The sequence below is a fragment of the Heterodontus francisci genome, chromosome 45, assembly GCF_036365525.1.
Source record: "Heterodontus francisci isolate sHetFra1 chromosome 45, sHetFra1.hap1, whole genome shotgun sequence".
Lineage (NCBI taxonomy): Eukaryota > Metazoa > Chordata > Chondrichthyes > Heterodontiformes > Heterodontidae > Heterodontus > Heterodontus francisci.
In genome coordinates this window covers 14,249,602-14,393,780 of record NC_090415.1, presented here as the reverse complement: position 1 = coordinate 14,393,780, position 144,179 = coordinate 14,249,602, and the positions used below count along the sequence as shown (strand labels likewise).

General features: G+C 43.4%; 4 protein-coding genes and 2 long non-coding RNA genes across 14 annotated transcripts; 2 read left to right on the top strand and 4 right to left on the bottom strand.

Moving 5' to 3' along the window:
* Positions 1 to 27,470: 27,470 nt before the first annotated feature.
* Positions 27,471 to 47,390, top strand: LOC137356215 (uncharacterized). The gene is made up of 9 exons (XM_068022067.1): positions 27,471 to 27,520; positions 29,819 to 29,934; positions 30,231 to 30,266; positions 33,536 to 33,829; positions 40,462 to 40,767; positions 41,374 to 41,679; positions 42,551 to 42,646; positions 44,030 to 44,073; positions 46,835 to 47,390. The coding sequence occupies exons 2-9, from the start codon at positions 29,904 to 29,906 to the stop codon at positions 46,931 to 46,933; spliced, it is 1,212 nt and encodes a 403-aa protein (XP_067878168.1). The 5' UTR covers positions 27,471 to 27,520; positions 29,819 to 29,903; the 3' UTR covers positions 46,934 to 47,390.
* Positions 47,391 to 73,417: 26,027 nt separating this feature from the next.
* On the bottom strand, positions 73,418 to 75,117 carry LOC137356485 (histone H1.3-like). Its single transcript, XM_068022370.1, has one exon. The coding sequence runs from the start codon at positions 75,077 to 75,079 to the stop codon at positions 74,405 to 74,407; it is 675 nt and encodes a 224-aa protein (XP_067878471.1). The 5' UTR covers positions 75,080 to 75,117; the 3' UTR covers positions 73,418 to 74,404.
* A 3,593-nt stretch (positions 75,118 to 78,710) lies between these two features.
* LOC137356446 (uncharacterized) lies at positions 78,711 to 107,369 on the top strand. 4 transcript variants are annotated; one of them, XR_010971050.1, is made up of 4 exons: positions 78,711 to 78,943; positions 81,143 to 81,228; positions 88,696 to 88,774; positions 103,698 to 107,369. It is a non-coding gene; the product is annotated as an uncharacterized lncRNA (long non-coding RNA). The 4 variants fall into 4 exon arrangements; XR_010971048.1 differs by having other exon boundaries at positions 102,848 to 107,369; XR_010971051.1 differs by lacking the exon at positions 103,698 to 107,369 and adding an exon at positions 91,332 to 91,399.
* Positions 80,484 to 120,154, bottom strand: LOC137356447 (uncharacterized). 6 transcript variants are annotated; one of them, XR_010971053.1, is made up of 7 exons: positions 120,062 to 120,154; positions 119,223 to 119,302; positions 106,723 to 106,976; positions 106,538 to 106,601; positions 105,932 to 106,011; positions 100,574 to 100,645; positions 80,484 to 80,861 (listed from the first exon to the last, which is right to left on the bottom strand). It is a non-coding gene; the product is annotated as an uncharacterized lncRNA (long non-coding RNA). The 6 variants fall into 6 exon arrangements; XR_010971054.1 differs by lacking the exon at positions 80,484 to 80,861 and adding an exon at positions 86,546 to 88,217; XR_010971057.1 differs by lacking the exon at positions 100,574 to 100,645 and having other exon boundaries at positions 105,928 to 106,011.
* A 4,838-nt stretch (positions 120,155 to 124,992) lies between these two features.
* Positions 124,993 to 125,445, bottom strand: LOC137356354 (late histone H2A.L3-like). The gene has a single exon (XM_068022237.1). It carries the CDS (start codon positions 125,443 to 125,445, stop codon positions 125,056 to 125,058), a length of 390 nt encoding a protein of 129 aa, XP_067878338.1. The 3' UTR covers positions 124,993 to 125,055.
* Positions 125,446 to 126,160: 715 nt separating this feature from the next.
* LOC137356211 (histone H2B 5-like) lies at positions 126,161 to 126,826 on the bottom strand. Its single transcript, XM_068022063.1, has one exon. The coding sequence runs from the start codon at positions 126,821 to 126,823 to the stop codon at positions 126,443 to 126,445; it is 381 nt and encodes a 126-aa protein (XP_067878164.1). The 5' UTR covers positions 126,824 to 126,826; the 3' UTR covers positions 126,161 to 126,442.
* Positions 126,827 to 144,179: the final 17,353 nt, after the last annotated feature.

Sequence of the window (144,179 nt, the reverse complement as noted above, 5' to 3'; positions counted from 1 at the left end):
GCTCCAGAGTTGACAGGATTGGTCCCTGGGTTGTTTGATGAGAGGCTGAGTAAATTGGGTCTATACTGTCTGGAGTTTAGAAGAATGAAAATGATTTCCTTGAAACATACAGTATCCTGAATGGCCTTGACAGGGTAGACACTGAGAAGTTCTTTTCCCCTGGCTTGGGGCATCTAAAACATGGGGGGCGGGGGAGGGTGTGGTGGAGGTGGGGGCGTTCATCTAAGAATGAGATGGGGAGAAATTCCTTCGCTCAAACGGTGGTGAATCTTTGGAATTCCCGACCCTAGAGGGTTGTGGATGCGCCTTCATTGAATGCATTTAAGGATGAGACAGAGGGATTTGTGGCCTCGCACGCATTCAAGGGGGAGGTGGTGGCGTGCTGGCCGTGTCACTGGGAGAATAAATCGAGATCGAGGCTAATGTGCTTGGGGCCTGGGCTCGAATCCCACCAAGGCAGATAGTGAAAGTTTATAAATTTGGCTTTGTAAGCTAGTGGTTATTAAACCATTGTCAAAAGTTGTAATCTCCTTTCGAAAAGGGATTTTTCTGTACTTACTTGGTGTGGCCTACATGTGATTCCTGACACATAGCAATGTGGTTGACTTTTAACTACACTCTGAAATGGGCCAGCAAGTCACGATGTTGGTCTTGCCAGCGATGCCACATCCAATGAAACAAAAAGAGGAAAATCAAATGGGGGAGCTGGCAGAAAAACGGAGTTAAGCTGCCCATCATATATGATCATGCTGAATGGTGGAGCAGTCTCGTTTGGAATGAAGGATAAAGCAACAGATTTCTCAATAATTATAATAACAATTGAAACTCAGCGTGAGCGTTATAAAGCACTGATTAAGCCTCTCATAAAGCATGGTGTCCAATTCTGTGTACGACATTTTAGGAATGATCTCAAAGCCTTGGCACTGAAGACATTTAGAGGAATGATAACGGGTCTGAGTAGCTTCAGTTGGTTGTGATTACAACAGAATCTGTGATTCTACTTCTTGCCATAGTGAGGAAATGGGGTGTTCAAATATTGGAGGGGATTCGACAGAGTTCAGAGGGAGAAATCGATTCCTCTGGCGGATGGTTTGGGAACCACAGGTCACATTGTCAGGCGATTGGCAATTAACACTTTCAGACACTGATTTCTAAAGCACTGAGATGCTGGCTTAGGACACTTGAAAGCATTGGACTTGAAAGAATGAGGTATTACTTGTCTGGAGCTCCCCCGAACCACCACAACCATCGCCCTTCGTAATCTTATGTACGACAATATCTCGTTCCTGGGGCAGAGCCTAGAACTGGACGCAGAACATCAACGTTGGTGTAACCAGGACTTTATGCAACGGTGGTACAACTTCCAGCCGATTGCATTCCGTTTGCCAGAGAGATAGAGACTAATATCTCATTATCCTTTTAAACTATTTTTGATTTCCGGCCACGAGATTGTGTTTTAGCGTTTTCTGCACGTGAACAACTCTGGTTTCTGCTCTTCACCATTTAGAAAATAACATGAACTGCCAATCCAATCAGACACAGTAACACAGATACTTAATACTATAAATACTTACCAGTCAGTTACCAAAAGTGAAGTGCAGTTAATTATCAGTAGTTCATTGTGAGACCAGTCCAAATAAAATGAACGATATGAATTAAAATTACGTATTTTCCATTCCAGGGAACCGACTTTGACTTTGCAGCAAGACAGCAGGAACATCCCACCATTCTGTGAGTAACTTTTGAATTGAATTAATGTTAAAGAGTGAGAAATGCAAACTGATCACCCAAAAAAGCGCAAGTGTAGCGATGTTGCCAATCTTTATTAGTAATATAAATGAAGAACAAAAACCTTCTTGCCTCGAATGTTTATTAAATCACTAACAGTAGGGACAGAGATTAAAATACTCAATGTTGGACTCTTGGTGCATAATCCAATTCATAATAATGAGAGGAACTTATTGGTTACTCCAGCATGGAGAGAGTATTATTAATTCTCATGCCATGTTTGGTTTTGATTAGGGAGATCTCATTCCACCTGAGATTTGCTTTTCTCAAGAATATTGCTCGAGAAAAAAACTGTTTATGAAAAATATTTTTTGCCAGGTGATGATGATGATTACCGTTTTTGTAATAGTCATCGTAGGTTGACAAGCCAAACTTCACTTTGACAATTTCCAGTTTCCTGGTCCCAACCGCCTCCTCTTCACTATGGACGTCCAATCGCTCTGCACCTCCATCCCCCACCAGGATGGTTTGAGGGCTCTCCGCTTCTTCCTGGAACAGAGGCCCAACCAGTCCCCATCCACCAACACACTCCTCCGCCTGGCTGAACTTGTTCTCACATTGAACAACTTCTCCTTCAACTCCATGCATTTCCTTCAAGTAAAAGGTGTCGCTATGGGTACCCGCATGGGTCCTAGTTATGCCTGTCTTTTTCTGGGATATGTCGAGCATTCTTTGTTCCAGTCCTACTCAGGCCCCCGCCCCCAACTCTTTTTCCGGTACATTGATGACTGTATCGGTGCCGTTTCCTGCTCCCGCCCCGAACTAGAAAACTTTATCAACTTTGCTTCCAATTTCCACCCTTCTCTCACCTTTACATGGTCCATCTCTGACACTTCCCTTCCCTTCCTCGACTTCTCTGTCTCCATCTCTGGGGATAGGTTGTCTACCAATATCCATTATAAGCCCACTGACTCCCACAGCTACCTCGACTACACTTCTTCACACCCTACCTCCTGTAAGGACTCCATTCCATTCTCCCAGTTTCTCCGTCTCCGACGCATCTGCTCTGATGATGCTACCTTCCATGACGGTGCTTCTGATATGACCTCCTTTTTCCTCAACCGAGGATTTCCTCCCACTGTGGTTGACAGGGCCCTCAACCGTGTCCGACCCATTCCCCGCACCTCTACCCTCACCCCTTCCCCTCCCTCCCAGAACCGTGACAGGGTTCCCCTTGTCCTCACTTTTCATCCCACCAGCCTCCATATCCAAAGGATCTTCCTCCGCCATTTTCGCCACCTCCAGCGTGATGCCACTACCAGTCGCATCTTCCCCTCCCTTCCCCTGTCAGCATTCCGAAGGGATCGTTCCCTCCGCGACACCCTGGTCCACTCCTCCATTACCCCCACCACCTCGTCCCCGTCCCAGGGCACCTTCCCTTGCAATCGCAGGAGGTGTAATACCTGCCCATTTACCTCCTCTCTCCTCACTATCCCAGGCCCCAAACACTCCTTTCAGGTGAAGCAGCGATTTACTTGTACTTCTTTCAATGTAGTATACTGTATTCGCTGCTCACAGTGTGATCTCCTCTACATTGGGGAGACCAAGCGCAGACTGGGTGACTGCTTTGCGGAACATCTCCGCTCAGACCGCAAGCAGGACCCTGAGCTTCCGGTTGCTTGCCATTTCAACACTCCCCCCTGCTCTCATGCTCACATCTCTGTCCTGGGATTGCTGCAGTGTTCCAGTGAACATCAACGCAAGCTCGAGGAACAGCATCTCATCTACCGATTAGGCACACTACAGCCTGCCGGACTGAACATTGAGTTGAATAATTTCAGAGCATGACAGCCCCCCACTTTACTTTCATTTTTAGTCATTTTTAGTTATTTTTTCTTCCTTTTTTTTTTGCATTCCTTTTTACATTTTTTACAATCTTTTTTTGCATTTATTTCATTTCATCTTAGTTTGTTCAGTTTGCTTACCCACTGTTCTTTTCAGGTTGTTTTTCTTCAGGTTTGCACTTGCTGATGTTCAATATTCAGTATATTCACACCTAATCTGTACTAATGCTTTGTCTTTCAACACACCATTAACATATTGTTTGCCTTTGCTCCGTGACCTTTTGGTCAGCTATGTGGCCTGGTCCAATCTGCACCTTCTCCTTTGTTATCACTTGCCCAACCCCCACCTCACTTGTTTATAATCTGTGACTTTTCTAATATTTGTCAGTTCCGAAGAAGGGTCACTGACCCGAAACGTAAACTCTGCTTTTCTTTCCACAGATGCTGCCAGACCTGCTGAGTGAATCCAGCATTTCTTGTTTTTGTTTCAGATTTCCAGAATCCGCTGTATTTTGCTTTTATATTACTGGCAATTTGCTTCATTCGCCTCGTCTTGCAAGCAAGTGCAAGCAAGAAATTATCTATATATGTATAAACATTCGGGAGGAATGATCACTCACTCTCAATTATTTTCTGCAGACGATCTGGCTGTGTTCTCCTATTTGAGTCCAACAGTGTTCATTTGAGCCCAACAGTGTTCATTTCAGCTTACTCGGATGGATCTGTTTAAACTGCCTGGTGGCTAGTCGTTTGGTAGAACGGAACTTGAGTATTGCTGAGAACAGACACATTTTGTTGAAGCTTTTCGTCTTGCACTCATCAGGACAATACGAAGGAATACCGATGTAGCAATGTAGCTGCCCTTGCATTGGCATTCTTTTGAATTACCCTGATGAGTGCAAGAGGAAAATCATCGACAAAATTTCTCTCTTTTCAGCAATATTTATTTTGGTTGACTTACATTGAAGGGACATTCAGGTGGGCTTTGTAAAAGGTGTCTGCTCACAGATCACACATCCCTCAAGGTTAAGATGGCCTCATACAAAACATGTTGAAAGCAATTGGCAAGCCGTTTTTCAGGTATTCGGATGTTTGATTCCACGGAATTTAATGGAAAAAGCATTCTCGAGAGATGGAAAGGGAGGCCAAGTTTCTAGTACCAATTTTACACCAGCCCAACAAGGTCAAATTTGCAGCAATAGAGTTGAAATTGTAAATTCAGACAGTAAAGCTCAACTTTAAACACTTGACAATAGGTAGAAGCTCATGGACTGGATGCCTTTGACCCATGGATTACGGTCAATATGCATATAGATGTATATTTACTTGCTTATGTACATATGTATATTTTGCAGATTCATTAATCAAAAGGGATCAGGTCCACACAATCCCGGACAATGTAAGATTCTTAATCTAAGCAATACTTTATTTTGCATGTCTTAACAACGTATATTCCAAAGATATAAGAAAAACATTGCATGACACCTGACAAGCACTATATCCTTTCAGTGTCATTAACAATTAGCCCAAGCATTTAACCAAAGCTGCGATTTTAGAACAAAAGAAAAAAAAAACACCGGGCAATATTCACAAGGGTGCTTTTAAGTTCAGACTGCAGGCTATTCTGACTGGACTCGAACTGTCGGTGGTTTAGGTCCCTTCCAATTTTACCCTTCATTCCAGTTTATAATGACCGAGGGACACTTAACATGTTCCTCGAATTTCCACTGTGGTGCAAATATCTACTCATTTAAAAGTGCTCATTGGCAGCAGAATAATATCGAAAGGTGAAATTCCAATTAGTTTCTTTAATGCTGTCTCTGACTATCATGACTGACATTAATTGTTCCCTCGCAATTATTGAAATAATTTCCCAAACGTCCACTTCTGTATTGAGATTCAATTTAGAAAAGGGCAGGGGACATACAACACAAGATATATTATAATGTATATGAAAAGTAATTATTTTTACACAGACGATGGTGGGGTTTGGAACTCATTGGCTGAAAGGGCGGTGGCATCAGAAAAACCTTACTGCATTTAAACTAAGAAGAAATTGGAAATTCCCTTGATGTGCCCAGAATTCTATAAACAATAGCTGGAAGACAAGATTAGGCTTCAAGGTGCTTTTTCTGCTGTATCGTAGAATGAATCTGATTGAACTGGAGAGGGTACAGTGGAGATTTACGAGGTTGTTGCCAGAAATAGAGGATTTTTGGCGATGAGGAAAACTTGGATTGACTGGTGTGCTTTGTTTGGAATAGGCTGAGGGGAGATTCAACTGCGGTGCAGAGTCATAGAGCCAGCCACGGCACAGAAGGAGGCCGTTCGGCCCTTCGAAACCATGCCAGCTCTCCACGGAGCTATCCAGTCAATCACACTCTCCTGCAACTTTATTTCCTTCAAATGGCTAGGCTGTGATACAGTGGATGAGATGGATGGACCTACTTCTGTTTGGGAGTTGAATTTTTATTTTATTTGTTTTTATTCAGAGTTACAGCACTGAAGCAGGCCCTTCGGCCCACCGAGTCTGTGCCGACCAGCAACCAAACATTTATACTAATCCTACATTAACCCCATATTCTCTACCACATCCCCACCATCCTCCTACCATTTACAATGACCAATTTACTTATCAATCTGCAAGTCTTTGGGAAGAAACCGGAGCACCCAGCAGAAACCCACGCAGACACGGGGAGAACTTGCAAACTCCACACAGGCAGTACCAAGAATTAAACCCAGGTCACTGGAGCTTTGAGACTGTGGCGCTAACCACTGCACCACTGTGCCGCCCCAGGGGGAAAGGATTTAAAGTGGCTTCTGTCCTTCCAGCTCCAAAAGATGAATGACATGCAACAAACAATCCATTTAGATGGAGGTGTCTTCTCTCTGGTGCAACTTTGCTGATGGCTGTGAAGGCCAATCTTTGAGAGGCAGGTTCTACCACATGTGCCGCAGGTGAAGCTGTAGTTTCCCAACGGCAATTAGGGTGAGGGAAGAAACACTGGCATTGGAAGACTTGAATGAAAATATAGAGTAAAACAAAATAAGCGACTCATTCACAATTGCATCGTTGTAGACAACTGAAATGATTGATTATTTTTCTTCCAGATTGAACATACCTATGACATGGTCGCTTTGACGGACTTAAACGCAGAGTCTCTGGAGCGTTTGACGAGAGAAGAGTCCCTGTATGCGACTATAAAATAGTGCCCGCATCAAGAGCTTTATTCATCTCTCACCATGAACAGTGTACCCTTAGCGCTGAATCTTGGCAGATTCGGTTCCATCGCCTCTTTCCTTCTCCCTTCAGCTTCCCTCTCTCTATTGAAATCAATGTTTACTTTTAAAAAAAATTCATACTTGCCAATTTCTGTCCCATGCATGCCACGATGTGTATGCGTGGGGTTAAGAACATCAAGGACGGTAGCCATCCTGCTGTCATTAAAGGGCTTCCAAAGAGAGAGCGGCAAAGAGGAACGCAAAGGCAGGAGGGAGCGGGTGACTGTTGGGTGTGGGATGGAGGCGGCGATTGAGAGGATGGAATTGTGATAAATTGAGCAGCGCCAACTTTAATCCTGGCAGCTGCCTGAGACGTCACAGTGGAAGAGGCTGCATTTGAGAGTTCTGCGCCACCTAGTGGTTGCGATGGAAACGAACGGAGCCTTTCTAAATAGAGGTGGTTTCCTGCTTTCTGGGCCATTAGAAGATGGTCCCTCAGCCAGCCTCTCACATTCCAGCCTCTGTCAAGTTTCGTTTATCCAAATCTCGGCGCCAAGTACCATTTCGCCACCGCCCTGTGCTCCCTCATCTACAAATAAAGATTCAAATTTAAATTGCTTCCAAATCCCTCGGTGACTTCACCCCTCCCTATCTCAGTAACATCCCCTAGCTTTAAAATCCTCGAAGGTACCTTCGTTCTTCAGTTCTGGCCAAGTGGACATCTCGAATTTATTCACCACAGATTTAACATAGAAACATGGAAAATAGGAGCAGTAGTAGGCCATTCGACCCTTGGGGCCTGTTCCGCCATTCAAAAAAGATTATGGCGAATCGTCTAATTTAGTACCCTGCTCCAGCTTACTTCCCACATCCCTTTGATGGAGGGGGTGGGGCGAGAAGAGGGACGGGAAGGAAGGAAGGGAAAGGGAAAGGGGAAGGGGTAGCGGATAGGGTGGGAAGGGGAAGGGGAAGGGGAGAAGGGGAAGAGAACAAGTGTAAGAGGAAGGGGAAGAGGAAGGCGAAGGGGAAGGCAAGGAGGAAGGCGAAATGGAAGAAGGAGGGGCAAGCAGAAGAAGAAGGGGATGTGGAAGGGGAGAGGAAGTGGAAGGGGAAGGGGATGGGGAAGTGAAAGGGGAAGGGGACAAGTGAAAGGGGGAGGGGAAGTGGAAATGAAGGGAAGGGGAAGTGGAAAGAGAAGGGTGAGAGGCAAGTGGAAGGGGAAGAGGATGGGGATGTGGAAGGGTTGGGGGACGGGAGAGGGAAGTGGAAGGGGATGCAGGAGGGGGAAGAGGAAGGGAAAGGGGGAGGGGAAGAGGATGGGGTCAAGACATAGTGGAAGTTGAAGGGGATGGGGTAAGGGGGAAGTGGAAGAGGAAGGGGAAGGGGAAGTGTGGGAGGGGAAGTGAAAGTGGAAGGGGAGGGGCATGGAGAAGGGGAGGGGGAAGGGTAAGTGGAGGGGGAAGGGGAAGGGGATGGGGAGGTCGAAGGGGAAGGGGTGGGGGAACGGGATGTAGAAGGGGAGGGGAAGGGGAATGGGAAAAGGGGAAGGGGAATGCTAAGGGGGAGGGGTAAGGGGCAACTATATTGGCCGTCCTTCACTGTCACTGTATCATAATCCTGGAAATCTTTTCCGAAGAGCACTGTTGGTGTACCTACCCCACATGGACTGCAGTTGTTCAAGAAGGCAGCTCGCCACCATCTTCGAAGGGGCAATGAGGGATGGGTAACAAATGTTGTCCCAGCCAGCGATGTCCACATCCATGAAGGAGTAAAAAAACACATAGTTAGAGACAAAGTTTTAGCTGCCCTAACATCTGGAATTCCCTCCAGAAGCCACTCTGCCTCTCTCCCTCTTTTCCACCTTTAAGACGCTCTTTGAAACTTACCTCTTTGATGAAGCTTTCTGTCACTGAGATCTAATATTTCCCTTTGTGCCTTGGTGTTAAATATTGTCTGCTAACGCTCCTGTGCAGTGACTTGGGATGCTTTACGCTATACAAATGCAGATTGTTGTTGTTGGTAATGTCCATTTTGTGTGACAAGGCAGCTCACGGTTCCTTCAGCCAGTCTTCAGCTTCCACCGACAGGGAACGTCCTCCAACCCATCCTACACCCAGCTTCCAAACCAAGTACTCTTCCCTTGCTTGAATGCATCTCATGGTGCTTGGAAATAGAACGATGTCAGTGTGGAGAGACTGTAGCAGAAAGTAAAGTCAAAGTTCTGCAGGGTTTTGATAGAGTGAATATCTTGAAAAGCATTTCATTGACTCTAAGGCACTTTGGAAAGTCCTAAGAGTGTGAAGGGTCACAGATAAATGGAAGGTATTTATTTTGTAGTCGAATATGAAGAATTACAGAGATTGGAAATCTGCAGCGAAACAGACCTAATAGAACAGATCAGAACAAATTCACTGGTATAAATTGAATCTTTTCATGTCTCCTTTTTGGTATTTCGGAATATAGGAACAGAATTACATCATTCGTCGCCTCTATCTAATTCTGGCATTCAATTTAATCCTGCCTGATGTGTATCCATATTGCTTCATGCTCTAACAACAAAACTTACCCATCGGAGTCTTGAAGATTTCGATAGATCGACCATAGACAGCTCTTCTTTAAGAAGGGGAATGTTCCAGATTTCTACTATACTTTGGGTCCAAATGTCATTTAACATTATCCGTTATATTAATCAGGTGAACGTGCTGTGCACTCTTCCAAAGCCAACATATCCTTCCTGAAGTACAGTGCCCATTGCCAAAAGGGATTACAATTAATTTGCACCATGGATGCTCTAAACTATGTAACTCGTACGGAAGTGGAGGTTGATACGAGCCTAAACAGGCATAACTCACACCGCAGCGCATCTTCAGAAAATGCTGCTTGGCATCTCATACCATTAAAAAGACATAGAACCTATCCTGGCCTCAGGAAACCCTTAGAGCTTTTCACAGCCAATTAAGCACTCTTGAAATGTACCCACTGTTGGAATGCAGAGAACTCGGCAGTCAATTTGCGCACAGCAAGATCCCACTAACATCTGTGCTGTAATGAGTAGATAATCCGCTTTAGTAAACTGACTGTGGGCGATATATTGGCCTGGACAACGGGGCGAACTCCCCTGCTCTTCTGCGACTAGTATCATGGTATATTTTTATACCATCCGAGAGAGCAGATAGACCTCAATCGCAGCCTCATCCAAAAGACCGCATCTCGAATATTGCTTATTGGGCGTGCAATCGAAGTGTAGTGTTCAGTTAAAGGCAGATCAGCAAATCATAAGAAGTTGGATATTAATTTTTTTTTCAGCAATATTATCTGAGGAGCTGATGATACCCAAAAGAGTGACAGCACCTGGCTGTGGTGGGGGTGGTGGGGGGGGGCGGGGGGAGTTGCACCGTTAGATGTTGACATATGCAGTCTGCATTATAAATTTGGACATGGGGTGGGGGTAGGGGGTTATAATGGAAGGAGGTTTGACCTCATGGCTTAAAGAACCTTATTGAGTTTGAGAAATACACCGAACATATAATCCTGAATAAAAATATGAAATCATCTACCAGATAAAACATTTTCAGAACATCTTTTAGCAGTTAAATATAAGCTGTTTAAAATGTATTTACTTGGTCATGAGCTGATACTTCTTGAAAAATAATATCATTTAACCGGGGTTAAGAGATCTGTAAACAAATATACCAATTGCTAAATACTTAGACAAATCAAACATATGTACTATGTCATTGGGAAGTGATTCACCATCCTACCATTTCTGAAGATGATAAAGCCACGATACCCGTTCCTTCAAAGTAATAGCACATAGATTTCTGTGATGAAAAGCACCAACATGCGAGTGAAAATAAATTCTGCTCAATTATTTTTTTCACTAATGACAGCAACAAGGAAATAACCTGAATTTGCCTCTAATTTACCATTCGTTCATAGAAAGGCGTGTGCCATGCTTGTGTGCAGTGGAGTATTCATTTCCATTGTTGTATATAGCAATGATTTCACTATTGAGGTGTAACAATTTTTTTGTTATTTCTGATTGTGAGGAGAGATGTTTTACCATCGTGGTAATGTTACTCACATCTCCCGACAATGTGGAAAATTGCATAGGTATGTCCTGTCCGCAAAAAGCAGAGCAAATTCAATCAGGCCAAATACCAGCCCATCAGTCTTCTCTCAATCATCAGCAAAGTGATGGAAAGTGCCATTGACAGCGCTATCAAGCGGCACTTCAAGAGCAGTAACCTGCTGGCCAACGCACAGCCCGGGTTCTGCCAAGGCGACTCAGCTCCTGACCTCATTATTGCCTTTGTCTAAACATGGACAACAGAGATGAACTCAAGAGGGGAGGTGAGAGTGACTGCCTTTAGCATCAAGGCAGCATTTGACTGAGTAGGGCGTCAAGGAGCCCTTGCAAAACTGGTGTCAATGGGAATAAGTCGGAAAACTCTCTGCTGATTGGAACCACACCTAACACAAAGGAAGATGATTGTGGCTGTTGGAGGCCAATCATCTCAGTCCCAGGACATTGCTGCAGGAATTAGTAAGGGTCGTGTCCTCGGCCCAATCATCTTCAGGTGCTTCATCAATGACCTTCCCTCAATCACTCGCTCGGAATTGGGGATGTTCACTGATGGTTGCACAATATTCAGCACCATTCACAAGTCCTCAGATACTGAAGCAGTCCTTGTCCATTTGCAACAAGACCTGGACAACACCCAGGCTTTTTCTGATAAGTGGCAAGCACCATTCGCACCACAGAAGAGCCAGCCAATGACTGTATCAAACGTTGGAGAATATAACCATCTCTCCTTGATATTCAATGGCATTACCACCACTGAATCCGCCACTAACAACATCTGGGGCTTACCAGTGACCATAAATCGAACTGGACCAGCCATTTAAATGCTGTGGCAACAAGATCAAGTCAGAGACTGTGAATTCTGAAGCGAGTATCAATATCAGCTACTGACACCCCCAAAACCTGTACACCATCAACAATACACAAGTCAGGAGTGTGATCGAATACTCTCCACTTGCCTGGATGAGTACAGCTCTAACAACACTCACGAAGCTCGACACCATCGAGGGAAAAGCAGCACGCTTGATCAGTACCCCATCCAGCAATTCAACATTCACTCCCTCCACCACTGACGCACAGTGGCAGCAGCGTGTACCATATACAAGGTGTACTGCAGCAACTCATCAAGGCTCCTTCGACATCACCTTTCCAACCCACGACTCGACCATTTGTGAGGATAAGGATATAAGACGCATGGGAACACCGCCTGCAAGTTCCCCTCCAAGCCGCACTCCATCCTGACTTGGAAGTGAATTAACGTTCCTTCCCAGTCACTGGATTAACATCCTGGATCTCCCTTCCGAACTGCACTGTGGGTATCTACGCCACATGGACCTCAGCGGTTCAAGAGGGCGGCTCATCAACACCTTCTCAAGGGCAACTAGAAATGGGCAACATACGCTGGCGCAGGAAATAATAAAAATAATTCACGCTATTTTAACGTGATCGGTTTGTTGGCTGGACAAAATGAACATTTCTAATGAAAAAGACACAACTTTTTGACCAAGATGTGGGAAATGACCTGCTGTGTCACAAGGAGCACCACATGCCGTCAAACAAAGCTAATGCCAGATTGAGCATCTCATGTCTGATGAATTTAGAGCTGCATGGGTGTCGGTAGACTTTAAGATAATCCACGTATGTATTCTTTTATTCGGTTTGCGGCATATGGGGATCACTGGGCCTGCATTTGTTGATTACCTCTAATTTGCTGTTGCCCTGAGTGGTTATTTCAGAGGGCGTTTTAAGATGGAACCACAGTGCTTTGGGTTCAGTCACATGTCCGCAGCGGGATCAGTGAATCAGATGCGTTTTTACAACAAGTAAAGTCCTCGTGGGATCTTTAATTCCCCATTTCTTAATGGAACTCAAAATTCTCTATTACTTATGCAGGGATTCAAACACACTTTTCTAGAAAACTAGCACATCATTAGGGCAAACAGAAATTACCACCATCGCATCTGCTATAGTAACTAATTTGAAGTATTTCAGGGATATTTGCTCAGCTCATCAAAAGCAGATCTTTATTTTCCTTCTTGTCTCCAATATTAGATGCATTTTCTTCCTCTCGCACGCAATTCTGTCTATTTTTGCCTGTGAGGTGAGGGCAATGGAGAATTCACAGTTTGCCAAATATGCAGTCTGCGCTGGGTTAATTATGTAAGACGTTTTACCGAGATTCTGACAATTCGTTTAACTAAATTTGCATTCAGTTTCATCCTCATACACATTTCGAAAGGAAAATATAACCCTGTAAACAGTTACGGATTAATTAATATAGTTACTATATCAATAATTTGATAAATTATTTTTTGAAAAGTGGCTTTACTTCTTTATTTGCATTCGCTACACCGGACTGACCTGCGGTGTCCACTTACTATGGGATGGGCAGTACGTGGGTGTGTTATATCTGTATCTCAAACAGCCTTAAAATCGCATCAGTTCCTCATGTAATGTATATCTGTTTCTTCTCAGGGCAGAATCAAACATGTACCAAATGTCAATTGTTATGACAATACATTCTGAAATTCAACAATGGGAAGAAGTGCATGTGGGACAGGGTGTCGACATGGGTGTGATAACTCGACTCCAAATGGAAAATTCTGATAATTTCCCGTCACAACGTGCTCGCAAGCGGCTGGTAGTGTGGCCGAGTGGTGTAAGGTGCTGGCTTTAAACTCCAGTCTCAGAGAAAGCGTGGGTTCAAATCCCTCCACTGCGATCATTTAAAGAATACTGATGGTGTAATGGCAATATAGGATTGCAAGCTGAGGCAACGGGCCAGCGGTGCAGATTAATATTTCATGCTTGAGAACAAAGGGGGTGAAATAACCTCACGTTGCCTCTTTTGCTTGTCAACGTAAGTCTGTGTTATCTGATTGCCGACCATTCTGTCACTGGAAACTATTTCTCCTTCCAGGCTCAACCGAAACCATTGGTCATTTTGGACATGCATATTGTATCACCTCTTCAGGTTCGCTGGTCTAAGGACAGCAATCCCATCTTCTCCACTCCCTCCAAGGAACGAAAGTGCTTTTTTCATGGCACAATGCTACCACTTCCGAGCCCTCTCGAAAATTTTACCATCCTTCTTAAAGTGTGGTGCTTACATTTGAAAGGAAATTCTCCAGCTGGAGCCGAACAAGTCGTTTATATATACCTGGAAAAATAAAGCCAAGGATTGCATACATTTTAACGACCTTCTCTGCTGGTCCAGGTGAGGTGGTGGCGTAGCGGTGATAAAACAGAAAGCATAATGTAGGCGAGTTGCTCCTGGGTGTTTCGCGCAAAAGCAAGTAATTATCTCGACAGAAAGAGAAAGAATATTGATCAGAAATGTCAACTTCAGTCAGGGCGCAAAACTAGCAATTAGAAACTTCTCAATTTTCCTTCTCAATGACTATAGACCCAGTTTTATGCTCCAGCCGAATGTTCCACCCTTTGTTGCAGTATCATGCAGAGGTATAAGAGAGGATCACCACCACTGTGCAATACAGAGAAAAAAAACTGCCTTCCAATGCCACTTGTGACATCTGGTATATTGGCCACATTGTAACATACAGAACCCGAGAATATGCTCCTTCAGGACTACCTCCTGGGGTTCCTCCAAGATCAGTACTACAAATGTTCGTCCTGAGCATCAGAATGTTCAGTATTACCTCGACTGAGTGCAAAAAGGAAATTCTGGCGGTTCGCACAGCTCGCAGTTTACAGAAACAATCTGATTTTACTCACCTTGAACTTGCTGACAGGAACTTCTGGCGGATTCTGCAAAGGGTTCTGACTCATTCTTCCATCAAATTCTCTTTTCTACCATCAATCCGAGGTATAGAATACAAAAGCAGGGATGTAATGCTGGAACTGTCAAAGCGCTGGTTAGGCCACAGCTGGAGTATTGCGTATTGTTCTGGTCATCACATTACAGGAAGGACATAACTGCTCATGAGACCGTTCAGAGGAGATTTACTAGCATGTTGCCAGGCCTTGAAAGTTGCAGCTGTGAGGAAAGATTGGATAGGCTAGGTTTGTTTGTATTAAAACAGAGGAGGCTGACGGGTAACTTCATTGTGGTGCATAAAATTATGAGGGGTCGAGACAGGAAGGACCGGTTTCCCCAAGCAGAGAGGTCAATTACCACGGGGCACAGATTTAAGGTGATTCGTCGAAGAATTAGAGGGGACACAACGGAAAACCTTTTTTACCCAGAGGTAGTGGGTGTCTGGAATTCACTGCCCGCATCCGTGGTGGAAGCACCTCAACTCAATTGTAAGGTACCTGGACCTGCACCTGAAGTGTTGTAACCTGCAAGGCTACCGATCATGTGCTGGAATGTGGGATTAGATTGGGCAGCTAGATTTTCAACCAGCGCAGACACGATGGGCTGAATGGTCTCATTCTGTGCCGTAGCTTTTAGATGATTCTATGGTTCAGTCCAACATATGCTTAAGGATGGGAGTTGATGATGAACATGTACTCGAATATTTCTGGCGTTCCTTCAGGTCGAGGAGAGAAAAAGGCCGGTGCAATCCCGTATAGATTTGGAATGCTTGTAAAGGGACGTGTTGGATTTTTGAGTTTGGAGTTTTGAGTAGGTGTCAAGGATATATTACATACAACATTAATGTTTTTATTATAACACAGCTATTTTGTTCACAGGGCATGAGCTCCATCTGCTATACCTTTGGAAAGTAATCGGATTAAAGAATGTCGAGGAGCTAATCAGTTAACACATCTTCAAATGAAGACAGTTGGTGTCTTTTTTTAATCATTACAAAGCATTACCTGTGTAGACACGAAAAGAAAATTAAAGAAAAACAAAAGTCAGCTTGCTCATTAACTTCAAAGGAAGGAAGGTCAGGTGGGTCGTGTTACAAATGTGTGATTTTACCGACCTGCTCCCATGCTCAGATGATGCCGAGGCAGCAAAGAAGAAAGATCTATCCTTCTACAATATTTCATGATTGACATTTCGTGAGGGATGAGATTGGAAATGAGTGGCGGGGCAAAACAGGTGGTATAGCATTGGTCACTAGTTCTGCACTTCACTTGACATTCAGTACCATAATTGCAATAGAACTGAATAGGCCTGCTGCAGAACAGTTTAAAATTGATGGCACCTCTTTTATTTGCCGGCCCATGTCCAATTTCATTCTCATACTACCCAGTTTGCTCGTGTGCTGGTCTTTACTTCCCTTTAAAAATGTTTATTATTCCATATTAGTTCTACTGAATAAATACTAATTGAAAAATAACCCCATTGCTCATATTACATATAACTATTGAAACCATCAAGACAACTGAGATAATGGAAATCAAATCGAGCAATGCTATACTTTCAGCTTGACTGTTAAATTTAGTAAAATTCAACAGTATTGTACTTACGCATGCTATCATTGGCTTCCTGACTTCTGCTTGCCGAGGTTGCACATCTGTAAAATAGAACAAACGTGTTCGGTTTTCGTAAATGTAGGCATAAATTAATGCTTTAATCTCCTGTACTGGTGTCTAAGATAACATTAAACTTGCCTAAATTGAGTGACTGATATTTTGTGGTAGAGATATTCGTTTGGGAGTGCAGCACTTGAGTATTGCTGAAAATAGAGACATGTTGTCGAAGCTCTTCGTCTTGCACTCATCAGGACAATCCGACAGAATATTAATGTCCAGGTAAAAAACGATTTTATACCTCTCATACAGTTTATGCATTTAGTAAATTAAAAGGTTTAATGTATCACTTCCAAAAAGAAACTTCACAGAACAGTGAGTAATGCACTTATTGTGGTGTAAAACGGGATAGTAATGACGCTGAAAACAATCTCTTCTACTCCCACAGATGCTGCCAGACCTGCTGAGTATTTCCAGCACTTTCTGTTTTTCTCTCTTCCACTTGGATTTCACTCTCAATTGGTGCCAATTACAAATGTTCTTCCTGAATGCAGCAAACTGTCCCAGTTCACTACCATGGATTTGGATTACATACAGAGTCCTGTATCATCGAAACAGGCAATTCTCTGCTGATGTTTGAATCCAGATGTTGACTCCTGCCACTCTCTACCTGCCTACATATCACTCTATTCCCCCTTTCCACGTGTATGTATCAAGCGCCCCCTTAAATACATCAGTGCTATCTGCTTTGGCAAGTCCACTTGGCAGAAATTTCCACCCCTCTCTGTGAAAGGAAAGTCCTGCTGAACCCTTTAATAAAAGGGAGATGGCCAAATGTATGGTTGAAGAAGTAGTTTTTTTGTAGACTTGTAAAATTTCGGAATGATCTGGTAAAATGGTTGCACTGTGACAATGTTTGCTGAAGCTAAATCACCAAGGGTGAAGTAGAGTATAGGCAGTGGGCCTGGTCGAAATGACAGGCTGTCTACTAGGATTGTATAAGGCAGGAGAATATTGAGAGTGTAATGCGGCACAGAATGGAGAAGCATTCTTTTCAAATAGCAGGAACGGTTAGAAGCCCATAAACTGATTAAATGGACCAACAACGTTCTGCAGCAGGGGAGGGCGAGCAAGTGAAGTATCACATGTGTCACATGACGTTCTGTACGATGCTCGCCTTCTGTGGAACAGTGTGAAGTGAGGGAAGAAGACAGAGAGAATGGAGTTGACAGTAAAGTGGAGGTGGCTGTGAGTTGAAGGATGGCATGATACACAGGAGGAAAAACGCACCCTTGGTAAGAGATGACAGTGGGATTTGAATTGTAAAAACTTTTCTTTCTTTTGGGCCTCCTTATCTCGAGAGACAATGGATACGCGCCTGGAGGTGGTCAGTGGTTTGTGAAGCAGCGCCTGGAGTGGCTATAAAGGCCAATTCTGGAGTGACAGGCTCTTCCACAGGTGCTGCAGAGAAATTTGTTTGTTGGGGCTGTTGCACAGTTGGCTCTCCCCTTGCGCCTCTGTCTTTTTTCCTGCCAACTACTAAGTCTCTTCGACTCGCCACAATTTAGCCCTGTCTTTATGGCTGCCCGCCAGCTCTGGCGAATGCTGGCAACTGACTCCCACGACTTGTGATCAATGTCACACGATTTCATGTCGCGTTTGCAGACGTCTTTATAACGGAGACATGGACGGCCGGTGGGTCTGATACCAGTGGCGAGCTCGCTGTACAATGTGTCTTTGGGGATCCTGCCATCTTCCATGCGGCTCACATGGCCAAGCCATCTCAAGCGCCGCTGACTCAGTAGTGTGTATAAGCTGGGGGTGTTGGCCGCTTCAAGGACTTCTGTGTTGGAGATATAGTCCTGCCACCTGATGCCAAGTATTCTCCGAAGGCAGCGAAGATGGAATGAATTGAGACGTCGCTCTTGGCTGGCATACGTTGTCCAGGCCTCGCTGCCATAGAGCAAGGTACTGAGGACACAGGCCTGATACACTCGGACTTTTGTGTTCCGTGTCAGTGCGCCATTTTCCCACACTCTCTTGGCCAGTCTGGACATAGCAGTGGAAGCCTTACCCATGCGCTTGTTGATTTCTGCATCTAGAGACAGGTTACTGGTGATAGTTGAGTCTAGGTAGGTGAACTCTTGAACCACTTCCAGAGCGTGGTCGCCAATATTGATGGATGGAGCATTTCTGACATCCTGCCCCATGATGTTCGTTTTCTTGAGGCTGATGGTTAGGCCAAACTAGTCAAAGTTAATTAATAACAACCTGGAATTGGAAGCTAGTCTCTGTAATGGTGCCTCATGTCCTTTGGGTCAGGAAGTTTGCCCTGCTTAGCTGGTCTGGCCTACTTGTGACTTCCAACCCGCAGCAATGTGGTTGACTTAATTGCCTTCTGAATTGGCCTTACAAGCCATTCAGTTGTCAAGGGCAATTAGGGATAGACAACAAATGCTGGCCTTGCCAGCGACGCCCATAACCCATGAAAGAATAAAACAAAGAAATCAGACAGACAGAAATCTTCAACATGTGTTTAACCGTTCCTGATGGATTTGGATTGTTGACTGTCGGCAAGGTCCCTCCAGCGTTTACGCCATATTCATGCAAATTCGCACAGTTTTTGTTTACACTACCACTTACCACCCTTAACGAGAAAGAAACACAGAATTGCCACAAAGAGCAGAAGCATTATCCCGGCTGCACCTCCAGGGCCTACATATAATATCGATCCGTTTCCTGCACATATATACAATGATTAAAAAAAGAACATCTGAAAGATTTGGTATGAATAATGTGTTTCAGTCCCCACCCCCTCACCCCGCAAATCCCCACTCCCCAGAATAGAATGATATCCATCAAATGGCATTAACGGCCTCTTCAGGCTACTTGGTGCTAAGCATCCCCTCGACACTAAAATATCACAACCCTTGTAGAACATATTGGATCCTTCCTTCCATCCAGTTAAATCGTAACAGCAACAGACAGATTCGGTGACCCACATATCATCTTCCTTGGTTCCATTTCCTCTCTGCTGTATGCACAGGCGATTGCAATACCCACACGGTAAAGGTGATTTTATGGGCTCGTTCTACAGTGTCCTTAAGAGAAAATAGTCCACAGACCAAGACAAGCAGTGATCACTTCCAATCTTCAATTCCCTGCTGCAAATTATCAGCCAGCAAACTCAGATCTTGCTGGTAAAGTAGATGAGGTACCGAGACAGGAAAACCCATTGATTTCAACTGAACTAAATATCGGGCCCAAACTGCATATCTGGCGCAAGATCTCAAAAGGTTAATCAATTGCAGGCATTTCAGCGAGTCCGCAGCCAATAGGACAGTTTCAATGAGAGGTTTGGTCACGGAATGTGCAAGAAGGAGAACAAAGTGTGACAGGCAATAAAATTGCCTCAAAAATAAGGATTGGGAATTTTCACATCTGTTGCAAAATGCTATGTCCCAACAAGCATCTGAGTGAATTTCAAATGCTGAAAGGGCACATTGATAGCGACGTGTTTTGGTAATTGGCCTGGATGTTAGTTGCAGCCGTGTTACGACTGCGGCGGGAGCAACACACTGTCAATTCTGTCCCGACACTCCACAGGTCGCAGGATATTGATAAAGTTTTCTCACAGAACCAGAAAACCGCCAAATTTAACCATCGTAGTAACCCCCAGAATAAAATCGACAAAACCAGGTATCTTTAGACAACAACAAAAGAACTATTTATTGAAAGAAAAAATCTTAAACACTATTCAGATAAACCAATGACTAAAGAGCTTCTAACTTCTTTTTTTAATCTGGCTCTCCCATTTACACACATCCAGTCAGAACTAACAGTAGTTATTCCCGTACCTCTGCCCTCAACACATCCCCTCCCTCCCAGAACCGTTACAGAGTTCCTCTTGTCCTCACTTTCCACCCCATCAGCCTCCATATCCAAAGGATCATCCTCCGCCATTTCTGCCACCTCCAGCGTGATGCCACTACCAAACGCATCTTCCCCTCCCTTCCCCTGTCAGCATTCCGAAGGGATCATTCCCTCTGCGACACCCTGGTTCACTCCTCCATTACCCCCACCACCTCTTCCCCATCCCATGGTACCTTCCCCTGCAATCGCAGGAGGTGTAATACCTACCCAATTACCTCCTCTCTCCTCACTATCCCAGGCCCCAAACACTCCTTTCAGGTGAAGCAGCGATTTACTTGTACTTCTTTCAATGTAGTATACTGTATTCGCTGCTCACAATGTGGTCTCCTCTAACATTGGGGAGACCAAGCGCAGACTGGGTGACCGTTTTGCGGAACACCTCCGCTCGATCCGCAAGCAGGATCCTGAGCTTCCATTTGCCTGCCATTTCAACACTCCCCGCTGCTCTGATGCTCACATCTCTGTCCTGGGATTGCTGCAGTGTTCCAGTGAACATTAACGCAATCTCGACGAACAGCATCTCATTTACCGATTAGGCACACTACAGCCTGCCGGACTGAACATTGAGTTCAATAATTTCAGAGCATGACAGGCCTCCATTTTACTTTCATTTTTAGTTTTTTTTTTTCTTTTTTTACATTTTTTACAACCTTTTTTTTGCATTTATTTCATTTCATCTTAGTTTGTTCAGTTTGCTTACCCACTGGTTTTTTTTTCATGTTTGCACTTGCTGCTGTTCAATATTCAGTCCGATAACACCTATTCTGTACTAATGCTTTGTCTTTCAACACAGCATTAACATATTGTTTGCCTTTGTTCCATGACCTTTTGGTCAGCTATGTGGCCTTGTCCAATCTACACCTTCTCCTTTGTTATCTCTTGCCACACACCCGCCTCACTTGCTTATCACCTGTAACAATTTTCATATTTGTCAGTTCCCGAAACATTAACTCTGCTTCTCTTTCCACAGATGCTGCCAGACCTGCTGAGTGGTTCCAGCATTTCTTGTTTTTATTTCAGATTTCCAGCATCCGCAGTATTTTGCTTTTATAACAGCAGTTAGCCGGTTTTTAAAAGTGGTGTTTTTAAACATCAGCTGTCTGTTAAAAATGACTAAGTATGTCAGTGTTTTTGGGTTACATTCCCGATGGATGAGGTATAGTCATGTGGAAATAATCAAATGCTACTCGAATCTTCACTTGACTTTGTTTAAATTTTCTGTGCTGAATCAGCACTCAAAATTCTTCGGCTGCAGTCGGCATCAACATTTCCTTCAACTATGAGCAGAGCAATAGCTGGAGTTGAATTTTAAAACTGACAGTATCTCAGTTGAAACTTTACATCGAATTCCAGCAAACTGAATCAGTCTAGGGAGATTCAATCTTGAAGCAAATACTTCCTGGCTTGGAAGTAAAGGAAAGGAATTTCACTACGTTCAAATGGTCTCTTTAAAGATCATCTCCCCTCTAATTTTTCAACCAATCGTTTTAAATCTATGCCCCCTCGTCACTGACCTCTTTGCTAAGGTGAATAGACCCTTCAACGCCACTCTCTCCACTCCCGTCAAAATTTTGTACATTTCAAATAGATCATCCTTCCGCCTTCTCTGTTCCAAGGAGAACAACCGCAGCTTATCCAATCTTTCTTCATAGCTGTGTTTTTCAGTCCTGGTAATATCCTTGTAAATGTGCTCTGTACCCTATTTAGTGCAATTACGTCCTTTCTGTACTGAGGTGACCAGAACTGCACACAACACTCAAGTTGTGGCAGAGCCAATGAGTTATACAGTTCCAGCATAACCTCCCTACTCTTGTATTCTGTACTTTGGCTAATAAAGGAAAGGATTCCATCTGCCTTCTTAACCTCCTTAACGACCTGTCCTGCTACCTGCAGGGATCTGTGGACATTCACTCCAAGGTCCCTTCCTTCCTTTACATTTCTCAGTATTTTCCCATTAATCGTGTATTCCTTTGCCTTGTTCGACCTTCCAAACTGCATCACCTCACACTTCTCCAAGTTGAATTACATTTGCCACTATTCTCCCCATCTTACCGGACCATCAATATCTTCATGCAGCTTACAGCTATCTTCCTCGCTATCCACCAACAAGCGCGAATCTTTGAGTCGTCTGCAAACGTCTTAATGATTCCCCCTACATTTACATCCAAATCGTTAATATACACCACAAAAAGCATGGGACCCAGTACTGAGCCCTGAAGAATGCCACTGTAACAGTCTTCTAGTCGCTAAAACAGCTGTCAACAATTATCCTTTGTTTCCTGCCACTGAGCCAATTTTGTATCCACCTTGCTGCATTTCCCTTGATCCCGTGGGATTTTATTTTTGAAGCAGTTTGCCATGTGGGACCTTGTTAAAAGCCTTGCTAAAATCCATGTATACCGCATCAGTGCGCTACCCTCATCGATCTTCCTTGTTACATCTTCAGAAAATTCGATCAAGTTGGTCAAACAAGTCTTCCCTGAACAAATCCGCGCAGACTATCCTTGATTTCCGTGTGCCTTTCTAAATGGCACTTTATCCCGTCTCTCAGAATAGATTCCAATAATTTGCCCACTACTGACATTTGATTGACAGGCCTGTAGTTATTCGGTCTATCCTTCGTTCCCATTTTAAACAGAGCGACAACGTTAGCAATTCTCCAGTCCTCAGGCACTAAGCCTGTATGCAGAAAGAAATGGAAAATGATGGACAGACTCTGCTATTTCCTCTCTTGCTTCTTTTAGCAACCTGGGATACATTGCATCTGGCCCTGGTCATTTATCAAGGATGCTCATCCCATTGATACTTCCTCTCTCCCTATGTTTATCACATCCAATACTTCACACTCTTCCTCCTTAACTGCAATATATGTATCGTCCCCCTCTCTTGTGAAAACAAATGCAAAGTATTCATTACCAACCAAACCAATATCTTCTGCATCAACACATAGGTTACCGTTTTGGACTTTTATGGGCCCTACTTTCTCGTTAGGTATCCTCTTACTCTTAATGTATTGATACAAAATCTTTGGGTTCACCTTGATTTTGCTTGCCAATATTCTTTCATGCCTTCTCCTGGCTTTCCTAATTTCACCCCTCCACTTTTTATACTCCTCTCGACCTTATGTCGTATTGAGTTCTCGTTGTTGGACATAACTTTCCTTTCCTGCCTGATCTTACCCTGCAGGCTCCTTGACATCCGTGGGGCTCTAGATTTTGCCGCCTCACACTTTTTCTTTGTGTTAACCCTGAAGTCCTTGAATCTGCCCTTTGAATGCTCCCCACTGTTCTGACACTGATGTTACTTCAAGCAGCTGTTTCCAGTACTTTGGCTAAATCACTCATCAGTTTAGTAAGATTACTCCAACTCCTGTTCTGTCTCTGTCCATTTCAATAATTATGTTAAAGCTGACTGAATTATGATCACTACCACCAAAATGCTCTCCGACTGCGACTCCTTCCACCTGCCCATCTTCTTCTCCTAAAACTAATTCTAAAACATCGCCCTCTCTTGTTTGACTTGCTACATACTGGGCAAAATGGTTCTCCTGAATGCACTTGAAGCATTCTGCTCTCTCATTTACTTTCACACTAAAACTATCCCAGTTTATATTGGGGTAATTAAAATTCCCCCACTACTACTGCCCTATTGTTCCTGCACTTCTCAGAGATTTGCCTCCATATCTGCTCTTCTGTCTCCCTCTGACTGTTTGGGGAGTCTATAGTAACTCCCAGCAGTGTGATTGCCCCTTTTTTGTTCCTTAGCTCAGTCCAATGGCCTCATTTAATGAACCTTCCAGCATATCATGCCTCCTCACAGCTGTAATCGTTCCCTGGACCAAAATTGTCATTTTCCCTCCATTTTTATTCCGACCCTATCATGTCTGAAAAACCTGTAACTAGGATTGTTGAGCTGCCATTCCTGTCCCTCCTTAAGCCATGTTTATTTGATAGCTATGATATCATACTACCAGATGTCTATCTGTGCCCTCAGCTCATCTGCTTCATTTTCTATACTCGTTGCATTGAAATAGATACCCTTGATCATTGCCAATCATTTTTTTTTTATTTTCTAACCCTCGTTTCCTCAGACTTCCAGACTCATCCATTAATTTTCCACCTTCCATTTTCATTTCCGATTTTTTTCCCAGCTGAGTTTACCCTCCGGTCCCCATCCCCCTGCCAAACTAGTTTAAACCCTTTGCAATAGCACCAGCAAAATGTCCCACAAGGACCTCAGTCCCGGCTCTTTTCAGGTGCAACCATCTGGCTTGTACAGATCCCATCTCCCCCAGAGCCAATCCCAATGTCCCAGGAATCTGAAGCTCCCCCTCCTGCACCATCTTTCCAGCCATGCATTTATCTGTCTTATCCTTCTATTTCTCTACTCACTTGCGCGTGGCACAAGTAATCTGGTGATTACGACTTTTGTGGTCCTGCTTGCCAATTTCTTACCGAGCTCCCTAAATACTGACTGCAAGACCACATCCCTCTTTCCACCTATGTCGTTGGTTCCAATGTAGACCACGACTGCTGGCTGTTCACCCTCCCCCTTCAGGATGCTCTCCAGCCGCTCAGTGACATCCTTAACCCTGGCACCAGGGAGGCAACACAGAATCCTGGATTCACATCTGTGCCCACAGAAATGCCTCTCTGTTGCCCTGACAATTGAATCACATAACCCAATGGCTCTTCCAGTCTTCCCTGCACCTCACAGTGCAGCTGAGCCACTCGTGATGCTATGGGCTTGGCTCTGGCTGCCCTCCCCATGTGAAGTATCACTTTCTTCTCTATCGAAAACGGAATACTTGTTGGAGAGTGAGATGCACTCAGTGGTCTCCTGCACTACCTGCTTGATTCTTTTTGACTGTCTGGTGGTCACCCATTCCCTCTCAGCTTGCATTCTCTTAAGTGACCACATCTATGAATGTGCTATCCACGTAGCTCTCATCTTCATGAATGCACTGCAGTGTCGCCAAATGTCGCTCAAGTTCCAAAACACGGATCTCCAGCTGCTTCAATTGATGACAGCTCCTGCACAAATGGTTCTCCAGGATGCTTCCCGCATCCTGGAGCTCCCACGTTGCACATGTGATGCACGTTTGAGCTTGAAGCAACCCTGCTATTCCATTATTTATTAGTTGAGCCTTTGCTACTGCGAAAGAAAACCTTACCAATACCACAACGGCTTAGAATTATTCATAAAACCTTACAAGCACTGATAAATCCAACTAAAAAGCAATACAGTTCACTAGTTAAAATAAACATTATTCAAATAGAAAATACCAGCTACTCACTTGTTCCTTATTATTAAGCTATTTACACACACACCCTTACAGTGGTGTACTAACGCAACTATTTAGAATTATTCCCTAACACCAGTGTCTCACCAGCCAGCTTTCCTGGTACGACACTGCTTCCTTTGTTTTCAACCTCCGGCGCGTCTGGACTCCACTCCGCTACTCTACTGGATGTTAGGTGCCCTAGGCCACGAAACTCGGGCTTTATTTATCCGCTCCTCGCTCCGTGTTCTTCCCGAAGGTCCACTCCTCTCCGCTGCTCTCCTGTAAGGTATGTTTCCTCAACCTCTCCTCACAAAACAATCCTGCCAACCCAGGGATTAGTTTGGTGAACCTCCGTTGCATCCCCTCTATGACAAATATATCCTTTTTTAGATAAGGAAATGAGTGGAATTTTGTCAGAGACAGTTGTTGAAATGTAGAACACACTACCTGAGAAGGTGGTGGAATCAGATTCCGCAGGAAATTTAATATGGCAATTGAACATATACTTAAAGATGACAGGGAAAAAGCGAGCATGCGACTAAATTAGACAGACATGACAGGGCAAAAATCTTCTTCTGAGCTGTAAGATTCTTCAAGTCTATGTTTACAAGATTACATATCTCTATTTACACTCTGTATTAATGACTTGGATGAAGGGACGAAGTGCATTACAATCACATTTGTTGACAATACAAAGATAGGTGGGAAAGCAAGTTATGAGGAGGCCACAAAGACTCTGCAAGGGGATATAGATAGGTTGAGTTAGTGGGCAGAAATCTGGCATTTGGAGTATAATGTGGGGAAATGTATGGTTTTGCTCTTTGGTAGGAAGAATAGAAAAGCCGAATATTATTTAAATGGAAAGAGACTACAGAGTTTTGCAATACAGAGGGATCCGGGGGGCCCTGTACATGTATCACAAAAAGTTAGCAACCAATTAGGCAGGAATATGGAATGTTTCGTGTATTGTCCGGGGGATGAGTATAAAAGTAGGGAAGTCTTTCGACAACTGTACAGGGCACGGATGAGAGCAAGCCGAGAAAAATAAGTATAATTTTAGTCACCTGGTTTAAGGAGGGCTGTAATTACATTGGAAGCAGTTCAGAGAAGGTTCACTAGGTTGGTTCTTCGGATGAAAGGGTTTTCTTCTGAGGCAAAGTTGAGCTGGTTGGACCTATACTCATCGGAATTTCGAAGAATGAGAGATGATCTTATTCAAACAGATCAGATTCTGAAAGAGCTTGTCGATGCTGAGAAGATGTTTCTCCTTCTGAGGGAATCTAGAACTACGGGACAAAGCATCAGCATAGGGGTCGCACATTTAAGATGGAGATGAGGAGTAAACAATCCTCTTTCAGCAGTGCATTCACCAAACTACCGTCTCACGTGCACATTGAAAATATATTTGTACCCCAGCAACTTGCTTCAGTTCCTGTAATGCCTGACCCATGGAAACTGTCAAGAATCACAGTTTAGCCCCTGGTACACATTTATCTAAACACCAATGCCTGGGAAAAGAAAAGAAAACAGGGACCCTTCGACTGTGTTTCAGCTGCTGTAGGAAACGCTTCCTTCACGCTTTGCCTGATAAAAATAACTAACAAGGCGCAATGGTTAATCCAGACACACAACCACATCGCTGCCACCTCACCCCACCACACACAAACACACACACTTCTATTTATAAATATATAACACAATGGGACAAATAACATGAAGGCTCCACATACTCAAGTTGTTTTTTTTTCAAGAGTTCTGATTGAGCTGTTTAACGTCCTACATCAATTTACTGATATCTAATTATCCATCTCCGGTCCAGCACACAGAGGCCATTTGACATTGCTATACCTGATAGTCTCCTGTGCAGATCTGCACAAGCTACGTCTCAGTTGTCACGTAGGTGCCTATTTCAGTCGAACTGAAGTGACCGCGTATTTCCTGTTCACTCAGGCTTTAACTGCACGACTTTCGTTCACCTGTGCAGCTGAAACAGAGCACGGAGTATTTCCTGAAGTAAGAGTTGAAGTCAAAGAATAACGAGTGAGTAAATTGTTGAGTTGGATATAGCTTTGCTAACATCTAAAATTATTAATCATTTCCTGAAGGAGATCTAGACTAATATGATAATAATTCACTACTTTTATCATTTATTTATGGTTGCAATATTGCCGAATGGTTTTATAGTTGTTAATACAGTTATTGATTTTTAATGTATTATTAATATGATTAATATTATACCCAGACCCTTCTCAGATGGATGTGAAATATCCTTCACAATTTTTGTTAGAAGAGCAGAGAACATCTTTCCTGTGTCCAGGCCAACATTTATTCCTCAAACAACATCAGGAAAACGGCTTTACTTGTCATGATCATATTGCTGTTTGTGGAGGTGCCGGTGAGCCAATCGGCTGCTGTTTCTCTTACATTACAACAACTATTTTATGATTCTATGCTTTAAAAATGCAAAACTTGCTGTCAAGCTGTCTGGGGTGACATGGGGTTATGAAAGACTCTATACAATCACAAGTGTTTTAAAATTTATTTTAGTTTAATTTATTTTTATAATAAAATATTATTCATGCAGCCCGCTCCTGTCAGTGCTTTGTTTTTTTCCCCTAAATATTGTCGTGTGACCTCTGCTATTCTGTCGATAAACCCAGCTCAGTCCGTGGGATTTCATTCCTGAAAAGTCCTGATTTATATTGCTAAAGCCATATTATTTTTGAATGACAGAGCAGACTCGAAGAGCCAAATGACCTACGCCTGCTCGTATTTCTTATATCCTGTTCTTATTCTTGTCGTCAGATGCCTGCAGTGAATTCACAATTTAAGCACAGGTGACATGTCACTTGCTGTACTCCGCATTTTTAAGAAAGACAAAGGATGATAGAGCGAGTCATTCTCGCTGATAATCTCTCTCCAAGGACAAATTTTCGGGGGAAAAACACCTTTATTAAAGGATGTTCACCTGTGATTGTCTTTTCAGTCAGGCCAGTTCCAAATGATCACTGCCCAAGTGCAGGTATCAAGGACGTTACTTGGAGATGGCACCAGTGTATGAAGAACTACAGGGTTAGTCACCTGTAACAGCTAGTTATGGGGAGAGGGGAGAAATGATAGCAGAAGAACAGAAAAACTGTAGGGTTTCTGTTTAGTTAATCGAACTTATTATTCAGTTTCACCTATAAGACCGAGTGATGTTTCAGTTCTTCATTGGTACAAGATTATATCGGTCACGCCTGAGCTGATGGAGATAAACATTACCCTCCAGCCGGGAAGAGCCTAATGATTTCCTGCTACCGCTTCAACCAATGGAGGCATATTACATCATTGGACATGTTTAGTAAAGATTGAGGCAACATTCCACCACTGAGGAATTGCTTCATCTTTGAGTTAGCCGTTAACTGGAAGGTTCAGATGCAGGTGAACAATCCAAGGCTGTTCGAAGCGACGGGCAGCGATGTTCCAATGCGGAACTGGCCAAGTGCTTTCATTTATGCTGCATGGTCAAGATAGATTAGTTGGGTCATTAATCTCATTCAGGATTTTACAACTTGCTTGGTCGTTAATCAGCTGTTGAGCATTCTGACCAAGCAACATTAATGAAACATCAAAGTCCACAGTGACTCCAATGTTCTTCGGGACCTTCTGAGTTAGTAAATGTACGTATGCAGGAGCTAACAGGCCATTCATTCCATCGTGCTGGTGCCTTCTCCTTAGAAGAGGTATCTAATTAGTCCGACTTTGCTGCTTTTTCACCACGCCCTGGCATTTTTTTTTTTTGCATTTAAAGTGTATGTCTTATTTATTTTCGAAATTAATAATGAATCTGTGTCTGCCAGGCGTTCTGGCAATGTGTTCCAGATAACAATAAGACGTTGCACTGAAACAAAAATCAGTGGAAATTCTTCATGTTCCTTTTGCCAAAAATCTCTCTCCTCTGGTTATCGAACCACATGCCAGTGCAAATTATTTCTTCCTATCTACTCTATCAGAAATATTCTGAATTGTTTAAATCATTTTCAAATCTCCCCTTCAATCAAATAAGTTCTGGGAGGACAACACCACCTTCTATAATCTCTCCACATAACTGAAGTTATTCATTCGCCGTACAATTTCAGACAATCTGCTCTGCACCATTGATATCCTTTCTAAAGTCTAATACAATGTACTGGAAACTATAGTAAAGCTGTTGTCTAGCCAGTGAGCTATTAAGGTTTAACATCATGTCCTTGCTTTCATATGTTATGGCTCTATTTATAAAGTGGATGATCCCTAATGCTTTTCTAACAGCCTCATCAATTTGTCCTTCAATGATTTGTGTATGTGCACCCACAGATCTCTGTTCCTGCACTTCGTTGAAAACAATTCCATTTATGTTTTCATTCCTTCAATCCTTTCTTACCAGGGATATCTGATAAAGATGAGCTTGAGCAAATATGTTATCTACATGGGTAAGTAATGCAACCTCTGCTTGCAATGATTGTGTAAATTGGGATTTGTAAGATCAAACAGACAATTCATATTATTGTGCATTTTGTGCACAATTTTCCAGATGATTAAGATAATTTACCTCCAAGAACAAAAGCTCTATATTTTAATTTCAATGTTCATTTTACAGTCTTGTAATGACAAATAAAGTTTTTATTGCTATTAATGTTTATAGGCATTGACATTATTGGGATTATTATTTCCGTAATTGCTGTTATTGACATTATACATTATTGTATTTTCTTTCTATTCGTTTTAGTGTTTCTGATTGGGAATTACCTTGTTCTTTCCAAAGGTTAGTAAACATATTATTCATTTGGATGGTGTATATTCACAGAATTCCTGTTGGCAAAGTCGTGTTAGTGTTTCTAAAGCCCAGTTCAGTGTTATCCAGCAACAGAATGATCAATTATCTATGTATGGTCGTAACTTCTCAGTGGAGCTGTAATTATACTACTGTTTTTTTTCATTAATATTACTTTATTATTCTATTTCTCCTGCATAAAGTAATTCCCATTAGTAGTAATGGTAAGGAGGTAGCATTAATAATAGTAGTGGTGGTTGTTGCAGTAATGCTGATTGTAGTGTTATTTCAGTTAGAAGCAAATTGTGATCCGGGAACAGGCTGGAATGCCAATGTGAACATCACGCAAGAGGTGTCTATTTGAGATTTCGTTGTGATACATGTAACCATGTTATGTAGAGATACAGAGCTGTCCAAATCTACCATCTGAACCTATTCTCCAATGTCAAATGTTTTCGGAGTGCATCATGATTCCGTGTCCTGTCTCTCCCTGTCAACCTGTAAATTACACATTTAACACACGACCACCAGGTGAAGAGAAAACCAGCACTCCTGGTTCAATTTGGTTGTCCGGTTACAAAACCTATAATCCAAGCAGTTCCAAAATAGTGATAAAACTAAACTTAATCCGTGCCATCATTAGGCGGGAAACATCCCTGATCCAAAGACGTACTAAACGCGATTTCACGCCATTTACCCTCCGCCATAGGCGATAACCACACATTTCATTCTTCGCCAGCTGCAATGCTTTCCACATAATTTGAAATCAGTACATTTTCTCGTGATGCTGCAAGTTAATGGACCTGATCATGACAACATAATCCTGCGTAGAAGCTTTGAAATTGGATTTATTGTTCAATAGAACTATAGGTTCCAGAGACGGACGCTGTTGGGGAAGAAATTCAACAAGATCGCCCTCCATTTATAACTTTTAAAAAAATAGTTCTTTCATGCACTGTTGGCATCGCTGGCAAGGGCAGCATTTATTGCCCATCTCTAGTTATCTTTGACAGCTGAATGCCTTGCCAAGCCATGTCGGAGGCAGTTAAGTGTCAACCACATGGCTGTTGTTCTGGAGTCAGATGTCAGCGAGGCCAGCTGTGAACGGCAGATTTCCTTCCTTAAAGGCCGTTCGTGATACAGATGCGTTTTCATGACCATCAGTAATAGTTTCATGACACCATAACTGAGACAGCTTTCAACTCCACATTTGTATTTTTAACTTTATTAATTAATTGAATTTAAATGCTTTTCGCAGCCGGGGGCCACCAGATTGTTAGTTCATTGACATTACCAACATGCCACTATCTGCCCTTTGGCTTAAGAGCCAACAACTGCACTAATAGTGCAGAACCAAGTGCCCAAGGCTTTACATAGGGATTCATGATCAAAATATATAAGCGTTAGGACAATATTTAAGCCCCTTCAATCAACTCTCCATCTGTATCTAATGCGCGAAGATGTGCACCATTAGCACACTTCTTCAAATTTCATCTCTAATGGTCCGAGTGTGTAATGATCATTTCTACTAGATGGGGGAATCACTGAACGCGATTGTATGTCAGCCTGTGCTTGGTAGGAAGCAATTTGATTCAAAGCTTGATATGAATTATAGGATCCATCATGACTGATTTCCCTGAATCTATAGTCTTGTTGAGATTGAGATCGTCACTCATTTCACTATAATTTAATATCACAATATTTATATTTTGTCCAGAATGTATATGGATAGGATTAGGACCTCCATTAGGCCTTTGCATATCAAAGCCCAAGGAATATTATTGAGATTTGAGTTCATGCCATTTTATTTGGCTGCATAAATAGAAAGAAATGCGTTTGTGAAAGCAGCAACTGGCATTCAATGTGTTCGTCACCTTTTATGTCCTTTCATCGGAAAGCTGGATTATATCCCACATTCCGTTCAGCAACAGCTGTCTTCCCAAGTTACATTGGCCTCAGTTTGATTCGATTGATTCCAAACAATACCACTTTGTTTTCTCTACTTTCTTTCACACTTTGTGTTTTTACATAGTTCTCTTTACTAAGCCCCTACTTTAAAATCCGGAAACTTTACAGTCCATTGGGCCCATTTGTTTTGTTCATGTGTAGTGCGAGTCGCTGGCTTGGTCAGCACTTATTGCCCATCCCTAAATGCCTTTGTGAAAGTGGTGGTGAGCTTCCTTTTAGAACCATATCAGTTTTGGGGATATAGGTGCAACAACAGTGCTGTAAGGAAGGGAATTCCAGGACTTTGACCCAGTGACAATGAAGGAACGATGATATAGTTCCAAGTCAGGATGATGTGTGGCGTGGGGCGGTACTCGCAGGCGGTGGTATACCCATGCAACTGCTGCCCTTGTCCTTTTAGGTGGTAGAGGTCACATGCTTGGAAGCTGAGTTGCTGAAATGCATCTTGTGGATGGTACACGCTGATGCCACTCTGCTTCTGTGGTGAAGGGAGTGAATGGTCTTGAGTGTTGTTGGAGCTGCACCCATCCAGGCAAGTGAAGAGCATTCCAACACATTCCTGACTTGTGCCTTGTAGATGGTGGACCAGGAATTGGGAAGACAGAAGGTGAGTTACTCTCCATAGAATTCCTAGCCTCTGACCTGCTCTTTTAGCCACAGCATTTATTGGCTGATCCAGTTCAGTTTCTCGTCAATCGTATATCCCAGGGTGTTGATAGGTGGGGATTCAGCGATGTAATGCCATTGAACATCAAGGGGAGATGGCCAGATACTCTCTTTTTTGAGATGGTCCTGGCACCTGTGTGGCACAAATGTTGTAAGCATTCCAGTCTCTCTATATTTTTCTCAACTTGTGCACCATGTATCAAAGAATCTTTCTGCTTGTGGACAATATTTTTTTTCAAGGAATCCCATCATTGCATGAAGGTTTGTCCAGATAAACAACATTGGTGTTTATATCTCTTACATCTCCATAAGCTAAGACATGATGTATTCTAGAATTGGATGAGCCAATTTAGAATATAGTTCTCCAGAAATGAACAACTTAGTTTAAAAAGGCCTCAGAGTGTCTACTATTTTACTATCTATTGATTCCTGGTAACACATGAGAGTCAGACAATGAGTTATAATAGTACACACGTGCTTGGCGCCATTGCACCTGCTTGGGTAAAGGAACTTCGCATGTTTGTAAGTCACATCAATGCAATTTGTAAAGAATAAACACAGGCCTAATATATAGACTTATTGTCATATATTTGTCTTCATGTGCACGTTTTGATCTATCATTGAAGGTCAAATGAAGCCGAGAATCACCATGCATCCATCGTTGGTTGAAGTCATTGAAGGCGAAAATGTCAACATTATCTGTACCCTTGATTCCGGGTGCACAGATGCATGGGTATATCTCTACAGGAATAACGAAAAGAACTATCTTAGTGCGAGTCGAACAACTGGTGAGCAATGTTCAGTCACCTTGGAAATTCAAGTAACTGCAACTGCATATTACATGTGTGTCTACTCGCTTTCTGAATCTGGAGAATTGGGACGACTTCAACGCAGTGACCCTCTGACTGTTAGCATGCGAGGTAAGTGTTTGGATGATTTACATGCTGATAAAGGACATAAAGCCAAATTGTTCAGTTATTGTCGGAGTCTGAGCACGGTTTTACTGAGAATCAAATTATACTGTAACACTTAGGAAAAACATTTAGCAGTTCAGAATACTAATTTTGAATTATATTCTATACCTGCAGCCTCGTTAGCACCAGTCCGTTTTATAGTCAAAATGAAGTGTTTATTCTAACATTGTTAACATCGCCCTTAAACTGGGTAGTTTACTGTGACATACATGTAGTGCAAGAACGGCATTATGAAATATCGGACAGTAATTTTTAGCATTAAAGGAAGCATTATCAAATATTTAATGGACGTGCTATCGATGTCACAGTCATACAGTCATAGAGATATACAGCACAGAAACAGGCCCTTTGGCCCATCGTGTCCGTGCCGAACATCAAGAAACTATCTATTCTCATCTCATTTTCCAGCATTTGTCCAGTAACCTTGTATGCAATGTCACTTTCAGTGCTCATCTAAATACATGTCGAATGTTGTGAGGGCTACTGCCTCTACCACCTCTTCAGGAATGATGTTTCAGATTCCATCCACGCTCTGGGTTATCTTTTATTCCTAAAATCCTGTCTAAACCTCTTGCCCCTTCTCTTAATTCTATGCCCTTTGGGTATTGACTTCTCCACTAAGGGAAAACGTTTCTTCCGATCTACCCTACCTATGCCGCTCATAATTTTGTATACCTCAATCAGGTCCCCCCTCAGACTTCTCTGCTCTAGCCCATCCAGTCTCTCATCTTAGCTGAAATGCTCCTGCTGTGGCCTAACTAGCGTTTTATACAGCTCCATCATAACTTCGCTGCTCTTATATCCTAGGCCTCGAATAATAAACACAAGTATCCCATATGCCTTCCTACCCACCTGATCTACCTGTGCTGCTGCCTTCGGTGATTTATGGACAAGTACACCAAGGTCCTTAGAACTCTCTGTACGTCCTAGCGTCCTACCATCCATTGTATATTCCCTTGTCTCTTTCCTACCTCTTTATTTTGTAATGAAAAATAATGTTATTCGGAAGTGTATAATTTCTTTCTGTGAGAGGCGTGTTAGTGCATTGGTTTATGTCTGTGTTTTGGTATGTCTGCTGGTTTGCATGTGCGAGTTTGTATTTTGGTATCTCTCTGTGTTGCCATGTGATAATGTTTGTGTTTTGGGTGTTGTGTGGATTTGGTACGTGGGTGTGTGTTTGTGTCTTGCAATATATGTCTGTTTTGGTATTTGTGCGTTGGTATGTGTGAGATTCGGCTTGTGTATTGATTGATAAGTGCATGTGTGTATTTTGTGCGCATTTGTTCATATTTGGATACATGGGTGTGTGGCTTCGTGCGTGTATGTTTGTCTTTGCGTGTTGGTGTGCGTGTGTTGATGTCTGGGTGTGTTGTTATGGGTGTATGCGAGTTTGTGTTGGACAGTAAGAACATGGATACGCAATTGGCTAAGTGAATTAGAAACAGAGTAGTAGTTAATGGATGATTTTATGGCTGGAGGAATGTTTGTAGTGAAGTTCCTCAGGGGTTAGTGTTGGGACCCTTGCGCTTCGTGATATATATTAATGACGTAGACCTTTGTGTACAGGGCACAATTTTAAAGTGTGTGGAAGATACGAAACATGGAAGCCTTGTGAACTGTGAGGAGGATAGTATAGAACTTCAAAAGGACATAGACAAGTTGATGGAATGGGTGAACATGTGGCAGATGAAGTTCAATGCAAAAAATGTGATTTATTTTGGTAAGAAGAGCACGGACAGTAAATATAAATTAAAGAGTTCTAAATGCAGCACAGGAACAGAGGGTGAATAAGACATTGAAGGTGGCAGGGCATATTGAGAGTGCAGTCAATAAAACAGGGAGTAACATGAGCTTTATTAATAGGGGCATAGAGTACAAGGGCAAGGAAGTTATGTTGATCTTATACAAGAAAATACTTCAGCCTCAGCTGGAGTATTACGTTCAATTCTGGGCGCCACCCTTTAGGAAAGATGTGAGGCCATTGCAGAGAGGGCAGAAAATATGCACGAGATTGGCACCAGGGATGCGGAACTTCAGTCAGGAAGATAGATTGGAGACGTTAGGACAGTTTTCCTTGGAGAAGAGAGACTGAGAGATGATTTGATAGAGGTTTTCAAAATAATGAGGGGCAGGACAGAGTAGATAGGGAGAAAGTGTTCACGGTCATGAAAGGATCAAGAACAAGAGATTTAAAGTAATTGGTAAAAGAAGCAAAAGCGACATGAGGAAAAACGTTTTCATGCAGCGAGTGCTTAAGGTCTGGTGGAGGCAGGTTCAATTGAAGCATTCAAAAGGGAATTAGACGGTTATGTTTTGTTTTGTTCGTTCATGGGATGTGGGCTTTGGTGGCCAGGCTAGCATTTATTATCCATCCCTAAATACCCTTGTGAAATTGGTGGCGAGCTGCCTTCTAGAAGCATTGCTTTCTATGAGTGGTAGATACACCCACAATGATGTTGGTAAGGGAGTTCCAGAATTTTGACCCAGCGTCAGTGAAGGATCTGCGATATAGTTCCAAGTCAGGATGATGTACGGCTTGGACGGGAACCTACAGTTGGTGGTGTTCCCATGTATCTGCTGCCCTTGCCCTTCTAGGTGGTAGAAGTTGTGGGTTTGGAAGGTACTGCATAAGAAACCTTGGTGCGTTGCTGCTGTGCAACTTGTAGATGGTACACACTGCTGCCACTGTGCGTCGGTGGTGGAGGGAGTGAATGGTTAGGGATGGGGTGCCAATCAAGCGGGCTGCTTTGTCCTGGATAGTGTCAAGCTCCTTAAGTGTTGTTAGAGCTGCACCCACCGAGACAAACGGAGAGTATTCCATCACGCACCTGACTTGTGTCTTGTCGATGGTGGACAAGCATTGGGTACTCAGGAGGTGAGTTACTCGCCGCAGGATTCCTAGCCTCTCACCTGTTCTTGTAGCCACGGTATTTATATGGCAACTCTAGTTCAGTTTCTAGCCAATGGTATCCCCTAGGATGTTGATAGTGGGGGATTTCGCGATCGTAATGCCATTGAATGTCGAGGGAAGATGATTAGATTCTCTCTTATTTGTGATGGTTATTGCCTGGCACTTGTGTGGCACGAATATTAATTGCCACCGATCAGCCCAAGCCCGGATGTTGTCCAGGTCTTGCTACATTTCTACATAGAATGCTTCAATATCAGAGCAATCGCAAATAGTGCCAAACATTGTGCAATCATGAGTGATCATCCCCACTTCTGATCTTCGGGTTGAAGGAAGGTCATTGATGAAGCAGCCGAAGATAGTTGAGCCGAGACTCTACCCTGAGTAATTGTGAAATGAAGATTATGCAGGGTTCTGGGGAGATGGCAGGGAAATGGAACTGAATGAATTACTCTTTCGGAAAGCTGGCGTGGACATAATGGGCCGAATGGGCCTCCTCCACGTTGTAAAAAATGTGTGATTTTGTGATATGGCTGTGGTTTCGGACGTGTATGTTTCTCTGTGAACGCTGGCGCGTGCTGACGTCTGTGCGAGTGGGTGTGTTGGTCTTTGGGTGTTTGTGAGTGTGTGTTGGCGAATGGGTGTCGCTTTTTAACAACTGCAATTCGCATTTCCATTTTGCCTGTTCTTGAGTCTACAATCTGTAATATTGATCACCTTTTCACACATAAAAGCTGGGTTAACAATACTGAAAGTGTTCACAAAGAGCAAATCCCAATTGTTGTATTGACTAACGTATTTAACAATAATCTGCTCAGTGACACTCACTTTGGGTTCCGCCAGGGCCACTCAGCTCCTGACCTCATTGCAGTCCTTTTTCAAACATGGACAGAAGAGCTGAACGCAAGAGGTGAGGTGAAAGATATTGCCCTTGACATAAAGGCAACATTTGACCAAGCATGGAATCAAAGAGCCCCAGCAAAACTGATGTCACTGTGAATTAGGCAGAAAAATCTCTGCTGGTTGGAGACATGCCTAGACAAAGGAAGATGGTTGTTGGATGTCAATTATATCAGCTGCAGGACATCACTGCAGGAGTTCCTCAAGGTAGCATCCTTGGCCCAACCATCTTCAGCTGCTTCATTAGTGACTTTCCATCATAAGGTCATAAGTGGGGATGTTTGCTGATGACTGCACAATGTAAAGCACCATTCGCAACTCCACACATACTGCAGCAGTCTGTGTAGGAATGCACCAAGACCTGGACAACATCCAGACTAGGGCTGATAAGTGGCAAGAAACATTCCCACCACACAATTGCCAGGCAATGATCATCTCCAACAAGAGAGAATCTAAACATCTCCCCTTGACATTCAATGCCATTACCGTCGCTAAATCGTCCACTATCAACATCCTAGGAGTTACCCTTGACCAGAAACTGGACCGGAGTAGCCATATAAATATTTAGGCTACCAGAACAGGTCAGAGGCGAGGAATTCTGCGGCGAGTAACTCACCGCCTGACTCCCCAAAGCCTGTCCACCATCTACAAGGCACAAGTCAGGAATGTGATCGAATACTCTTCACTTGCCTGGATGGCTGCAGCTCCAACAAGACTCAAGAAGCTCGACACCATCAGGAACAAAGCAGCTCGCTTGATTGGCACACCATTCATAAATATTCACTCGCTCAACCACCGATGCTCTATAGCAGCAGTGTGCACCATCACAAGATGCACTGTAGTAATGTACCAAGGCTCCTTAGACATAACCTTCCAAATCCGCGACCTCCACCACCTAGAAGGACAAGGGCAGCAAATGCATGGGAACGTTGCCACCTGCAAGTTCCACTCCAAGTCTCACACCATCCTGACTTAGAATTATTTCGCCGTTCCTTTACTGTCGCTGGTTCGAAATCCTGCAACTCCCTTCCTAATAGCACTGTGGGTGTACCTACCTCACATGAACTGCAATGGTTCAAGAAGGCAGCTCACCACCACCTTCTCAAGGGCAATTAGGGATGGGCAATAAATGCTGACCTAGAAAATGACGCCCACATCCTTTGAATGTATAATAATAATTTTAAAAACTCATATTTGGTATTGAAATATCAATCCTACAATGTAGATTATTGGCTCGTAGCCTAAAATTCATATAATGAATCTTGCATTTATGTATTGTACTTTTCATGACCTCAGGATGTCGCAAAACGCTTAACAATGATTTAAAAAAAACAGTCATTGTTGTAAACAAATTAAAAGCCTTTTACAGATCGGAAAATAAATCAAATAAATAAATGTATTTATATAGCGCCTTTCACCACCACCGAACCAGCCAATCAAGTACTTTTTGAAATGTAGTCACTGTCTTAACACAGGAAATGCGTTCTCCAGAAAATGCACAGCAAAGTCCCATTAATAACAATGTAATAATACCATGAAACTATTATCGATTGTTGTAAAAACCCTTCTGGTTCAGTAATGTCCTTTAGGGAAGGAAACCTGCCCGCCTTACCTGGTGTGGTCTACATGTGACTCCAGACCCACAGCAATGTGGTTGATTCTTAACTTCTCTCTTAAATGACCCAGCAAGCCACTCAGTTCAAGAGCAATTAGGGATGGGAAACAAATCCGGGCCTTGCAGCGATGACCACACCCCATAAATGAATTTTTTTTAAAAATCACCCGAAGAATATAAGAACTGAAGTAGGCAAATCCACCATCAGTCAGATCATGGCTGATCAGTTCATGAACACCATGTATCTGTCTTTGTTGTATATCCTATAATATGTTTTTATTGGCATAATCTATCAGTCACAGTCCTGATAGTTTCAATTGTTCACCATTATCCAGAAACATTTACGGGAGCGAGTTCCAGATTTCTTCCCATGTATGATGTCACTGCTAATAGACCTAGCTCTACATTTAACGCGCGAATTCTTTTCACTCTGGGTAGCTCAGCAGAGGAAATTGTTTATTTGTATCTACACAATCCAATCTATTAATTACTCTGCAATCTTCTAAACTCAAGGGAATATAGGGCAACGTGATTCAGCTTAAGATCACAATGTACCCCCATTAATTCCTGGCATTATTCTGGTGAATATGTGCTCTACCTCCTCCAAGGCTGATATATGATTTCTTTCTCAACTTCTTGAGGTACGGTGTTCAAAAATTAACATCGCACTCCTGAATGGGCCTGACCAAGGCTCGTTGCAACTGAATCTTCATTTCATTCTCTTTGGATTTCAACTACCTTTGGAAAAATGTCAACATTCGTTTGCCTTAATTGCTTTTTGAACTAGCCCACTAACTTTTACTGATTTGCTTCATTGGCTGCTAAAGTTGTTTTTTTTCCACCACAGTTAGAGTCTGAGCAACAAGCAAATATTCTCATTTGTCTTTCTCAGATGCAAGTTGGATGACCTCACACTTTCCTACATTGGGCTCCATCTGCAATGGTTTTGCTAACTCAGTTTAACATAACTATGCGACATTGTGTTTTTTACATTCCTATTGATTCAACTTACTGGGCCTCCTAATTTAGATTTTGAGTTTTCAAAAAGGTTCACGGAATGCAGTAAATTGACTGGTTTACATAACATTTAGCGAATAATATGTATTGTTCCAGCTTTGTGTATTAATGCAAATTGAAAATCGGATTCCATTTCAGATCGTCCAGCAAAACCGGAGATTTCCCTCAATAAGAATTTTACAACAGTTATAAGGGGAGAACGTTGGTTATTAACCTGCAAGGCCCCGCTTCAAGATTCGGACAATATTTTTCACCTGTACAAGGTGAAAAACTCATTTCAAATCACACCATCCAAAATCATGAAAGGAAAACATTCAGTAACGTTTAACCTCAGCGAGATAATAAATCTCGGGGTGGAGCATTATAGATGCAAGTATAACACGTTAGTCCTCGGCCGACCGATCGACTCTGACCAAAGTGATCCTGTGATCTTGACTGTAATAGGTGAGTGAATTTTATTCTTTATTGTACTTAAAAAAACCCTGCTTCAAACATAATACACTTTTTGTTATAAAATCATAATTGGTTTGCAAAGTCGATTAGAATCGACTTTTTTATATGGCGTACTGTGTAATTTAATGGAGTATTGTTATCTATATACTGACAAAACATTCCCATTAATTATCCCATATTTCGTATTGCATTTCTCAAAACTGTAATTTATTGCAGATATTGAAGCATTACCCTATTTCCCTTCTGCAACCCGATCTACCTTTATACAACCTCCACTGATTTCTGTAGAAGAGATTTCCACAGACTAACGACCCTTTGAAAGAAAAAAAATCTCCTCATCTCTGTCTTACAAAATAGGCCTCTTATTCTTAAACTGTGTCCCCTAGTTCTAGTCTCCCGCACAAGAGAAAACATCCTCCCGGTATCCACTCCACCAAGTCCCCTCGGGATCTTATATGTTTCAGCTGGAAAGTGGAAAATGTGCAAAATAGAGAATGGTTTGTCTTTTGTACAGAGGTCTCCCCATTCACAATACAAGTCCATGTCTTTTTTTAATGCCAGCATTTAATATTTCGTTTTGTGCTTTTATTTTTCTAGACCGTCCCTTAAAACCGATCTGTTTGTTGGAAACACAAGGTCCTGTTACTGAGAATGAACAAAATGTCACTGTTAACTGTACAGCTCCGAGTGCATATCCTATCATGAAATTCTATTTCTATGTAAATTCTCAAAACCAGCTTCATATACCTCAAGTAACAGAGGGGCAGAATTCTGCTACTATCATTACCAGTGTACCTCGTTTAAAAATCAAGACAGAATATTTCACATGTCGATATCAAGTAAAGATTGCCGGGCGATGGGTTGAATCAGACACAAGCAATCCTCAGAGACTCGTTGTATCAGGTAAGGAGGTGGTTTATACCATACCAATACATATCTAAGTGGATTAATGAGCTATTGATAAGTATTGTTCCTTTTTAAAGGCTTTGTCGTTTTATTTAGAGCAGAGAAGGCTGAGGGGGGACATAATTGAGGTATACAAAATTATGAACGACATTGATAGATTACATAGGAAGAAACCTTTTTTTCCCTTAGCAGAGGGGCCAATAACCAGGGGGCACAGAATTAAGGTAAGGAGAAGGAGGTTTAGAGGGGATTTGAGGAAAAATTATTTCACCCAGAGGGTGGTTGGAATCTGGAAAGCGCTGCCTGAAGAGGTGGTAGAGGCAGGAACACTCATAACATTTAAGAAGTATTTAGAGGAGCACTTGAAACGCCATCGCATAGAAGGCTACATAGAAGTGCTGGAAAATGGGATTAGAATAGGTAGGTGCTTGATGGCCAGCACAGACACGATGGGTCGAAGGGCCTGTTTCTGTGCTGTATAACTCTATGACTCCTTGACCCTGTTTGAGAATGCTGATTTCTGTCCCTTATGCAGTGATAATTAAGGGCGAATGTCAACATTGATTACTATTGCAAGCACAATTCACTATAACAGTCAGTCAAATTGAATAAAGAATGTGAAAAATGCGACAATATCCATTTGCTCAAAAACAAAAGCACTGAACAGTGTATCTGAATCAGATTTGTCTCCTTTTGGAATTTAACACACAAATGCCTACAATGAGTAGCATGATCGTATCTGATTGTGCGCGAATCCGGGTGCGATTTTGGATCCAGTTTTTTGACCAAGAGGTATATGAATTTCCAAAACATCAATGTAAATGCGTGCATGATAAGAAAAGGGCTGGTTCCTGTCGTTATCTTTCAGATGGACAATACACGCAATTGATTATTGGCCTGGGGTCTGCGCTTTTAATTCTGCTCATCATACTTTTGACGTGCAAAGTGGCGAACATTAAAAGAGGTAATCAACCATTTACTGACAGCAAGTTAGAAGATTCTAATAGGTATTTATATTGACAAATATATATTAATTGTTATATTATTGTTTTTTTCATTGTCAGCAACTTTTCTGCTGGTATATGACACTCAGTACATGTCCAATTTTCACATGTCTTAAAATACTCTCTGTCATTAGCTTCAACGAGCATTGAGGGAAGAAGTGACGTATTCATCATTTGGGATCTATTTATCTTCTTATTAACCTCTGCCGAAAACACAAAACAGTTCCTTATCTGCCCTATGTAGCAAAAGATGAAATATACTTGTAAAGACGTCTCTTGCCTTATTTGGATCTTCAGCTTCATTGATGAAGCCAAGAAATGTCAAACCAGTTCAATGTTCAATATGAAAACAAACCCTAGGCTATTGGTCTATTTAACAATCAGGGGGCTATTTTTCCCCGAATGAGATTACCTGTTCGTTTTAGCATTAAACTACCCAGACGCACATGCTGTTCTTAGATTTCCCTTAAGAAAAAATAACAGAAAGAAATAGGAGCAAGAATAGTCCATTTGGCCCCTCGAGCTTGCTCCAACATTCAATAAGATCATGGCAGATCTAATCGTGGCCTCAACTCTGCTTCACTGCCTGTCCTCATAAGCCTTGATTCCCTTGTAGATATATATAGAAAATCTGTAACTCAGCCTTAAGGACGTTAAATGATCCAACCTCCACTGCTCTCTGAAGTAGTGAATTCCAAAAGTTAACGCCCCACAGAGATAAGAAATTCGTACTCATTTCTGTCTCAAATGAGAGACTCCTAAATCTGAAGCTTTGCAAGTGCTCATCTAAATACTTCTTAAATGTTGTGAGGGTTCCTGCTTCGAACATCCCTACAGGCAGTGTGTTCCAGATTCCAACCACCCTCTGGGTGAAGTATCAATGCATACTTTTTAATTACCTTTCCTATGCTCTGTTGAATTCGATATGGTTTTACGGAATATTTCCTAACTATAGCCACTTTTCTTCAATACATAAACAGATGTGTCTGAGAAATAATGTCTCAGAATTTGCTAACGTCAATTCTCTCTTTTATTCCATGTTGGAACCAAATAACACAGCAAGGAAAAGTTCAGATATATATCCCAATTTTCATCTTTTAGAATGGATTTTATTTCGCAAAATGTAATGGGAGGCCAAGTTTCTAGCACCAGTTTAACACCAGCTCAAAAAGGTCAAATTTACCCCAATCGAGTTGAAATTGTAAATTCAGAGAATAAAGTTCAACTTTAAACACTAGACAATAGGTAGGAGCCCATGGACTGGATGTGTATGACCCATGGATTATGGTCACTATGTATATAGTTGTATATTACTTGCTTAAATACCTACGTACATTTTGCAGATACATTGATCACCAGGGATCAGGTCAACACAATCCCGGATAATGTAAGTTTGTTAATCTAAGCAATACATTATTTCGCATTTCTTAACAATGTATATTCCAAAGATATAAGACAAAAATGTGCAGCACCTGACAAATGCGCCTTATCCTTTCGATGACATTAACAATTATTCCAAGCATTTAACCAAAACTGTGGTATTCGAACAAAAGGAAAAGAAAAAAAAACACAGGACAATATTGGCGAGGGTAATTTTAACAAGTGGCTCCAGGCTATTATGGTTGAACTCGAACAGCCGGTGTTTTAGGTCCTTCATTCCTGTCTATAGTGACCTCGGGATACTTAATACCTGCCTGGACTTTCCATTGTGGGGCAAATACCTACTCATGTTAAAGGTGCTCATTGGCAACAGAATAATACTGAAAGGTGAAATGCCAATTAGTTTCTTTAATGCTGTTCTCTGACTATTATGACCGACATTAACTGTTCCCTTGCAATGATTGAAATAGTTTCCTAAACGTCTGCTGCTGTATTGGGATTCAATTTAGAAAATAGCGAGGAACATATTACAAGATGTTTTATGAAAGTATGTACTTACATTATATGCATCTATATATATATAAAATTACAATGCATATGAGAAGTAATTATTTTTCCACAGACGGTGCTTCGGGATTGGAACTCATTGCCTGAAAGGGCGGTGACATCAGAAAACCTCACTGCATTTAGCGTCATAGAGTCATAGAGTTATACAGCACAGAAAGAGGCACTTCGGCCCATCGTGTCTATGCCAGCCATCAAACACCTACCTATTCTAATCCCGTTTTCCAGCACTTGGCCAGCAGCCTTGTATGCCATGGCGTTTCAAGTGCTCATCTAAATACTACTTAAATGTTGTGAGGGTTCCTGCCTCTACCATCCATTCAGGCAGAGTGTTCCAGATTCCAACCACCCTAGGGCTGATTTTCCCCCCCTCAAATTCCCTCTAAACCTCCTGTCCCATACCATAAATCTATGCCCTCTGGTTATTGACACCTTCACTAAGAGAAAAAGTTTCTTCCTATCCACCCTATCCATGCCCCTCATAATTTTGTATACCTCTATCAAGTCTCCCCTCAGCCTTCTCTGCTGTAAGGAAAACAACCCTAGCATGCCCAGTCTCTTCATAGCTGACAGGCTCCAGCCCAGGCAACTTCCTGGTGAATCTCCTCTGCACCCTCTCCAATGCAATCATATCCTTCCCATCGTGTGGCGACCAGAACTGTATACAGTACTCTAGCTATGGACTAACTAGCGCTTTATACAGCATCATCATAACCACCCTGCTGTTATATTCTATTCCTTGGCTATTAAAGGCAAATATGCCTTCCTAAAAAAACATATCTAACTGTGCTGCTGCCTTCAGTGATCTATGTGTAGGTACACCAAAGTCCCTCTGAGACTCTGTACTTCCTAGGGTCCAACCACCCATTGTATATTCCCTTGTGTTGTTACTCCTCCCAAAATGCATCACCTCACACTTCTCAGGATTAAATTCCATTTGCCACTGCTCTGTCCATCTTACCAGTGCATGTATATAGTCCTGTAATCTAAGAGGTTTCCTCTTCACTGTTTACAACACCACCAATGTTCGTGTCATCTGCGAGCTTACTGATCATACCTCCTTTATTCACGTTGAAATCATTAATGTACACTACAAACAGCAAGGGTCCCAGAACCGATCCCAGTGGTATAACACTGGTCACAGGCTTCCAGTCTCAAACGCAACCCTCGACCTCCACTCTCTGCCTCTTGCCATTAAGCCAATTTTGCATCCAATTTACCAAATTGCCCTGGATCGCATGGACTCTTACCTTCTGAACCAATCTCCCATGCGGGACCTTATCAAAAGCCTTACTGAAGTCCATGTAGCCAACATAAACTGCTTTATCCTTATCTACACATCTAGTCACCTCCTCGAAAAATTGAATCAAATTTGTTACACATGATCTCCCCCTGAGAAAGCCATGCTGACTATCCTTTATTAATCCCGGCCTCTATAAGTGGAGATTAACCCTGCCCCTCAGAATGCTTTCCAATAGTTTCCCTACCACTGATGTTAGACTCACCGGCCTGTACTTACCTGGTTTATCCCTGCTACCCTTCTTAAATAATGGCTCCACATTCTCTGTCCTCCAGTCCTCTGGCACCTCTCCCGTGGCCAGAGAGGATTTGAAAATTTGTGGTAGAGCCCCTTCTATCTCCTCCCTTGCCTCACATAACAACCTGGGATACATCTCATCTGGGCCTGAGGATTTGTCGACTTTTAAGCCCACTAAAACCGCTAATACCTCCTCTCTTTCAAGGCTAATTTGTTCGAGTATATCACAATCCCCCTCCCTGATCTCTACACCTGCATCGTCCTTCTCCATAATGAACACAGATGAAAAGTAATCATTTAAAACCTCACCTACATCCTCTGGCTCCACACACAGATTGCCACTTTGGTCCCTAATCGTCCCTACTCTTACCCTGGTTATCCTCTTGCCCCTAATGTACCTATAAAGCGCCTTGGGATTTTCTTTTATCTTGCCCACCAATGTTTTATCATGCCGGCTCTTCGCTCTCCTAATGACTTTATTACCACCACCCACCCCCTCCCCCCCAACCCCCCGCTCCACCCACCTCTCCAGCAAGGCAACTAGCAAGGGACAAGAAACACTGGTATTGGCAGAGATGAACAAAAATAGAGACTAAAACAAAATAAGCAACTTATCACAATTGCATCGTTGTAGAAAACAGAACTGATTGATTATTTTTTCTTCCAGTTTGATCGTACATACCGCATGATCGATTTGACGGATTTAAACGCAGAGTGTCAGGAGCGTCTGGGGAGAGAAGAGCCCATTTATGACAATATAAAATAGGGCCTGGATCAAGATCTTTATTCCACTCTCACTGTGAACAGTGTACCCTTAGCCCTGATTCGATCCTATAGCTGCGGGGCAGATTCGGCTCTATCGTCTGTTTCATGTTCCTTTTGACTTCACTCTCTCCATTGAAATCAATGTTTTCTTTTAATGAACAGGACTCCTGACAACGCAACGCATGCGCAGCGCGATCGCGGACATCATCACTTTGAATGTGCGCGGATGACGTCACCGCGCAGTGACGTCCTCACACCTCAATAGCCATCTCCATTCACTCGAGCAGTTCCCAGCTCCCTCCCACCATCCCTGCTTCAATCTCTGCTTAACCCCGCTTGACAGCTCGCTCCCTATCAGGCCGCTGCCTTCCATCAGTCGCTCACTCCCGCCCCCCCACCACCACCACCACTCCAGCTGTTCGATCCAGGCATTGCCACTTCCCTACTCTCGGCCACTCGCTCCCACGTTGCCCCGTCACCCCTGGTGGCCCGCCTTCCTTCTTAGGGCGGCGCGGTGGGGAGCGATTGAATGTTGGAGCGAGTGGCCGAGAAGAGGGAAGTGGCTCAGCTCTCAGAAAATTAGATTTTTGATGAAGCTTTCTGTCACAAAGATCTAATATCTCCCTTTGTACCTGGGTGATAAATATTGTCTGGTTACGCTTCAGAGCAGTGACTTGGGATGCTGTATGATGTTTAGTACGCTATACAAATGCAGATTGTTGTTGGTAAAGTCCATTTTGTGTGACAAGGCAGCTAATGGTTCCTTCAGCAAGTGTTCTGCTTCCACCGACAGGGAACGCCCCCTAACCCATCCTCCACCCAGCTTCCAATCCAAGTACTCTTCCCTTTCTTGAATGCATCTCATGGTGCTTGGAAATAGAATGTTATAAGTGTGGAGAGACTACAGCAGAAAGCTATGCAGGGTTTTGATAGAGTCAATATCTTGAACAGAATTTCATTGACTCTAAGGTACTTTGGAAAGTCCTAAGAGTGTGAAGGGTCACAGATAAATAGAAAGTATTTATTCTGCAGTCGAATGTGAAGAATTACAGAGATTGGAAATCTGTGGCTAATCAGACCTAATTAAATTGATCAGAACAAATTCACTGGTGTAATTTGAATCTTTTCATGCCGCCTTTTTGCTGTTTAGGAATATAGTATCAGATTTACACCATTCAGCCCCTCGACCTAATTCTGTCATTCAATTAAATCATGTTTAATGTGTATTCCTGTTGCATAATGCCCTAACAAAAACGTTATCCATCGCAGCTTTGAAATTTTCGATTGATCGACCGTAAACAGCTTTTATAGAGGGGGAAAGTTTGAAATTTCGACTATGCTTTGGGTTCAAAAACTATCCCTTATATTAATCAGGTGAACGTGCTCTGCACGCTTCCAAGGCCAACATATCCTTCCTGAAGTACAGTACCCACAGCCAAAAGGGATTACAATTAATTTGCACCATGGATGGTCTAAACTATGTAACTCGTACGGAAGTGGAGGTTGATACGAGCCTAAACAGGCATAACTCACACAGCAGCGCATCTTCAGAAAATGCTGCTTGGCATCTCATACCATTAAAAAGACATAGAACCTATCCGGGCCTCAGGAAACCCCTAGAGCTTTTCACAGCCAATTAAGCACTCTTGAAATGTCCCCACTGTTGGAATGCAGGGAACTCGGCAGTCAACTTTCGCACAGTAAGATCCCAATGACTTCTGTGCGGCAATGAATAGATAATCCGCTTTAGTATAGTGACTGTGGGCGATATATTGGCCTGGACATCGGGACGAACTTCCCTGCTCTTCTTCGACTAGTATCATGGTATATTTTTTATCCCATCTGAGGGAGCAGGTCGACCTCAATCTCAGCCTCATCCAAAAGACCGCATCTCTAATATTGTTTATAGGGCGTGCAACCTAAGTGTAGCGTTCATTTAAAGGCAGATCAGCAAACCATAATTTGTGACAATTTAAATGACTTTTGTTTCCGTCAATAATGTCTGAGGAGCTGATGATACCAAAAAGAGTGACAGCGCCTTGCTGTGGGGATGGGGGTGGGGGGTGGGGGGGGGGGGGGTGGGGGAGTGGAGGGGGGGGGGTGGTGGTGGGGGGTGGAGTTGCAGCGTTACAAGTTGACATAAGCAGTCTCCATTTTGAATTTGTACAAGGGGTCGGGGAAGGGTGTTATAATGGAAGTGGCTTTGATCTCAACGCTTTAAGAACCTTACTGAGTTTGAGAAATACATCGAACATATACTCCTGAATAAAAATATAAAATCCTCTACCAGGTAACAACTGTTCAGAACATAATTTAGACGTAAGATATTAGCTGTTTTAAATGTATTTACTTGATCATGAGCTGGTACTTTTGTAAATAAAATCATTTACCCTATTTTGAAAGAACTGTAAACAAATAAACCAATTGCTAAATACTTACATGAACCAAATATATGTATCATGTCATTGGGAAGTGATTCACCAGTCTACCATTTCTGAAGATGACAAAGCCACGATGCCCGTTCCTTGAAGGTAATAGCACATAGACTTCTATGATGAAAAGCACCAACATGCTAGTGAAAATAAACTGTGGTCAATTATTATTTCGCTACTGAAAGCAACAAGGAAATGGCCTGAATTTGCCTGTTATTAACCATTCTTTCATAAAAAGGCGTGTGCCATGCTTGGGTGCAGTGGAGTGGTTATTTCCATCGTTGTATCGAGCAATGATTTCACTATTGAGGTGTAACAATTTTTTGTTATTTCTGGCTGTGAGGAGAGATGTTACCATAGAGGTAATGTCACTGAAATCTCCCGACAATGTGGGAAATTGCATAGGTATGACCTATACGCAAAAAAAAAACAGGGCAAATTCAATCTGGCAAAATATCAGCCCATCAGTCTTCTCTCAATCATTCAAGGTGATGGAAAGTGCCATTGACAGCGCCATCAAGCGGCAGTTTAAAAGCAGTAACCTGCTGGCCAACGCTCAGCCCGGGTTCCGCCTCGGCGACTCAGCTCCTGACCTCATGATAGCCTTGGTCCAAACATGGACAAAAGAGCTGGACTCAAGAGGGGAGGTGAGAGTGACTCCCTTTGACATCAAGGCAGCATTTGACTGAGTAGGGCATCAAGGAGCCAGGGCAAAACTGGTGTCAGTGGGAATAAGCGTGGAAACTCTCCGCTGGTGCGAGTCATACCTGATGCAAAGTTAGATGCTTGTGGTTGTTGGAGGCCAATCATCGCTGTCCAAGGACATTGCTGCAGGAGTTAGTCAGGGTAGTGTCCTAGGCCCAACCATCTTCAGCTGCTTCATCAATGACCTTCCCTCCATCATTAGCTTAGAAGTGTGGATGTTCACTGATAGTTGCACAATATTCAGTACCATTCACAAGTCCTCAGATACTGAAGCAGACCACGTCCATATGAAGTTAGACGTGGATAACATCCAGGCTTGGGCTGATAAGTGGCAAGCAATATTCGCACCGCACAAGTGCCAGACAATGACTATCTCAAACAATAGAGAATCTAGCCACTATCCTTGACATTCAATGGCATTTCCATCGCTGAATCTCCCACTAACAACATCCCGGGGGCTTACCATTCAACAGAAACAGAACTGGACCAGCCATCTAAATACTGTGGCTACAAGAGCAAGTCAGAGACTATGAATTCTGAGGCGAGTGCAAATATCAGCTCCTGGCTCCCCCAAAACCTGTACACCCTGGATAAGACACAACTCAGGAGTGTGATGGAATACTCTCCACTTGCCTGGGTGAGTGCAGCTCCAACAACACTCAAGAAGCTCGACACCATCCAGAGCAAAGCAGCCCACTGGATCAGTACCCCATCCAGCAATTCTACATTCACTCCCTCCACCACTGATGCACAGTCGCAGCAGTGTGTACCATATACAAGGTGCACTGCAGCAACTCATCAAGCCTCCTTCGACATCACCTTCCAAACACACGACCTCTGACATTTGGGAGGATAAGAGCAGCAGACTCATGGGAACACCACCTGCAAGTTCCACTCCAAGCCACACTCCATTCCAACTTGGAAGAGTATTGACGTACCTTCCCAGTCACTGGATCAAAATCCTAACAGCTCATCACCACCTTCTCAAGCACCATTAGAAATGGGCAACACATGCTGACCCATGAACGAATAAAAATAAATCACATTTTAACGTAATCGGTTTGTTGGCAGGACAAAATTAACATTTCTAATGAAAAAGACGCAGCTTTTGGACCAAGATTTGGGAAAGGACCTGCTGAATCCCAAGGAGCACCACATGCTTTCAAGCAAAACAAAAGCCAAATTGAACATTAGTTTAGATCTGCATGAGAATCGGTACACTTTAAAATAAGCCACGTATGTTTTTCTTTTATTCGGTTTGTGGATTATGGGCATCAGTGGCTGGGCCAGCGTTTGTTGATTATCTCTAATTTGCCCTTGCACTGTGTGGTTATTTCATAGGACATTTTAAGTTGGCACAGCATTGCTGTGGGTTTGGAGTCACACAGAGGCAGATTTACATCTCTCAACGAGATCAATGAACCAGTTGTTTCTTTTTAAAGTACAATCAACATTGGTTTCAACATCATAATTAAGCCTTTAATTCCACATTTATTAATTGAACACAAAATTTCTGATTTGCCGTGCTGGGAGTCGAACCCATGCCGTATACAATCACCACGACACTACACCCTTTCCTCATATAAGACGTTGCTGAAGCATTTGAGAGGCGTTTGCTCGGCTTGTTAAGGCTGATCTTTATTGAACAAAAACAAAGAACAAAGATAATTACAGCACAGGAACAGGCCCTTCGGCCCTCCAAGCCTGCGCCGATCCAGATCCTCTCTCTAAACATGTCGCCTATTTTCTAAGGTTCTGTATCTCTTTTCTTCCTGCCCATTCATGTATCTGTCTAGATACATCTTAAAAGACTCCATCGTGCCCGCGTCTACCACCTCCGCTGGCAACGCGTTCCAGGTGCCCACCACCCTCTGCGTAAAGAACTTTCCACGCATATCCCCCCTAAACTTTTCCCCTTTCACTTTGAACTCGTGTCCTCTAGTAATTGAAACCCCCACTCTGGGAAAAAGCCTCTTGCTGTCCACCCTGTCTATACCTCTCATGATTTTGTACACCTCAATCAGGTCCCCCCTCAACCTCCGTCTTTCTAATGAAAATAATCCTAATCTACTCAACCTCTCTTCATAGCTAGCGCCCTCCATGCCAGGCAACATCCTGGTGAACCTCCTCTGCACCCTCTCCAAAGCATCCACATCCTTTTGATAATGTGGCGACCAGAACTGTACGCAGTATTCCAAATGTGGCCGAACCAAAGTCCTATACAACTGTAACATGACCTGCCAACTCTTGTACTCAATGCCCCGTCCGATGAAGGAAAGCATGCCGTATGCCTTCTTGACCACTCTATTTACCTGCGTTGCCACCTTCAGGGAACAGTGGACCTGAACACCCAAATCTCTCTGGACATCAATTTTCCCCAGGACTTTTCCATTTACTGTATAGTTCACTCTTGAATTGGATCTTCCAAAATGCATCACCTCGCATTTGCCCTGATTGAACTCCATCTGCCATTTCTCTGCCCAACTCTCTAATCTATCTATATTCTGCTGTATTCTCTGACAGTCCCCTTCACTATCTGCTACTCCACCAATCTTAGTGTCGTCTGCAAACTTGCTAATCAATCCACCTATACTTTCCTCCAAATCATTAATGTATATCACAAACAACAGTGGTCCCAGCACGGATCCCTGTGGAACACCACTGGTCACACGTCTCCATTTTGAGAAACTCCCCTCTACTGCTACTCTCTGTCTCCTGTTGCCCAGCCAGTTCTTTATCCATCTAGCTAGTACACCTTGGACCCCAAGCGCCTTCACTTTCTCCATCAGCCTGCCATGGGGAACCTTATCAAACGCCTTACTGAAGTCCATGTATATGACATCGACAGCCCTTCCCTCATCAATCAACTTTGTCACTTCCTCAAAGAATTCTATTAAGTTGGTAAGACATGACCTTCCCTGCACAAAACCATGTTGCCTATCACTGATGAGCCCATTTTCTTCCAAATGGGAATAGATCCTATCCCTCAGTATCTTCTCCAGCAGCTTCCCTACCACTGACGTCAGGCTCACCGGTCTATATTTTCCTGGATTATCCCTGCTACCCTTCTTAAACAAGGGGACAACATTAGCAATTCTCCAGTCCTCCGGGACCTCACCCGTGTTTAAGGATGCTGCAAAGATATCTGTTAAGGCCCCAGCTATTTCCTCTCTCGCTTCCCTCAGTAACCTGGGATAGATCCCATCCGGACCTGGGGACTTGTCCACCTTAATGCCCTTTAGAATACCCAACACTTCCTCCCTCCTTATGCCGACTTGACCTAGAGTAATCAAACATCTGTTCCTAACCTCAACATCCGTCATGTCCCTCTCCTCGGTGAATACCGATGCAAAGTACTCGTTTAGAATCTCACCCATTTTCTCTGAGTCCAAGCATAACATTCCTCCTTTGTCCTTTAGTGGGCCAATCCTTTCTCTAGTTACCCTCTTTCTCCTTATATATGAATAAAAGGCTTTGGGATTTTCCTTAACCCTGTTTGCTAAAGATATTTCATGACCCCTTTTAGCCCTCTTAATTCCTCGTTTCAGATTGGTCCTACATTCCCGATATTCTTTCAAAGCTTCGTCTTTCATCAGCCGCCTACACCTTATGTATGCTTCCTTTTTCCTCTTAGCTAGTCTCACAATTTCACCTGTCATCCATGGTTCCCTAATCTTGCCATTTCTATCCCTCATTTTCACAGGAACATGTCTCTCCTGCACGCTAATCAACCTCTCTTTAAAAGCCTCCCACATATCACATGTGGATTTACCTTCAAACAGCTGCTCCCAATCTACATTTCCCAGCTCCTGCCGAATTTTGGTATAGTTGGCCTTCCCCCAATTTAGCACTCTTCCTTTAGGACCACTCTCGTCTTTGTCCATGAGTATTTTAAAGCTTACGGAATTGTGATCACTATTCCCAAAGTAGTCCCCTACTGAAACTTCAACAACCTGGCCGGGCTCATTCCCCAACACCAGGTCCAGTATGGCCCCTTCCCGAGTTGGACTATTTACATACTGCTCTAGAAAACCTTCCTGGATGCTCCTTACAAATTCTGCTCCATCTGGACCTCTAACAATCAGCGAATCCCAGTCAATGTTGGGAAAATTAAAATCTCCTATCACCACCACCCTGTTGCTCCTACATCTTTCCATAATCTGTTTACATATTTGTACCTCTATCTCACGCTCGCTGTTGGGAGGCCTGTAGTACAGCCCCAACATTGTTACCGCACCCTTCCTATTTCTGAGTTCTGTCCATATTGCCTCACTGCTCGAGTCCTCCATAGTGCCCTCCTTCAGCACAGCTGTGATATCCTCTTTGACCAGTAATGCAACTCCTCCACCCCTTTTACCTCCCTCTCTATCCCGCCTGAAGCATCGATATCCTGGGATATTTAGTTGCCAATCATGCCCTTCCCTCAACCAAGTCTCAGTAATAGCAATAACATCATACTCCCAGGTACTAATCCAAGCCCTAAGTTCATCTGCCTTACCTACTACACTTCTTGCATTAAAACAAATGCACCTCAGACCACCAGTCCCTTTATATTCATCATCTGCTCCCTGCCTGTTCTTCCCCTTAGTCACACTGACTTCATTATCTAGTTCCTTACAGGCTTTTGTTACTACCTCCTTACTGTCAACTGACCTCAATTGGTTCCCATCCCCCTGCCACCTTAGTTTAAACCCTCCCCAACAGCGTTAGCAAAAGCACCTCCAAGGACATTGGTTCCAGTCCAGCCCAGGTGTAGACCGTCCAATTTGTAATAGTCCCACCTCCCCCAGAACCGGTCCCAATGTCCCAAAAATCTGAACCCCTCCTTCCTGCACCATCTCTCAAGCCACGCATTCATCCTGACTATTCTTTCATTTTTACTCTGACTATCACGTGGCACTGGTAGTAATCCTGAGATTACTACCTCTGAGGTCCTACTTTTTAACTTGGCTCCTAACTCCCTAAACTCTGCTTGTAGGACCTCATCCCGTTTTTTACCTATATCATTAGTGCCTATGTGCACAATGACAACTGGCTGTTCACCCTCCCCCTTTAGAATGTTCTGCAGCCGATCTGAGACATCCCTGACCCGTGCACCTGGGAGGCAACATACCATTCGGGAGCCTCGTTTTCGACCACAGAACCGCCTATCTACTCCCCTTACAATCGAATCCCCTTTTGCCCTTCCACTCTTTTTCCCGCCCTTCTGAACAGCAGAGCCAGCCACGGTGCCATGGACCTGGCTACTGCTGCCTTCCCCTGGTGAGCCATCTCCCCCAACTGTATCCAAAACGGTATACTTGCTTTGGAGGGAGATGACCGCAGGGGACTCCTGCGCTGCCTTCCTGCTCTTTCTCTGCCTTTTGGTCACCCATTCCCTTTCTCCCTCAGCAATCCTAATCTGCGGTGTGACCAATTCACTAAACGTGCTATCCACGACCTCCTCAGCATCGCGCATGCTCCAAAGTGAGTCCATCCGCAGCTCGAGAGCCGTCATGCGGTCTATCAAGAGCTGCAACTGGACACACTTCCTGCACGTGAAGGAGTCAGGGACATCAGCCGTGTCCCTGAGCTCCCACATTGAGCAAGAGGAGCATGACACGGGTCTGAGATCTCCTGCCATTTTTAATCTTAAGCTTTATTTTCATACTTGTCTCCAATATTAGATGCATTTACTTCCTCTCGCATGCAATTCTGTCTATTTTTGCGTCTGAGCTGCAAGACAAGAGATTTTGCTGTTTTCCAAATATGCAGTTAATTACGTAAGACGTTTTACTGCGATTCTGACAATTCATTCGGCTAAATTAGCATTCAGTTTAATCCTCATACACATTTTTTGAAAGGAAACAGTTGCATATTATTTAATATATTTAATATCTTAATAATTTGAAAAATTATTCTTGAAAAAAATGGCTTTACTTCGTTATTTGCATTAGCTAGATTGGACTGACCTATGGTCTCTAGTTACTGTGTGATGGACAGTGTGTGGGTGTGCTGCAGCTGTAACTCAAACAGCCCAAGTCTCAATAATAAAAAGCGAATCAGTTCCTCATGTTATGTATATCTGTTTCTATATCACGGCAGAATCAAACGTGTATCAATTGCCAATTGGTATGACAATACATTGCGAAATTCAAGAATGGAAAAAGGTGCATTTGGGCGAGGGAGTCTCTGGACGTGACAACTGTGACTCCGAATGGAAAACTCCGATGAATACCTGATAGTAACCTTAGCACCCAACGGGTGGTAGCGTGACCGAGTTGTCTAAGGCGCTGGATTTAGGCTCCAGTCTCGGTAGAGGCGTGTGTACAAATCCGGCCGCTGCCTTTATTTAAACAAAAGCGGTTGCTGCAGCGGCAGCGTCACTGAATGAACAAATCAAAAGCCAAGACGATGGGGAAACGGGTTGAAATCCATAATTCACGATCGATCAGTGGTTGGTGGGTGAAAGAGGAATTGTATCGGGGCGCGGTGGCAATGTAGAGACAGCAGTCCAGCCATCAACTTATTGAATGGCGGAGCGGGGCCGAGTGGCCGAGTTCTGCTCCTAGTTCAAGTGTCTGAGCAATGCAAGATGTCACAAATGGGAACGTTTCTGATAGAGCGACACAGCACAGTAACAGACCCTTCGGCCCATCGTGTCTGTGCCGGCCATCAAGCACCTAACTGTTCTAACGTCATTTTCCAGCAGTTGGCCCGTAGCCTTCTATGCTATGGCGTTTACAAGTGCTCATCTAAATACTTCTTCAATGTTGTGAGGCTTCCTGCCTCTACCACCTCTTCAGCCAGTGCATTCCAGATTCCAACCACCCTCTGCGTGGTTTCCCCCCCCCCCCCCCCCCCTCAAACAAATCCCCTCTAAACCACCTAGCCCTTACCTTAAATCTATGCCCCCTGTTTATTGACCCCTCCACTAAGGGAAACAATTTCTAACCTATCAATGCCCATCATAATTTTGTATACCTCAATCATTTCTCCCCTCAGCCTTTTCTGCACTAAGGAAAACAACCCGAGCTTTTTCAGTCTCTCTTCATAGCTGAGTTGCTCCAGCCCAGGCGACATCCTGGTGATTCTCCTCTGCACCCTCTCCAGTGCAATCACATCCTTCCAATAGTGTGGTGCCCAGAACTGTACACAGTACTCCAGCTGTGGCCTAAATAGCATTTTATACAGTTGCATCATAACCTCCCTGGTCTTATATTGTCCACTCGGGTCTCAAACTGCTTTCATATCCTTTCAGGGAATGCAGTCCACAGTTAAAAAATAAAACAAAGCTTATGTCGTCTCTTTTGCTTGTCAACTTAAATCTCTGTCCTCCGATTGCCGATTCCGATTGCCACTGGAAACTGTTTCTCCTTCCACGCTCGACCAAATCCCTGGTAATTTTGAATACGCGTATTGTAGCTCCTCTTCAGCCTCGTTGCGCTAAGAACAACAATCCCAGCTTCTCCACTCCCTCCACCGACAGAAAGTCCTTGATCCATGGTACCCTGTTTACCTCTTCTGAACCCTCTCGAAAAATTGACATTCTTCTTAAAGTGTGGTGCTTAGAATTGAAAGGAAGTTCTCCAGCTGAAGACTGACAATCATTTATAAGGGTTTAACATAACTCGCTCTCTTTTAAACCTCGAGATCTAGAATAATAAAGTCAAGGATTGCATACATTTTAACGACCTTCTCTACATATCCGGTCAATTCATACGTCTCTATATTTCTGTTTTGGACCATCTTTAAAATTGTACTATTTAGTGGATCTTTCCTCTCTTTCTTCCAACCATGCTCTATCACTTTAATCTTCTCTGCAGCAGAATGAGAGCCAGAGCATAGATGTAGAAGTGTGAAAGGCAGATCTGGAAAGGGGAGGCATGAAATCAGTAAGCAAGTATGGAAGGCAGAGGAAACAAGGCTTATAAAATCTACAACGAAGGAGTTGTTCAGTGATTAGTGCTATGTAATTCAATGCAAGTTGTCTGGTGTATAATGTAGATGAACTAAGTACACAGATGAACATTTAGAAGTATCATCGTACAGCTATTACTCAAACGTGGCTTAAAGGGTAGGAATAACGAATGGTTAAAAGGTTTTCAGATCAGAAAGAGAGGGGGTAGAAAGGGAGCAGGTCGCAATATTAGTTCAAGAAACAATTTCAGCTCTGAGGAGGTTTGAGATGATGGGAAGAATCGCTAAATGAAGCAATGTTTTTTGAACTGATGAACCGAAAAGGGACAATTCGATCGTGGGACTATAGTTGAGTAGGTTATAAATGACCAAAGCTTCAGTGATAGATAGAAAAGCAAATTTTTGGAAAATTTCAGAGAAGTGCAGGAACAATAGCAATAGATTTCAAGTACCCTTAATATTAGCCGAGATAAAATGGTTTTGCAATGTATAGAGGGCGCAGAATTCTTAAACCACGTCCAGGAGAACTTTTTATACAGCTACGTAGCAAGCCCAGGAAGAGAAGCGGCAGTTCTAGGTTTAGTTTTTTAGGAAATGAAGCAATAAAAGATGCAACAAATGGGCAATTTACTGAGAGAGCTATACAGCGCAGTAGCAGGCCCTTCGGCCCATCGTGTCGGTGGCGGCCATCAAGAACCTAACTGTTGTAACGCCATTTTCTAGCACTTGGCCGTAGCCTTGTATGCTATTGCGTTTCAAGTGCTCATCTAAATACTTCTCAAACGTTGTGAGGGTTCCTGCCTCTACCATCATTTCAGGAAGTGTTTTACAGATTCCAACCACCATCTGAGTGATTGCACCCACCCCACCCCCACCCTCCCCCCTCCCCCCCTCCACCCCAGCACAAATCTCCTCTAAACCTCCTGCCCCTTACCTTAAATCTATGCCTCCTGTTTATTGACCCCTCCACTAAGGGGATAAAGAATCTAACATATAAATGCCATGAGCGTAATGAATGGCAGGGCAGGTTCGATGGGCTGAGTGGCCTACTCCTGCTCCTACGTTCCTAAGGCTTTTGATATGGTCGCACATGGCAGACTGGTTAGAAAATTAAAGGCTTATTGGATCAAAGGGAAAGTGGCAAGTTGGATCCAAAATTGGCTCAGTCGCAGTAAGAAAAGGGTAAAGTTCGACAAGTATTTTTGTGACTGAAATATTGTTTCCAGTGGGGTTCTGCAGGGATCAGTACTGGATCCCTTGTTGTATATGATATATATCAATAACTACTTTTTTTTATTCATTCGGAGGATATGGGCATCACTGGTTAGGCCAGCATTTATTGCCCAACCCTAATTGCCCTTCAGAAGGTGAATTGCGTTCTTGAAACGCAGCAGTCCATCTGAGATGTAGGTACACCTACAGGAAGGGGGTTCCAGGATTCTGACCCAGTGACAGTGAAGAATTGGCGATATTGTTGCAAGTCAGGATGGTGTGTGGCTTGGAGAGACTTTGCAGGTGGTGGTGTTCCCGTGCATCTGCTGCCCTTGTCCTTCTAGATGGTAGAGGTCACGGTATTGGAAGATGCTGTCGAAGGAGCTTTGGTGAGTTGCTGCAGTGCATCTTGTAGATAGTGCACACTGCTGCCACTGTGAGTCGGTGGTGGATGGAGTGAATGTTGAAGGTGGTGGATGGGGTGCCAATCAAGCGGGCTGCTTTGTCCTGGATGGTGTCGAGCTTCTTGTGTGTTGTTGGAGCTTCACCCAACCAGGCAAGTGGAGGATATCCCATCACACTCCTGACATGTGCCTTATAGATGATGGACAGGCTTTGGAGAGACAGGAGGTGAGATACACGCCCCAGAATTCCCAGCCTCTAACCTGTTCTTGTCGCCACACTATTTATGAGGCTGGTCCAGTTCAGTTTCTGGTCAATGGTGACCCCCAAGATGTTGGTAGTGGAGGATTCAGTAATGGTAATGCCTTTGAATGTCAAGCGGAGATGGTTCGATTGTTTCTAGTTTGAGATGGTCAATGTCTGGCATTTGTGTGTTGCGAATGTTACTTACCACTTAGCCCAAGCCTGGATATTATCCAGGTCTTGCTAAATATTTCACTTAAATGTAGGGGACATGATTAAGAATTTTGCAGAAGATGCTGAAATTGGCCCTATAGTTGACACTGAGGAAGCTGTAGACTGCAGGAAGGCACCAATGAACTGGTCAAGTGGGCAGAGAAGTGGTAAACGGAATTCAATCCTGAGAAGTGTGAGATAATGCATTTGGGGAGAGCAAACATGGCAAGGGAATAGATAATAAATGGAAGGGTTCTGTGAAGTGTAGAGGAACAGGGGGACTTGGAGTGCATGTCCACACATCCCCGAAGGAAACAGGACAGGGAGGGAAGTTGCTGACAAAAGCATATGGGATACTTCCCTTTATTGATCGAGGCATAGCGTCTAAGAGTAGGGAGGTTCTGCTAGAACTGTATAAACCATTTACAAGTGGACTGAGTTTAGTTCTGGTCACCGCATTACAGTAAAGGTGTGATTGCATTAAGTCATAGAGTCATCGAGTTACACAGCACAGAAACAGGCCCTGCCACCCATTGTGTCTGTGCCGGTTAGCAAGCACCTAACTATTGCAATCCCATTTTCCAACACTTAGCCTGCAGCCTTGTATGGAGAGGAGATTTGCCAGGAATGAAGAATTTTAGCCATGAGGAAAGATTGGATCATCTGAGGGGCAATTTAATTGAGGTGTATAAAATTATAAGCGTCCTCGCTAGCGCGAATACGATTCATTTCCATTAGCAGGGAGATCAGTCACCAGGGGGCATAGATTAAAAGCAATTTAGAAGGATTAGAGGGGGAGTTGATGAGCATAGTTTCTCCCCGGGATGGGGAGATCAGTGCAGATTGACTGAAAGGGTGGTAGATGCAGAAAGCCTTCTCACATTAAAAAAAATAGCTCTGCACTTGAGATGCCATTTCCCACAGCACCAGGGACTAAGAGCTGGAAAGTGGGATTAGACTTGATAGCAATTTCTCAGCCAGCAAGAACACAATGGCCAGAATGGCCTCCTTCTCTTCCGTCAATGTTTCCATATTGCTACTTTAATCGCCCGAGCAGTGGCATCCGTGCCCTCAGCTGCCTAGACCTTAAACACTGCAATTACCACCTTTTCTTAAAATTATTTCATGTGATTTGGGCGTCGCTGGCAAGTCCAGCATTTATTGGTCACTTCGCAACTAAGTGGCTTTCTCGGTCATTTCAGAGGACAGTTAAGAGTCAACCACATTGCAGTGGGTCTGGAGTCACATATCGGCTAGACCAGGTAAGCACGGCAGATTTCCATCCCTAAAGGACAGGAATGAACCAGATGAGGTTTTAGGACAATTTTTATGGACAGTTTAATGGCGCCATTACTGAGACTAGCTTTCAATTCCAGATTTTGTTTATTAAAATAATCGTTTGGTAGTGTCGACCTTGTTAATCGCTAAAAACCGAGATGATTTTCATCTTGCATTCATCAGTATAAATCGAAAGAATACCAATGTAAGGCAAAGCAACAGATTAATACTGTGTGAGAAGAGTGCTGATTGGTTGGCAAGTGGACTCTGATTGGTAGAGACGTTGCCATGTGGAATGTACCAGTTTGTGGGGATTGACAGTTAACTGCCAAGCTTTGTTTGAAATGGAAACCAGACAGCTTGGCTCTGATTGGTGAAGGCATCGCCCGGAGGAATGATGCAGCGAATGGCTGTCACTTATTTTGTTAAGCTAAAACATTTGCATGTACGTGTTCTTTTGTTCTGTCTGTTTTCAAAACTCCCACTCCAGTGCCTGGGCCTCGTACATTGAAAAGGAAGTTACAAGTTAATTAATAGCCTGTCAGCCTCCTCTTATTGTCGCCCATTGATGATCAAAGAGATTTGTGAAACGAGCTGATTTTGGCTGGCTTGAACGTGACAATAAGACTGAGCGTGCGCTAAACACAGGCTACTTCTCCCTCCCCCCTCACACACAGCTCTGAAACGGACAGGAACGGCGCCTGTGCGCTCCTCCTCTCCCCCAGTGCCATTTCTTGAGTGCTGCATCTTTGAACGCATTCGGGAGCATAGATGTCAAGACCTGAGTGAGGGAAATAAACAGCAGCATCTTTGCAGCAGTGTTTCGCCTTGGGACTGCATCCGCAGATGGTTATTAAACAGATTGGAATTCAAACGGAGCAACGTCAGACACAGTGGGGGTCAGACTGTGAAAGGCGGAGTGCAGCAGGAATGCGGGAGGCGGTGCTTGGGCAGTGTGTGCAGCGTAAGGTAACTGAGAAAGTAGCTCATCTTGCTGTAGAACTCATTCTTCCTTCATTTCCCAAGTCAGTGGTGAATTCTGTTTTCAATCTCACCGTGTGTGTTATGATTGGACAGCAGACCGTGATAACAGAGCCAGTCAGGAAGTAGGTTGGAAGTGTTAAAGGATGCATTGAGGGGGAAAAAATAGTTGTTCTGCTTCACTTACATAGAATTGTAATAGCACAGAAGGAGGCCATTCGGCCCTTGTTCGCTATGCTGGCTCTCCGAAGAAGCAATTCACCTAGTGCCAGCCACCAACCCCCCTCCCCCTCCCGCAGTAGCTCTGCACCCTCATCCTTTTCAGATTATAGTTTAATTCCCTCTAAATGACTCGGTTGGCAGTGTATTCTAGATCAGAACCAATCGCTGCATGAAAAAAAAGATTTTCCGTATGTCACCTGCTGCCAATTGCCTTAACTCCGTGCCCTCTTGTTCTCGATCCTTCTGCCAATGGGAACAGCTTTTCCCGATCTCTGTCCAGACATATTGTAACCTTGAAGATCTCTATCGAGTCTCCTCTCGCCCTTCCCTTCTCGAAGGAAGAGAGTCCCAACTTCTGCAATCCGTCCATGTAACTGAAGTTCCTCATCCCTTCAAACATTCTCGTGAATCTTTTCTGCACCCTCCCTAATGTCTTCACATCTTTCCAAAAGTGCGGCACTGTACTCCATTTGAGGGCAAACCAGTGTTTATACAAGTTTAACATAAAACTTCCTTGCTTTTGTAGTCCATACCCTGCCATCTGTAACGATGTATGCACATATATACCCAGGTCCCTCCGCTCCTGCTCCAGCACTCAATTCCCCAGAACTGTGTGGCCAGTGATTGAGATACTCATTGTCACTACAGAAGGTGCTGGGCACTATGGCATTCTGTGAAAAACAAAGGCCTTCAACTCAGTTCCAATAGAACACAATGGATGCCTAACCCAAGTACCCGTGCTTATAAATCACAAGTAGTGAGTATGAATTTTACAGGTAGTACCTTAGGAGTGGGGGACATGAACATTGAATGTTCCATAGTTACTGCTCCACCTCAGACGTGGAGCAGTGCAGCATTTATGTTTGTGAGTGGATGCTGATAATGTATGGTAAAACTGTCTGACAGACCTAGTTTGAGTGCAGAATTGCTGCAGTAGCGTCAGATGTTGACAGAGTTTGTATCTCTGCTTCTCTCCAAAATAGCACAAATTATAAACAAGAATAATAACCTTATTTTGCTATTCTCTGCACCTGTCCTTCAGGAGTAACATTTTTGTTTCTAATCTCATAGCAACGTCCTTCAAGGGGCCAGAATGAAATGTGATCATTCCTCCACCCGGGACGCAAAGGACACAGCAGCCAACTCCTTCTGACAAAAAGTAGGTGCATTATTTCTCAAAAGCACACACAAACACAGAACTGGCTTCACTTCTACTGTCATGGAACTGAAGCAGTCAGTCTCACAGTGATGTGAAGTTCCAGAATCACATTGTGAATCCTACCATCACACAGAGCAGCAGAATCAGATGGGGTTTCACCTTTGTAACAGATCATACAGTTCCATTTCCACTCCCTCACTCATGCATTATGAAGAAATGCACGCCAATACAATCTCAATTCACACTGGTGATTGTGCATGGACCATTAAACCTATCAACCAACACACCCCAGACAAACTGAGGTAATGGCCTGAACCAAAATTCCTCGAGACGGAAACAGACAATCTCAAACCAGCATGAATGTACAGAAGGGGGATTGGGAAATGAATTGAACAGTTATGTAGACCAAGAACAGTAATGTTCTTACAGTGCATTATTGTATCATTGATGTCATCTGTTCAATAGACAGGTTCAGACATCAAACTACCAGGGTATCATAGCAACATAGAAATGAACAGGAGGAGGCCATTCAGCCCTCTAATCTGTTCTGCCATTCAAGATAGATCATGATTGTTATATACCTCAATTTCATTTAACCATATCCCTGGAAATCCATCCCTTGATTAATTCAGAAACTTCTTGAGGGCAGAGAGATGCAGAAAGAATTAACACAGATTGACAGTGAATTACATCTGTGGAATTAATTTACAATCTCACACAGTGCCAGTGACTGAACAAAATTTATCATACACATAAAAGCAACACTGGTGCCCGATCAATCGAATATTTAGCCAATAACCAATGGTTAGCACCGCAGCCTCACAGCTCCAGCGACCCCAGTACAATTCTTGGTATTGCCTCTGTTGAGTTTGCAAGTTTTCCCTGTGTCTGCGTTGGTTTCCTCTGGGTGCTCCGGTTTCCTCCCACATGCCAAAGATTTGCTGGTTGATAGGTTAATTGGCCATTATAAATTGCCCCTAGTATAGGTAGATGGTAGGGAAACATAGGGACAGGTGGGGATGTGGTAGGAATATGGAATTATTGTAGGATTAGTATAAATGGGTGGTTGATGATCGGCACAGACTCAGTGGGCCGAAGGGCCTGTTACAGTGCTGTATCTCTAAAACTAAACTAAATATTTAGAGCAAACACCATAAATTGAGATACAGAATGAATAAAACTCACATTGTCACAATCATGCAGACTGAATATTGAAAAATGAATTCCTCACACATTCCATACCAGCATCGAGTCAATTAAGCACATGGAGAACACCAAGGACTGACTGATACTAATCAAATCCCAATCTGAGGACAGTTCTAAAGACTGACACATGCATAAAGGATTCATCACTCAAGTACCAGGGACTGGGAGATATAGTATACATTTCACACTTACACACAGCACAGGAGACTGACAGATGCAGAGTTAAACACACACAGTAACAGACAGTGATGAATATAGAATTGATTCACTACACATGCACACACAGCACCAGAGACTGAACAGAGAGAATTCAACACTCACACACAGTAACAGAGACCAACAGACACACACCGAATTCCACTTTCACAAGCAGTATCAGAGACAGATAGGTACAGTATGAATCTTCCATGCACGTACAGTCTCGAAGAGAGGCAGTAAATGAACGAAGCACAGGTACATACCATAGGTACAGAGTAAATCACAAACTCACAGCAGAGCAGAGACATGTACAGAAAAAAAGCCTCACCTATATACTAGAAACTGACAGGTACAACTCAGTACCTCACACTCACATACCAGCAACTGAAAGAGGCAAAGGAATACCAACACTCAGACTGCCAGATATATGCTGAACACAGCTGCATAAAAGGTGGCAGACAGATACCTATTGGAATCCACAATAAAGTCCCAGAATCTGGAAAAAAAAACCACATAGAAAAACACACCATCCCATAACAGAATGATGGGTAAAGCATAAGACCCACTGTCCCATACCTGAAACTTGCAGGAACAAGAGAAAATGCAGGAAACAGAGATTTAAACAGTGGATCATATAGAAACATAGAACATAGGAGCAGGAGTATATATCAGAGACTGACAGATACCAAGTAAAACATCCACTCACATTAGAAAATAACAGTAAAACCTATTCTCATAGTAGAAACTTACAGGTGTTGAACAAAACACTCATACTAGAGACTGACAGGTATAGAGGAAAACACACATTCAAATGACAGACTGGCATGCACAGACTAAAACTTACTGTCACATACTAGAAACTGAGATACTGAATAAACTCCTCACCCACCAACCAGAGAAAGAGTGGAACAGATTAAAACCCACACTCGCGCATTAAAGATAGACAGGGATAGAGCAAAACACAGTAATGTAGCAGACTGCCAAATACAGAGTAAAACCCACGCTCACATACCAAGAACTAGCAGGTGCAGAATAAAACAGTCACACACCCACACATGCATGAGCATAAACACAAGCACACACACAAGGAGTTGGCAGTTTGAAAGTAAAGTCACACGTGCAAGCCAAAAACTGGCTGTTACTGATTCTCACACCTACCAAAAACATGACAGACACCGAGTAAAAACCCGCTCTCTCTTACCACAGACTAACAAAGATGGAGTAGAATATATATGCACATAGCAGAGACTGATGGATGCGGAGTAAAACCCACACTTACATGCCAGAAGCTGAGAGGTACAGTGTAAAATCAAACTCCTATACATGAGACTGAGATTGTTGGGGACAGAGTGAAAAAAACATCATATACCAGAAACTGACAGGTGCAGAGTGAAATCCACTATTGCACACCAAAGTCTGAGCGGTGCATTACAAACCCATGCTAACATAGAAACATAGACATAGAAAATAGGAGCAGGAGTAGGCCATTTGGCCCTTTGTGCCTGCTCTGCCATTCAAATAGGGATCATGGCTGATGGTCTAATTCAGTACCCTGTTGCCACTTTCTTCCCATATCTCTTGATCCCTTTGGCATTAAGAAATATATCTAGCTCCTTCTTGAATATATTTAATGACTGGGCCTCCACTGCCTTCTGTGGTAGAGAATTCTACAGGTTCACCACCCTCTGAAGAAATTTCTCCTCATCTCGGTTCTAAATGGCATACCCCATATCCTGAGACTGTGACCCCTGGTTCTGGATTCCCCAGCCATTGGGAACATCCTCCCTGCATCTAGCCTGTCCAGTCCTGTTAGAATTTTATAGGTTTCTATGAGATCCACTGTCATTCTTCTAAACTCGAGTGAATACAGGCCTAGTCGACCCAATCTTTCCTCATACATCAATTCTGCCATCCCAGGAATCAGCCCAGTAAATCTTCTTTGCACTTCCTCCATGGTAAGAACATCCTTCCTCAGATAGGTAATGAGGTCAAAAGTGCGCACAGTACTCCAGATGTAGTCTCACCAGGGCCAGGTATAACTGCAGTAAGACATCCATGCTCCTGTACTCAAATCCTCTTGCAATGAATGCCAACATACCATTTGCCTTCCTAACTGGGGATCAGGGACTAACAGGAACAAGTGAAAAAAAAAAACCACATACAAGAGTCTGACAGGGACAGAGCGCAGAAACTGACAGATGCAGAGTAAATCCATGCTCCCATGCTTGAACATGATTAGAAAAAATACAATTCCATGTTGGAGACTGGCAGAATTAACCATAATCATATAGCAGAGACTGAGTATAATATGCACTCACACATCAGAAACTAACAGATATAAGTAAAACTTACTCTCATACCAGAGATATACAGGTATTTAATAAAACACACACTCATGCATACTAGATACTGATACGAATACACTTCTCACTCAACCAGAGAATGAGTGGCACAGATTAAAACCCACACTCACTTCAAGACTGACAGGGACAGTGTAAAAATATCACATACCAGAAATTGATACTGGAAAAAAAAATGCTCAGTCAAAAACAAGAAATTGAGGGGAACAGATTAAATCCAACATGCATATAGCATAGACTGACAGGGAGAGTGCTAAATACAATAGCAGAGACTACCCGATACAGAGTAAGACACACACTCACATAACAGAAATTACCAGGGGCACAGACACAGAGGTACTGAGTAAAGCTCACATCTATATACCTGAAACCAACAGGAGCAGTATTAGACATAAAAATATGAAACAGACCGGTACTGAATGAACCAGCATTTCAATCGCAGAGATTGACACAAATGGAACAAAATCCACTCACTCAAACCTGAAATTAACAGCTCTAGATTGAAACCCACAATCAAATACTAGAGACTGATAGTAAAAAAAGGTGAAACCCAGACTCTCAGAGACTGAAAGATTCAGAAAAATAAACACTCAAATTGGAAACTGACAGATATAGAGAAAACCCCACATTCAATTTTCAGAAACTGAAAGGTACTGAATAAAATCACCCAATCACAAACCAGAAACTGACAGGAATAGGTTAAAAGCCAGATTCTCACATGAGAGACTGACAGAAACAAAATGAACACACACATAGCAAAGACTGACAGATGCACGGAATAACCTAGAGCCAACATCAGAACTTGGCAGTTTGAGTAAAACCACACTTGTATGCCAAAAACTGAGTGGTATGATTAATACAGCTACTAAAAAAAAAAAATGACAGGCGCTGCATAAAACCTGCATGCTCTTACTAGAGACTTAGGACAGAGTAGAATATACATACACATAGCAGAGACTGTTAAAGAAAGCCCACACTTACATACCTATGCCTGAGACTGTCAGGGACAGAGAAAGAAAAACAAAATCATATAGCAGAAACTGACAGGTACAGAATAAATCTGATACTCACCTACCACAGATTGAGAAGTACAGAATAAAGCTCCAGGCACACATCAAATGGGCGGCAAGTACCCACTGTGACTGTGTGGGTTTTCGCCGGGTGCTTTGGTTTCCTTCCACAGCCAAAGACTTGCAAGTTGATAGGTTGTGGGCGGCACAGTTGTTTGCACTGCAGCCTCACAGCTCCAGGGACCCGGGTTCGATTCTAGGTACTGCCTGTGTGGAGTTTGCAAGTTCTCCCTGTGTCTGCGTGGGTTTCCTCCGGGTGCTCCGGTTTCCTCCCACAAGCCAAAAGACTTGCTGGTTGATAGGTAAATTGGCCATTATAAATTGTCACTAGTATAGGTAGGTGGTAGGGAAATATAGGGACAGGTGGGGATGTTTGGTAGGAATACGGGATTAGTGTAGGATTAGTATAAATGGGTGGTTGATGGTCGGCACAGACTCGGTGGGCCGAAGGGCCTGTTTCAGTGCTGTATATCTAATCATAATCGTAAATGGCCATTATAAATTGCCCTTAGTATAGGTAGGTGGTAGGGGAATTGAGGGAAGGTGGGGATGTGGTAGGAATATGGGATTAATGTAGGATTAGTATAAATGGGTGGTCGATGGTTTGCACAGACTCAGTGGGCCAAAGGGCTTGTTTCAGTGCTGTATCTCTAAATAAAACTTGACAGATTCAGTGAAAAATAGTGACATGCACATTCCAGATGCTGACAGATACTGATTAAAATGCACACTTGCAAACCAAAAACCTGAAATTACAAATTAAAATCCACTATTACATATTAGGCACTAAAAAGCACTGTGTAAAAAACAACTCTCAAGGAGCACAGACTGACAGATGCTGAATAAAATCTGCACTCGGTCAAGAACCGGACGGACACAGCTTAAAAACATGCACTCACCTACTGAAAAATACAACACACAGACACACATGCTTTGTTTGGGGGAGATGGTGTCTAACAAACTTGATTGAATTTTTCGAGCAGGTGACTAGATCTGTAGATGAGGATAAAGCAGTTGATGTTGTCTACACGGACTTCATTAAGGCTTTTGATAAGGTCCCACATGAGAGTTGGTTAAGAAGGTAAGAGCCCATAGGATCCAGGGCAATTTGGCAAATTGGATCGAAAATTGGCTTAGTGGCAGGAGGCAGAGGGTGATGGTCAAGGGTCGTTTTTGCGAGTGGAAGCCTGTAACAAGTGGTGTACCGCAGGGATCGGTGCTGGGACCCTTGCTGTTTGTAGTGCTCATTAATGATTTAGACGTGACGATAGGAGGTACGATAAGTAAGTTCACAGATGACACGGAAATTGGTGGTGTTGGAGGAGGAAAGCCTTAGATTACAGGACAATATAGATGGGCTGGTCAGATGGGTGGAGCAGTGACAAATGGAATTTAATCCTGAGAAGTGTGAGGTGATGCATTTCGGGAGGATTAATAAAGCAAGGGAATATACAATGGATGTTCGGACCCAAGGAAGTACAGAGGGTCACAGGCAAAGGCCTGCTACCCAATGGGACTCAATGACATGTGTCGGGTTTGGGTCAGGTTGGGTCATACTTCTGGGTCCGGCATTCGGGCTCAGGTCAGGTTGGGCCAGATCAAACACACTATCACCACCTCAGGTAAGTGACTTTCATGTTAATTTTGCACTTTAAAGATGGTTTTGTTAGTTATTTTAAGCTTGTGCAGATAAGGAACAAAGTGACAAATGGAAGGTAGGTTAACTGGTTGTCGAGTCAGATCAGGTTGGCATGGGAAAAATGGAAGGACTCGGGCCAGGTCGGGCTCAGATGGGGTTCTGTTGGGCTCGGGTCAGGTCTCATTTGCTGACCCGAGCAGGCCTTTAGTCAGAGGGACCTTGGCGTACTTGTCCATAGATCACTCAAGGCAGCAATACAGGTAGATAAGGTGGTTAGGAAGGCAAATGGGATACCTGCCTTTATAAGCTGAGGCATGGAACATAAGAGAAGGGAGGTGATGATGGAGCTGTATAAAACACCAGTTAGGACACAGCAGTGTAAAATGGAAGGTAGGTTAACTGATGGTCAAGTCGGGTTGGGTGTGGGGGAAAAAATGGGAGGACTTGGACCTGAGTACAGTTCTGGGCACCACTCTCGGAAGGATGTGATTGCACTGGAGAGGGTGCAGAGGAGATTCACCAGGATGTTGCCTGGGCTGGAGCATTTCAGCTATAAAGAGAGACTGGAAAGGCTACAGTTGCTTTCCTAAGAGCAGAGAGGGCTGAGGGAGGACCTCATTGAGGTGTACAAAATTATGAGAGGCAGGTTAGATAGGGAGAAACTTTTTCCCTTAGTAGAGGGGTCAATAACCAGGGGGCATAGATTGAAGGTAAGGGGCAGGAATTTTATAGGGGATTTCAGGAAAAAAAGATCACCCAGAGGGTTGATGGAAACTGGAATGTACTGCCTGAAGGGGAGGTAGAGGCAGGAATCCTTACAAAATTTAAGTAGTATTTAGATGAGCACTTGAAATGGCATAGCATACACAGCTACGAGCCAGGTGTTGGTGCTTGATGGCAGGCACAGACATGGTGTGTTGAAGGGCCACAGAACTGCCCCACCCCCCCATCCCACACACACAGCAACCACACCCCCCCCGCGTGTTAGAATAAAATCCACTAACACATACCAGAGAATGACGTACAATATAAAATCTACACTCTTAACAGGAATTGACAGGGAGTGAGTAAAATACACCATCACATTCCAGAGGCAGAGTAAAATATACATACATTCACATATGAGAAAGTGAAAGAGGCAGAGAGAAAATGACTCACGAAAAACTAGTAGAAACTGAGAAAACAAAATCTACCTATAACCAGAGAGTGACTGCTATCCTAAAAAAGCACACTCTCGACAATAGAGACAGGTAGAGAGGAAAACCCAGTCACCAGAATTTGAAAGGTATGGAATAAAACCCACACTCCTATATCCAGAGACCGACAGGCACAATATAAAGAGACACACTATCTGGAAATTAGTTACAGAGTAACATTCACAATCACATACCAAGAGTCTGACAGGAACAGAGTAAACCTGATGCTCACTGACCAGAGAGTGGCAGATACTGCATAAAACATACAATCATAATCCAGAAATAAATAGGTTCAGATTAAATGCCACACTCACATGAGAGAAACAGACAGATACAAAGAAAAAGGGCCCTATACTGACAAAAACGCAATATAAAACCCACAGTCCCTACCAGAGACTGAGGGCCACCTTCCCATACTGGAGACTGACAGATACAGGCTGAAACACACAACCACAGGCCATGATGTTTTTTTATTCTTTCATGGGATGTGGGCATCACTGGCAACGCCAGCATTTGTTGCCAACTGCTTGACTTGCATGGCCATTTCTGTGGGTCTGGAGCCAGATGTAGGCCAGACCAGATAAGGACAGCAAATTTCCTTCCCTAAAGGACATTAGCAAACCAGATGTTGTTTTGCAACAATCAATGATGCCTTCATGACACTATGACTGAGACTGGCTTTCAATTCTAGATTATCAATTACTTGAATTTAAATTCCACCACCAGCCTGGGCCTCTAGATTATTAATTCAGTGACTTTACCACAACACCACCATCTCCCCCAAATATACAATTGAGAGGGGGATGGGAGTCGAACCCATGCATGCAGATTAGGGATCATCAATCTATTACCTTAACCTCTTGGTCACCTTGTCCTGCTGGTGAAGACAAAAGAAAGTGACCCTCCTTTATCAGACACTGACAGGTACAGTATAAAACCTGCTTTCTGATTCCAGAAACTGAAAGGTACAGTACAAAACCCACGCCTGTGCTCATAGAATGGTTACTGCACAGGAGGCGGCCATTTGACCTATCTGTTCATGCTGGCTGTCTAAGAGCTACTCAGCTAATGCCACTCTTCTGCCTTTTTCCCATCATCCTGCAAAAATAAAAATAGTTCACACTCAGGCAGTGGCCTACTCCTGCTCCTAATTTCGTTGCTCATTAAGAGCTATTTTTAATGGCAAGACTCCCGTCAGCTCTTTGTTTCGAGAATATATGATGGTAAGTGCACTACGATGAATTTAGTAGAAGTCCCAGTACCCCACCCGCTATGAATCAAGGTGAGAGTTCACTTAAATTCAAACCGAGATCAAATCCTGCTGCCACCACGAGTAATATTGGAGCAGCAGTAGGCCATTCAGCCCGCCGAGCCTGCTCCGCCATTCCATTAGATCATGGCTGATCATATCTCAACGCCACTTCCCTGTGCCATTGCCATATCTCGAGATGTCACTAGTATCCAGATATCTACCGATTTCTGTCTTGAACTTGCTCAATGATTGAGCTTCCCCAGCCCTCTAGCGTAGGGAATTCCAAAGATTCACCACCCTGAGTGAAGAAATCCCTCCTCATCTAAGCCTTAAATGGCCTACCGCTTATTCTGAGACTGTCTCCCGGTTCCAGATTCCACAGCCAGGGGAAACATCCTTACCGCATCTACACTGTGCAGCCATGTAAGAATTTTGGAAGTTTCAATGAGATCGCCTCTCATTCTTTGAAACGCTGGAGAATACAGGCCCCAATCCTCAACTATACTAAAAACAGGATCTGCAAAGTATGGGGCAACTTACAGTTCTTTGCCTGGATGTTTTGGTGGCTCTTAAAAGAGCCGTTGTGGTATTTGATGCCGAACTCAGTTCAGGGCAGGGTCAGTTTAGGCTCGCTCCCCGCGGATGCGGCGTGCCAGCTGGATGTCTTTGGGCATGATGGTGACTCGCTTGGCGTGGATGGCGCACAGGTTGGTGTCCTCAAAGAGCCCCACCAGGTAAGCCTCGCTGGCCTCCTGCAGGGCCATGACGGCAGAGCTCTGGAAGCGCAGGTCTGTCTTGAAGTCCTGTGCGATCTCCCGCACCAGGCGCTGGAAGGGCAGTTTGCGGATGAGCAGCTCGGTGGATTTCTGGTAGCGGCGGATCTCCCTCAGAGCCACAGTGCCGGGTCTGTAACGGTGAGGCTTCTTCACTCCGCCCGTGGCTGGAGCGCTCTTGCGGGCCGCTTTGGTAGCCAGCTGCTTGCGCGGAGCTTTCCCTCCGGTCGATTTGCGCGCTGTCTGCTTGGTTCTCGCCATCTTCGGAACGAATCCAAGCCGCAGGAACTCTGAATGCGAACGCAGCTGTTGGGTTCGCCGTTTTGACCTGCGTCAGCGACCGCCCCAAGCAGTGATTGGCTGGCACCCAGTCTCCCAACCAATCACTGACGGCTGAACGAAAGGGTGGAAACTACGATTGGCTGAGCTGGGATGGCGCTTCATTTTCAAAAAAGTCCGCCAATTTCTGTGCCGACCATTCTGCCCATCTCATACATCCTCCCAACAGAAAACCCGAGCACCCCCTCTCACGTCATCAACCGGGTCTTAAATTGACTGCTGGACTCCAAAAGCAGAGGAAATTGTTTCTCTATCCAATGTATCAATGGCCTTTGATATCGTCAAACCGTCCATTAGGTCATCCCTTCTACTTCAATACTCTCTACATGCACACTGCACTCAATTCAACCACCGGCGCTCTCTGCTCAGGACTCATTACAATTGTGTACTAAAACAACCGAACACTAACATCGAACCGCTATCCAGACCCTGCCCCCTCACTAAGGGTTGTTCTGAAAAGAGCCCCTATTCTGTATTTGGTAGAAGGGGCCCGAGTCCGACAGGGACCTCGGCAGTCACTTCATTATATGAAAAACAACGCGGGTATAGCGAGTGTTTACCCCAATAGGTTTCGATGAGATTATAACCGGGACGCGACATTTAGTTGCGGTCTCGGCTCTTTTTTTAAAGAGAAAGGTGGGTGGCTCTGAGAAGAGCCTTTGGGTTCGGATGTTTTCAAGGTGCGCCTTTGATTTACTTCTTCTGAGATTTCTTGACCGCTTTCTTTGCCTTGGGAGTTTTCAGCTGGCGAGGCCCTTTCGCTTTCCCCGCCCCCGATTTCACCACGACAGCTTTCGTCTTCTTGAGGCTCCGAGCCTTCTTGGCAGGAGCCTTTTTCTGACCGGCGGCCGCTTTCTTGGCCTTTTTAGGGCCAGCTTTCTTGGCGGGAGACTTCCTGACCAGTCTCTTGGCGGGAGATTTCTTGGCCGGTTTCTTGGCGGGAGACCTCTTGCTTGCCGGTTTCTTGGCAGCTGCCGGCTTCTTAACTGCCAGTTTTTTGGTTGTTAGCTTCTTTCCCGCCTTGGTCACATTCCCCCCAGTTTTCTCCTTCGGCAGTTTGAAGGTGCTCGAAGCCCCTTTGCCCTTGGTCTGCACCAGGGTGCCTTTATCCACGTGCCTCCTGATGGCTAAATTAATCCAGACGCGGAGTTTAGCCACATTGACGCCTCTGTTACCCAGAGCTTTCCTTATGGCGGGCGCGGACATCCCCTTGCTCTTAGCGTCAGCCGCCACAACCTGGAGGACCAGCTCGCGTAGCTTGGGTCCGGGTGCCTTGGACCGGGCAGACACCTTCTTCTTCTTCTTGGCGGCCTTGACTTGAGCGGCGGGAGCGGCAGGCGGAGCCGTTTCGCTGACAGCGGTATCCATACTGTCCGAATCTCTCTCTCTCTTCTCTCTTTACTGTCAGAGCTGGATCTGAAATGAAGCAAGAGGCGGCGACACAGCGCAATTTATAGGCCTGGAGCGGACGTGGGCGGAGACCGCCTGCTCTCAGCTCCCTGCCTGTGTGGCTGTTCTGTGTTTCTCTTGCCTCCTAAACTCTTCAATCCCGATGACAATCGGACATTCCAAAGCCCCAGAAGAGGCCCGTCCTGTCTCCATGATCGGAACACTTGCCGCGAGCAAAGTTTCACCCGAATTAAAAGGACTTTTTGCGAGTTAAACCCGTTCCATTGCCGCACCGCTCGCCCTCCCTCAGCAGCTCGCTGACGTTTTCTCCGCTTTTTGATCAAAATCTGTCATCGAAATGCACATTTTCCCTCAAATTCCCACTTGGAGATTCAGCAGAATATCAGTGCTCTCCTGCGGCAGGAAAACCTACTTATTCTGGAGAGAGGAGACACGGAAATACTGCTTTGAAACCGAGCACACAAACACAGTGGACAGTGGCTCTCGCCCGCCCCAGTGTTCCAGCTTCCGGAGGTGGGTCACCTCCTGTACCAGTCTGTGGATCCCGCAGAGGTTAGTTTTACATTCCGAGGCCTGTATCTGTTCATTACTCAGATCCAGGCAATCCACGCACCTTTGGTTGCCCAGATTTATAGGCAGTAACGTGTCATAGCATTGGCTATGTTGATGATGGCCTGTTTTCAGATGGTAGGGTTATTCCCAGAAATAATGAGTTATTCTGTTAATCATGCATGTCTTGAGGTCGAATCCAATAGGCAAAAAAGAACTGAGAGGTTCAGCATCTATCCAGAAAAAAAAACGCAGTGCTGGGGAATAGAGGAACTGAGAAATAATCCTATACACAAAGCATAGAGAGAGACAAAATCACACAAGAGGGGAACTTTGCGCCTTATATTGTTTTATTCGTTCGTGGGATGTGTTGCTGGCTCGGCCAGCATTTATCAGCCATCCCTAATTGCCCTTGAGAAAGGTGGTGGTGAGATGACTTCTTGAACAACTGCAGTCTTTGGGGTGCAGGTGCTCCCACATGCTGTCAGAAAGGGAGTTCCAGGATTTTGGCCCAACGACAGTGAAGGAACGGCAATATAGTTCCAAGTCAGGATGGTGTGAGCTTGGAGGGGAACTTGCAGCTGGTGGTTTTCCCATGTATGTGCTACCCTTGCCCTTGTAGGAGGTAAAGGTCGCTGGTTTGAGAGGTTCTTTGGAAGGAACCTTGGCAAGTTGCTGCAGTGCTTCTTGTAGATGGTACACACTGCTGCCACTCTGCGTCGGTGGTGGAGGGAGTAAACGTTGAAGGTGGTAGGTGGGGTGCCAATCAAATGGGCTCTTTTGTCCTGGATGGTGTCGAACGGCTTGAGTGTTGTTGGAACTGTGCCCATCCAGGCAAGTGGAGAGTATTCCATCACACTCCTGACTTGTGCCTTTGTGGACAAGCTTTGGGGAGACAGGAGGTGAGTTACTCGCCCCAGAATTCCTAACGTCTGATCTGCTTCTGTAACCACAGCATTTATGTGGCTGGTCCAGTTCAGTTTCTGGTCAATGGTAATCCCCAGGATGTTGATAGTGGGGGATTCAGCGATGGTAATGCCATTGAATGTCAAGGGGAGATGACTAGATTCTCTCTTGTATTGAGACACGAACACAAGAAACAGTAACAGGAGTAGACCATATGGCCCATCGAACCAGCTCCACCATTCAATATGATCATGGCAGATCTCGGCTTCAACTCCACTTTACCACCCTCTCGACCTCTGAGACTGAAAATCTGTCTCTCTCAGCCTTACATGTATTCAATAATGGAGCATTCACAAAGCTAAGATAATTCCAAAGATTCACAACACATTGCGTGAAGTATTTTCTCTTCATTTCAGTCCTAAACGATTGGAAATAGAAACACGCTGTTGAAGATTTCCATCTTGCACTCATCAGGGCAATGTGCAAGAATACCAATGTAAGGGAAAACAACGACTTTATTCTGCATGAAACGAGAGTGCTGATTAGTTGGCAAGTGAACTCTGATTGGTAGAGGCGTTGCCATGGAGAATGCACCACTTTACAATGACAGGCAGTTATTTATTTTATTTTTATTTAGAGATACAGCACTGAAACAGGCCCTTCGGCCCACCGAGTCTGTGCCGACCAACAACCACAGTAATCCCTATATTCCCTACCACCACTAGGGGAATTTATCATGGCCAATTTACCTATCAACCTGCAAGTCTTTGGCTGTGGGAGGAAACTGGAGCACCCGGCGAAAACCCACACGGTCACAGGGAGAACATGCAAACTCCACACAGGCAGTACCCAGAATCGAACCCGGGTCCCTGGAGCTGTGAGGCTGCGGTGCTAACCACTTGGCAGTCAACTGCCAAGCTTTGTTTGAAATTTAAACCAGGCAGCTTGACTCTGATTGGTCAAGAGGAACGAACCCGTGAATGGCTGTCACTTATATTTTGTTTAGCTGAAACCGGTGCAATGTTTGTATATGTTCTTTCTGACTGCAAAGAACAGGGCCATGTGTATTAATATATGCAGCTACCAGTACACGCAAGTGTGCCACACTGTGAGCCCTACTGACAATCGTAAATTGGTCATCAGTATAATTCTTAGTGCACTGAGGATTATTCAGCAAATATCTAATCACAGAATTTCATCTAATGTTGGACAGTCTGATTTGAGTTTTGCAAGCAAGGGCTGGTTGCGTACGTCTGTACCTTGCCCATTGCGAACAGTGGAAGGGACATGTGGTATGATATGATCCGTACCTTTATAAAACTAAGGCTTGGCTTGAACTGGAGTATTCTGTCCAACTCCGGGCACGACACTTTAGGAGGGATGTGAAGGCATTAGAGAGCATGCAGAATAGATTTGAGATTGGTTCCAGGGATGAGGGTGTATATTGACGAGGATGGATTGGAGAAACTGGGGCTGTTCTCCTTAGAGGAGAAGAGATTGAGAGGATATTTGATGGACGTGTTCAAAATCATGAGGGATTTGAATAGAGCTGATGGGGAGAAACTGTTCCCATTAGCAGAAGTGTCCAGAACCGGAGCACATCGAATTTAGATGAATGGCAAATGAAGCAGAGGCGACATAAAGAAAAAAAAATGCAGTGAGTGGTTAGGATTTGGAATGCAAAGAGTCATAGAGTTATACGGCACAGAAACAGGCCCTTTGGCCCATCGTGTCTGTGCACGGTATGAAACTGTGGTGGAGGCAAATTCCATCGTGGTTTTCAAAAGTGTGTTGGATAATTATCTGAAGAGAGAGAGGCAACAAAATGTTGCAGGACTAAAGGGGAAAGGGCGGGGCGAGTGGGACTGGGTGAGTTGCTGTTGCAGAGAGCCGGCACAGAGACGACGGGCCGAATGGCCTCCTTTGCTGTGACCATTCTTTGATTCTGTGACTCTATGTTCAGGCATGTCAATTTTTGTTCGATAACACTCCCGTGAAGGACTTTGGGTCGATTTATCCCTTTAATAAGCCCATATAAATTCCGTTGCTGCCACTATTTCATTTAGTTTGTCAGGAAAAGAGGTCTGCCCGCAGTTTTAAAGTGATGGGAAATGCGCATGCGCGTTCGGCTCCCCACCCACCCCCTGCTCTGCCAGCGGATGTCCTTTCTTCTGTGCTCGGCTGATCATGGTTTGAAGGCATCAGGGAGCGGAGAGACCACAGGCTTAAGCGGGGGGAGCAAAAGCAGCTTCCTGGAGAGCAGCACATCGTTTTGCGCCTGTGCCCGCAGATGGCCTTTGGATCAGGTTAAAGCCAGCGGCTGTTTTAAGAGGCGGAGTGGAGCATGATCTGGTTCCGGAACATGGAGTGAGTGGGGGAAGGGCGAGGTCATACTCGGGCTGCGTGTACATTGTAGGGTAACATAGACGGTAAATCACCTCGATCTTTCAAATCATTGTTTGCATTCTTGCCTCAATCACTGATGAATATTCCGAGTTCAGTCCCCAGCTCACCTTGTTTGTTGCTGGACAGACCATTGTTGAAAGCAAGCAGGATCTGGGGAGTTTCACCAAGAGTCTCTCTTGCAGATTTTTTTTTTATTTCCAAAATATACTTTATTCATAAAAATCTGTAAAAATTACATTGCCAAACAGTTTCCAAACAGCACGAAAAAATACAAACATTGCAAAAGAGATCAGTTTCTTTCAATAATGTCATGAGTTTCTTCCCAACCCTTCCGTTTCACAATTGTCATGTCAATTACAGTTTTACATTTACAGCAATTGAGAATATTAACGATACAGTTCGAGGGGCTTCCCATGGTTCCAGCCCCTCAGTCCGGCTTGGTGGGGGAACCTTACACTGTGGTCCTTCCCCATTGAGCCTTTGCTGCGGCTGCCCCAAGCTTTAGTGCGTCCCTCAGCACGTAGTCCTGGACCTTGGAATGTGCCAGTCTGCAACATTCGGCGGTGGACAACTCTTTGCGCTGGAAGACCAGCAAGTTTCGGGCAGACCAAAGGGCGTCTTTCACCGAATTGATAGCCCTCCAGCAGCAGTTGATGTTTGTCTCGGTGTGCGTCCCTGGGAACAGCCCGTAGAGCACAGACTCCTGTGTTACAGAGCTGCTTGGGATGAACCTTGACAAAAACCACTGCATCTCTTTCCACACCTGCTTTGCAAAGGCACATTCCAGGAGGAGGTGGGCGACCGTCTCTTCCCCACCACAGCCAACGCGGGGGCACTGTGCGGAGGGGGCGAGACTTCGGGTGTGCATGAAGGATCTGACGGGGAGGGCTCTTCTCACCACCAGCCAAGCTACGTCTTGGTGCTTGTTTGAAAGTTCTGGTGATGAGGCATTCCGCCAAATGACTTTGACGGTCTGCTCGGGGAACCATCCGACAGGATCCACCGTTTCCTTTTCCCGTAGGGCCTTGAGGACATTCCGTGCAGACCACTGCCTGATGGACCGGTGGTCAAAGGTGTTTTTCCGCAGAAACTGCTCCACGAAGGATAGGTGGTACGGCGCCGCCCAACTGCATGGTGCGTTCCGCGGCAATGTGACCAGGCCCATCCTTCGCAACACCGGGGACAGATAGAACCTCAGCACGTAGTGACACTTGGAGTTTGCGTACTGGGGATCTACACACAGCTTGATGCAGCCGCACACGAAGGTGGTCATCAGGATGAGGGCCACGTTGGGTACATTTTTCCCGCCCATGTCCAGAGATTTGAACATCGTGTCCCTCCGGACCCGGTCCATTTTAGATCCCCAGACGAAGCGGAAAATGGCTCGGGTGACTGCCACGGCGCAGGAGTGGGGTATGGGCCAGACCTGCGCCACGTAGAGCAACAACGTGAGCGCCTCGCACCTGATGACCAGGTTCTTACCCACAATGGAGAGAGATCGCTGCCCCCACATGCCCAACTTTTGTCGTACCTTGGCTACTCGCTCCTCCCATGTTTTGGTGCACGCCCCGGCCCTTCCGAACCATATCCCCAGCACCTTCAGGTAATCTGACCTGACGGTGAAGGGGACAAAGGATCGGTCAGCCCAGTTCCCAAAGAACATGGCCTCTTGCAGATACCAGGCGAAGAGTGTGAATCAACTCATTTCAAAGATATGGTTATTTTGGTTCCGTGCGCTGAGTTCTCCAGAACCACCTTGTTGGTGAGTGCGAGGTACATTGTTGCTCTCTCAAATGCATCAATTTCCTGCTTCTGTGACACACAGGCCCTCAACTCGGGGTCAATTAGCTGACAAGAATTGTTGTACAGACCGGGTTACCTGAGGAAGCAATTCAGAATTTTACAGATAGTCACTGGGGAGTGAGAAATGTAAACCTGGCTCATTGTTCTATCAGGTAGTCCCATTCATAAGTCCCGGGTTTGGGTTTTGTCTGGTGATAACTTTACTAAGAACTATCCTGCACACACTTGGTATATCGTGGTTTCACCTCTCCAGATATTTATTAGAAACAAATACAATAAATTATAATTTTGCTATGCTCTCCCCCAATCTGTCCATATGTTATAGCTAATATTGTTCTTGTATGACTATTCTTGTAGCAGAATACTTCCATGATTTCGAGTAGGTGTGCCTTTTCCCCTCCCAGATCACAAGGAAGAGTGTGGACAGCTCCTTCTTACACAGAGTAAGTACATTATCTCTCACAGAACGTCACAGACAGCAGAAGTAGTCAGTCCCACATTGATCTGAAGTTCCAGTGTTCCACAGTCACATTGAGCAGTAGAATCAGATCTTGTTTTCAAGCACACAGACACAGACACGCACACACACAAACTGATACAGTGGCCGTCAACACTGGTGGCAAATGATTAAGCCCAACAGCTAACATACAATACCAGAAAAAAAATGGCAGTCGTGGACTGAACCAACCTACTCTTGTAACAGTCAAAGATAACCTCATCTGGCACTGCCTAGAGAACTGAATCAACTGTGACACAGAGAAAGAATAGTACAAGACACTGACAATTCAAAATGACACTCACACTCACATACATTTCTAGTCTAACAGATGAATAATCAGTCCCATAGTCACGAAATGCAGCACAGGCTGAAGTCCAGAATAATACATATGCTCAGAAACAGTGAATGATAGATTGAGAAACAATCACAATCACTTGCTGATCCTATGATTGACATATAATACAAGAGCATGATAGATGCAACATGAATCCCAAACTCATACACAGGAATAGAGACTGGTAGCTGCAGGATGCTCAGACGCCATGACTAACAGTTCCATAATTCATCTCAAACTCACATCGGTAACAGAGTCTAACAGATGTTACAGGCATATGAAATAACAGAGACTGAGAGATAGAATTAACAACACACTCACATCATCATAGCTGGATAGATTCAGAACCAATTTCACATTCACCTTGAATATCTGGTACAGAATGAGCAGATGCATGGGAACATTACAACATGCAAGTTCCCCTCCAAGCTATACATCATCCTCATTTGGAACTATATCGCTGTCCCTTCACTGGCACTGGGTCAAAGTCCTTTAACTCCCTTCCTGTCAAGACTGTGGGTGTATCAACCCTACATGGACTGCAGCAGTTCAAAAGGCAGCTGACCACAACCTTCTCAAAGGCATCAGTGGTAGGTAAACATTTGGAAAACATTCTGAGGGACAGGATCAATCTCCAGTTGGAGAGACAGGGATCAATCAAAGATAGTCAGCATAGCTTTGTCATGGGGAGATCATGTATTACAAATTTGACTGAATTTTTCGCGATGGTGGCTGGGCATGTAGATGCGGCTAAAACAGTTTATGTAGTCTACATGGACTTCAGTAAGGCTTTTTATAGGGTCCCGCTTGGGGGATTGGTCAAGGAGGTAAGAGCCCATAAGATCCAAGACAATTGGGCAAATTGGATCCAAAATTGGCTTAGTGGCAAGAGGCAGAGGGTGATGGTCGACAGTTGCTTTTGTGATTTTAAGCCAGTGACCAGTGGCATACCGCAGGGATCAGTTCTGGGACCCTTGCTGTTTGTAGTATACATTAATGATTTAGACGTGCAACATAGAAAATAGGAGCAGGAGTAGGCCATTCGGCCCTTCGGGCCTGCTCCGCCATTCAAAAAAGATCATGGCGGTTCCTCTAATTCAGTACCCTGTTCCCACTTTCTCCTCATATCCCTTGATCCATTCAGCATTAAGAAATATATCTATCTCATTGAATATATTTAATGACTGGGCCTCCAATGCCTTCTGCGGTAGAGAATTCCACAGGTTCACCACCCTCTCAGTGAAGTAATTTCTCCTTGGTTCTAAATGGCATACCCCATATCCTGAGACTATGACCCCAGTTCTGGATTCCCCAGCCATTGGGAACATCCTCTCTGCATCTAGCCTGTCTAGTCCTGTTAGAATTTTACAGGTTTCTATGAGATCCCCTCTCATTCTTCTAAACTCTAGTGAATATAGGTCTAGTCGACCCAATCTCTCCTCATACAACAATCCTACCATCCTAGGAATCGGCCCAGTAAAGCTTCTTTGAACACCGTCCATGACAACAGCATCCTTCCTCCGATAAGGAGACCAAAACTGCACACAATACTCCAGATGTGGTCTTACCAAGGCCCTGTATAACTGCAGTAAGACATCCTTGCTCCTGTCTTCAAATCTTGCAAAGAAGGCCAAAATACCATTCACCTTCCTAATTGCTTGCTGCACCTGAATGCTTGCTTTCAGCAGCTGGTGTACAAGGACACACAGGTCTCGTTGCACCTCCCCCTTTCCCAATCTATCACCATTCCGATAATATTCTGCTTTTCTGTTTTTACAACCAAAGTGGATAACCTCACATTTATCCACGTTATACTGCATTTGCCATGCATTTGCCCATTAACCCAACTTGTCCAAATCACATTGGAGCCTCTTTTCATCCTCCTTACAGATCACATTTCCATCCCCCCAGCTTTGTGTCATCTGCAAACTTGGAAATGTTGCATTTAGTTCCCTCACCAAGTATTAATATATATTGTTAATAGTTGGGGCCCAAGCACTGATCCCTGCAGTACCCCACTAGTCACTGCCTGCCACCCAGAAAAAAGACCCATTTATTCCAATGCCCTCTTTTCTGTCTGTCAACCAATTCTCAATCCATGCCAGTATATTACCCCCAATCCCATGTGCTTTAATTTTGCACACTAACCTCTTATGTGGGACCTTATCAAATGCCTTCTGAAAATCCAAATACACCACATCCACTGGTTCCCCCTTATCTATTCTACTAATTACATCCTCAAAAAACTCCAGTAGATTTGTTAAGCATTATTTCCCTTTCATAAATCCATGCTGACTTTCCTCAATCCCGTTTAGACTTTCCAGGTGTTCTGCTATCACATTCTTTATAACAGACTCTAGAATTTTCCCCACTATTGATGTAAGGCTAACTGCTCTGCAGTTCTCTGTGTTTTTATCTCTCCCTCATTTTTGAAATAGTGGGGTTACATTTGCAACCCTCCAATCTGTAGGAACTGCTCCAGAGTCTATAGAATTTTGGAAGATGACCACCAATGCATCCACTATTTCCAGGGCCACTTCCTTTAGTATTCTGGGATGTAGATTATCTGGCCCTGGGATTTGTCAGCCTTTACTTCCATTAATTTCCCTGGCACTATTTTTTTTAACTAATACTGATTTCCTTCAGTTTCTCCCTCTCATTTGCCCTTGGTTCCCTAACCTGTCGAGGAGGTTATTTGTGTCCTCCTTTGTGAAGACAGAACCAAAGTATGTGTTTAATTGTTCTGCCATTTCTTTGTTCCCCATTAACATTTGCCCCATTTCTGACTGTAAGGAATATAGGGGGTATGATAAGTATGTTCGCAGATGACACAAAATTGGTGGTGTCATAAATAGTGTGGAGGAAAGCCTTAGATAACAGGATGATATGGATGGGCTGCTAAGATGGGCAGAGGAGTGGCAAATGGAATTTAATCCCAAGAAGTGTAAGGTCATGCATTTTGGGAGGACTAACAAGGTAAGGGAATATATAATGGATGGTAGGACCCTAGAGGGTCAGAGGGACCTTGGTGTACTTGTCCATAGATCACTGAAGGCAGTAGCACAGGTAGATAAGCTGATTAGGAAGGCATATGGATTACTTGCCTTTATTAGCCGAGGCATAGAATATAAGAGCAGGGAGGCTATGACAGAGCTGTATAAAATGCTAGTTAGGTCACAGCTGGAGTGCTGTGTACAGTTCTATCATACCAGAAATGTTGGAGAAAACAGGGCTCAGTGAGAGAGAGAAACTGAAGGAAATCAGTATTAGTCGAGAAATGGTGTTGGGGAAATTGATGGGATTGAAGGCTGATAAATCCCCAGGGCCTGATGGTCTGCATCCCAGAGTACTTAAGGAAGTGGCCCTAGAAATATTGGATGCATTGGTGGTCATTTTCCAAGATTCTGTAGATTCTGGAACAGTTCCTACAGATTGCAGGGTACCTAATGTAACTCCACTATTTCAAAAAAGGAAGGTAGAGAGAAAGCAGGGAATTATAGACCATTCAGCCTGACATCGGTGGGGGGTAGTTCTAGAGTCCATTCTCAAAGATGTTATAACAGAACACTTAGTGAACAGTGGTAGAATTGGGCAGAATCAGCATGGATTTACGAAAGGGAAATCATGCTTGACAAATCTACTAGAATTCTTCGAGGATGTGACTAGTAGAGTTGATGAGGGGGAACCAGTGGATGTGGTTTATTTGGACTTTCAGAAGGCTTTTGACAAAGTCCCACATCAGAAATTAGCATGTAAGATTAAAGCGCACGTGAGTGGGGGAGTGTATTGTGATGGATAGAAAATTGGTTGGCAGACAGGAAGCAAAGTCATGGATAAATGGGTCTCTTTTTCTGAATGGCAGGCAGTGACTAGTGGGGTACAGCAGGGATCGGTGCTAGGGCCCCAGCTATTCACAATATATATTAATGATTTAGATGAGGGAACAAAATGTAATATCTCCAAATTTGCAGATGACACAAAACTGGGTGGGAGGGTGAGTTGTGAGGAGGGTGTAGAGAGGCTTCAGGGTGATTTGAACAAGTTGAGTGAGTGGGCTAATGCATGGCAGATGCAGTATAATGTGGATAAATTTTAGGTTATCCACTTTGGTAGCAAAAACAGGAAGGCAGATTATTATCTGAACAACTATAAACTGAGAGAGGGGAATATGCAGCGAGACCTGGGTGTTCTCGTATACCAGTCGCTGAAGGTAAGCCTGCAGGTGCAACAGGTGGTAAAAAAGGCAAATGGTATGTTGGCCTTCATAGCGAGAGGATTCGAGTACAGGAGCAGGGATGTCTTGCTGCAATTATACAGGGCCTTGGTGATGCCACACCTGGAATATTGTGTGCAGTTTTGGTCTCCTTATCTGAGGAAGGATGATTGAGATACAGAAAATTATGAGGCGCATAGATAGGGTAAATAGGAAGAAACTTTTTCTCTTAGCGGAGGTGTTAATAACCAGGGGGATATAGATTTTAGTTAACGAGGCAGGAGGTTTAGGGGTGATTTGAGGAGAAAAAAATCACCCAGAGGGTGGTTGGAATCTGGAACACACTGCCTGAAGGGGTGGTAGAGGCAGGAACCCTCACAACATTTATGGACTATTTAGATGAGCACTTGAAACGCCATAGCATACAAGGTTCCAGGTCAAGTGCAGGACAATAGGATTAGAATAGTTAGGTACTTGATGGTCAGTGTGGACACGATGGGCCAATGTGCCTGTTTCTGTGCTGTATAACCCGATGACTCCATGACTCTAATTAGGGGTAAGCAATAAGTGCTGTCATAGCCAGTGACATCCACATCCCATGAACGAATAATAAAAGAAACAATTAATCTCACAGTAACATAAATTTTCAGAGACTGGTACATACAGAATTGCACAGACCATATCAGAGAACTTTGTATACATAATTAATGGCACATTCCCATTCAGCAACACAGAATGACAGGTACAGAATTACTTTCACAAAGACATATATAATACCAGAGACAGCCCAATACAGAATGAATCTCACACACTTTCATGTAGGAGCAGACACAGATGGATTTGAAATGAATCCCAAGCTCATACACAGAACAGGCATTGAGAGATACAAAACTAATCTCGCTCACATACAGTACCAGAGATGCACAGTTACAGAACAAATCCCACATTCACATTCAGTATATAGGAATGGATGATATGAACAGGAGTAAGCCATTCAGCCCCTTAAGCTTATAGCTGATCTGTGCACTAAGTCCATCCATTCACTTTGGCTCCATATCCATTTAGATACTTAAGTCACAAATAAAAAAAAAATATATAAATCTCAGATTTAAAATGAATATTTGATCTAGGAGTCATTGCTTCATTTGTGGGAGAGATTTCCTCACATATACCACACATTGTGTGAATAAATATGGCATTACTTCTCTCCTGAATGGCCTGCCTCTGCTATTAAGGTGCTGTCCCATTGTCCTAGACTTCCCCGCAACAGCTAGAAAATTGTCGATCTAACCTTTGAATTACTTTTAAATTCATGTAAACTTTAAACAATCATACCTCAACCTTATATATTCCAAGGAATGAAAATCTAGTTTATGTAATGTCTCCTTATAGTCTATCCCTTGCAGCCCTGGCAACATTCTGCTGAATTAGTGTTGCACTCCTCCCAGGGCCATGAATTATTTCTAAGGTGCTGTGTCCATAACTGTACACATTACTCCAGATGTGGTCTCACCAGGGTTTTCTATAGTTGTAGCAGAACTTCCTCCACTTTATACCTAGCCCTCTAATTCTAAAGACTAATGTTCCAACAACATTTGTAATTCACTATGTCTCCTGACAATGCACAGGATGCACATTTATTATCTTTGTGTGTGACTACTACAATTTAGTGATCTGTGCACATGGACTGCAGAATCTCCTTCAACCCCCATAGGTACTAGCTTTTTGACATTTAAATAATAGTTGAATCTATTGGGGGGGTTTTTGGTCCAAATTAGATGACCTCTCATTTTCCTTTGTTGAAATCCAAATGCCACATTCTCTTATTCAATCAATATCTCACCAATTTTTTATGCTCACATCTACTTTATTTGTTTTACCACCATTCTTTGTTTCATTGGCAAACTTTGATATATGGCTCATTATTGTAATACCCAAGTCATTAATATGTGAGACCCCATCACAGATTCTTGTAGGTCACCATTAGTCAGTTTGTTCCAATTTGAGTACAGACTGATTATCTCCAGCCTGTATTCTCCTGCCGAAACAAGCAGCTTGTAAATAAGGTAAATAATTTGCCTTCTGTTCCAGGAACTTTAATGTTAGCTTACAATCCCATAAGTAGAATCTCATTGACTATCTTCTGGAATTTCATATAAACTGTAACCATTGATGTTCCCCTATTCACCACTTTAGTTATTTCCTCCGATTCTTCAATTAGGTTCATGAGATATGACCGACCCTTTATAAATGCAGGTTGGCTCCCTTAATTAGCTTAAATTTCTCGAACGGCTCAACCACTTTGTCTTCATTATGCATTCTAATAACTTTCCCACAACAGATGTGAGCCCAACAGTTGTATCATATCCTGGTTTTGTTCTCTCACCTGTTTAAAAAAAAAAATGTGGAGTTACATTTGCAATTCTCCAATCTAGAAGCACAATTCATGAATTGAGAGATCTTTGGAAGATTATGACAAAGCAACTGCAATTTTCCCACCCACATTTTTTAAAACCTTATTTTGGAAATCATCAGGTCCAGGGCATTTATCAGTCCTTAGTGCCATTATTATTATTTTAAATACTCTTTTCTTGGTTGCAATAAGCTTAGTGAGTTTTAATCCATGAATCGTTATTAATTTCCCTGGAATGTCATATACATTATCCTCTTCCTTTACTGTGAATATTGAAACAAAGTAATTATTCCACAAGCCTGCCATTTCTGTGTTTTCATTTGCAATGTTACCCCCATCTGTTTCTAAATCTACCCTTGGCTACCCTTTTCCCTCTAATGTAATTGTAAAAACCTTAGTCTTAATTATGTTGTCCCTCATACATTTCTTTTCATATTCGTTTATTTTGCAGCTCTTAATGTATTTTTTGTCTTCCCCCCGACCCTTGGATTTCCACTACTTTTTCACCTTGTATATGATTTTTCTTGTTGGTAAGTAGAACATTTGCCCTTAGGAATATATATTGGTCCTGTATTAAGAAAATAATTTTTGAACACCTCTCACTGTTCATCTGTAGCTGTCCTTAATAATAGTTGTGATCATTTTACTGTCTCAACCCATTGAAGTTAGCCCTACCAAACCCTAAACTCTCAGTGGTTATGTTAAGTTTTTCCTTTTCAAACCTAACACTGAATTTGATCATGTTGGATAAATGTTCCCTTACTGTTAGATTATTAACTAAGTCTGGCTTATTACCAGATCTACTATGGCCTGTCCCCTTTTTCATTTTAGAACAGATTGCTCCAGAAATCCGTCTGAAATGCGCTTTCTGACATAAGCTACTTTATTCTTCCTAATTTGCATGAGAATTGAAGTCTTCCATAAAAAAGAAAACGTTGTTTTTTTCTGCAAACATCTGTAACCTCCGAATTAATTCAGTCCTTTTTAAAAAAATCTGTAGACAAGTCCAAATACAGTATTATATCCTGTCTTATTTCTCAGTTCTAACCATGGGGTAGCCACTGATAGGTTCCCCTTATCGATGTCTTCCATGAGTAATGTTGTAACAGTATAGAATCATAGAAACATAGAATCACCAAATAGCATAGATGTATTTATGGTATCTTTACTCAATGAGACTACTCGCTTACTTTTCCAATCTATCTAAGGACTTCATAAACAGGAACATTTAACTCCCAATCGTGACACCACGTGTCTGTAATGGCCACCACGTCCCACCTTCTAAGGTGAATTTGCACCTCCAATTCACTCAGTTCATTTATTAAAGGCGGCACAGTGGCGCAGTGGTTAGCACCGCAGCCTCACAGCTCCAGCGACCCGGGTTCAATTCTGGGTACTGCCTGTGTGGAGTTTGCAACTTCTCCCTGTGTCTGCGTGGGTTTCCTCCGGGTGCTCCGGTTTCCTCCCACATACCAAAGACTTGCAGGTTGATAGGTAAATTGGCCATTGTAAATTGCCCCTAGTGTAGGTAGGTGGCAGGAGAATGGTGGGGATGTGGTAGGGAATATGGGATTAATGTAGGATTAGTATAAATGGGTGGTTGATGGTCAGCACAGACTCAGTGGGCCAAAGGGCCTGTTTCATTGCTGTATCTCTAAACTAAACTCCATGCATTAGTATATAGAACTCTGGTTTAGGCAATAGACTTAACTGTGTTTGTTACCTGATGCTATGTTTCCCACCACATTTAACTTAACATTTTTCTCCAGTATCTCTCCTGCTGTAACTGTATTAATTATTTGAACATTCCCTTCACCGGGAGTATCCATATTACTGTCTGTGACCTGACCTTCACCCTTAAAAAAAACATTTAAATAATCATCTTTAATATTCTTCCAAATGAGTACCAGATCCTATGATTCTATACTGTTACAACATTACTCATGGAAGACATCCATTGATTAATTTAAAGCTTGATCTTATTAAAAACTCAACAAAAACTAACTGAAACTCAATTTCACAGGAAACCAAATGGATGGTGAAAGAAATTTGTCAATTTTAAGTTAGAAATGGCTACACGTAGATATAAAATCCTGCCGGAAGGCATTGGATCCGGTCTTAAACTGCCACAGGCTGACAAAGTATGTTGGAAAAAAAAAACAGTTCTTGTGATCACCAGAAATCGAACTGCTTCGAAGGCAGCTATGGTCACCCTCACTATCGCACGTCATACAACTCACTACTCATGGGTGTTTGCAGATGCAAACCAGATTAATAAAACAATTTGCAATCATTTTAATCTGAATGGGAACAAACTGCTGAGGCTCTTTCTCCCCAGATTAAAATAGTTGCTCATAAATGGTTATCTCGAGGCACCACTCGCTTTCATCCAGAAGATGGCACCAACCTCCAATAGTTTGGTTCTTGTGAATTGTGTACACATATGCAGACTACTGTGTCCCTGCTGCTGCTTGGAAGCTGGCCAATCATGTTGCCTCAGAAGGGACAAGTACGGTGATCAAATAAATTAACAACATACAGAAAGAAAACGTAGAACGTTATAGTCCTGTTAAAAGCCAACAGTCTCTCTGATGGAACTGCTACATTAATGCAATAATTAATTCCAGTTACTTATTCAGGCACCCCTCCTTTCTCAGACACATATACGGATGCAGAGGCTCTTTGAAAATGTTATCTAATTCATCCATTCGTGCATTTTCCCCCATAACCCTGCACATGTCCCTCCCTTGATGTATTTATCGAAATCCTTTTTGAAAGCAGTTTCCTGAATCTGCTTCTGCTCCATCAAGCGGTGTATTCCATACCAATTAGCTACATATTTGTTGTCCCATTTTGTCTTTGAATCTTGTGCCAATTCGTTTGAATCTGTGTCCTCTGATAGAGATTGAATACATCACTCATTCCGATACACTACAAGAGACGGACATTTACAGCATTTAAATTTTCCACAGATGCTGCCAGACCTGCTGAGTGCTTCTAGCATTTCTTGTTTTTATTTACAGCATTTATCTCATCCTCACATAGTTTAAAGGCGCTAAACATTATTGTATTTCGCTTGTCTAACAGGAAGCAGAGTTACAGCGAAGTCAAAGGCTGATTGTCAGGCGATAATGAACTGGTTCTGCAACAAAGGATAAGTGGGGGAGGGGAGGCGCCATTCTCGGGCTGTGTCTGTTTAAAATGTGGGTTAACATGGAAGAGAAAATGGTTTTGCATGAAAAAAAAAAACCCTTCCAGCTTTCTTTTCCCAAATCATTGGTTACTTTTACTGAGTTAGTTTCAATATTACTGTGCTTGTTGTTACTGGGCAGTGAAAAATGGGAAAGATGGCTGACAAACAGGATGCAGGGAGCTTTACTCAGATTACACCTATTTCAGGCACCAGGCAACAGTCAGAGCTGGACTCTGTCCTATTCTGTTAACTGCCCAGGCCTTGAAGACGAAGATCAATTGTTGTACAGCCCATGCGCCGGTAGGTATGTGCCAGGAAATAATCTAGAACTGGTAGTCACATGGGAGTTGCAGATATAAACCAGGCCGGCCAATTCCATTCAAGAACTAGGTCAGAGTTTGTGTTGTGTCTGGATGCTGGTAACTTACTATATAACCATTCTACTCATCTAGAATGCAAAACTTGACTGCTCCGCTACTGTAGTGTGGTCAGACAATAGCAATTTTCTATCTCCGTTGCTGCTGTCCATATATATACATATATATATATATATATATTCTTTTTCTTTTGGGCCTCCTTATCTCGAGAGACAATGGATACGCGCCTGGAGGTGGTCAGTGGTTTGTGAAGCAGCGCCTGGAGTGGCTATAAAGGCCAATTCTGGAGTGACAGGCTCTTCCACAGGTGCTGCAGAGAAATTTGTTTGTTGGGGCTGTTGCACAGTTGGCTCTCCCCTTGCGCCTCTGTCTTTTTTCCTGCCAACTACTAAGTCTCTTCGACTCGCCACAATTTAGCCCTGTCTTTATGGCTGCCCGCCAGCTCTGGCGAATGCTGGCAACTGACTCCCACGACTTGTGATCAATGTCACACGATTTCATGTCGCGTTTGCAGACGTCTTTATAACGGAGACATGGACATATATATATATATTATATATATATATATATATAATGTACACACACATTAATTGTACTTATACTGACATATTCTGCTCCGCACCTGTCCTTATCTTATACCAAATGCTGTTTTTTTTTGATATTCTCAGAGCAAAAAAAAAACTTTGAGGAGAATAAATGGGAGAATTCCTCCTCCCAAGCCACAAGGAACTGTGCAACCAGCTCCTCACACACAGTCGGCACATCATTCTTCACAAAGTAGACAGACACAGACCTCATATCACATCTACTGTCACATGCAAGATGCAGTCAGACCCACAGTGTTTGTAGTGTACATTCATGATTTAGACGTGAATATAGGAGGTATGATCAGTAAGTTCGCAGGTGACATGAAAATTGGTGCTGTTGTAAATAATGAGGAGGAAAGCCTTCAATTACAGGACAATATAGATAGGCTGGTAAGATGGGCAGAGCTGTGGAAAATGGAATTCAGTCCTGAGAAGTGTGAGGTGATGCATTTTGGGAGGAGTAACAAGGCAAGGGAATGTTCAAAGGATGGTAGGACCCTAGGAAGTACAGTGGGTCAGAGGGACCTTGGTGTACTTGTCCACAGATCACTGAAGGCAGCAGCACAGGTAGATAAGGTGGTTAGGAAGGAATATGGGATACTTGCCTTTATTAGCCGAGGTGTAGAATCTAAGAGCAGGGAGGTTATGATGGAGCTGTATAAAATGCTAGTTAGGCCACAGCTGGAGTACTGTGTACAGTTCTGGTCACCACACTAGAGGAAGGATGTGATTGCACTGGAGAGGGTGCAGAGGAGATTCACCAGGTTGTTGCCTGGGCTGGAGCATTTCAGCTTTGAAGAGAGACTGAAAAGGCTGGAGTTGTTTTCCTTAGAGCAGAGAAGGCGGAGGGGAGAAAAGATTGAAGTATACAAAATTTGGCAGGGCATTGATAGGTTAGATAGGAAGACACATTGTCCCTTAACGGAGGGGTCAATAGCCAGGGGGCAAAGATTTCAGGTAAGGTGCAGGAGGTTTAGAGGGGATTTGAGGAAATTTTTTTTCACCCAGAGTCATAGAGTCATACAGCATAGAAACAGGCCCTTCGGCCCACTGCGTCCATGCTGACCATAATGCCTATCTATACTAATCCCACCTGTCTGCATTAATTCCATATCCCTCCATGCCTTGCTCATTCAACTAGCTGTCCAGATGCCTCTTAAATGTTGCTACTGTTCCTGCCTCCACCACCTCCTCAGGCAGCTCATTCCAGTTACCCACTATTCTTTGTGTGAAAAATTTACCCCTTTGATCCCCTTTAAACCTCTTCCCTCTCATCTTAAATCTATGCCCTCTCGTTTTAGTCACCCCTACCGTGGGAAACAGACTCTGTCTAATTACCCTATCAATGCCTCTCATAATTTTATATACCTCTATCATGTCCCCTCTCAGTCTCCTTGGCTCCAGGGAAAACAGACCCAACCTATCCAATCCCTCTTTATAACTCGAGCCCTCCAAACCAGGCAACATCCTTGTGAATCTTTTCTGCACCCTCTCTAGCTTAATCACATCTTTCCTGTACTGTTTCAACCAGAACTGCACACAGTACTCCAAATGTGGCCTAACCAACGTTATGTCCAACTGTGACATGACGTCCCAACTCTTGTACTCAATGCCTTGGCTGAGGAAGGCAAGCATGCCATACACCTTCTTCACCACCCTGTCTACCTGTGTTGCAACTTTCAGGGAACTATGTACTTGCACCCCAAGATCTCTCTGCTCAACAACAGTCCCCAGGACCCTGCCATTCACTGTACATGTCCTGCCCTGGTTTAACTTCCCAAAATGCATCACTTCACACTTGTCTGCGTTAAATTCCATTTGCCACTCCCTTGCCCACTTTCCCAGTTGATCCATATCCTGTTGTAACCTGAGACAACCTTTTTCACTGTCCACTATATCACCAATTTTGGTGTCACCTGCAAACTTACCAATCATGCCCCTTACATTCACATCCAACTCATTAATATATATGACAGAGGGTGGCTGAAATCTGGAACACACTACCTGAAGAGGTGGTAGAGGCAGGAACCCTCACAACATTTAACAAGTATTTAGATGAACTCTTGAAATGCCATAACATACAAGGCTATGGGCCATGTGCTGGAAAATGGGATTAGAATAGGTAGATGCTTGATAGCCGGCACAGACATGATGGGCCGAAGGGCCTCTTTCTGTGCTGTATAATTCTGTGACTCTATGACTCTAGCACATTAAGAATGAATCTTTAAATTGCACACCATCCCATAAACTGTTATTGAGAATTAAAACACACCCCAAAGATTGGGAAACAGAATGAATCCCACATTCACAAACACTCCGAGAATCTGAATGAAAATGAATAAATCCCACTTTGACATAAATCACCAGAGACCAAGTAATACAGAATGATTTCCATTCATATACAGATACTGAATTTATCTCACGCTTACATACAGTACCAGTGAGTGTCAGATTCAGAATGAAATCCTAGTTCACATAGAGTATCAGAGTGAAAGGTTCAGAATGTTTTTGGGCCTTATATATGGTGCCGATGTCTGACAGCAACAATATTAGTCTCAGAATCAAACAAAATACCAGCACCATAGAAGATACTGAGAAATACTCTAAGGCTGACACAATTTGAATTAAACATACACTCAAACACAATATTAGAGAGTGAAAGATGTACAATCAGTCACAAATTCACATACCATACCACAGGCCAATAGATGGACAATGAATGCAATGCTCACATATAATACCAGAGACTGACAGATACAGAATTAATTCCAAGCTCTCACACAACACCAGAGACTGACAATTGCAGCATACATGCCAAACTCAGATACAGTATCAGAGGGTTATAGATACATAATTAATTTCAGGGACGTAAGTTACCAGAGACTGGCATACATAAAATAAATCACACACTCACTTAAAGTGCACACATAAAGTGAAACTCAGAACGAGTCTCACACTCACGTTCAATACCTGCGATGAGAGCTTCGTTCATTTAAGGCCTCAGACAGAGGTCAGAGTGGGATCCAGAAATTAACTGCCCAATGACACTTTGAATTAGTCTTTACAACTTTTATGAAGGGACTAGATAAGAGTGTGAGGAGGAACTTTAGAACGTTTTCAAGTGAAATGAAACTTGGAAACTAGTGCAAGTAAAATAATAGATTGCAGTCTATAGAATGACATAGACCAGATGGAAAATGGCCAGAGGCATAGCAGATGGAGTTTAATGCCGGGAAGTGTGAAAGTAATGCAGTTTGGGAGGACAGTTTTTTTTTTCGTTCATGGGATGTTCATTTGTTGCCCATCCCTAACTGCCCTTGAACTGATTGGTTTGCTGGGCTATTTCAGAGGCCAATGTTGCCGCATGTTGGCCAAACCAAGTGAGGCTGGCAGACTTTAGTGAACCAGATGGGTTTTTACAACGATCAACAATAGTAGCTATTCGACTAGTTTTTAATTCCAGATTTATTAACTGAGTTAAAATTTCACCATCTGCCATGGTGGGATTCGAGCCCAGAGCAAACACAAACACTAGGGCTACGGGCCAAGTGCAGGAATATGGGATTAGAATAGTTGTGGGCCTGCTTCTGTGCTGTATAACTCTCTGACTCTGTGACTACGCTACAGCCTCCCTTCAACAGATATGGAAAGACAATATGTTATTAGTGACACGATGTTCAAAAGTGTACGTGAACAGAGAGACCTTAGTGTCTATTAACCTAAAGCCTGAAAGGTTATAGGCAAGAGATGAGTTGGTTCAAAGAACAAATGTGTTACTTGGTTTATAAATAGAGAAAAAAGGGATAAAAAAGCAAATAATTAATACTCAAAATTTACAAATCACTGGTTAGGCCTCAGCTGGAGTAGTGTAGACAATTCTGAGCACCAGAAGTCTGGAAATATGCATGGGCTTAAAAAGGCAATAGTAGATGTATATGTGGAGTTTAAAAGCGATGAGGGACTTCAGTTATGAGGAGAGGTTGGAAAAGTTAGGAATGTTGGAGCAGAGAAGGTTACAAAGCGACCTCATAGAGGTTTTAAGATGATAGGATTTTGGTAGAGTAGGTAGGGGAAATGATTTATTCTGGAGAGTGGGTCCATAACTGGATGTCATTGATTCTAAATCTTTGAAAACATAGAGAAGGGAGGTAAGGAGAAATTGTATCTCATGTTACAATGTGCAATACTGTATTACAAAAGTTGGTAGCAGCTGATTCCATAAATAATTTTCTAAAAGAGTGAAGAGAAACATATAGATGGGAAACCTACAAGGTTATGGACTAAAGGGAATTCTCCATTAGAGGCGCAGGCAGGAAAGTGGAGTTAAGGCCACAATCAAATCAGCCATGATCTTATTAAATGGCGGTGCAGATTCGAGGGGCCAGATGACCTACTCCTACACTAATTTCTTATGTTATGTTAAATTGATAGTCCTCCAGCAGCAGTTGATGGTTATCTCGGTGTGCGTCCCTGGGAACAGCCCATAGAGCACAGACTCCTGTGTTACAGAGCTGCTTGGGATGAACCTCGACTAAAACCACTGCATCTCTTTCCACACCAGCTTTGCAAAGACACATTCCAGAAGGAGGTGGGCAACCGTCTCTTCCCCACCACAACCACTTCTAGGGCATTGTGCGGAAGGAGTGAGACGTCGGGCATGCAGGAAGAATCTGACGGGGAGGGGTCTTCTCACCACCAGCCAAGCTACATCTTGGTGCTTGTTTGAAAGGTCTGGTGATGAGGCTTTCCGCCAAATGACATTGGCAGTCTGCTCGGGGAACCATTTGACAGGATCCACCATCTCCTTTTCCCGTAGGGCCTTGAGGACATTCCGTGCAGACCACTGCTGGATGGATTGGTGGTCAATGGTGTTTTTCCACAGAAACATTTCCACGAAGGATAGGTGGTACGGCACAGTCCAACTGGATGGAGCGTTCCATGGCAATGTGACCAGGCCCATCCTTCACAACACCGGGGACAGATAGAACCTCAGCACGTAGTGACACTTGGAGTTTGCGTACTGGAGGTCTACACACAGCTTGATGCAGCCGCATACGAAGGTAGTCATCAGGATGAGGGCGATATAGGGTACATTTATCCCGCTCTTATCCAGAGGTTTGAACATCGTGTCCCTCCGGACCCGGTCCATTTTGAATCCCCAGATGAAGCGGAAAATGGCTTGGGTGACTGCCACAGTGCAGGAGTGGGGTATGGGCCAGACCTGCACCACGTACAGCAACAATGTGAGCGCCTCGCACCTGATGACCAGGTTCTTACCCACAATGGAGAGACATCACTGATCCCACATGCTCAGCTTTTGTTGTACCCTGGTTACTCGCTCCTTCTCTAATACTGTTGCAGGCAGTGAGTTCCAGACCCACCACCACCCTTTGGGAGAGAACAGCTTTTCCTCATCTCCGCTCTACTTTTTCTATATCCACTTTAAATCTATGCTACCTAGTCGCTAACCTCTCTGCTAAGAAATTGGCCCTTCCCATCCACTCTGTCCAGGCCCCTCACAACTTTGTACATCTCAATCAAATCTGCCCTCTGCCTCCTGTGTTCCAAGGAGAATAACTCCAACCTAGACAATCTTTCCTTGTAGCTGCATTTTTCCAGTCCCAGCCACATCTTCGTAAATTTCCTCAGTATCCTCTCTGGTGCATTTACATCCTTTCCGTAATGAGGTGACCAGAACTGCACACAGTACCCAAGTTGTGGCCTAACTAATTATTCATACAGTTCCGACATAACCCCCCTGCTCTTATATTCCGTACCTCAGACCACCTATGCATTTTTATCCATCATCAGAACTTAGCAGTTCTGAATAGTTCAGAAATAGGAGGAAGCAGACAGGGGCAAATGTGAGACTGTCTCAGACGGATTTTTGTTATATGTGTTTAAATGAGGGTAGCAAGGTAAATAAGCTCGATGAGCTGCAGTTATATGTCGCCATACAGCTAAAATAGAAACCTGGCAGAAAGAAGGGGAGGAATGGGAACATAATATTATTGGCTACAAGGCATTCTGGAAAGCAAAACCGGAAAGTGGGGGAGGGGAAAGCTTTCATGCAATGTGCTCAAATCGTTGAAGTCTGTAAGGTAGGTTGAGAAAGCAGTTAAGAAAGCATATGAGATTCCAAGATTTACAAATAGGGACTTAGTGTATAAAAAACATGAAGGTTATGTTAAACCTGTATAAAATACTGTTTCGGCCTCAACTGGGGTATTGTGTCCAGTTCTGGGTGCCACACATTCAGAAGGATGTTATTGCATTAGAGAGGGTGCAGAAGATTCACGAGAATGGTTCCAGGGATGAGGAACTTCAGTTGTGTGGATAGGTTGGGGAAAATAGGAACATAGTACTTAGATACAGGAGTAGGCTATTCAGCTCTTCAAGCCTGCTCCGCCATTCAATAAGATCATGGCTAATCTGGCTGTGGTCTCAACTCCACTTTCCTGTCTGCGCCCCATAACCCTTGGCTCCCTTGTCTATAAAATATCGATCCAACTCAGTCTTCAATAAATTGCTTCCTGGGGAAGAGAATTCCACAGACAAATGACTCATATCTGTCTTAAAAGGAAGACCTCTTATTCTTAAATTGCATCCCCTCATTCTAGTCTCCCCCACAAGAGGAAACATCTTGCTGGTATGCACGCTGTCAAGTCCCCTCAGGATCATTTATGTTTCAATAAGATCACCTCTAATTCTTCTAAAATCCAACGGGTATAGACTCAACCTGTTCAACCTTTCTTCATAAGATAAGTCATGCATCCCCATAACTAGTCAAGTTAACCTTCTCTGAACTGCTTCAAACACAATATATCATTTTCTTTCAAATAAGGAGACCAAAACTGCACTCAGGACTCCAGATGTGGTCTCACCAAGGTCCTGTACAGCTGCAGTAAAGCGTCCCTACTTTTATATTCGATTTCCCTTGCAATAACTGTCAAGATTCTATTTGTCTTCTTAATCAGTTGTTGTACCTGCATACTAACTTGTGATTCATGTAGCAGATCCCTCTGTATCAACGAGTTCTGCAATCTCACGCCATTTTAATAGTTTATGCCTTTTTCCATACAGACCCAGAGCAGAGAATATTAAGAGAAGATTTGATTGAGGTTTTCAAAATCATGAGGGGCTGAGTAGAGTAGATATGGAGGAACTGTTCCCATTGGCACTTTTTTAATTCATTCATGGGACGTGGGTCAGCATTTATTGCCCATCCCTGATTGCCATTGAGTAGGTGGTGGTGAGCTGCAGTTCAAGTCGGGCCGGTACACCAACAGTGCTGTTAGGAAGGAAGTTCCAGGTTTTTGACCCAGCGGCAGTGAAGGAACAGGGATATAGTTCCACGTGAGGATTGTGTGTAGTTTGGAGGGGAACTTGCAGGTAATGGTGCTCCCATGCATCTGCTGCCCTTGTCCTTCTAAGTGTAGAGGTCGTGGGTTTGGAAGGTGCTGTCGAAGGAGCCTTGGTGAGTTGCTGCAGTGCATCTTGTAGATGGTACACACTGCTGCCACTGAGTGCCGGTAGTGGAGGGAGTGAATGTTGAAGGTGGGGGATGGAGTACCAGTTAAGTGGGCTGCTTTGGTCCTGGATGGCGTCAAGCTTCTTGAGTGTTGTTGGAGCTGCACCCATCCAGGCAAGTGGAGAGTATTCCATCACACTCCTGACTTTTGCCTTGTGGATGGTGGACTGGCATTGGGGAGACAAGAACTGAGTTACGTGCTGCAGAGTTCCTAGCCTCTGACCTGCTATTATAGCCACAGTATTTATGTGGCTGGTCCACTTCAGTTTATGGTCAATGGTAACCCCCAGGATGTTGATGGAGGGGGAAATCAGCGATCGCTGAAGTATCCAGAAGCAGAGGACACTGATTTATGATAATTGGCAAATAAGCAACAGTGACATGAGGAAAAATGTTTTTGTTACACAGCGAATGGTTCAGATTTGGAATACCCTGCCTGAGAGTGCGGTGGAGGCAGGTTCAATCGTGGGCTTCAGAATAGAACAGAATCAAGTTTGTTAGACATGATATCCCCCTGACAAAGCCTTGCTGACTATCCCTGATTAATCCCTGCCTCTCCAAGTGGAGATTAATCCTGTTCCTCAGAATTTTTTCCAATAGTTTTCCAACCACTGATGTTAGACTCACTGGCCTGTAATTACCTGGTTTATCCCTGCTACACTTCTTGAATAATGGTACCACATTCGCTGTCCTCCAGTCCTCTGGCAGCTCTTCTGTGGACGGAGAGGATTGGAAAATTTGGAAAGGCATGACTGATAACTTCTGATTGATTATTTTTACAAACATTGAGCTGAAATATATTCTAGTACAGGATTTGAATGGGGCTTTATTCCTGTACATCACAGGCAGTTTGAAAGTGACCAGATTATCAACCCAAATTTAAACCTAATTTTAAAAACAAATCGGCAAGTGGTGATGAAAATGCGGAATCAGAAAGAGATTATTTACATATGAACATACACACAATCATTTGAATTCGAAGCAGGAATAGGCTATTTGGCTGATAAGATCTAGCAGGGTCTTGACAGGGTGTGTGCTGAGAGGATGCATCACCTTAAGAGAGAGACTAGAACCAGCCTTTCACCACAAGATAACCCAATCACCCCAGGAATCAGTCGAGTGAAACTTCTCTGAACTGCTTCTAATGCAATGTTATGCTTTTTTCAGTAAGGAGACAAACACTGTTCATGTACTACACATGCCATCTCACCAACACTTTGTACAACTGTATCAAATCTTCCTTACTTTAATAGTCCATTCCCCTTGCAATAAATGGCAACATTCGATTTGCTTCCCTAATCACTTACTGTACATGTATACTAACGTTTTATGATTCATTTACCTGGGCACCCAACCCTGTTCTGCAATATTTCTCCATATAAATAATACACTGCTTTTCTGTTCTTCCTACCAAAGTGTACATGTTCACATTTTCCCACATTATGCTCCTATGGCCAACATTTTGCCCATTCATTTAAACTATCGAAATCCCTTTGCAGATTCCTTATATACTCCTCACAACTTACTCTACCTATCCTTGTGTCATCAGCAACTGTAAATAGGTGAGGTCCCAGCACAGAATCCTGTAGCACTCCACTAGTTACAGCTTGCCAACCCAAAAATGACATATTTATCCCTACTCTCTGCTTCTGGTTAGTTAACCAATTATCTTCCAATGCTAAAATGTTACCCCCTACCCCATGATCTCTTAATTTGTGCCATAAGCTTTGATGTGACACTTTACAAAATGACTTTTGGAATGCTAAGTACACTACATCTACAGGTTCCCCTTTATTCACTTTGTTAGCTACATCCTCAACAAACTCTAATGATCAAGTTAAACATGATTTCCCTTTCACAAAGTCAAGTTGACTCTGCCTGATTGCTTTAATATTTTCTAGGTGTACTGCTGTAATCTCTTCATTAATAGATTCCAACATTATCACTAGAACAGAAGTTAGGCTAACGACACTGGAGTTTTGGGGCAGTATTCTATTTATTCACTTAATGCACTTGCGTGTTTGTGTATGTGTGTATGTATGTGTGCACCCTTCCCCCCAACCCCCACCAGGAGCTGATATGCCATCACCTCCTGCTCCCAACCTCTCATCTGTTCCTATTTGTAACATTTAGTCAAAGTTGCTAAAAACAAATCTTAGTTTCCTGCTGATTTCCAGCTGATTAATTGGCAATAAGTATGACATTTTTTCTGTTTAGTAACGGACACAGTCTACAGCTAATACTCATTGAGGCTACTTTGTGTGTGTGTGTGTGTGTGTGTGTGTGTGTGTGGGTGGGTGGGGAGGGGGGGGCGCGGATGGGGAGGGTGACAGAGAGAGAGAAAGATTCATTAAGTGTTAATCAGTCAGTCCCTTGTCATTTATTTATTCTACGTCTGTGTTAATCTGTGTCAAACTGGGAATATTTTGATATTTTGCAATCTGTATTCCTATATGTCATTGTGGCATTAATTTTAAAGTCTGTCGGTCTCAGGTGCTGTATAAGAGTGTGTGAATGATTAGGTAACTGTCAGTCTCCAATAATGTGCGTGAGTTCAATGAATGCTGTAGCTCAAAGCCTCTGATGCCCCCAGATGCTGGGGAGGTGGTGGTGTCGTGGTATTGTCACTGGATTACTAACCCAGAGACCCAGGGTATTTCTCAATGGACATGGGTTCGAATCCCACAAGAGAAGGTGGAATTTGAATTAAATTAATAAATCTGGAATTCTAAAAAAAAAAGCAAGTCTAATGATGGCCATGAAACCATTGTCGATTATTGTAAAAACCCAATATTTTTCTAATATTTGTCAGTTCCGAAGAAGGGTCACTGACCCGAAACGTTAACTCTGCTTCTCTTTCCACAGATGCTGCCAGACCTGCTGAGTGATTCCAGCATTTCTTGTTTTTGTTTCAGATTTCCAGCATCCGCAGTATTTTGCTTTTACTGTAAAAACCCATCTGGTTCACTAATGTCCTTTCGGGAAGAAAATCTGCTGTCTTATCCTGGTCTGGCCTAGATGTGACACAATCCACAGCAATGTTGTTGACTCTTAAATGCCCTCTAAAATGGCTAAGCAAGCCACTCCATTTCATCTAACAGCTATAAAGTCATTAAAACAGAATGAAACTGGCGTTGACCTAGGTACCGGAAATCACACTGATGAGTGGCAAGTAACATTCATGCCACACAAGTGCCAGGCAATGAATATTTCCAACAAGAGAGAATCTAACCATCACCCCTGGGCATTCACTGGCATTATTTTTTTTTTAGTTTTTAGAGACACAGCACTGAAACAGGCCCTTCGGCCCACCGAGTCTGTGCTGACCATCAACCACCCATTTTATACTAATCCTACACTAATTCCATATTCCTACTGCATCCCCACCCGTCCCCATATTTCCCTACCACCTACCTACACTAGGGGGAATTGCTAATGGCCAATTTACCTATCAACCTGCAAGTCTTTGGCATGTGGGAGGAAACCGGAGCACCCGGAGGAAACCCACGCAGACACAGGGAGAACTTGCAAACTCCACACAGGCAGTACCTGGAATTGAATCCGGGTCACTGAATTCCCCACTATTAATATCCTAGGGGTTACCATTGACCAGAAACTGAACTGGAGTAGCCATATAAATACCGTGGCTATGAGAGCTGGTGAGTGGCTTTGAATCATGTGGTGAGTAACTCACCTCCTGACTCCCCAAAGCCTGTTCACCATCTACAAGTCAGCAGTGTGATGCAATACTCTCTACTTCCCTAGATGGGTGCAGCTCCCTCAACACTCAAGAAGCTCGACACCATCCAGGACAAAAGCAGCCCGCTTGATTGGCACCCCACTCACTACCTCCACCATCGACGCACAGTGGCAGCAGTGTGTACCTTCTACAAGATGCTCTGCAGCAATGCACCAAGGTTCCTTAGACAGCACCTTCCAAACCCAGGACCTCTGTCAACTAGAAGGACAAGAGCAACAAATGCAATGCGAACACCACCTGCAAGTTCCCCAAGTCACACACCATCCTGACTTGGAACTACATTGCTGTTCCTTCACTGACTGTTGCTGTGTCAAAATCCTGGAACTGCCTTCATAACAGCACTGTGGGTGTACCTACCACACATGGACTGCAGCGGTTCAAGAAGTCAGCTCACCACCAACCTTCTCAAGGGCAATTAGGGATGGGCAATAAATGCTGGCTGAGCCAGGATGCCCAAATCCCATCAATGAATATAAAAACAAAAAAAAGTTCACTGTGAAATTGAATCTATGCGTGTCCACAAAGTACTGTATGAATGTCTGGACATCAAATTCCAATCATTAGTCTCTGCTATTGTCTGTGAATATGCCATTCATATTGTAATTGTCAACCTATGGGAGGATATGTCAATATGAGATTTATTCTCCAACTGTCAGCGTCTGCTGAGTGAGAGTGTGGGACTTTTTTCTGCATCTGGCAGTCTCTAATATTATGGTGTGAAACTTTTAACTGTTACTTTCCAGAGAGACCATGGTTACTCATACAAGAATACAGAAATTTAGCATGCAGGTTCACCAACAGTGAGGAAGGTCCACTGCATTTTCACCTTTACAGCAAGAGAATTGGAGTACTGGTTTAGGAAAGTCTTGCTGCCGTTGTACAAGGCTTGGGTGAGACCACACATGTGCACAGTTTTGTCTCCATATTTTGGAATGTTATAGTTGTACTGAAACAGGCACAGCATTTCCTCTGGGGGAATCTCGAACACAGGAGCACAGGATCAGGATATGTGGCCAATCGTTTAGAACTGAAATGAGGAGAAATTTCTTCACTCAGTACATTGTGACAGTTTGGAATCGTCTAGAGGGATACAGGTGCTCCCTGGTTGAGTATATTTAAGGCTAACATTGAAAGATCTTTGGTCTCTCAAGAGATATGGGGTGTGGGAAGAAAAGTCAAGTTAAGACAGCGGATCAGTCTCGATTGTGTTGAATGGTGGAGCAGGCTTGAGGGGCTATATGATCTACTCTTGCTCTTATGTCTTACGTTATGGTACTGTACCAGAGTGATTTTCTCCCACATGCCAAAGACTTGCAGGTTGATAGGTAAATTGGCCATTATAAATTGCCCCTAGTATAGGTAGGTGGTAGGGAAATATAGAGACAGGTGGGGATGTGGTAGGAATATGGAATTAGTGTAGGATTAGTATAAATGGGTGGTTGATGGTTGGCACAGACTCGGTGGGCCGAAGGGCCTGTTTCAGTGCTGTATCTCTAAAAAAAAATGTATCTCAGTTATGTTATTGAGATCTATTTGTTTCACACCGTACTTTATCATTATTTGCTTCCCTCACTTTTCATGTAAAATATGGATCACTTCACCTATTTTATGAAGTTGAGAGAGTGTTTTGGACCAGTATTTCGTCTGTAACTTTGAACACATCTGTGAATGATCATATATATTTCAAACTGATAAATGGTCTGGTCAGTAAGATCAGAGTCATTCAGTTTGTATTAATGGAATTGACAGTGCCTCTTTATTTCTGGCTCTTAGTTAGATTATTGGATTGGCACTTAATGTGTGCTGCAGTATGCATTAATTGACTTAATGCTGTAACTTTCCTTCTGACACTGCATGAGATCTTTGTACTGCATTGTAATCTGCCACTCAGTCTGCAGTCTGGGCTAAATTCTTAGGATTCATTCTGTACCTTTCAATGAGCTGTTCCATCTGTTAGTTAATTTGTAGCTAAAGCTGCACTCTTGCGAGATTGATACAGTGCCTTACAATCTGAAAGTGGGTGTGATTTTGAGCTGAGATTGATGTGCCAAACTTTCAGCAGTACTAAGTTGTGTGAATTGGAAAGAACTTCTATCCCTGCTGGTTTCTTTGACTGCTGGATTGAGAATGTGCCTCTGGAACTTGTGCTCAGTGTGAGTCTGACTACTTCTGATCTCTGTGACTGTGGAACTCATGGCCTGTCTGTGTCTCTGCACTGTGGCAGTAATACTGTACCTACTGTGTGTTAGAAGGTGTTTACCACAGTTCTCCTTGTGCTGAGGAATTACCACATTCACTCTGGTGCCTTCAAGTATTTTCCTACAGGAAGGAAGTAAATCAAAGATCAGGCGAAGTGCAAACAGAAAAGAGATTAATGTATTTTTTCAGTCAATCATCATTCCGAACAAATGCAAATATTAACCAACAATGTAAAATGTCAGTGTCTGATTCCATTTTTCTTTTTGTTTCAATGGTTTATTTTAGGCTGGTTTCAAATTTTAGAAAAAGAATCCTAGGATTTTTCCTCCTGTGTGTTTTCGCTTGGCCTCTTCATGGTCCATGATGCCAGCTGAGTTTGTTGGAAGGAGGTACCCAAACTAACGGGAAGGCAGTAGACTATTGCAGCACCCAGCTTCTGCCGACCAGCTGTTTCTTTTGGCGCTTTTCTAGAAATTTAGTGAGCTCCAGAAACAATCCAACATTTGCACTGCTTTCTAAATGGGACTAGCCGATAGAGCAGGGATATTTGTGCAGGTCAGTTTTCTATTTCCAGCTCCCATTGGACTAACTGTACAACGGAAACCAACAGCCACTGTTTAAAACAAGTTTCCTTGATATTTCTCACCTGGTGCGGCAAAGGTGTTGTTTGTTTAACTGCCCTTACTATCCGGCTTTGTTTTCACAAATCACTGTTGAAAAACAACAAACAGCGTGAAACAGGAGCTAAACCAGGAATATGCATTACAAATTTGAGGAGAGAAAATATCAAGGATTTTCAAGAGCAGCTTCTTCACTTTCTGACTCACTCACCCAGCCAACACAAAGCCCGAGAAAGGCTTCTCCCTTCCGCCGCTTGCTCCATGTTCCGGGACCAGTTCCTGATCCCTCTGAATCTGCCCCACCGTCAATGACGCTGAACTCACTCAGGGTCCCAAAGTGATGAGCTGCCAGAAGGAGACAGCTGTTTGCTCGCTTATTACGGGGCCGTAATATCTCAATTCCCTCTGTTTAAGAAAAAAACTTCTTCGCTAAAATAAGAGCAAAATACTGCCGATGCTGGAACTCTGAAATAAAAACAAGAAATACTGGAAATAGTCAGCAGGTCTGGCCAAATCTATGGAGAGAGAAGCAGAGTTAACGTTTCAGGTCAGTGACCCTTCTTCAGAACTGGCAAATATTAGAAATGTAAAAGGTTAGAAGCAAGTAAAGCGGGGGTGGGGCGAGAGATAACAAAGGATGTGGTGTAGATAGGACAAGGTCACAGAATAGCTGACCAGAAGGTCGTGGAGCAAAGACAGATAATGGTGTGTTGAAAGACAAAGCATTCGTGCAAATAAGGTGTTAACGGACTGAAAATGGAACAGCCACAAGTACAAACATGAAAAAAAAAGTGGGTAAGCAAACTGAACAAAGTAAGATGAAATAAAATAAAATAAACACAAAAAAAGGAAAAAGAAAATAACTAAAAATAAAAGTAAAATGGGGGGGGGGGGGGGGCCTGTCATGCTCTGAAATTATTGAACTCAATGCTCAGTCCGGCGGGCTGTATTGTGCCTAATCAGTCAATGAGATGCTGTTCCTCGAGCTTGCATTGATGTTCCCTGGAACACTGCAGCAATCCCAGGACAGAGATATGAGCATGAGAGCAGGGGGGAGTGTTGAAATGGGGAGCAACCAAAGCTCGGAGTCCTGCTTGCAGACTGAGCAGAGGTGTTCCACAAAGCGGTCACCCAGTCTGTGTTTGGTCTCCCCAATGGGATGGTGCAGTGATTAGCACCGCAGCCTCACAGCTCCAGCGACCTGGGTTCGGTTCTGGGTACTGCCTGTATGGAGTTTGCAAATTCTTCCTGTGACCATGTGGCTTTCCTCCCACAGCCAAAGACTTGCAGGTTGATAAGTAAAGTGACCATTGCAAATTGCCCCTAGTGTAGGTAGATTTTAGTTTAGTTTAGAGATACAGCACTGAAACAGGCCCTTCGGCCCACCGAGTCTGTGCCGACCATCAACCACCCATTTATACTCTTTTTTTTCTTTTTGGGCCTCCTTATCTCGAGAGACAATGGATACGCGCCTGGAGGTGGTCAGTGGTTTGTGAAGCAGCGCCTGGAGTGGCTATAAAGGCCAATTCTGGAGTGACAGGCTCTTCCACAGGTGCTGCAGAGAAATTTGTTTGTTGGGGCTGTTGCACAGTTGGCTCTCCCCTTGCGCCTCTGTCTTTTTTCCTGCCAACTACTAAGTCTCTTCGACTCGCCACAATTTAGCCCTGTCTTTATACTAATTTATACTAATCCTACACTAATCCCATATTCCTACCACATCCCCACCTGTCCCTATATTTCCCTACCACCTACCTATACTAGGGGCAATTTATAATGACCAATTTACCTATCAACCTGCAAGTCTTTGGCATGTGGGAGGAAACCGGAGCACCCGGAGGAAACCCACGCAGACACAGGGAGAACTTGCAAACTCCACACAGGCAGTACGCAGAATTGAACCCGGGTCGCTGGAGCTGTGAGGCTGCGGTGCTAACCACTGCGCCAGGAGAATTGTGGGGATGTGGTCGGAAACTTGGGATTAATGTAGGATTAGTATGAATGGGAAGTTGATGGTCGGCACAGACTCGTTGGGCGGAAGGGCCTGTTTCAGTGCTATATCTCTCTATGATTCTAATGTAGAGGAGACCACTGACTAAATAAATCTGCTCACTGACTAAGTGGCGTTCAACAGCCTTGCTGCCAGTGGGGAGGAGAGAGGGAGGGAGGTGGGTGCTGGGGGAGAGGGGGAGGTGGGTGATGGGGGAGAGGGGGAGTGCGTATGCGCTGTTCTGCTGACGAACAATCAGCGGTAGGGAAGGGGAGAGCAAGCGGCTGAAGCAGGGTACTGTTGAGCAGAATGGAGGCGGTGCTTGAGGGGTGAGGCAACGCAGGGACGCCATTGCGTGGTGACGTCGGCGCGCGGATTCACGCTGACAAATTTGGAAGGACTGATGACGTTAACAATCGCTGTGCATTCTCGGGCGACAAATCTGTCGTCAATATCGCCCGTGTCAGCTGTCCGAACACAGTCAAAAAAGAAAGGACTTGCAGCTCTTTAAAGAATGGCAGCAATTATTGACGCCCTTTGCTCTTGGTTGTCTGTGCGTCTGATTCAGATCTTGAAAGGACTGCTTGTGGTATCAGAGGAGTCCAGGAGCCTTCGTGAAGGCGACCGAAATACTTCTAATTGCAGCAGAACGGCGGACCAGCAGTCTCATGGTCGTTATGATCAGGAATGTAATGACAGCATGGAAGGTGGCAATTCGGCCCAACGAGTCCATGCTGACAATTAACCTGACATTGTGAACTGAGTTAATAATTGTGAGCTGCGGAATGGTGAATCCGTTTGTGGTGAACGACACAACACGAGTACTGCAATAATAGCAAAATACTGCGGATACTGGAAATCTGAAATAAAAAACAAGAAATGCTGGAATCACTCAGCAGGTCTGGCAGCATCTGCGGAAAGTGAAAGTTAACGTTTCGGGTCAGCGACCCTTCTTCGGAACACGAAGTTTTACAATGCGAGGACTTCCGGCCAGCAACAAAAAAAAAGTGAAATTTTGAAAATGAGGTTAGAGAATAACGAGGAACGAGCACCCATCCCGTGTCTTTTTTTTTTATCAACCGTACTTTGTCATTGGAAACAAATAAATTCATAAACTAGAGCCCATGCCTGTGCATTGATTATTAGCTGGATATATTAGCTGTTACCGACCTGCTTATATAACGTTTGTTATATTAAACCTCAGTGGGGAGCACTATTCGGCCGGATTATACATTTGGAGTTGGCCTGTTGGAGTTCAAGGTGGTCGGTAACGCGCGACAAACTAGGAAGTGGGGAATTTCCCCGCACACGATGGAGTTTTAAAGTACGTGTGATGCCGGGAACTGGTTCCACACCCGGAAGCCAGCCTGATTGACAAGCTTTACTTGCTGTCAGGCGAGGAACAGTTCGTTGGAGGCTGCAAGACAAGATAGGCCGACACACCCAGCGGGAGGCGGATGATTCCCTTTGAGGTTGGGGGGGTGGGGGAGCCAATCCGGAAGTGGTGATCCTGGGGGAGGGCCGCCTTGTTCGGGGAAGCCAGCCAGTGGAGGGCTGGAGGGAGTTTGCTAGCTTCAGGTGGGCGGAATTCAGAGACCGAAGCTGGAATTTTTCGTCGGGGTGGAGGCCCCGCCCATTGGCCAAAAAAGTCGAAGGCGAGCCCGCATCCGCGGGACCTGGGTGCCACGCCATGACTTGACATTATCCAGGCCCTTAATTGGCCCCGGGCGAGAATTCCGCCCCTCAGAGACAGGACATCCCGCCTCAGGGGGCCAGCAGCGCCTCAGTCCCAGCAGCGCCACCAGGAGCGCTGGTCACTGCTGGGACTGTCGCAGCGATGAAAGCAGCAAGGGACAATGCGCGAAAGGCCGGCTCCGGTCTGCAAATAAAACCTGACCGGAGCCCAACAGAACCACATCCGACCCGGTTCAAGTCCTTAGATTAGATTAGAGATACAGCACTGAAACAGGCCCTTCGGGCCACCGAGTCTGTGCCGAACATCAACCACACATTTATACTAATCCTACACTAATCCCATATTCCTACCAAACACCCCCACCTGTCCCTATCACCTACCTATACTAGTGACAATTTATAATGGCCAATTTACCTATCAACCTGCAAGTCTTTTGGCTTGTGGGAGGAAACCGGAGCACCCAGAGAAAACCCACTTGCAAACTCCACACAGGCAGTACCCAGAATCGAACCCGGGTCCCTGGAGCTGTGAGGCTGCGGTGCTAACCACTGCGCCACTGTGCCGTCCTTTCATTTTGGTTCCGCGCCCGACCCGACCATCAGTTAACCGAGCTTCCGTTTTTCACTTATCTGCACAAGCTTAAAAAATCTGTAACTAAACAACCTTTCAGGTCCAAAAGATACATTCACATTGGAGCCACTTACTGGAGGTGGAGATAGAGGTTGTCTGACCAAATGCCGGACCCGCAAGAGCGACTTGACTTGACCCGACCTGAACCCAACACGCCGTCGGGTCCTGATGGGTTTGCCTCAGGTAGCCATGCTCTACGATGCCCTATAATTGAGATAAGTGTGTTGGCCCTCTCTGGGAACAATTGGCTGAGCCCTGATGAGGCAGGGGAGTTCAGTTCAGGAGGAGACCTGGAGGTAATGAGCTTCAACATGAGTGGCTTGTGTCAAGGTGGGGGTACCTACATGAGGCACATGGTGCCCGATCAGGAGCAACCCTCCACCCCCCGACACACCCACAGAGGAGGATGCCGCCAGGTCGTACTGGGTAGCCTCCTGAGGTGCTGAGCCACTCGTCCACCGCTAGAATATACCATCAGCAGCAGACGGAGAATAGTCATGTGGGTAACTTCAAACAGAATGGGAGAAGAAGGGACAGAGTCTAACAAACATGGTACACTGGCAAATAAGGTCATTGCAAGGATTAGAGATTTTAAAAAAGAAATTAAAGTCTTTTATCTGAATGCCCGAAGCATCTGTAATAAAATCAATGAACTAATGACACAAATAGAGGTAAATGATGTTGATCTAATTGCCATTACTGAGAAATCGTTACAAGGAGATCAAGGTTGGGAAATGAATATTCCAGGGTACACAATCTTTCAGAGAGACAGACAGAGATAGGCAAAGGAGTAGGGGTAGCCCTGATAGTAAAGGATGGCAGAAGGACGTTAATAAGAGGGGTTCTGGCCTCAGAAGACCATGAAGTAGAATCAGACTGGGTGGAAATTAGGAATAGCAGGAGTTAGAAAACACTGGCAGGTGTAGGCTGTCTAACAGTAGTTACCTAACGGTGGTATTATTGGACAGAACATTAAACGGGAAATTATTGAACTGTGTAAAAAAAAAAGTAATGTATTAATTGTGGGGACTTTACTCTGCATATAGACTGGAACAATCAAATTAGCAACAGTGGTCTAGAAGATTAATTGGTAGAATGTTTTCCTCACAGTTTCTTGGAGCAATGGATTGTAGAACTGAGTAGGAATAAAGGTATAATAAAAACAAGAAATGCTGGAAATACTCAGCAAGTCTGGCAGTATGTGTGGAGAGAGAAGCAGAGTTAACGTTTCAGGTCAGTGACCCTTCATCAGAACTGGCAAATATTAGAAATGTAATAGGTTTTAAGCAAGTAAAGCGGGGGGGGGGGGGGGGGGGGTGGTGGGTGGACGGAGAGGTGGGGTGCGGTGTGGCAAGAGATACCAAAAGTGAAGGTGTTGATAGGACAAGTTCACGGAATAACTGAGCAGAAGGTCATGGAACAATGGCAAACGGTATATTAATGGTGTGGTGAAAGACAAAGTGTTAGTACAGAGAGGGTGTTTATTGACAGAAAAATTAATAGCGTTGGACCCAAGCACAAACATGAAAAAAAAACAGTGGGTAGGCACAGTAGAAACAAACCAGAACAAAATAAACACATCAAAAAATAAATTAATTAAAATAAAATGGGGGGCCCCGTCATGCTCCGAAATTATTGAACTCAATGTTCAGTCCAGCAGGCTGTAGCACGCCTAATTGGTAAATGAGGTGCTGTTCCTCGAGCTTGCGTTGATGTTCACTGGAACACCTCAGCAAGCCCAGGACAGAGAAAACTGAGGGCTACAGCAGGATGAGGTGACCAAGTGGTTAAGGCGACGGACTGTTAGTCCATTGCACTCTGCACATGTGGGTTTGAATCCCATCCTCGTTGTTTGTACATGCATCTGAAGTGCTGTAACCCGCTAAGTTAGGGAGCAGATAATGGAAAGCGGGATTAGATGGGGAGGCTAGTTTTTTTCCGGCTGGCATGGACACGATGGGCTGAATGGCCTCCTTCTGTGCCGTAATGTTTCTATGGTTCCATCATACAGGCCAATTAGCTGAACATCAGTCACTGGGAAGATCCTGGAAACTATTATTAACGAAGCTTAAAATTGCACTTGGAGAAGTTGCATTAGAACAAGTCAACATGATTTTAATAAAAGGAGATGCTGCTTGACAAATTTATTAGAGTTTTTTGAGGATGTAATTAGTAGGGTAGATAAAGGGGAACCAGTAGATATAGTATACCAGGATTTTCAAAAGGCATTCAATAAGGTGCCACATAAAAGATTAATAGGCAAGATAAGGGCTAGGGGGTCATGTATTAGTGTGGAAAGAGGACAGGAAGCAGAGAGTGGGCATAAACGGGGCATTTTCAAGTTGGCAGGCAGTGACTAGTGGGGTGTCTCAAGGATCAGTGCTGGGACTTCAGCTAGTTACACTCTATATTAATGACTTGAATGAAGAGAGAGAGAGAGTAATGTATCTAAGTTTGCTGATGATACAAAGCTCGGTGGAAAGGTAAGCTGCAGGGAGTATGTGGAGTGGATGCAAAGAGATATAAACACGTTAAGTGAGTGGGCAACGCGCTGGCAAATAGAGTATAATGTAGAGAAGAGTGAAGTTGTTCACTTTGGTCATAAAAATAGTAAAGCAGAATATTTTTGAAAAGGTGTGAAAATGTAAAGTGTTGATGTTCAGAGACACTTCGGGGTACTCATACAAGGAAGGCACAAAGATAACATAAAGGTGCAGCAGGGTATTAGGAAGGCAAATGGCATGTTGGCCTTTATTGCAAGGGGATTGCAGTACAGGAATGAAAGAAGTCTTACTAAAATTGTACACGGCTTTGGTGAGACCACACCTGGAATACTGTGTGCCGTTTTGGTCTCCACATTTAAGAGAAGATATTAAAAAAAAGAAATGCTCGCAATAATCTGCAGGTCTGGCAGCATCTAGGGAGAGAGAAGCACTGTTAACGTCTCAGGTCAGTGACCCTTCAACAGAACTGGCAAATATTAGAAATATAATAGGTTTTAAGCAAATTAAGATGGGGTGGGGCAAGAGATTACAAAAGAGAAGGTATTGACATGACAAGGTCAGAGAGAACAACTGACCAGAAGGTCAAGGAGCAAAGGAAAATGGCATGTTAATGGTGTGGTGAAAGACAAAGCATTAGTGCAGAGAGGGTGTTAATTGTCAGAAAAATGAACAGCTCTAGCCCAAAGTACAAACATGAAAAAAAAGTGGGTAGGCACAGTAGCAACAAACTGAAATAAAATAAACAAATAAAAAATAAAAATGGGGGGCCTGTCATGCTCTGAAATGATTGAATTCAATGTTCAGTCCAGCAGGCAGTAGCATGCCTAATCAGTAAATCAGGTGCTGTTCCTCGAGCTTGTGTTGATGTTCACTGGAACACTGCAGCAATCCCAGGACAGAAATGTGAGCAGGGGAGTGCGTTGAAATGGCAAGCAACTGGAAGCTCAGGGTCCTGCTTCCCAGCTGAGCAGAGGTGTTCCACAAAGTGGTCACCCAGTCTGTGTTTGGTCTGCCCAATGTAGAGGAGACCACATTGTGAGCAGGGAATACAGTATATTAATTGAAAGAAGGTCAATTAAATCGCTGTTTCACCTGAAAGGAATGTTTGGGGCCTTGGCTAGTGAGGAGAGAGGAGGTAAATGTGCAGGTATTACACCCCCTGTGATTTCATGGGAAGGGAATGAGGTGGTGGGGATAATGGAGGAGTGGACCAGGGTGTCGTGAAGGGAATGATCCCTTCGGAATGCTGACAGGGGAGGGGAGAGGAAGATGCATTTGGTAGTGGCATCACGCTGGAGGTGGTGGAAATGGCAGAAGATGATCCTTTAGATGTGGAGGCTGGTGGGGTGGAAAGTGAGGACAAGAGGAACCCTGTTTGTGTTCTGGGAGGGAGGGGAAGGGGTGAGGGTAGAGGTGCGGGAAATGGGCCGGACACGGTTGAGGATCCTGTCAAACACAGTTGGGGGGGGGGAAGGGGGGAATCTCTCGTTGAGGAAAAAGGAATACATATCAGAAGCGCTGTCGTGGAAGGCAGCATCATCAGAGCAGATGCGTTGGAGACAGAGAAACTGGGAGAATGGAATGGAGTCCTTACAGGAGGCAAGGTGTAAAGAAGTGTAGTCGAGCTGGCTGTGGGAGTCAGCGGGCTTATAATGAATATTAGTAGACAGCCTATCCCCACAGATGGAGGCAGAGAAGTCGAGGAAAAAAAGGAAAGTGTCGGAAATGGAGCAAGTAAAGGTGAGAGAAGAGTGGAAATTAGAAGCAAAATTGATAACGTTTTCCAGTTCAGGGTGGAGGGAGGAAACAGCACCGATACAGTCATCAATGTACTGGAAAAAGAGTTGGGGGATGGGGCCTGAGTAGGACTGGAAAAAGGAATGTTCGACATATCCCACAAAAAAGTCAGGCATAACTAGGACCCATGTGGGTACCCAGAGCAACACCTTTTACTTGAAGGAAGTGAGTGAAGTTGAAGGAGAAGTTGTTCAAAGTGAGAATAAGTTCAGCCAGGTGGAGGAGGGTGGCAGTGGATGGAGACTACTTGCGCCTCTGTTCAAGGAAAGAGAGAGCCCTCAAACCATCCTAGTGGAGGATGGAGGTGTAGAGAGATTTGACATCCATAGTGGAGGAGGTGGTTGGGGAAAGGAAACTGAAAATTGTCAAAATGATGTAGGGCATCAGAAGAGTCATGGATGTAGGTGGGAAGAGGCTGGACCAGGGCAAAACAGATAGAGTCAAGGTAGGAAGAAATAAGTTCAGTGGGGCAGGAACAGGCTGAAACAATGGGTCTGCCGGGACAGTCCTGTTTGTGGATTTTGGGAAGGAGATAGAAGCAGGCTGTCCAGGGTTGCGGGATTATGAGGTTGGAAGCTGTAGAGGGGAGATATTCCCTCCACCCCTCCCACTATAACAAAGATTGCTTTTTGAAACAGGCCCCTCAGGCTTCATTTATAAAGCAACTAAACACCACAGCTTTTTGATTAATCAAATGCTTTGCAAGCATATTATTCTGAACCTGTTAGTTTATGTTAATCAAAACAAAATACTGTGGATGCCAGAAATATGAAATAAAAACAGAATGTGCTGGAAATACTGTGAGTAAAGGTCACAGACCTCTCTCCACAGATCCTGTCAGCCCTGGGTATTACAAATTATGGGTATTTCCAGCACTTTGCTTTCATTGCTATGTTTATGTTATCATCGAAGGATAGCATCATTGAATGGCTACATCACAGAAAGAGGGCATTCGGCCCATTGTATCCAGGCCAGGTTTCTGCAAGAACAGTTCACCTACTCCCACCCCCCTGCCTTTTCACCATAGCTTGGTAATTTTGCATTACTCTTCATATCATTATCCAATTCTCTTTTGAAGGCCTCAATTGAATGTGCCTCCACCACACTCTGTTATTTCCCTCTAATTAAAATAGTTACAAATGAATGATTCGCTCATTGCACAACTCACTTTCAGCCAGGAAATGGCTCCAGCCTACAATCATTTGGGACCTAGGGTTTTTGTATGCACATCTCTACTGCGATGGGGCTGCTGCTGCCCAGTGACAAAGGAGGTGACCATGCCCAACAGATCCTTCTGGATCTACACAATGTACAGAAATAAAGCACCAAGCACACGGCTCTTTTAAGATCCACTGACAGCCTCTCTGAAAGAGATGATTTACTGCAGTGATTTCAATACCAACTGTTCAAATTTCAGCCCAAGTTAACTTTGAGTTCTCAAACAAGAACGTTGACCAGCCATTTTGATCATTCTGTCACTTATTAATTCCCTGCCCGACAAAGTAAATATCGTCCAATGATCGTCATTGTACCTGACTGTTTCTGGTACGGGAGTATTGATTTAGTCTGTATCTGTTAGTTTTTGGAGTATGATGTGGGGTTTGCACTGTACCTGTCATTCTGTGGTGTGTGAATATTGGTTTTATTTTCTGGTATTTAAATATGTATTCTGTTCTGTACCTGTCAGTTTCTGGTATGTGTGTAGTTTTCACTTCGTGTTTGTCAGTTTCTGCTATGGGAGTATGGGTTTTACTCTGTATCTGTCTGCCACTGAAATGTGAGTGTGTGTTTGAACCTTTTATCCTTTGTGTCTTGCAGTATTGATTTTTACCTGTCAAGTTCTGGAGTGTGTATGTGGGATTTGCTTCATGCTTCTCTGTTTCTGGTATGTATTTATGGCTTACTTCTCATCTGGTAGGTGAGGTTTGTTTTCTTGTCTGTTTTGCTGTATCATTCAGTTTCTGGTATGCAAGCGTAAGTTTCACTCTATATATCTCAATCCATAAACTGCAATCTGTCTCTATCTCTCTGTTTATGATTGTGAGTGTAGATATATCTGCACCTGTCAGTTTATTTTATGTCAGAAACATCCTATTGTGTATCTTTCAGCTTCAGATATATCTCTGTGTAGCTTGTACTCTGTCCCTGTCACTTTCTGGTCTGTGAGTCCAAGTTTGTGGGTTCCATCTTTACCCACAGCTCAGTTTAACAGGTAAACTTTAACAGTCTCCTTTTTTTGCACTATTGACCAAAGATCTTTGCCATTGTTTCTGACACATGGATGATGAGAGTATTTTGTCAATTTTATTTTTGAAATCGCATTGCAATTTTTAAGTTAGAAAATGCAGCTGGATGGTACCAGAATTGAGGTCTGACCTGCAGTAAGGAACCCGGGTCAACTGTTTGGAAGGCAGCTATGGTCAGCATTATAAACCCATCAATCTGAGTTTGGCATATGTAAATGTGTACTTTATTCAGTAACATTTATTTGCTAATTTGCGATGATGTCTGGTTCCAATTCATCATTGCAGGTTCCAGTACTCTGTATGAGGCGGGATTAATACGGTGTATGTCAGTTTCTGGTATTCCCTGGGAGTCTAAATATACCTCTGTACCCATCAGTAACTAAAACTAAATATAAGTGCGGATTAATTCATTTTTCATCAGTAACAGTGAGCCTGAGATTCATTCAGTATCTCTGTCTCTGGCATTGTATGTGAATGTGTTGCTTATTGTGTGGCTCTCAGTGACTGGTACAGTGGGTGAGAGTGGTATTCATTCTATACCTGTCATTAACTGGTACTCAATGGCATTGTGGGATTCATTCTGTCTTTTCTAGTCTTGACTACTCTATGTCAATGTGATTTGTCGTGTGTCCATCAATTTCAGGTACTGTAATTGAGTTTGGGATGCATTATATATCTCTCAGTCTCTGGCGCAGCTAGACAGATGTTTGATCTAGAAGAGAGTAAAGGGTTATGGGTGCAGCCAAGAAATTGAAGTTAAGGCCACAATCAGATCTGTCATGACCTTATTGAATGACAGAGCAGGCAGGAGGGGCCAAACTCTTGCTCCTGTTTCTTTTGTTCTTATGCTATTTATATGATTGTGGGCCACATTCTGTACCTTTCAGTCTCTGGTCCAGTGTGTGAATGAGGGGTTCATTCTGAATTTGACAGTCACTGATACTGAATGTGCATTTGGAATTCATTCCTTATGTGTCTGTCTCTCGGGGAGTATGCAAATGTGGGAGAAATTATGTATCTGTTCTGTGAACACATGTAAAACTTAATCAATATATGTAAGTTATTGGTACTGTGTCTGTACATGTGATTCATTCTCGATCTGTGAGCCTCTGGTACCCTGTTTGAGAGTTAGATTAATTCTGCTTCTATGTGCCTATCTGCTGTATGTGAGTGTGGGATCCTGTTGTATTTGGTACTTAATATGTATCTCAGGCATTGTGTTGGCAACTCTTTGTTTAACACCTTAATGTATCAATATGTGTTTACTTGTGTTTAATTTAAAATATGGATTAATGATATTTTATTGATGTAGCTTTTATTCGATACTTGTTTGTGAGTTGGTATCCAATTTGTAGCTGTGCAAAAACAATTATGAATGACAATCTTTCAATTTTAGACCATGACCTGATATGCAATGTCAAATTCCAACAGTTTGAGAAAATTAATTAATCCTGTATGTTTTTGTCTGACCCTTAGTGACATGTTTGAACTGCTGTGTAATTTGTAGCTCAGTTTATATTGTGGGGTGCGTTATTGGGATTCATTCTGTAGCGTTCAATCAGGTTCATTTTGTCCGTTCTGTTTAAGATTTGATATTTGAATTGTAGCCAAGGAGACACAGTGTATTTAAATCAGATAATGTGTGTGTTTTTGGAATGTAATTGATGTATCTACCAGTCAGCTGGAGTGAAATAGAAACAACTCCTATCTCTATGCTCTGTTTGACTATCAAATTGATAATGCGTCTCTAGACCTTGGGATCTGTGTGGGTCTGACTACTTCTTTTGTTTGTTACAGTGGAAATGATGACCTGACCATGTCAGTGTGCTTTGTGACTGATACTGTACCTACTGTGTATTGGAACGAGCTGGATGCACGTTTCCTTCTGTCGAGGAGTCATGCCTTTCCTTCTGGTTCCTTCAAGTGTTTGTCTGCAGTAAAAGAAAGGCAACTCTTATACTTGAATAACAGCTGAGTGAGAAGACAGAAAAGTGATCAATGTAATCTTTTCAACAATAATCATTCTGAACAATCACAAAAGGAAAGTCAGCAACACAAGTAGTGTCAGTGTCTGAGTCCACTGCAGTACTGGAGAACTCTGCTTCTACTTGCCAGATATTCGGAGCGGTTTTATAACAATTTTGTGATACTCAGAAACTGCTCCATGAATTGGAATACCCAATCGAGTAGCGACTTTTGCGTAAGCCAGATTTCTATTTCTATGTCCCATTGTTCAACCGACAACAAGTAAGCACTGTTTAAAAAAAGTGACCTTAATCTACTCACCTGGTCCCTACAGTAGACGGTCTTTGGAAATCTACCGCGTCTTTATTAATCAGCATTTTTTTTCTGCCATTCACAACCCAATAACAACTAACAGTGAGATACTGGATCTAAACCAGGAACATTCATTACTGTTTGGAGAGAGAAACCAGCAATGATTTTCAATAGTGAGTTCATCATATTCTGTCTCTCTCTCCCTGTCCAGACACTGCCTGAGAAAGACCTCTCCCTTCCCCCCCAGCTCACTCCATGTTCCAGGACCAGTTCCTGCTCCACAATGTATATTACAAACTGTCCCCCACTCCCGCTGAATGGACCCGGTAATCAATGTTAATCTATGAGCACATCGGCAGACACGGGCCCATATCTGTTGTACTGCTGTGAGCAGATACTGTTTGTTCACTTACCCCAGGCTTGTAATGTCTCCATTTGCAGCTGATTTAAACAATCACAGTGAATGGCGCTCAGAGGCAGAGCTGGGGGATGGGGTGCGCATGCGCTCTTCTCCGCGTTATGACGTCATATTCGACTGTCCTTTCTCTGCAATAATTCAGCAAATAAACATCAATGGGAACATCCCCCAATGTCCACATTGAAAAGTCAAACATGGGGTTAGGGTGGAGGGAGGGAGGGGAAGTGTGGGGGAACATGGAACATAGAAAACTGGCAGCTGGTCCCGTTGTTAAATGTCCTCATGTACACAGTCTTTGCTGTGATTTTCAGGGGTTAGTTGCCGATGCCTCGGTCTGTATCCCTTAAACACTCTGATCCAGGAGATTCTCGCAGTCCCTGTTGAAAGATTGATGGACGGGAATATTTCCAATCTTTGGCCGAGACGATCATAACCTGCTGTTCAATCATGTTATTATTCAAAGAATTAATGAGACATTCTGTTCACTACTCAGGCCTTGAACTCGGTTTGAGCAGACCAAAAACTGAAAGGTTCAGCACTTTTGCAGATAGAGCAGGTAAAGCTGGATAGAGGGACTCAGGGTGAATCCTGCACACACAGCATAGAAGCAGTGACCGGTACTCAGGGAGGGGAACTGGTCTCCTTTCTGTTACCTACTCACCCAAAAAGAGACAGTTAGAGACTGATTAAACATCCACCCCACTGCAATTCAGTACTGGAGAAAGACATAGACTCATCTACTCCATCCTTCCTTACTGTATCTGTGACATGGTACAAGGGAGAGTTTTCCAGTGCCCCTCACTCACAGACAGCAACTGACGTGTGTTCAGTCAGTATTCGTCTATCACTTAGTCTGAACAGGGGTCTCTCCAAAAACCTGCAAATGCAGAATCCGGAAGCAGCTGTTTTGCTCAGAAATTGGTCGGAGCAGGAGAACCCCTGGCTGAGTGTGGAAACATTTTAGATATGTCCTCAAATCATCTCTCATTTGGGAAGATAGTTTACAGTTCAGGGAAATTTGTCGGTAACATGTGAAGTCGAGGCTCGAAGGCAGCATCCATACCTCCAAACGGGTCATTTACCTGAACCCTTCTAACACCACCTAACCCTCATGTGGCAGAGTCTGCAGATCATGCATTGGATTTATCAGCTATTTCAGAACCCATCAAACTGGAGTGTAAAAAGTCATCCATAATCGCAGGGGACTGTCTGAGATGGAGGAGAATAAATAGGTCAATATGACCATCATCAATAATAATAAAGTGCAGAGGGAGGAGAGCGAGAGGAGGGAGATAGAATAGAGAGGGGAAGTGGCGACAGAAAATGTCCTGTGATTATTGGCCAAAATAGACCTACAAGGTACAAACTCAAGTTCTGTGATCAAGTCTGAGAGTTTATTAGTCTTAACTAAGATAGATAAAGTGAATGTTTAACAACAGCAATAGGTTTGCAGCATCACTCAGCACCGGTTATTGCTTCTGTGCTTGCTGGGGCGTGGACTTCTCTCTTTCTGCTTCCCTTGCTGTTTTCTTGACCGTAGTCTATCTTCTCCTTCTAAGTGTGATAACGATGTTCCGTGGACCCCTCTGTAAGTGCCGACAATGTCCCTTAACACCCTTTCTTTTACCCTTCTTTGGGTGCAAGGATGTCACCATATTAGCTTTAAATTGTTCGAAGTATCCTAACTGGACCAAGTTGACATCATTGTTTGACCCTAGTTAGTTAATGGTTCAATCTACACACATTACAGATACTTCCTGTTCCTTTCTATTTTAACAAGGATACTAAAGGTCACATTCTCGCTGATGGAAGCCATTTTGAGTTTGCAATTCTCCAGTGTCCTATTTATCTCATCTCACCCCCTGTCAGGATGCTGTGGTCTTCAACCTATCTCTCCCATTGTTCTTACAGAGAGGTTTTAATGGACTATAGCCTTGTAATGTCATTTCATAATGAAGCAAGCATTAGCTCAAACAGACTGTAATATATTGATGTACATAGCATACAATTAGTCCTATTCTAGTGGCTGTCCTTATTATTCACAAAGGCAAAATATGTCATGATCCATCACCCCCACATTGTGGGACCCCTCCTGCTGCATGACTTTTCCTTTATGTCGTGACTCAGTGCATCATCCACACAGACGCATCTCTCAACAAGGCATTTTGACATATTCCTGTGAAGATGACCGTCATGCTTTGCCATCCAGCCTTGACATAGCAGTTCTTGCATAAATGTAAGCCATGGAAATGCTCTAACCTTTACACAGAGTATAGCAGTGTTCAGGTGATACAGAAAATCCAGTGAATTGGGCAGAGACAATCAGTTGATCTATCAAAGTCTCTTAGTTTTATACTCCTATCTATTCTACTTAATACACAACTATTCTTTTGCACCTGAAAAGCTTGGATAGATGACTCTGGATTGTGTTCTGTAAGTAAGGGGTTGTTCTCCTTTGCGAAATGGAGATTGAGAGGAGGTTTGTTAGAGGTGTATATAAGTTAGACAAGGATAACCTGTTCCCATTAGCTGATGGTACAAGGACTAGGAGACACAGACTGATGGTTTATGGCAAGAGATGGAAGGGAATGTGAGGAAGAACTTTTTCTGTTTTACCTGCTGGACCTCGCTGTCCACAAGTGTGGTGGAAGGAGAGAGAATCAATGATTTCAATAAGAAACTGGATAAACACTTGAAGGAAACAAACTTGCTGCAGGGCGATGCTGATCAAGCAAGGAAGTGAGTCTGATTGGATGTTGACAATATTTTGTAAGCTTTCTTTCTGAATTTGCATTGACATTTTTAAGCTGCAAAATTCCACAGCACACTTGACCATCAACTTTAAGGGAGAAGAACATAATGTTGAGAATATTTGTCGACTTCAATTCAGTCATGGCTTTTCATTTGTCACATTCTATGGCAAGGTTGCAGAAATATATTTGACCGCGAGTGGGCATTGCGATGACCGGGAATCTAATCTGGGTCAATTGTTTGGAAGGCAGATATACTCACCACTATACCAGCATCGCTGGCATACATGTAGCTCGTCATTTATACAGTATACACACCAGAGCTCATTGGAACTCAAATGTCATTTCAACCATTTCAATCTACACCTTAACACCACGTTCATGTTCCCATTGGAGGATAGAATCATGGAATGGTTACCTCATCTCCGAGAAACCGAAAAAATTCTAACAGGACTGGACAGACTAGATGTAGGAAGGATGTTCCTGATGGCGGGGGAGTCCAGGACCAGGGGTGACAGTCTAAAGATAAGGGGTAAGACATTTAGGACTGAGATGAGGAGGGATTTCTTCACCCAGGGAGTGGTGAACCTGTGGAATTCTCTACCATAGAAAAGAGTTGAGGCCAAATTATTAAATAAATTCATAAGAGAGTTTGTTGCACTGGATTCGGGCATTTAGATGCTCATCAGATGAAATGCATTTTAATTTACTCTGGTCATTTGTGTAAGGCTTTTTTTTTACAATTCGACCCGGGTTCAGTTCTGGGTACTGCCTGTGTGGAGTTTGCAAGTTCTCCCTGTGACCGCGTGGGTTTCCGCCTTGTGCTCCGGTTTTCTCTCACAGCCAAAGACTTGCAGGTTGATCGGTAAATTGGCCATTGTAAATTGCCCCCAGTGCAGGTAGGTGGTCGGAGAATTGAGGGAAGGTGGAAATGTGATAGGGAATATGGGATTAACGTTGGAATAGTATGGTTGATGTGGTTGATGGTCGGCACAGACTGGGTGGTCAGAAGGGCCTGTTTCTGTGCTGTATCTCTCTGACTCTATGGACTACGAAAGCGTGTCTTTTAGTTCTAAAACGATCGCCGCTTATGTCTAAAGGGATCAAAGGATACGCGGACAAAGCGAGAACAGGGTACTGAGTTTGGATGATCAGCCATGATCGTATTGACTGGCGGTGCAGGCTCGAAGGGCCGAATGATTTACTCGTGCTCCAATTTTTCTATGTTTCTATTAAATTAGTTATTCGTCGTGTCAAGGCCGGCTCTCTGCAAGACCTCCTCCACCGACCCGCCTTTTCTCCATTGCTCTGCAGTTTTGTTTTATTCTCGATATAATTATCCAAATCTGTTTTCAGGGTCTCGATTGAATCTGCCCCCAACACACTCGATGTTATTCCTCTCCAATTTCAGATATTTCTGAAGGAATGGGAATATTCTTGCATGACTCACTTTTAACCAGTAGATGGCATCAGTCTACAATCATTTGGATCTTGTGATTTGTGTACACACATATCGACCGCAATGGGTCTGCTGCTGCCCGGGGCGTTCTCCAAGCACGCCGCCTTGGCAGGGACAAAAACACTGACGAATTATTCCTGTTCCTTGTAAATCTCCACAGTGTACAGAAATAAAACACGAAATGCAACATCTCTTTTAAAATTCGCCTTCAGCTTCTTTGAAACAACTGCTCTGAAAAATAAACTGACCCTGCCCGGAACTGAGTTTGGTATCAGATAACACAACGGCTCTTCAAAGAAACATCAAATTGGCAAAAGATAGAGCTGTTATCTCTTGTTGATTCCAGCACATAAACGTCTCAGAAGGATTTGACCACCCTCTTTACTATCCACTGATAACTCTCGGAGCAGAGTGACCCAGATTCCTTTGTCTCCATATTGCAGCTGGGAATTTCAGGACCTTGCAGTTCTCAGTGTGAGAGCAGTGACACCATTGTATACAAGTCATTTTATCAGAGTAGCTCATTTTCGAACTCAAGACACGCCTTAGTGGTATATAAACGGTAGAATTGTAAAAAAGCCTTACAAATATGGCGATAAAATTAAAATGCATTCCATCTGATGAGCAGATAAATGCTTGACTCCAGTACAATTCATAGCAACACAAAATAACGCGAACAGTATAACATTACCGTCTCTCACACAGTAACCAGCCCTTTCACAGATGAAGTGGGTGGCTCTGAAAAGAGCCTTTGGGTTCGCAGATTCAAGTCAGGCAGCTTCACTTGCCCTTCGTGCTCTGAGCGCTGGTTTTCTTGGGCAGCAGCACGGCCTGGATATTAGGCAGCACCCCGCCTTGTGCGATGGTCACCCCTCCCAGCAGCCTATTGAGCTCCTCGTCGTTGCGGACGGCCAGCTGCAGGTGTCTGGGGATGATACGGGTCTTCTTGTTGTCCCGGGCCGCGTTGCCGGCCAGCTCGAGGATTTCAGCTGTCAGATACTCGAGCACAGCAGCCAGATAGACCGGGGCTCCGGCACCCACCCGCTCAGCATAGTTGCCCTTTTTAAGGAACCTGTGAACACGGCCCACCGGGAACTGCAGTCCAGCTCGGGAGGAGCGGGACTTGGCCTTGGACCGAGCTTTACCACTGGTCTTCCCTCTTCCAGACATTTCCACAATCTCACAAGCACTTTCACGAAGAATGTTGAGATCCGCCCACATTCGTCCTCCTTGTACCTTCTGGAGGAATGGAGTGGTGGGCACTGCTGATTGGTCACTCTGCTCTGTGCTCTTCATGTAACCAGTCGGGGAACTGCTGAATTCACCAATCAGGAGACGCCAAGGAGATGTGGGCGGAAAATAACGGCGCCAAATTGTCAGACTGCAGCCGATTTTTCAAATTTGAAAAGCCCGCCAATATATTGGGGCGGCTTCAATATAAAATATCACATTTCTAGTTCTTTTTTTACGGTTAAATAAATAAAACCTTTTTCATATTGTGTTATTCTACATTTGGTAACAAGTTCCAGATTGGCTTTTACATTCTGACATCTATTCGGGTTTACTCTCTGTCCTTTTTGAAAACAGCGAGCAGAAAGTCTCTTTCACAACATTCTCCAACCGGGCACATTTCATGTCAATTTTCATAATAATACCGCATCACTGATGAACGATTGTTTGTTATTCGTGGGAGACAACAGCGGAGTGTAGATTTTCAGTGTCAGGTGTCAGCGTGTGAGACGGAGGGTTCCGACACCACCGGGGGTTCCAGATAATGTACTTATTAATTTCTGAGGTCAAACTTGAACTAGGGAAATAAGTGACTGCGAACTGATGTATGTGCGTTAAATCAGCTTTTATTGTCGAAATACAGAAAAGGGGCCGAATATGAACACGTCCGAGAACAAACCTCACAAATGGTCAGTGGTCAGTAATTTATGTACGGGACATTATTAGTTAGAGACAGAAAGATCGCACGGGCAGTGAAACTGCATTAACCAGAATCTATGGGAGTAAAACAGAGATCACAAAGGCAAGGACACTTGATATATAAATCAATATAAGTCGATACTGTACAGACAATGTTGTAGCTTTTTCAGAGAAGTTGTGGGTGGCTCTTAAAAGAGCCTTTTTGTCTTTTGGGTGTGTTTCAGTACATTGCGGATATTTACTTGGAGCTGGTGTACTTGGTGACCGCCTTTGTACCTTCCGACACGGCGTGTTTGGCCAGCTCCCCGGGCAGCAGCAGGCGCACGGCGGTCTGGATCTCCCGGGAGCTGATGGTGCTGCGTTTGTTGTAATGGGCCAGGCGGGAAGCCTCACCCGCGATTCGCTCGAAAATATCATTGACAAACGAATTCATGATGCTCATGGCCTTGGAGGAGATGCCGGTGTCAGGGTGAACCTGCTTCATCACTTTGTACACGTAGATGGAGTAACTTTCTTTCCTGGATTTTCTCCGTTTCTTGGTGCCCTTTGTTGGCGCCTTCTTCAGAACTTTCTTGGCGCCCTTCTTGGAAGGTGCTGCAGTTTTCTTCTCATCAACCATGATCACGATCAATTTCAGACACAGAATAAGCAAAATTTCGCTCCAAGCTCTCATTTTACAGACATCCCCAGTGCCCTATGCTAATGAAGGATGGGAGAAGGCCATGTTCATGATTGGCTGGTTTACAATGATGTCACTGCCTGATGTTCTGTATCTATCTGATTGGGTATCTAAAGTAACCAATCACGTTTTGTGCTTCTCACAGCCACAAACTGTCGCAGCAGTCAGATCGTCCAAACTCCTTTGCCCGCCCTTATCCATCTACATCAGTGACTTTCTGAGTCCCTCTTCCTCATCAACCATTTCTATTTTGCTAGTACGAACTCGTCTCTTTTTTAACTCTAAGTATAATTTCTCTATCGTTCCCTTCCTTATCAGGATGTAGCGCCCCTCTGCACTTCCGTCCATCACCAGGACGAAACCGTCCAGTATAGTGGGGGTCAGAGTGGCGCAAATGCGAGCATTGAAGTGCAAGTCCTTAAATCCATGTCGCGTGCCAAATAAGGTTGGTCAGCTGCAGTCACAAGTAACCTCATGAAAGATTTATATGACAGCGCTACTGATATGTCTTCCTTTTTCCTCAACCGAGGATCCCGCCTCCCCGCACCCCGCTCCAGTTGTTGGCAGTGCCCTCAAACGGGTCCAGCCCATTTCCCACACCTCTACCTTCACCCCTTCCCCTCTCTCCCAGAACAACGCCAGGGTTCCCCTTGTCCTCACTTTCCACCCCATCAGCCTCCACATCCAAAGGATCATCCTCCGCTATTTCTGCCGTCTGTACAAGCTTGATGCCACAACCAAATGCATCTGCCCCTCCCTTCCCCGGTCATCATTCCAAAGGGATTGTTCCCTCCGCGACACCATAGTCCACTCCTCCATTACCTCCACCACCTTGTCCCCTTCCCACGGCACCTTCCGCTGCAATCGCACGAGGTGTAATACCGACCCAGTTATCTCCTCTCTCCTCACAATCCCAGGCCCCAAACACTCCTTTCAAGTGAATCAGCGATTTACTTGTACTTCTTTCAATTTAGTACACTGTATTCGCTGCTCACAATGTGGTCTCCGCTACATTGGGGAGACCAAACATATACTGGGTGACCGCTTTGCGTAACACCTCCGCTCAGTCTGAAAGCATGACCCCAAGCTTCTGGTTGCTTGTCATTTCAACACTCCCCCCTGCTCTCATGCTCATATCTCTGTCCTGGGATTGCTGCAGTGTTCCAGGAAACATCAATGCAAGCTCGAGGAACAGCATCTCATTTACTGATTAGGCACAATACAGACTGCCAGACTGAGCATTGAGTTCAATAATTTCAGAGCATGACGGGGCCCCCATTTTACTTTTATTTTTAGTTATTCATTCTTATTTATATTTATTTTTCTGTTTATTTTATTTTATATCATATTAGTTGGTACAGTTTGCTGACCCACCTTTTTTTCCATGTTGGTACTTGTGGCTATTCAATTTTCATCCATTAACACCCTATCTGTATGAATGCTTTGTCTTTCAACACGCCATTAACATAATGTTTGCCTTTGCTCCATGACCTTCTGGTCAGCTATTCTGTGACGTTGTCCTTTCTACACCTTCTCCTTTGTTATCTCTTGCCCCAGCGCCGGTTTACTTGCTTAAAACCTTTCACATTTCTAATATTTACCAGTTCTGAAGAAGGGTCACTGACCTGAAACGTTAACTCTGCTTCTGTCTCCACAGATGCTGCCAAACCAGCTCAGTATATCCAGAATTTCTTGTTTTTATTATGAAAGATTTATATAGTGGCAATTACATAATTCTGGCTGAAACTAGGCGAGGCAAGGGAACTTATTATTACTGGCTACAACCATTCAGGAAAGATAGGTCTGAAAACATATGGAGGATTGTGGAACGGAAAGAATTGATCAAATATAATATGATAACACTGGCAGGGATGACGTTTTGAGTTGTTAACAAAAGAATCGATTTGGTCATAGATGCGGAATATGGCAGGAGGAAATGCATGGACATTCTGGGTCGTGAAATGTTTGTCCTTCCCTGCAGGACATGTGAGTGTGGGATTCATTCTGTGCCCATAAGTATGTGATATTTACCCGTGGCTTTTACTCCATATCTGCCAATCTATGGTCAATGATTTGGTCATTTCATTCAATAATTTGAATCTTCAACAGGTGATTCTGTTTTATTTTTCTCCGTAACATTCAGTTTCTAAGTGGGTGATTATGGGTTTTGTTCTGTACCTATGAGATTCTACTGAGTGAGTGTGGGTTTTGTTATGTATCTGTTAATCTCCTCTTTTGGAGTCTGGGACTTTCTCTTTATGTCAATTTCTGAATTGTGAATTTGGATTTTAATCGGCACCTGTCAGTTTCTGGTATGAAAGGCTGTTTCATTTTGTCTCTGTACCTGTTAGTAAGTGGCATTTTTGTGTAGCTTTACACTGCACATGTTAATTGATGACATGCCAGCGTTGTTTTCACTCGACATGTCAGTCTCTGGTTTGGAGGCCTCACCTGTGTTCTGTACCAATCAGATGTCTACATATGAGGATGGGTTTTAACCTGTTTCTTTCAATCTGTTGCATGTAAGTACTGTTTATTATCTGTATCTGTAAGTTTCTGATGAACGAATGTGGACTGTATCGTCTCCCTGTCAGTGGTTCATTAAGAGATATTTTACAAGGTACCTGCCCGTTCTGATATGTGAGTGTGGGTTGTGATCTACATCTGGCCATTTCAGGTGTGAGACATGAGCATTGTTTTCACTCTGTGTACGTTAGCCTCAAGTGTCAGAAGCTGGGTTTAGTCATACATCTCATTCTCTGCTGTATGATTGTGGATTTACATCTGTACAAGTTAGTTTCTGGCACAGGCTTGTGAATTTTATTCTGTATGCCAATTTCTGGTATGTGAGTGTGTGTTTTTTCTGTCCTGTCACTTTCTGCTGAACTGTATGGTGGATTTGCTTTGGATCTGTGAATTTCTGCTATGTGAATGTTGGCTTTCCTTTACATTTGTCATAGAGTTATACAGCACAGAAACAGGCCCTTTGGCCCACTGTGTCTTTGCCTCCCATCAAGCATGAATCTATTCGAATCACATTTTCCAGCACTTGACCCATAGTCTTGTATGCTATGACGTTTCACGTGTTCATCGAAATCCTTCTCAAATGCTATGAGGGGTCCTGCCTCTACCAGCCCTTCAGGTAGTGTGTTCCAGATTCCAACCACACTCAGCGTGAAATATTTTCTCCTCAAGTCCCCTCTAAACCTGCTGCCCATTACTTAAATCTATCTCCCCTGGTTGTTGATCCCTCCGCTGAGGGAACGTTTTCTTCCTATCTGTACTATCAATGTCCCGTGTAATTTTGTATACCTCAATCAGTTCCCCCCTCAGCCTTCTCTGCTCCAAGGAAAACAACCCTAGCCTATCCAGTCTCTCTTCATAACTGAAATGCCACAGCCCAGGAAACATCCTGGTAAATCTCCTCTGCACGCTCTCCATTGCAATCCCGTCCTTCCTTTGGTGAGTTGACCAGAACTGTACACAGTACTCCAGCTGTGGCCTAACTAGCATTTCATTCAGCTCCCTCATAACCTCCCTGCTCTTATATTCTATGCCTCAGCTAATAAAGACAAGTATCCCATATGCCTTCCTAACCACCTTATCTACCCGTGCTGCTGCCTTCAGTGATAGATGGACAAGTACACCAATGTCCCTCAGACCCTCTGTACATCTTAGGATCTGACCATTCATTCTATATTCTCTTGCCTTGTTAGGCCTCCCAAAATGCATCACCTCACATTTTCGCACTTCTCTGGATTAAATTCCATTTGCCACTGCCCCACCCATCTTACCAGCCCATCTATATCATCCTGTAATCTAAGGCTTTCCTCCTCACTATTTATGACACCAATTTTCGTGTCATCTGTGAACTTACTGATCATATCTACTACATTCACGTCTAAATCATTCATGTACACTACAAACAGCAATGGTCCCAGCACCGATCGCTGTGGTACACCACTGGTCACAAACTTCAACTCACAAAAACAACGCTCGACCATCACCCTCTGCCTCCTGCCACTAAGCCAATTCTGAATCCAATTTACCAAATTGCCCTGGATCCCATGGGCTCTTACCTTCTTAACCAATCTCCCATGTGGGACCTTATCTGAAGCCTTACTGAAGTCCATGTAGACAACATCAACTGCCTTACCCTCATCTACACATCGAGTCACCTCCTCAAAAAATTCAATCAACTTAGTTAGACACTATATTTTTTCAAGTCACCTCCTCTCTCTGCTAATTATTCTTATTTTTTTTCCAAGTGCCACACCGAACCACACCCCCCCCCCCCCCTTACATTTTCTGTACTCCTCTCGGGCCTCCGCTGTTTTCTGTCCTAAGCCTCTTTTTTTACTCCTCCAATCCTCTATATCCCTTGACATCCAGGGTTCCCTGGATTTGTTGGTCCTACACTTCACCTTTATGGGAACATGTTGGCCCTGAACTCTCATTATTTCCTTTTTGAATGACTCCCACTAGTCTGATGTAGACTTTCCTATAAGTAGCTTCTCGCAGTCCACTTTGGCCAGATCCTGTTTTATCATATTGAAATCGGTCTTCCCCAAATTGAGTACATTTATTTCAGGTACCTCTTTGTCCTTTTCCATAACTACCTTAAATATTACAGAGTTATGGCCACTATCCCCGAAATGCTCCCCCACTGACACTCCTACCACTTGTCCGGCTTCACTCCCTAGGATTAGGTCGAGCACGGCTCCTTCTTTTGTAGGACTTTCTACCTGCTGGCTCAAAAAGATCTCCTGTATGAACTGAAGAATTCTGCATCCTTTAAGCCATTTGCACTAAGACGATCTAGGTTGATATTGGGTAAGTTGAAATCCCCTACAATTATTACCCTATTATTTTTACACCTCTCTGAGATTTGCCTACTTATCTGCTCTTCTATCTCTCCCTGACTGTTTGGAGGCCTGTCGATCACTCCCAGCCAGGTGATTACCCCCCTTTTTGTATTTATGTTCTACCCATATGGACCATTTGAGGAATGTGTGAAGATATCATCCCTCCTTATACAGTAATTGACTCCTTGATCAACAGTGCACTGCCACCTCCTATGTTATACCCTCCCCTGTCATGCCTGAAGTTTCTGGACCCTGGAATATTGAGCTGCCAGTCCTGCCCTTCCTTCAACCATGTCTCCGTGAAAACAATAATATCATATTTCCATGTGTTAATAAATGGCCTCAATTCATCTGCCTTACTAGTAAGATTCCTTGCGTTAAAATAGATGCAATCCAGCCTTGCATTGTTAGCTTGTGTCTTAACATGTCTGCCTTTTCTCTGCCTTGCAGACTGACTCAGTTTCTCTTCTATATTTGACTGTACATCAACCCTTACTGCACGTCCCCTCTGTATCCCACCCCATTGCCAAATTAGTTTACAACCACCACCCACCCCTCACCCCCCTCCCCCAAAAGCACGTGCAAACCTCCCAGCAAGGCTGTTGGTCCCGATCCAGTTCAGGTGCAATCTGTCCAACTTGTACAATTCCCACCTTGGCCAGAAACAGACCCAGTGATCCAGGAAATTAAAGCCCTCCCTCCTGCACTATCTCTTCAGCCACACATTCATCTGCTCTATCCTCCTATTCTTATACTCACCTGCACGTGGCAGCGGGGGTCATCCAGCGATTACAACCTTTGCGGACCCCTTTTCTTTAATCTGCTACCGACCTTCCGAAGTTCATGTTGCATGACCTCATCCCTCTTTGTACCTGTCAGTTTCTGGTATGGAATAAAGATCTTTACTCTGTACCTGCTAGTTGCTGGCAAGTAATTGTGGCATCAATCCATATCTGTCAGAGTGTGATGTTACTTCAGATTTTACTCTTCAGCTGTCAGTTTCTGACATGTGAATATGGATTTTCCTCATTCTGGTCACTTACTGCATTGTAAGTCACTCCTTTATTCTGTGCCTGTCAGTTTCAGGTCTGGAAGAAAGATTTTTTTCATTACCTTTTATAATCTGGCAAGTGAATGTGAGATCACCCTGTATCTGTCAGTTTGTGACATATGACTGTGACTTTTACTCTTCACTTGTCAGTTTCTGATACGTGAATGTGTATTTTATTCTGGGTACCTGTCAGATACTAAAATGCAAGTATGTATTCTATTCTGTTCTTGTTTGTTACTTGTAATTAATTGGAGTGTTTACTCTTGATCTGTCAGTCTCTGGAATGTGAATGTGGCTCTTACTCTGTGTCTGTCTGTATTGGATTTGCCAGCAAGTGTTTTTCTTTCCTTTCTGTTCCTGATATGTGAATGTGAATTTTACTATGTACCTCTCAGTTACTGGTATGTGATTGTGGTTTTATTCTGTCTCCATGAGCCTATGATTAATGATTGCAGCTTGTGTCCAAGGCATGTCAGTATCTTGTTTGCACATGCCCATTCTTATGTGCATGTTGCTTTATGGGAAATGACTAAAGGATTTACTCTTTTTTCTGCCATATTACTTCTATGGCTTCAAGGGCTGGTCAGAGACTGGGAATTCTATGATGAGCAACTCATGTCCTAACTTAGTTTAGTTTAGAGATACAGCACTGAAACAGGCCCTTCGGCCCACCGAGTCTGTGCCGAACATCAACCACCCATTTGTACTAATCCTACACTAATTCCATGTTCCTACCACATCCCCACCTGTCCCTATATTTCCCTACCACCTACCTATGCTGGGGGCAATTTATAATGGCCAATTTACCTATCAACCTGCAAGTCATTGGCATGTGGGAGGAAACCGGAGCACCCGGAGAAAACCCACGCAGACACAGGGAGAACTTCCCAAAGTCTTTCCACCACCTACAAGCCACAAGTCAGAATTCTGATGGATTACTCTCCACTTGCTTGGTTGAGTGTAGCTCTAAAAACACTGAAGAAGCTTGATACCATCCAGGACAAATCAGCAGGCTTGATTATCTTACCATTCACCAGGTTATGCATTTACTCCCTCCACCCACCAGTGCACACTGTGTCCCATCTAAAAGATGTACTGCATCAACCTGAGGAAGTACCGTACAACAACACCTTCCAAACCCATGACATCTGCTACTGACTGGAACATGGGCAGGAAGCTTATGAGAACATTACCACCTGCAATTTCATCTCTAGTTTGCACAACATCCTGACTTCAAAATATAACACCATTCCTTCATCATCACTCAGCCCAAATTCTGGAACTCCCTGCCAATCACCACTTTTATGAATGACATTCATTCTGTAGCTGTTCATCAATGGTACAGTCTGAGTGCAGAACGTATTCTGCATCTGCCACTCTGATGGACAGGATCTGTTTGTTTATTTGTAAGGAACAATGCAGGAACTCTTTCACACCTAGATCTGTCCAAATATCTGTCCCTCTTTGTATGGTATGTGTGTGAGGGATTCATTCTTTATCTCAGAATGTGGAATGTGACTATATTTATCTCTGTCACTTACTGATATGTGCATGTGCACTTTTCACTCTATCTGCCAGCTTCTGATGTGAGTGGATTTTTTTATGTACCTGTCATTTACTGATGAATTGAACGGTGGTTTTGGTTTGAATCGCTCACTTTCTGTTACGTGAATATGAGTATTCCTTCGTACTTGTCAATTACTGGTATTGAAGTAAGATCTTTAAACTGCACCTAATACAAAGCAAAATACTGTTAATGCTGGAAATTGGAAATAAAAGCAGAAAATTCTGTAAATACACAGCAGGACTGCCAGCATCTGTGGAGACACAAACAGAGTTAGCCTTTCAGGTCAATGACATTTCATCAGAAAGGTCTGTCCTGATCAAAGGTCATTGACCTGAAATGTGAACGGAATTTCTCTCTCCACAGGTGCTGCCAGACTTGCTGAGTATTTCCAGAATTTTCCATTTTCATTTACACTGTACATGGACATGTACATGTTCTGGCAAGTGAATGTGGGATCAATATTTAACCTTTCAGTTCTGATACGCAAATGAGGATTTTACCCAGCATGTTGTCAGTTCCTGCAGTGCAATTATCTGATTTATTCTGTAACTTTATGATTGTGGTAATTGATTGTGGGTTTGACCCTACATCTACCAGTCTCTGTAATGTGAATGTGGCTATTACTCTGTATTTATCGGTGTACAATTTGTGAGTGTGTGTTTTGCTCTCTGTGTCTGTTTCTGACATGTAAATGTGGATTTTGCTATGTACCTCAGTTACTTTATGTGTATGTGCTTCATTCTGTTTCTGTCCATCTGTGGTGAGCTTCACATTTTCCCTGTACCGATCAGCATCACACTTCTTTGTATGGCCATTATTCTGCACTTGTTGGTTTATGGTAGTGCTTGAATTACTCTTTCCCTCTCATTCCCTGATATGCTACTGTAAATTTTCCTCTTCACTTGTCAGATTCCACTCTGTGATAATGTTGTTTCTCTGTCTGTCTGCGTCTGGTATGCTATTGTAAGATTCACTGTGTGCCCATCAGCTTCTGGTATTTAAATATGAAGTTCACATTGTAACATTCAATTTGATCTGTGTGAATCTGCTTCTACCTTGAACTGACAGTTTCTATTCTGTGAGTGTACATTTGCAAGTGCGCTTGTTAATTTCTGCTAAATAACTGTTTGTTTTACTCTGTGCATGTCAGTTGCTGCAATGGGAAGATGGGAAAGGTTTTTAATTCTGAAAATGGCAATTACCGATAAGTAAATGTGGGTTTTACTCGGTAACCCCCATTCTCTGGTATTTGAGTTTGTGTCTTTTTATTCTGGTTAGCTGTCACACTCACTTCTCTGAAGTAAACATCTCATGAACCGTCTCCAACACATTTACTTCCTTCATTAAATAAGGAGTCCAAAACTGCACACAGTATTCTAGATGTGGTCTCACCAATGCCCTGTATAACTGAAGTACAACAGGCTTATTTTCATTTTCAATTCCTCTCGTAATACTGGATAGCATTCCATTTGCCTTCCTTCTGTCTTGCTGTAACTGCACCCTAACTTTTTTGACTCATGCACTAGAACACCTAGATCCCTCTCCAGAATTCTGCAGTCGCTCAGCACTGAAGTATTTTTTAATCTTCCTGACAAAGTGAACAACTTCCCATTTTCTCACATTGTACATCATCTGCCAGATTTCTGCCCACTCACTCAACCTACATATATCAGTCTTCAACTTCCTTATGTCCTCTTCACAACATACATTCCTACCTATCTTTGTTTCATCTGCAAATTTAGCTGCCATGTCATCGCTCCCCTCATCTACGTCATTGATATAAATTGTAAAAGGTTGAGGGCCCAGCACTTGTCACATCCTGCCAATTCGAAAAGGGCCCATTTCTTCATTCTCTGTGTTCTGCCAGCCAGTCAATCTTCTATCCATGCCAATATGTTACCCATGAGCTCCTACTTTGCACAATAACCTTTCATGTGGCACCTTGTCAAATGCCTTCTGGAAATCCAAGTACTGTATGTCAAACAGGTTCCTCTTTATCCACAGTGCATGTTAGTCCTTCAAGGAACTTCAATAAATAGGTTAAACATGATTTCCCCTTCACAAAACCATGTTGACTATTCCTGATGACCTTATGTTTCTCAAAATGCCCAGCTATAGCCTCCTCATCGATCAATTCTACCACCTTCCTCATGACAGGGGTCAAGCTAACTGGCCTATAGTTAATGTTAACTTTGCATCTCTCTCCACAGATGCTGCCAGACCTGAGTATTTCCAGCACTTTTTGTTTTGTTTCAAATTTCCAGCATCTGCAGTATTTTGCTTTTATATTACTGTAGTTACCCTGTCTCTGCTTCCACACCTTCTCGAATAGAGGGATTATATTTTCTACTTTCCAGTCTGATGTAACCCAGTTCACTTCAGCTAGCTCAACTTTCATGCCCACATAGCTGTCCTTATTTAAGTTTAAAATACTAGTCTTAGATCCACTCCTCTCATTTTCAAACTGGATGCAAAGCTCAATCATATTGTGATCATTGCTACCAAGAGGTGCAGATACTCTGAGGTCATTAATTAATCCTGTCAAATTACACAATACCAAGTCTAATATAACCTGCTCGCTGGATGGTTCTAGAAGATGCTGCTCAAAGAAACTATTTCGAAAGCATTCTATGAACTCCTCATACAGGCTTCTATTACCAATCTGATTTTTTCCAGTTTTTATGAAGATTAAAATCACCCATTATTTCCATTCCTTTATCACAAGCACCCATTAGTTATTCTTGTAGACTTCATCCTACATTGTGATTACTGTCTGCGGGCCTGTAGACTACTCCCACTAGTGCCTTTTTTCCCTGACTGTTCCTCATCTCCAGCCAAACCAATTCTACATACTGATCTCCTGACCCAAGGACATGTCTAACTATTGCACTAATGCCATCCTTGATTAACAGTGCCACCCCTCCAACTTTACCTAGCTTCCTATTCTTCTTGAATGTTACACACCCCTCAATATTGAGGACACAATCCTTGTCATCCTGCAGCCATGTCTCCATAATGGCTATTAGATCATATTTATTTACTTCAACATGTGCTATCAGTTTCTTTACTTTGTTATGAATGCTCCGTGCATTCACATACAGAGCCTTTAGTTTTATCTTTTTGTTATCCTTGTAACATCTAGTGTTGACTGTTGGTCTGCTCTTAGTTTTTTTTTCCTCTGTGTCCCTTCCTGCCATTCTCTGGCCTTCATTTCCCCGGTTTCTATTCTGTTTTCCTGCCTTGACTTTATCCCTTGGTTTGTTACATCTGCTAAAGCTTGTTCCCCTCCCCCTTTGTTTAGATCAAGTACCTCTCTACATCCCAATTATATGGTTTTCTCGAACACTGGTCCCAGCTTGGCTCAGGTATAGACTGTCCGAATGGTACAGCCTCCACTTTCCCTAGTACTGGTGCCAGTGCCCCACAAACTGAACCTGACTTCTCCCACACCAGTCTTGGCAGGTGTAAATTTCACTGTTAATCTCTCAATCCCTAGTCTACAATTTACCTCTGTTATTTTCGGATTTTGAGTGTGGCTTTATCTGTACCTGTCAGTTTGTTATGTGTGAGTAACGCCTTATTCAGTACCTTTCAGCTTCAGTTGTGTGTGTGTTCTGGCTTGTAATTTGTCCCCCTCAGTATATGGTATGTGAGTGTGGATTTGACAGTTAATATTACATTCTTGTGTATATGAGTGGGAGTTCAAACTTTATCTTTGATTGTCTGGCAGCCAATTTAAGTTTTAACCTGTGCCCTTAAATGTCTCATGTGTAGCTGTGGTTTTTAACCTGTCTCTGTCACTGTCTGATATAAGAGTAAGGGTTTCAGTCTGGTTTTTGAGTGTGGATTTTCCACCACATCTCTACATTCTCTCGGATGTGAAGGTGAGTTTTAATCTGTACATGCCAGTTTCTGACATTTGGCTGTGAGGTTTACTTTGTACATTGTCATTCTCTGATATGTGACTGACAATTTTATTCTGAACTTGTCAGTTTATTTTCTATCTGTGTGAGTTTTAACCTGTATCTGTCAGTGTCTGATATATGAATCTTCTTAATTATGTGTGTGTTGCTCTGTATCTGTCAGTGTCTGAAGTGCAATTGTCAGGTTTACTTTGTACCTGTCAGTGTCTGTTGTGGATGAGAGACTTTCACTCTCTAACTGTTAACTTCTTGCAATTCATTATTGATTTCACTCTGTGTTTGTCAGTCTCTGGTAGTTAAGTACGGCATTTATACTGTATCTCCTCATTTCTGATATGTGGATGTAGATATTAATGTGTACCTGTTGGTTTCTCCTATGAGAGTCTGGGCTAAAATCAGTTTCTGCCAGTTTCTCATATGTGAGGGTGGCATTTATTCTGTACCTGTTACTGTCTGAATTGTGAGAAGGTTTTAATCTTTCTCTGTCAGTTGCTGGTGTGTGAAGGTGGGTTTATTTTGGATCTTTCAATCTTTGGAATTTGAGTCTGTGCTTTACCCTATTTTGTTTCTGTGAAGTGAATGAGGGATTAAATCTGCACCTGCGCATTGATAGTAAATGAATGTAGTTTTTAGTCTGTACCTGTCAGTTTATGAAAAATGAAGGTGGTTTTATTTCTCTGTCTGCCAGATTCTGATATGTGACTGTTGATTTATTCTGTACCTGTTATTTTCTGGGATATGATTGTGGTTTTTGATCTGTATCTGTCAGTTTCTATTACTTGAGTGAGTTTTACTTTGCACCAGTTGTCTTCTGGTATGTGTGTATCGGTTTTAAGCTGGACCCGTAAAGTTAAGGTAATATAGTGTGGTTTTATTCTGTATCTTTCAAACTCTAGTGTGTGACATGGGGCCTTTCTCTGAATCTGTCGATTTCTGCTCTGTAACTGTAAGTTTTAATCTGCAACTTACAGTTCCTGATAGGTGTGTGAGCACATTTTCTTTTCTTCTGCAGCTATCAACGTCTACTACATGAGTATGTGTGTTATTCTTATCTTTCAATTTCTGTCATTGAAGAATTGCTTTTCCTTTGAACTTCTCAGTCTCTGCAATGTGTCCATGGGTTTCACATGGTAACTGTCTGTCTCTGTTAAGTGACTCTGGTGTGATTCTCTATCCGACAGTCTCTTGCATGTGAGTGGTTTTATTTTCTTCTCTGTAACTGTCAGTTTCCCATCAGTGGCTGGAGGTTTTAATCTTTACTTAAACTCTTTAATAATTTGTAAATGTGAATTTCACTCTGTGCCTGTCTGTTTACATTCTATGAATGTGTTTATTTTCATTTTGTAAACATCAGTTTCAGGTATGTGAGGGTGAGATTCACTGTCTCCAGGATACATCCCTCTTGTGAGATTGACAGAGTGTCTTTTACTCTGATAGTGGGTTCTGCTTTTGAACTTTACCTAATTTTCAGCAGTATTGATTTGGAATGGATTGGATACAATGTCTGTCTCTTCTGATTTGTTTGATTGCTGAATTGGAAATGTGTCTCTGAACTTAGGATCAGTGAAACTTTGACTACATCTGCTCCTTGTGACAATGCCATGAACTGAAGGCCTATGGGAGTGGTACTGTACCTTGTCAGTGATGGAAGGAGCCGACTGCACTTTCCCTTGTGCCTGGGAATCATCACATTCATTCTGCTCCCTTGAACTATTCACCGACAGAAAGGAAGAAAACTATGTCTTGTAAGTCACGAGCAGTTGAGTTGGAAGCTAGAAAAGAGATTAATGAAACATTTCAATTAATAATATTTATGACTAATCACAAATGCAAACCAAAAATACAAAGAATATCACTGTCTGATTCCACTGCAGCTCTCAGCATCTGCTGACGAGGTGTCTTGGCAGTTTCACAGCAATTTTGGGACATCCAGAAACAAGCCAACATCTACACTGCTCCAAGGTTGGAACAACCTGATGGAGCAGGGATATTTGTGCAGGTCAGGTTTCTATTTCCATCTGGCATTATAATGTAATAACCTAAGAACTAGGAGCAGGAGTCAGCCATTCAGCCTCTCCAGCCTGATCCACCATTCAATAAAATCATGTCTGATTTGATCTTGGCTTCAGCTCCATTATCCTGCCTGGCTAAAAACCCATTACTCCCTTGTAGATCAAAAAATTAACTCATCCTTGAATATATTTAATCATCCAGCCTCCACTTCTCTCAGGGGGAGAAAATTCCATAGATTAATGACGATTTGAGAGAAGAAATTCTTCCTTACCTCCGTCTAAAATGGGAGACCCCTTATTCTGAAACTGTACGACGTGTTTCTTGATTCCCTCGAGGGGAGATATCTTTGCAGCATCTACTCTGTCAAGACCCCTCAGAATTTTACACTTTTCAATAAGATTAGCTCTGATTATTACAAACTCCAATGAGTGTAACACAACCTGCTCAACCTTTTCCTCATAACGCAACCTCTTCATCGCAGGAAGCAACCGAACGAACCTTGCCTGAACTGCATCCAATGCGAAGGAGAACATAGAACAGTACAGGCCCTTTGGCCCACGATGTTGTGCCGAACCTTTAATCTACTCAAAGATCAAACTCATTACCTACCCTTCATTCTACTATCATTCTCAATCTCTGAGACTCTGGTTCTATTTAAGTGTAGGATTCATTCTGCATCTATGTGTCTACGTGCTGGATGTGAGTGTGGGATCTTGCTGTATTCAGAAACATAGAAAATAGGAGCAGGAGTAGGTCATTTGACCCTGTGGGCGAGCTCCGCCATTCAAATAGGGATCATGGCTGTTGGTCCAATTCAGTGCCCTGTTCCCACATTCTCCCCACATCAGTTGATCACATTGGCATTAAGAAATATATCTATTTCCTTCTTGAATATATCTAATAACTTGGTCTCCACTGCCTTTTGCGGTAGAGAATTCCACAGGTTCACCACCCTCTGAGTGAAGAAATTTCTCCTCAACTCAGTTCTAAATTGCATACCCCATCTCCTGAGACTGTGACCCCTGGTTCTGGACTCCCCAGCCATCGGGAACATCATCCCTGCATCCAGCATGATTAGTCCTGTTCGAATTTTATAGGTTTCTATGAGATCCCCTCTCATTCTTCTGAACTAAAGTGAATATAGGCCTACTTGACCCAATCTCTCCTCATATGTCAATCCTACCATCCCAGGAAACAAGGCGAGAACAACCTTCCTAAGACAAAGAGACCAAAACTGTACACAATATTCCAGATGAGTCTCACCAAGGCCCTGTATAACTGCAGTAAAACATCCTTGCTCCTGAACTCAAATCCTCTTGCAATGAAGGCCAACAGTCCATTCGCCTTCCAAATTGCTTGCTGCACCCGAATGCTTACTTTCACCCAGGTCTCGTTGCATCTCCCCCTTTCCCAATGTATCACCATTCAGATAATAATCTGATTTTCTGATTTTAAAACCAAAGTGTATAACCTCACTTTTATCCACTTTATATTTCATCTGCCATGCATTTGCCTACTCACCTACCTTGTTCAAATCACATTGGGGGTCTCTTTGCATCCACCTCACAATCCCACCCAAACCCCACCCCCAGCTCTGTGTCATCTGCAAACCTAGAAATGTTACATTTACTTCCCTCACCCAAGTCATTCAGATATATTGTGAATAGTCGGGGCCCAAACACAGATCCCTGCAGTACCCCACTGGTCCCTGCCTGCCACTCAGAAAAAGACCCATTTATTCCTAATCTCTGCTTCCTGTCTGTCAACTAATTCCCAATCCCTGCCAGTAGTCTGCTGGTTACATCCTCAAAAAATCCAGTGGATTTGTTAAGCATGACTTCCCTTTCGTAAAACCCATGCTGACTTTGCCCAAACCTGTTTATGTTTTCTCGGTGTTCTGCTATCACATCCTTTATCATAGACTCTAGGTGTTCTGCTATCACATCCTTTATAATAGACTCTCGGTGTTCTGCTATCACATCCTTTATAATAGACTCCAGGTGTTCTGCTATCACATCCTTTATAATCGACTCTTGGTGTTCTGCTATCACATCCTTTATAATCGACTCTTGGTGTTCTGCTATCACATCCTTTATAATAGACTCTAGGTGTTCTGCTATCACATCCTTTTTAATCGACTCTAGGTGTTCTGCTATCACATCCTTTATAATCGACTCTTGGTGTTCTGCTATCACATCCTTTATAATAGACTCCAGGTGTTCTGCTATCACATCCTTTATAATCGACTCTAGGTGTTCTGCTATCACATCCTTTATAATCGACTCTTGGTGTTCTGCTATCACATCCTTTATAATCGACTCTTGGTGTTCTGCTATCACATCCTTTATAATAGACTCTAGGTGTTCTGCTATCACATCCTTTTTAATCGACTCTAGGTGTTCTGCTATCACATCCTTTATAATAGACTCTAGGTGTTCTGCTATCACATCCTTTATAATCGACTCTAGGTGTTCTGCTATCACATCCTTTATAATAGACTCTAGGTGTTCTGCTATCACATCCTTTATAATAGACTCTAGGTGTTCTGCTATCACATCATTTATAATAGACTCTAGGTGTTCTGCTATCACATCCTTCATAATAGACTCTAGGTGTTCTGCTATCACATCCTTTATAATCGACTCTAGGTGTTCTGCTATCACATCCTTTATAATAGACTCTAGGTGTTCTGCCATCACATCCTTTATAATAGACTCTTGGTGTTCTGCTATCACATCCTTTATAATAGACTCTAGGTGTTCTGCCATCACATCCTTTATAATAGACTCTTGGTGTTCTGCTATCACATCCTTTATAATAGACTCTAGGTGTTCTGCTATCACATCCTTTATAATAGACTCTAGGTGTTCTGCTATCACATCCTTTATAATAGACTCTAGGTGTTCTGCTATCACATCCTTTATAATAGACTCTAGGTGTTCTGCTATCACATCCTTTATAATAGACTCTTGGTGTTCTGCTATCACATCCTTTATAATAGACTCTAGGTGTTCTGCCATCACATCCTTTATAATAGACGCCAGCAGTTTCCCCACTACCAATGTCAGGCTCACTGGTCTGCAGTTCCCTGTGTTTTCTCTCCCTCCTTGTTTTAAATAGTGAGGTTACATTTGCCACCCTCCAATCTGTATGAACTGCTCCAGAGTCTACAGAATTTTGGAATATTCGGTACTTAATATGTATCTCAGGCATTATGTTGGCAACTCTTTGTTTAACACCTTAACATATCAATATGTGTTTACTTGTGTTTCATTTAAAATATGGATTAACAATATTTTATTGCTGTAGGTTTTATTCAATTCTTGTTTGTGAGTTGCAGCTTGGTATCCAATTTGTATCTCTGCAAAAGCAATTGTGAATGATGATCTTTCAATTTTAGAACATGACCTGATATGTAATGTCAAATTCCATCGGTTTGTAGAGAATGAATTAATCCTGTACGTTTTTGTCTGACCCTGAGTGACATGTTTGAACTGCTGTGTAATTTGTAGCTCAGTTTATATTGTGGGGTACGTTATTGGGATTCATTCTGTAGCTTTCGATCAGGTACATTTGTTCAGTTCTACTTAAGATTTGGTAATTGAATTGTAACCAAGGTGACACAATGTATTTAAATCTGATACTGTGTGTTTTTGGACTGTGATTGATATATCTACCAGTCAGTTGGAGTGAAATAGAAACGACTACTATCTCTAATGCTCTGTTTGACGATTGAGTTGATAATGTGTCTCTTTGGGATCAGTGTGGGTCTGAATACTTCTTTTGTTTGTTACAGTGGAAATGATGACCTGACCATGTCAGTGTGCTTTGTGAATGATACTGTACCTACTGTGTATTGGAACGAGCTGGATGCACA

Excerpts from the sequence above, each read along its gene's own strand:
- LOC137356215 (XM_068022067.1), top strand. The coding sequence starts at position 29,904 with ATGAGCTTGAGCAAATATGTTATCTACATGG. Across the intron at positions 41,680-42,550 it reads TCAGAGACTCGTTGTATCAG|ATGGACAATACACGCAATTG; the intron begins GTAAGGAGGTGG and ends GTTATCTTTCAG. Across the intron at positions 44,074-46,834 it reads TCAACACAATCCCGGATAAT|TTTGATCGTACATACCGCAT; the intron begins GTAAGTTTGTTA and ends TTTTTCTTCCAG.
- LOC137356485 (XM_068022370.1), bottom strand. The coding sequence starts at position 75,079 with ATGGATACCGCTGTCAGCGAAACGGCTCCGCCTGCCGCTCCCGCCGCT.
- LOC137356354 (XM_068022237.1), bottom strand. The coding sequence starts at position 125,445 with ATGTCTGGAAGAGGGAAGACCAGTGGTAAAGCTCGGTCCAAGGCCAAG.
- LOC137356211 (XM_068022063.1), bottom strand. The coding sequence starts at position 126,823 with ATGGTTGATGAGAAGAAAACTGCAGCACCTTCCAAGAAGGGCGCCAAG.